At 47.5% G+C, this 141,363-nt stretch overlaps 7 protein-coding genes and 1 long non-coding RNA gene across 12 annotated transcripts in view; 7 read left to right on the top strand and 1 right to left on the bottom strand.

The window, feature by feature from the left end:
* usp54a (ubiquitin specific peptidase 54a) overlaps window positions 1-6,053 on the top strand; it is a 9,783-nt gene extending 3,730 nt beyond the window's left edge. Inside the window, 6 exon segments of the mRNA XM_067235686.1 lie at window positions 1,173-1,395; window positions 2,007-2,971; window positions 3,128-3,249; window positions 3,354-3,494; window positions 4,281-4,575; window positions 5,022-6,053. Of these exon segments, the coding sequence (XP_067091787.1) occupies window positions 1,173-1,395; window positions 2,007-2,971; window positions 3,128-3,249; window positions 3,354-3,494; window positions 4,281-4,575; window positions 5,022-5,662 (2,387 nt within the window). The 3' untranslated portion in view covers window positions 5,663-6,053.
* An 8,465-nt stretch (window positions 6,054-14,518) lies between these two features.
* opn4a (opsin 4a (melanopsin)) lies at window positions 14,519-32,926 on the top strand. The gene is made up of 12 exons (XM_067235687.1): window positions 14,519-14,668; window positions 16,227-16,235; window positions 23,565-23,707; window positions 24,376-24,509; window positions 26,906-27,109; window positions 28,182-28,353; window positions 28,517-28,684; window positions 28,801-28,908; window positions 29,874-30,069; window positions 30,168-30,338; window positions 31,895-31,960; window positions 32,687-32,926. The coding sequence occupies exons 1-12, from the start codon at window positions 14,519-14,521 to the stop codon at window positions 32,924-32,926; spliced, it is 1,761 nt and encodes a 586-aa protein (XP_067091788.1).
* A 10,600-nt stretch (window positions 32,927-43,526) lies between these two features.
* On the top strand, window positions 43,527-68,575 carry LOC136943678 (LIM domain-binding protein 3-like). Of its 2 annotated transcripts, XM_067237095.1 has the most exons (9): window positions 43,527-43,721; window positions 55,373-55,524; window positions 60,536-60,605; window positions 63,439-63,461; window positions 64,343-64,549; window positions 65,463-65,495; window positions 66,902-67,068; window positions 67,352-67,388; window positions 68,171-68,575. In XM_067237095.1, the coding sequence occupies exons 1-9, from the start codon at window positions 43,626-43,628 to the stop codon at window positions 68,265-68,267; spliced, it is 882 nt and encodes a 293-aa protein (XP_067093196.1). In that variant the 5' UTR covers window positions 43,527-43,625; the 3' UTR covers window positions 68,268-68,575. The 2 variants fall into 2 exon arrangements, with proteins under 2 accessions (XP_067093196.1, XP_067093197.1); XM_067237096.1 differs by lacking the exon at window positions 65,463-65,495.
* Window positions 68,576-74,431: 5,856 nt separating this feature from the next.
* Window positions 74,432-82,711, top strand: LOC136943677 (LIM domain-binding protein 3-like). The gene is made up of 7 exons (XM_067237094.1): window positions 74,432-75,440; window positions 77,857-78,215; window positions 78,313-78,637; window positions 78,783-78,963; window positions 79,077-79,197; window positions 79,334-79,449; window positions 79,695-82,711. Exons 2-7 carry the CDS (start codon window positions 77,876-77,878, stop codon window positions 79,782-79,784), a joined length of 1,173 nt encoding a protein of 390 aa, XP_067093195.1. The 5' UTR covers window positions 74,432-75,440; window positions 77,857-77,875; the 3' UTR covers window positions 79,785-82,711.
* Window positions 82,712-83,287: 576 nt separating this feature from the next.
* Window positions 83,288-99,726, top strand: LOC136943654 (uncharacterized). Its single transcript, XR_010876702.1, has 3 exons — window positions 83,288-83,444; window positions 90,969-91,111; window positions 99,388-99,726. It is a non-coding gene; the product is annotated as an uncharacterized lncRNA (long non-coding RNA).
* A 131-nt stretch (window positions 99,727-99,857) lies between these two features.
* On the top strand, window positions 99,858-112,153 carry bmpr1aa (bone morphogenetic protein receptor, type IAa). 2 transcript variants are annotated; one of them, XM_067235627.1, is made up of 11 exons: window positions 99,858-99,970; window positions 106,934-107,093; window positions 107,313-107,415; window positions 107,667-107,766; window positions 107,972-108,068; window positions 108,266-108,404; window positions 108,779-108,971; window positions 109,158-109,455; window positions 110,012-110,187; window positions 110,407-110,537; window positions 110,688-112,153. In XM_067235627.1, the coding sequence occupies exons 1-11, from the start codon at window positions 99,904-99,906 to the stop codon at window positions 110,811-110,813; spliced, it is 1,590 nt and encodes a 529-aa protein (XP_067091728.1). In that variant the 5' UTR covers window positions 99,858-99,903; the 3' UTR covers window positions 110,814-112,153. The 2 variants fall into 2 exon arrangements, with proteins under 2 accessions (XP_067091728.1, XP_067091730.1); XM_067235629.1 differs by lacking the exons at window positions 108,266-108,404; window positions 108,779-108,971.
* Window positions 112,154-113,226: 1,073 nt separating this feature from the next.
* mmrn2a (multimerin 2a) lies at window positions 113,227-127,395 on the bottom strand. 2 transcript variants are annotated; one of them, XM_067235626.1, is made up of 8 exons: window positions 127,040-127,374; window positions 120,157-120,279; window positions 119,907-120,013; window positions 119,370-119,453; window positions 118,178-118,432; window positions 116,142-116,563; window positions 114,386-115,916; window positions 113,227-114,041 (listed from the first exon to the last, which is right to left on the bottom strand). In XM_067235626.1, the coding sequence occupies exons 1-8, from the start codon at window positions 127,363-127,365 to the stop codon at window positions 113,638-113,640; spliced, it is 3,252 nt and encodes a 1,083-aa protein (XP_067091727.1). In that variant the 5' UTR covers window positions 127,366-127,374; the 3' UTR covers window positions 113,227-113,637. The 2 variants fall into 2 exon arrangements, with proteins under 2 accessions (XP_067091727.1, XP_067091726.1); XM_067235625.1 differs by lacking the exon at window positions 118,178-118,432 and having other exon boundaries at window positions 127,040-127,395.
* Window positions 127,396-135,398: 8,003 nt separating this feature from the next.
* Window positions 135,399-141,363, top strand: part of sncga (synuclein, gamma a) — a 10,379-nt gene continuing 4,414 nt past the window's right edge. For both annotated transcript variants that reach the window (XM_067237037.1, XM_067237038.1), the window contains exons 1-3: window positions 135,399-135,686; window positions 140,843-140,884; window positions 141,037-141,164. In XM_067237037.1, coding sequence (XP_067093138.1) covers window positions 135,566-135,686; window positions 140,843-140,884; window positions 141,037-141,164 — 291 coding nt within the window. In that variant the 5' untranslated portion in view covers window positions 135,399-135,565. The remainder of the gene's footprint in view (window positions 135,687-140,842; window positions 140,885-141,036; window positions 141,165-141,363) is intronic.

Consider the following 141,363-nt stretch of genomic DNA (forward strand, 5'->3'; position numbering starts at 1 on the left):
GGTAACCGCAAACACAACCTACAGGAGTTACCGGGGGACACAGATTACAGAGAGTCTGTAAACATTAGCTCGGACTGTTCCGTCCTGTGCACACCCACCTGTCTCTGACGCTGGCACCAGGCCTGGGGTGTTTACCCCGTCACCATGGTTACCGGGCCACCAGGGCAGAGTGGGAGTGGTCAGGGAGGACGCTATGACAACAGGAGCTTGGAAGACTCTCCGAAGACCTTATTTATGACTGTGTGGGCTCTGTTATGTCAACATGGCCAAGTGTGTCTCAGTGGTGTGTGTGTGTGTGTGTGTGTGTAGGTGTCCTTGTTTTTTTCATCTTTATTAGACTGTGTTGATATGACCTTCACGGTTTAATTGTTTGTCAAAGGCGTCTTCCAGTCTGAATGTGAGTCGTGGTCTGACACCCCAGAGTTTTTCTTGGAGGAATGCTCACACACACCATCTCTTTCTCTCTTACACACACACACACACACACTAACACAGTGTTTCCCTTGTCAGGCACCCCAGTAAACCCTGTCTCACAAACCCGCTTCCTTGATCCTGCCTTTTAAGATCTACAGCTAGTCAAATTGAACATGACAAATAACATCGGAACTTTTGAAAGATTCAGCTTGCGCTTCACGCCCAGAATTGGACTCAAACAGCACATCAGAAAATTTATTGAGAATATCTGAGACATAAATTGCACCAAGGCAAGAGCTCAGCTTTAGAACTTTTATTTGAGTTTGTTTGGCTTGACATAATCCATTTTAATGAATTAATTTAATATTTTAACTCTTATGATTTACCATTTTGCTAAAACGAAATATATTGTCACTGTGGATCTTAATTTGTCTAAGGCCTGTGTTCATCTCTGTGTAACACACACACACACACACACAACCTCCATGATACTTACCCAGTGTTGGCTTGTTTGTACCCCTCCCTCTCCCCCTCACCACCGTCCATCACTCCAACAGTCTAATCTATGATTTACATTTTGAGCAAAGTGTGTTTTTATCGCATGCCTCCCCCATAACTCAGCTCTTTATTTTCTGCATTTTCTTTTCCTTTGTTTTCTCTTATCTGCTCTGCCCCCCTCCCCTCCTTTCTTTTTTTGGGGCTTTTCTTTCTCCCCCCCCCCCCCCCCCCTTTCCTTAAATTTCTTTGTGCGACTGTAGCTAAACTCAGGCTTCCCATGCATGAGGGCGATGGGGCTAACACTCATAGCAGGACCGTGGCTGAGGCCCGCCTGCACAAGTGCATGAGGAGAGCCCGGGGCCTGCAGCAGCGCATGCAGCAGGAGAGCGCGGCGCTGCAGCCGGAGCGCAGAGCTGCGGCCGCGCGGCGCGCAGAGGAGGAGCAGGAGCCGCCCTGCCCCCCCTGTCCCCAGGGAGCACCCAGGTATACCACCCCCCCTCTCTCTCCCTACTGCTCCCCCCAGAGCCCCCGGGGGCCTGGATGAGAGCCTCTTCCACGGACGCTCCCCCCTCCCTGCTCACTTATGGAGCTCCGCTCCACGTTCAGTCGAATCCCCGCAGAGCGCGTTGAGCCCACGCTGTAGGGCTCGTCCGAAAAATAGCAGGATGCGGATGAGGTCCTCTTCCCGCTTAGGGCCCAGACGTTCGGCTTCACCTGTTTTTCGGGGCGTGCGAGAGCGCCTCTCCTATTTAAGCGTTAACAGGAACTGTGTTTCGTGGTCCGAGGTGCTGTCAGGGAGCCCCACAGCTTAGTGGTTGCTGCTGCGTAGACCAGAATAGCACAAGTTGGTGTTCGCCGTGAGCTCTCTTTGGGGGGGGGGGGGGGTCGCAAGGTCCGCTCACACAAGGGGGGGATGGAAAAGCCAGAGTGACACCCATCTCTTTCAGGGGACTGATGAAGCACACCCTCGCACGCACAGTCACTCGTACACTCACATACACATGCACATACACGCGCGCACCCATTTCAGATGTAAACAGCATGTGCTAGCGTGTGAGTCAGCGTGTAACTTGGGCTCCTCTCCTCCTCTCCAGTAAACAGCCTGTCTCGGTCCAAGTACTGTTGACGGACACAGAGGAGGAACCGCCAGCCAACCAGGATGCAGCCCAAGGCCCGCCTTCACCTCTCCATGTCAAGCCCCTCCCCCTAAGCGCATACTCGCTCCCTGACGCCCAGAGCCACGACGCCGCCCCCGCGAGCCCTCGTCCTACGGGGTCTCCCACAGGGGACGGCAGGGACTGGCCGGGCGGCTACGGTCCGGAGGGGAGGCAGCACTGGTCCCAGAGCGCCTGCTCCAGAGGGACTCCCCTCCACAACGTCAACCACGCCTCCCTCCCCAGCCTGTCTGTGGACGCCTGGGAACACGGCCCCAACGAGGGCCAGGCGGCCCACCATCTGCCCGACCGCCACAGGGCCCCCTCTCCCTCCCACTGGCACAGCCCCCCGCCGTCCCAGACGCCCCCCGCCCCGCGCCCCCCCTCTGGGTCCTCCTCCCCTCTCGGCCGTGGCCAAGACGAGAGTGGGCTTCCGAACAAGGAGGTGCCCTACTTCCGGCAGTCCTCCCTGGGCTCCGCCCAGCCGCCGCCCCCATCTCAGAACCACACCCTCCCTGCCTCTAGCTCCGCCTCCAGGCCGGGCCTGCCCCCTCCCGCCCCCGTGCGCAACTGGTCGTGCTGGAGCCTGGATAGGCCCAGCGACTCACCTCTCTTCCCCCCCACGGACCCCCCCCTCCACGGCGCCCTGCCTCCCCCCAGCCCGCCGCTACGGACCCCCTCTCCTTCCCCGGTCGACTACAGTCAAGGAGCACCCATACCCGTGGAGCGCTGGGCAGAGAACGTGACCCGGTACTACAACTCCCAGCATGCCACTGGCTGCGTGGGGAGCGGATCGCCCAACGAGGAGCTGTCGGAGCTGGATTCTCTGTACCAGGCCAGCTTGCAGGCTTCCAGCATGCCGCGGGCTTCGCGAGGAGTCAGCCCCCAGCCCGGCAGCAAAACACGTAGGTGTCCCCCCCCCCCTAACCCTAACCCAGTTTGGCCTGCGTTCACCAGGGATCTCTGTCTTGGAAAACAGGGTTCATCTATGTCTATTTGAAAAGTTGTGTGTTGGGACTTTTCGGTAGCTCTTACAGAAGTGTGTGTGTGTGTGTGTGTAGCTGCCAGGAAGATCCTCTCTGGCCTGGCCGCCCCTGGCCGCTCCAAGACCCCCACAGCCGAGATCGAGAGATACGCCTACAGAACGCCAAGCTACGCCAGCGGCCCCACGCCACACCCCAAGGTCAGCCCGTGTGCTAGCGTGGGTCTCACCCCGCGGGTTTTCATCACGAGTGTGTGTGCGCGCGCGCGTGTGTGGCTGTGTTAACCCCGTGCACGTGTCCGCAGCCCGCGTCCGGAGGGCCCAGCGAGCGCTCCGTGGCGGACGACGAGAGCTACAGCGCCGAGAACCTGCGGCGCATCGCCCGCAGTCTCAGCGGCACCGTCATCGGGGGCCGATCCGAGCACCTCGCCCCGTCACGCAGCTTTGTGAGTGTGACACGCACGCACGCTTGTGCTCCACATCAGACCACTACATCCCGTTTAGAAACCACCTCAGGATGAGCGCCGAAAAAACAAACAAACGCCCATTCAGCGCGTGCGGCCACAAACACACCCGCAGCGCTTCCTTAATGTGCACAGGCGCTCGCTAAACAAAGAGTGACGAACCTGACTGTCCCGACTGGGAAAGGCCACAGCTGTCAGCGGGGCTCAGCGCCTGCCTGTATGTGTTTCCTTCCTCAAGCACATCAATACATCAACCCCCCCTCCCACATCCCTTCACCCTCCCTCCCGACCTCATCCACAGTGCCACACCGCCATCTGGTGGTCGCTCGGTGCAACTGTTCGGCCGTGCGGCGCCCCGCGCGTTTCGCTCAGCAGGGAAAACTGCCCGAGGCCAATCTATAAATGTTTTAGCAATGATTTAGTTCCTCCATTAAGCCTTTAACCTCGCGTTCGGCTCGAATTTGCCGGCTGAGGAGCGAAGGGGCATCGCAGGGCACGTTTGCATCGGAAGGGGGGAGATGGTGAGGTACATTCGTCCTGAGTGCATTATTTTGTTCATCTTTATGTTCCCCTTGTCGTGGAGTCTCTGTTGCAGACTTGTCGGAAGTCGGTCATCCCTTGTCCACTTGTGTTTTAACTCATCTCTCTCCCCTCCTCCTCCTCCTCCCTGACTCGCTTGGTTCTCTCACCCTGCGGTGCTCCACACTCTCTCTCTCTCTCTCTCTCTCTCTCTCTCTCTCTCTCTCTCTCTCTCTCTCTCACACCAAGGAGCCCCATGTAACCAGGACACCAAAGCATGCTGATCCCCGAGTCAGCGCCTCCTCCTCCTCCCGGCGCCCCAGCACCTCCTCCCTGCACCTCCCCTCCTCCTCCTCCACCGCTCGCTACCCTCCTCCCCCCACCTCCCCCCAGTCCCACCCCTTTCCCCACAACCACCACCAACACCACTATGTCCCCCCCGCCCTAGCCTCAGCACCACCACCACCACCGCCATCATCACAGCACCCCCTTCAGCAGGCATCGCGGCCCCCCAGCGCAGGGCCGTCCGCTTGGGGACGCTCAGGTAACCATCGCCCGCCCCTCCTCCATCCCCCTCCTCCACCACCACCCACAGTAGTCTGAAGGCTTCTGGTTGCTTTCCTGGTAAGCCACAGGGAGCGTGGGCGGTGGAGAGCCATACACTCACTGTCCCTCTCTCTCTCCCTCTCTCTCTCTCATGGCTCTCATCGTCTCTGCATGTGGGGTTCAGGGCACATCAGCAGTAACTGATTGTATACTGAAAGCGTTATTTTACCTGACACTTAGCCCCATGGGGATTAATGTAGCGGCATAAAGTAAACTAAATAGCGAACAAACCTTGGACGAAGGTAACCTATGTTGCTAAGGTAATGTCATAGCAACATCATGGAGAACAGTCACTCCCAGACTTAACGCCCTGTTTAACATGTTCCATCTCAGCCGTGCCCCCCGCTGTGTCCTAATGGTCCTTCCTCCCCCCCCCCTCCGCAGGAGATCCCCAGAAGGCCCAGCAGTTTCTGGCTATGTTTGACCGGGGTGAAGCTCTCCCCCGTGAAAACAACTACCACAGTGTTGCGCTGAGCTACGGCACTCTGCCCCGGGCACCTCGCAGGGCGAACGGCTCCTCCTCCACCTCCCTCCCCCGGCCCAGGGAGGGCCCCGGCCCCGCTGGCCCCTCCGGCGGCCTCTGGAGCCGGCCCGACCCTGGCTACACCACCCTAGCCCACCCCCGCCGCTCCGCCTCCAAGCCTGGCACCGCCAACGGGTTGTACAGGCAGCCGGGCAGGCCCAACGGCACCATGCCCCCGCCCCACCACCACCTGCCCGCCCCGTCCCACCATCCCCGCCGGCTGCCCGGGGAGACCCCGGCGCAGCCCCTCCGCCTGGACGTGCCCCCCGAGGGCGACTGGAGGACCCCTACCTGCAGGGTGGCTCCGCCCACGTCTGTCCGGGAGGCCCACCCTTTCCGCCAGCCCGCCCAGAGGTCCGAATGCCCGCCCGTCAGAGCGCAGCGCGCCCTCTACGGCGGCGCCCAGCTCTGCTCCCTGTGCCAACAGCTGCCCAGCGAGCCGTCGCGCCACTACTGCCAGGCCTGCGGGGCGTACATGGCACGCTTTCGCCACGCCAGCTGATCCAGCCCGGCCTGGTCAACACGCTGTCTCTCCCCCCCCCCCCGTACACACCTCCCTCCCCAAACACCCCCTCACCTCCACCCCCCCCAGTTCGCTGGGTCTGCACAAAGGCCTGAGGTGAAAACACACACACACACAAGACTCAAAGACTAGCACGTAGTCTCAGTCGTCACAAACCTCTGATTTTAATGAATGTCTTCACGACTGCAACACCTGTCATAGCGTCAGGGCCGATGGGAGCAGTTCCCAGTCCTCCGGTTGCACACGGCTCAGATGAGACTGAAGGGTGGAGGCAGCGTTTTGGATCAGGACTAAAGAGTTTTAAAAGAGATGGAAAAACTCCCAGATGCGAAACAAAAAGGAAAATCGTGAATACTTTGAAATCGTTACAAGACAGAAATGGTTGTTTTGTAATGTTGCAGCCTCACTCTGTACACTGCTTTGGATGGAAGAAGAGAACCGACTCTTTGGGGTCACACTTGGAACTAAGATTTCTTTAGTTACTGTACTACTGTATTTATTTTTTCTAGGGTAAGTAGTCCTTAAATTATCTAACCAATTTAACCTGTTTGACCTGTAAATATAATCTGCAATAGACCTGCTGTACTTTTATCATTTCTATGAACTAGCTAGTTAGCATTATTTGGTAACTAACTGCTGTCTTGTAGTACGGATCTATGTATCTCTCATTTAGAGAGCCCTGTGCTAAAATACTCTAGAACTTTCTCTATGCTTTATGGCAGCCTTGCGACTGGTTAAGCATGGTCTTCAATGGAAATATACATTAAAAGGGAATCGCTTGACTTGGTGTACAATATTAAGAGAAATATATACAAGTGATCTGTCTTTTTTTCTTAGTGCAGTGAATTTACTAAACTGTGTCAAACACGTTTAGTGCACTTCATAAGTGTTCAACATTTTATCTTTTGCAGTTGTAAGTCTATTGACATTTCTCCCATTGTTCTGGGGGATGCTCAATGCTAGCATATTTTTGTACTAGAAGATAAACACAAGTTCAGAGGATGGTCATCCTGTCCACCTGGAAGGTACATCAGAGGTTTACACACGGACAGGAAGTGATGTCAGCGGACATTCCATAGAGTGGGCATTTCTATAAGTTTAGAAACTAGTGCATACGTTTAGAATATTTTACAAAGCACATGCCAAGCTTTCAATGCAACGGGGTTTAACTAATCATTTTGGAAACTTGGTCGTAGAGTACTAGCTCTATTTGATTATTTCTGGTCTATTTACAAAGGAGATAGATAATAGGTTCATTTTTGAGATTCTGTCATTTTTTGGGGTTTGGGATGACAGTGTGCAGCTGTGCCTCAGTTCTGGCCAATATAATGGTTGTAAATAACCATCAAATATTGGATTTCAAATTACAGTGAAGTTTGTTAAAGGAAACAACTTAATGTTTTGCTTAAAATATTTCTGATTTAGTTTTGGGGATATTTGGACGTATTTTTCTACACTGTAGACATAACTTAAGGAATATGAGAATGAAAAAAAGGAAAGAGTTTGTTCTTAAGATACAACAACTGCATAAAAACCATATAGTATTTAACTGATGCACACCTACTGTGCAATTCACCTGGTATGAGTGTTGCTCCTCTATGCTAAAATAGATAGATTATAAAACTGAAATATAAAAGGATTGTCATACAAGTACTTTACCAAAGAGTGCCACTTTAGTAAGACATTAATATGAAAAGTACAGCTTATTGTAGTCTGTATACAAACATGCAACACCACCCCCTAGTGGATTGACAGTAGAACAGAAGAATGCATACAATGTCCATAATCCTTTAAATAGCACGACTGCGACATTTGGACAGTGTAAATGATTGTACAGATTATTGTAGCATTGAAGCTCTCCAATGCTAGGAAATTGGTTTTCACGGTAAAAGAAAGCTGAATTGACTTTTTGTTTTGTTTGTAAATGCTGTGCTAGCAGATGGACCATGTATTTTTGCAATAAAGTTGTTACACAGTGCTCAAAACGAGCAGAATATGAAAATATGTTGTTTTTTTGGTACTGTAGGGCCCGAGTCAAATCCAAAATGATTCTCATTCTTGCAGATATCTAATATTGGCGGGGGGGGGGGGATATTCCATAAACCTATAGTAGTATGAGCAAGTACTTGGGCAAGGCACTTCACCCTACTTGCCTCGGGGGAATGTCCCTGTACTTACTGTAAGTCGCTCTGGATAAGAGCGTCTGCTAAATGACTAAATGGAAGTATGGAAGTGTAAAGACTGAGCTTTGACTGGTCTGACTTGGTACCCTCTCAGCTCCCAGTTTTAGTGACAGACAGTATAAGATCCCAATGAAGGGGCACTGAAGGTCAAGGTGATTCCCCCTGAAAGGTCAAAATTCCCCAACAAGTGCTCCGGAAGACCGGTTTTCAAGATTTCTGCCTCCAACTAACATTTATGTGACATTTCACGAGGTCCTACTCAAGTAGTTACATAAATCATCGGCATGACATTATGGTAAACAGGCGGTGGGGGAGGGATGGGGGGGGGGGCAGAATCTCCGAGAGGGTGTCGCTGGGTATTGCAACCCAAGAGTCTCCATAATACACAAGTCTCACTGAGGGTCAAAAGTAATGCCTGGGGCGCTCCATTGAGCTTCATAATCAAATCACGTCTCTTTGCTTACGACGCATACCACAGAGCATTAGCACGGCATGCTAAATACTTCTCGCCCCTTACGCTGAAATTGAAGCCCATCCTGACAGCCTGTTTGCGTATGGCGTGACCAGCAAAGCAGCCCTCCTGCATAGTATGAATGAAGATTCAATGGTGGACGTGCTGCCTGGAGGTATGTTGTCGCGGCTTTTGTGTCTTCTGGAACGTGAGGGAGAGATCCGTGGGCCTGCGGTGTTCCACGGCTTCCACCTGGAGATGCTGCAATCTAAAGGGCCTAACACATCTCACCTGAGCTCTGTCAGAAGGGATTGACTGGGAGATTCTGGTATGACATTCCTACTTTTCAGCGAAAAAAACCTTTATTTTTATTTGTGGTTATCAAAAGCTGCTTGCTTTAGTGGTCTTCAGCCATCGGTAAAGGATACAAGGTTGGAGCGTGTTAATCAACTCAAATACCTATAATTGCCCAGAATTATATTTGATTGCCAAAGCCAGCCTGCCCATAAGTGAATGAATTGTAAATCTCGCAAAGGGGGTATTGGCAGTCTGTGACACGTGTGTTCTGATTTAGTGTCCAGCCTACGTGAACAATTCTTCAGCAGTTCAGGCTCTTCAGATCCTGTTTCTAACCCTGGGTTTGTTCATGGTCATCCAGTCCTCTTCTGTAGTCTGTCCAGTTTGTGGCAGCGTGAATAGACAGGCAGCGTTGGGGACTTTGTCCAAGTACACAATGATGCAGCCTCAGGATCGTTTTGTGATAACAAGCTATTCTCTGCTCTTATCTCCCCAAGGTCCTTCAGTCTAGCGAAGTTACCCACAGATAATTCTCTGTCTTGTGTAATATCTGTTTAGTTTATTATTCATGTTTATTTACTTCAGAAAAAGATAGCAGTACTGCTCTGGATTTTGTCAGAGCTGGGTTTATGTTATGTTACATAATTTACTTTATGATGACACTTCCTTTGCCAAGCTGTTTTGACACTGCTATTGACAACGCACTGGATTATCGTCACAAGAGAAGCCACAGGAGTTGTCGTCTCGTGCCAGCAGTAGCTGTGTGGGAACGTGAGGTGAACGTGTTCACTGCTCATTTTAAAAAGTCTTACAGCCATACAGTAACCATACAGGTGTCACTTTTTTTGTACCACAGAATAAGGAACTTTGTCATTCTATTCCAAACCAGACATAAAAAGCAGCAAGTGAAATAGTTCTTCTTAATCCTACCAAGATTAAAGATACATTCTCTCACACTGAATGGAATGAATACATAGCATGAAAACACAGACCTTGTATTTTACACCCATTGGTGTCTGTTTCTTTATTTCCAAAATGTCAAATTTCACTTGAAATGGGATACAATTGTTTGAACACTTCACAGTATAAAAATGATTAAACGCAGTTGATATTCTATAAAGTGTCACACATGTTGTTGACGTCTGAAGTGAAGGTGACAGGGTCTGTATAGGTGTGTGTGCTCAGTGTGGTGCTGGGTGCTGTGTGTCTGACAAAGCTGACTGCTCAATGTGACAGTAGAGAAACAGCCCTGCCTCAGGTCTGCCTCTCCTTTCTACAGCTGAGGCACATTGTGACTGTGTGTGTGTGTGTGTGCAGGGGTGCCGTAATGGGGGGGAGATCAGGACAATTCTAAGGGCCCTGATCAGACATGGGGCCCAGCAGATAATTGGGGGCTTGGAGCCCAGACTACAAATTAGCCAGGGGGCCTAGAAACTCTTGCGACACCCTTGTGTGTCTGTGTGTGTGTGTGTGTGTGTTTTTCAGAAGGAAAGAATGCGAGAGAGCGTTTGAGATAAACAAACTCAGTCCTGCTGTAGTTGGGTTCAGATGGGAGTGTTGGAGGTGGATTAGAGTAGGATTAATATTGAATCCATAAATTCGCCTCTTATCCACTGCTCCATTCATCCTATATGCAGCCCTCTCATGGGCAGATGGGGCTGTACTGTATGAAAACAGCTATAGAATTCTACCCCCCCCCCTCCCCCCTCTAATGAAAGATGCTGTAAGATATATAATATCATATCTATTCCCTTTTTTCATTGCAAAGTACAGAGATGACTGCCTGGGTCTTTTGGCTGCATTGGGTATTTTTAGTTTTAGAAGTCAGTGAATAAATTCCAGAATAAAAACTAGTGTATTTGAAATGGCTAATTAAAAGGTTTTCCAGCTCAAGTTCATGTCATTTGAGGCAGCTCATTTGAGGCAGCTCATTTGATGCGCCGCATACATTTCATGTTATTTGCCACGGTTCCTCTTTTAGGAACAAAAAGAATAACTGTGCCTGATTAAGTAAGGGCATACGCCGATCAGCCATAACATCATGACCACTGACAGGTGAGGTGAATAACATTGATTATCTCGTTATCATAGCACCTGTCAGTGGGTTGGACATATTGACAAGGACCAAATTGCGATGGCTAGACAACTGGGTCAGGGCATTTCCAAAACTGCAGCTCTTGTGGGGTGTTCATGGTCTGCAGTGGTCAGTACCTATCGTAAGTGGGCCTTGTAGGAAAAGTGGTGAACTGGCAACGGGGTCACTGATGCACGTGGGGAGCGAAAGGCTGGCCTGTGTGGTCCGATCCAACAGACGAGCTACTGTAGCTCAGATTTCTGCAAATGTTCATGTTGGTTCTGATAGAAAGGTGTCAGAACACAGTGTATTGCAGTTTGTTGCGTGTGGGGCTGCGTAGCCGCAAGCCAGTCAGGGTGCCCATGCTGACCCCTGGCCACTGCTGAAAGCGTCTACGATGAGCATGTGAGCATCAGAACTGGACCACGGAGCAATGGAAGAAGGAGGCCTGGTCTGATTCTTCACGTTTTCTTTTATATCAAGGGTATGGCCAGGGTGTGTGTGCGTCGCTTACCTTGGGAACACATAGAACCAGGATGCACTTTGGGAAGGTGGAGGCAGTGTGAGGCAGTGTGATGCTTTGGACATTGTTCAGCTGGGAGACCTGCCATTCATGTGGACGATACCTTGACACATACCACTTAGCTATGTGTTGTCGCAGACCATGTACTCCCTTTCACGGAATCGGTATTCTCTGATGGCCGTGGCATCTTTCAGCAGGAGAATGCGCCCTGAAACAAAGCAAAAATGGTTCAGGAATGGTTCGAGGAACACAACAACGACTTCAAGGTGTTAATTTGGCCTCAATTCCCCAGATGTCAATCCTATCAAGTATCTGTGGGATGTGCTGTACAACACAGACCAGGAAGACCCTTATCTTCAGTTACGACTGACAACCACTGGTAGTAGAATACATCTGATTGGTTCTAAAAGCTATGATTGTCTGTGTGTTCATCTATGAAAACCAATAAAACATTGTTGTCTCTCCTAAGCTTTTGTCCACATTAAAAAATCCAACTATATTGGTATGTTTACCAACCTAGTTACCTGATTAAGCTTGTAGGAATGGGTCATGTGTCATAATAATGACATTTTTTGACAGGAACTACAGTATAAGGCTTAAGAAAATGTTTTCATTTTAAGTCCTTAAAATGACATTCGAAAGTAAAACTAAATATATACTCATTATGCTACACAGTTGGTAGCATCAATGAACAATCTTTGACATATGCTTTTCTTTTCTTATAAAGAATTGTGGCTTTTGTGATGATCAGATGATCTTGCTCCTGTCCTGCTGTAGTTCCTCAACTGTTCCCATTCTGCCCTCCAGACGTCTTCCCTCAAGTCTTTGTCCAAATAAAGTAATTATTTATGGGAAGAATCATGTAGAAACTAGACTATAGGGCATGAAGCCCCTGCTCTCAAAGGGAGGCCTGTCCAGGGGAGATGTTCTAACAGGTTGGGGGCAGGTGGGTCAGTCCGCCTCCCTGGTGTTGCTTGCATCAGGTGCCAGTCATGCTGAAGTCCTGCTCCGTTGGGGTGGAAGGGCTTTATCTTAAGGAGGGAGGGGGGTGGAATGGGGGGGGGGGGGTGATTGACGGTATCTACAGACACACACACACACACACACATAGTGGCTGGTCACCAGTACAAGAGAGCCAGTCATGACCCACGCCCGAGGGCCCTGGAAGCCTGGCATGTGACTGAATGAGGAGAACTCGTCCAGCTATGAGAATAGGAGGCAGGCAAGAATCGTTCAGGCAGTGCTGCCTCTGTAGCCTTTGATGCGATAGGGCATGCGCCGGAACTGATGCTAACGACCTGCCTGGCGAAGCCGCTCGTCCTACACTGTGCGGCACAGCCGGAACATTCTGTTTGAAACCCCAGGCAGACTGGGGTTTCAGGATGCAGGAGGGATCCACATCAAAGGTGAATGAAAGTCATCAGTGGTGGGCTTTCTCGTCTTGCGTTTATCACTTAATTGAAAGTTGACATTCGGCGGGGAACATTTGCGACAAAGCTCGGGGTGTGCGTGGCCGGGTGTGGCGCTGGACGTGTTGTCAGTTTAGGACGTTCAGCATGTCTGTGTATGTGTGTCTGTGTGAGTGGTCTGATAGGTGACAGGGCTCAGTCTGTGTGTGTGTGTGTGTGTGTGCGCGCCCCCCCCCCCCCACCCTCCACCTACCAGACTGACACAGACTATTATTCCACTGATCAATACATTAATGACTGTACTGTGTGGGTGTGTGTACTGCCAATGCTCACTTCAGTGGGTGTCAAGGGGGTCAGAAAAGAACTAAGTTCTGCATTATTATGCAAATACAAAAACCTGTCGCTGTCATTAACACTAAAATAAACTGCCTCACTATAATTAACACTGACAGAGGGGAGAATCATGTCTTTCTGCTGTTGATTAGTGTCAATATACAATACATAGTGAAAGGAGAGTACAGATTGTGATTAAAGCCCCATAGAGCTGTATAAGAACATTATACTTCCAACTGTCAAAATATGCATTATACATCTCTTTTCACTCTCTCTCTCCCACACACACACACTATGTACTTTATACATGAGGGAATATTATGCGACAGGTTATGTTACAGGTTCAACTAGTCTGCATCCATGTACGTGTTCCTGCAGGGTCACAGATAGGCTTATTTGTCACAACAACAGAAAAAGTTACGTTTAAGGTAAGGTAATTGCTTTTGACGTGTGTGTGTGTGTGTGTGTGAATGTGTGTATACACACATATACATACTACCTAGTGTCCACCTAAGGCAAACACTGTATAAGCGAGCTGGGGCAAGGCTACTCTACCCTGAAGGTGAACACAGTAGCCTACAGAGGAGAGAACAGCACCCTGTCTCCCTCACTCTCCATCTCCCTCTGCTCTCTCAGAGCTTTTTCAACACTGCGGGTTTGGAAATTATTCCAAGTTGTTTACATGAGTCCTGGAACCCTGTTGGGATCCTCCGAGGGGGTATTTGCACGAGCGAAGCATCCAGGTGTGAATACACGGACTCCATACATCCTCACGTGTGCTGCACTTTCATCAGGTCAAATACCCAATACAAGCACCAAGCAAAGCTTTGCAATCCTGAACTGTCTCAACTGTCATGGTAAAATGTCAATCCACCATTGCAGTTCTAGGTGTGCTGAACCGCAATGGTGTGCTTTATTTCTATTCCGATCCCCCTCCCAAAAATATGTCAAATCTATTCTTGCAATTTAAGAATAGGGAAAACAGGTGAATAAGTAATAGTTTACATTCTTAATTTATATCTCTTTCTCCGTTCAAGTACAGACTTTTAATGAAAGACAATCTAAATTGAATAAAAAACGGCTGAATTAATCAACATAAGAACACAATTTGATACTGTGAATATTACTCAATTGACCTAAATAGTACGGGAAAGTGTGCCGACAATTACTGCTTATCTCGGAGAGGAGGGGGCAGAGTGGAGATGGAGCGTGTGCAGTTCTCTCACTTATAAATATGTCCATGTTCAACAATTGTTTAGCGCATCAGTAAGCGTTAGCCTTTCCCTGTACTCTCTTCAATCAGAACTGTGGTTGTCGCTCTGGGTTTCTGCGAACTAAATTGACAACGTTGGAAGATCTCCAACGTTCCTGGAAGGTCTCCAATAAAATTCATATCAAGAATCAATAAGGTTCCATAACAGAGTGCCCATGGGCAACTAGGAAGTTATCGAATCTGAACTGGTTTCATTTCGCTGTTTCTGGAGCATCTTCCGTTTCCCATCTCCCGCTTTGCCCGCCTTCAGATCGCGGGTGGCCGGTGTGTCCGGGAGGGCGCTTGAGGAGCGATGAGCGGGGCACTGCGTTCCGTGAGAAAGGGCATATCGTGTCCGTACCAGGACCCCAACTGTACTCGCATCGTGGAGACACTTTCTTCCTGGAATGAATCGGTGGTTAATGCCTACCGTCTGGTGGACCTTCCACCCGCCACCACCTCAGTGAGTAGTTCCCTTCCAATTTTGTTTTGTGATGCTGTCCTGTCTTTCCATGGTGATTACCACCTCTACGGGTGAGCGTGCAAGGGTATTTGAATCACCCCATTTGATGAATGCTTCTGATGAAGTAGAAGCAATAAAGGATAACCTTGAAGTTTCTATTATTATGTATAGTTTAGTGTAGTAATGCTTATTTGACCCTTTCAGTAGCAGGTATTCCCATTTTTACTGGTGATAAAGCAATATACATGAATGGCAGTTAATACTTAAGCCTGTGTGTCCAAAGGAGTTTGTTCCACAAAATATTTCACCAAAATAACTGCAGACATTTACTAGTCTATTTTCTCAGTACACGCTGTACTTTCAGTAAACGTCCCTTTTGACAGCTGTCCTTTTGAAACTCATGGAGGATTTTTTTCTTAGAAGTCAGTTCTGAATTCCAAATATTTTATAGACCAGCCAAAATACTGCAAGCCTTGCACATATAGTAGCTATGGAGTGCATAAAACATAGATGGTTAGTTTTGAAAACCAGTATTGATTAGTTACATTATGCGGTAGCATAATCATCCCTTAAATCTGAAACACACCTTGGCACCAGCATTTGATTTGGTTCATCCAATGCAATGCTACAGTTATTGCTTTTATTGACTGTTTATTTGCTGTATCACCTAGACACTATTATCTTCTCTGAAACACGATTGGATTTTAAGTTATTTACTTATATTTTTTATGTCATTGGGACTGTTCATCAGAGTTACATACACTACATAGGGATTGTGTTCATCAGTCTAAATACCAAAGCTGAGTTCTTACCTCTGAAAGAATGAGGTGTCAAGCCCCTTCAGTCAGTAAATATCACCTGACAGCTTTGATGAAATATCAAGATGGCTGTACATTCTGATATGACATTTGCCTGTGTTGTCCCTCAGCCTAACTGTGAGATACTGTGCACACGCATTTCAGTCATCAATGATTCCAGCTAAAATCACCCTGAAAGAGATACACTTCTATAACACAAGCTTGTTAGTCTGTTTGTCGTAAATGTAATATTTTCATGGTAATATCAAGGATGCTCATTCATTTCAGCTGGATTCGGGGTTGATTGGCAGCATGCACGCAAACGGCTCACTCGGAGAGAGAGAGAGAGAGAGAGAGAGAGAGAGAGAGAGAGAGAGAGAGAGAGAGAGAGAGAGAGAGAGAGAGAGAGAGAGAGCGAGAGAGAGAGAGGTTCTTCCCAGAATAAACAGCAGTTTGTGCATGCAGCAATTTGCAAACCAGGTTTTTGCATGACCAGACAGTTTAACTGATGTAGCCGAACAGCCAGAGAAAGCGACGTGTCTCTGTGATTTGATGTCCTCGTTATAAAAATAGCCCGTTGACATCTTGTGTTCCTCTACAAAACGTGGTGCCCCGGAGGCACTAGGATGTGTGCAAAAAGCAAATATGGAAATGCATGTTACTGTAATAGACGGCAAACACTTTCCATACGCCCTCTAGGATGGGACATGTCAACCGTCCAGTGACTCCTCAGCTTCTGCAGGCTTGTTGTATTGACACAGCTCACCTCAGTCATACGCTGAGATTAAGGATCAGCTGGAACATCTCATTCATTAAAAGGGACAGGAAAGTGAATTGCAACAACACATTCCCTGTGGTGGTTGATACTTTGGAGAAGAAGAAGAAGAAGGAAAAAAAACAGGTCTTCCAGAGATTAAATGTGCATAAAGCTATCAAACTGCCCTAACTCTGGGATGCCCGTTAGACAATCCTGTTAGTCATCACCTTGGGTCATGATGGCAATGGGGTGGCACAGCTGGCACAGCAGGTGGCACACTGCCTCATGGGAACAGTAGTTCTACTCAGTGATGTAAAGCAGGAAGCCTGCTGAAGTGTGAAGGGTGGCATTGAGGAAAGTACATCTATTAGGAATAAACCCCTCTGCATGTTGTGTACTGCACATACTATTACACAAGTGACTACAGGGGATAATAAAGGTTAATAAATGGGTCAAACAAAGTCAAGTTTTATGTTACAGTAATTAGTTCATGATGTATTCTGACACAAGAGATTTTGGCTGCTTGCCTGACAACAAATTGCTGTGGGTGAAAGCGCACTCTTTACTCTGAACATGAACATAACCATTCACACTTTGATACATCCACATGCAAGTCATTATTTCACATTAATCTCCAATGTAATTAAGTAAAGTACAACCCAGAATCCATCATTGTGCAGTTCAGGCAAAGCTTTTCATTTGAAAAGATTTTAAATGGCTTAAATATTGCTTAATTTATTGACTGCTCTTACAGTAAATCCCCTACTAAAATAATCAGATGGTCCCCAGTTGGAGAGCCAGTGCCACTGGTGAAGCCCAGCCAATGTAGAGCAACAATAACTGACGGAGGGATAGACAATTGACAGGAGAGAGATAGTGAGAGAGAGAGGAGAAAGAGTGAGAGAGAGAGAGAGTGAGAGAGATAGTGAGAGAGAAAGAGAGAGATAGTGAGATAGTGAGAGAGAGAGAGATAGTGAGAGAGAAAGAGAGAGATAGTGAGATAGTGAGAGAGAGAGAGATAGTGAGAGAGAGAGAGAGAGAGAGAGAGAGAGAGAGAGAGAGAGAGAGAGAGAGAGAGAGAGAGAGAGAGAGAGAGAGAGAGAGAGAGAGAGAGAGAGAAGAGAGATAGTGAGAGAGAGAGAGCGAGAGAGCGAGAGAGAGAGAGAGAGAGAGAGCGAGAGAGCGAGAGAGCGAGAGAGAGAGAGAGAGAGAGAGAGAGAGAGAGAGAGAGAGAGAGAGAGAGAGAGAGAGAGAGAGAGAGAGAGAGAGAGAGAGAGAGATAGTGAGAGAGAGAGAGAGAGAGAGAGAGAGATAGTGAGAGAGAGAAAGAGAGATAGAGATAGAGAAAGTGAGAGAGAGAGAGACAGAGAGAGAGACAGAGAGAGAGAGAGAGAGAGAGAGAGAGAGAGAGAGAGAGAGAGAGAGAGAGAGAGAGAGAGAGAGAGAGAGAGAGGTGGATGGTGGGAGGGGAGGCTGTGTTTACATGCTGGTGATGAATGAGTGTCCCCCTGGTCTGCCCCTTCACTGGTCTGCAGCCAGTAGCTCGCATGACAACAGCACCTGAAAGCTCAGGCATCCCAGAGAGAGACAAACAGAGGAGAACAGAAGAGGGAGGGAGGAAGAGTCCGAGTGGTAGAAGGAGAAGAACTGAAAGGTACAGGAAGAAGCGAGACGATGGAAAAGAAGAGATAAGATGCAAACGTCAAATGAAGGCATGTCTAAGGAGTTTAAAGTTTCTACATTAAGTCTAAAGTTTCTACATTAAGCATTTTACGGTTTTGCTTCTGGATCCTAAATTGACAGTCTGGCTGTTAGAGGCTTCTGACAGGGTTAAATCCCTGTATTGTGACCATAGAGACCTATGGGGAGATAGAGCCAGTAAGATGAAGATCTAGCCACATAGGTACACAGTATTGCTGCTCCACCACTAAAATGAATTATACGATTATTAGCACTGCCACGATCAGTCAGAATCCCCATGGATCAATCTGTTTGTGTGTTGGCGTGTCTGTGTGTGTGTGTGTGTGTGTATGTGTGGGTGTGTGTGGAAACGTGCAGGTGAGATGGTTGCAGCTTTATCTTCATCTGTTTGTTCAGCAGCAGGGCTTTGCTGGGCGCAGGTCATCCACTCCTTAATCATAGTCTCAGTGGGTGGGAGAAGAGGAGGATCTATTTGTTCTTGTATCGTTCATCCTCCCTACTTTCAACTGAACTCAGAGTATTATGAGCATACTAGTATGCACTGTACATATGTGTATATGTATGATATAGTTTACCCTCCTACCTCAGCACCGTCTAAACTCATTTGAGTAAAATCCTATCGTGAATGTGCAGGAAATATTTGAGTGGCTTCGTACGATACGCGGCTCATCTTTTTCGCCCGTCTCATTTGCGAGAGATTTACCTTCGACAGTAACATTCCGATTGAATAAGAGACAGCGGTATCTGCCCACAGATTCCCCTCTGTTTATTTCATCCTTTTCAAGGAAACAACCACTGCTGGTAATAGCGTGTGAGGCTTTCCAACGACTGTTTGAGATTACGGCCAGAAGCCTGCTCTGTCGGCACTGAGCCTGGCCCCCAGCCGAGGCACTTGTATCTCTTCTTACTGAGGGCCAAAATCACTATGTCAAGTCAGGGACAGGCTGCAGGGGCTTAAGGCGCACAACAGACTGACAGGCATGGCCACACGTACCTGACTGCAGAGTTTGATGGCAGCAGTTGGATGCCACCTCAGTACCTCGACGTGCCATGGACTTGCCTGTCCCCGAGCTGCCTGCGAAGTCGATAAGAGAGATCCTGTCTCCTTGTTTAGAGATGATCTCCCCGGGAGTCATGGTGGTAAACGACAACACATTGCAAACACCAGAGCAACTGATGGGAATGTGTTGGTTGTCCTTTCAGTTTATTGGAATTGTGTTCCAATGCAACGAATAGAGCTGGTACAAATGTACCATATAAAGTTGTTGGGTGATTACATTAAATCATCTCGGTGAAGACCACAGCTCTAAAAACGTCTACTACTTACACACAACTCATTATTTCCATCGGTCTGTGGTGGTAAGTATGATTCATTTTGTCACACTACAGTATATCCATCAACTTTCCCACGCACACTAAGAGTGGAGCCTATTGTCGCGAGGGAAGCAATCAATGCTTCCGGTTCTCTTAATGAGAGGAGAGATCACCGTGTACTTGCTACCAGACAGAGTTTTTGCACGGAGAGACTAAGGGAGATTCTCTTAGAACCCTGATGTTCCCATAGAAAAACCCACTCATTGAGGGTAATTGGCTAAATTACCCAACCCAATCAGCAGCTAAGCAATTTCCTAAATTCTGTGGAATATCATGAGGGTTGTGCTACCAACGTCAATACATTCTCCTTATAGTCTTTTAGTGCTAAAGTTTTTGAGGATTACCTGCTTAAACAACACATTGAAATCTGGATGTCAAACTGGGGTGTAGTTGAACATGCTGTGGTAAAGGGCCTTTAAGATTTCAGTACAACAGTATCAGTGTTGTTTTTTCAACTAATTAATACCAGTGTCAGAATTTCACCTTTGAAAACCTGCTTCTCATGTACAGTAGCTGTGGAAAGTATGAGGCAGATTGGATTAGATCTGGAGCATTACAGTTCATGGAATTAAAACATAAGGAAAATGGCAAATTGATACCTTTTCAAGTCCTTTTTGCATTCTTGATTTATCACCACTTAATTGTTCAATGAAGGTTGACAGCTTTTAAGATATTGCCTTTTATGTTCAGCTTCTCTTGGTTTCCAAATCTTCTTTGATATCAAGCAGTCCAGATTGACTTAAACTCCTCAGTGGCCCTAATACCTTCTTGTTGAATGAGAACATCATCCACTGACATCATTATTTATACCCCAGTTTACACAAAAAATCATCAAATCAACTACTTCAATGGATTGAGGTATAGTAGGGTAATCTATGAGGACCACGTTAAATAATGAAATGAGAATATTATCTCTATAATATCTCCCTCCAGCAACTCTACTCAGAACATTCATTGGATTCTAATCACCCCTTAATTATTTCCTGGCATATGTGGATAGTGAACATCTTTTTTTTGGGGGGGGGGGGGGGGGGGGGGGTTTAGTTTGTCTAATACAGGCACCTTTGAACTGTTTGATGTGTGAACTGGCAAAGTGTTCGGTTTTAGACTAAGTCCAGTTCAAACAGCCTCTTAACGGCTGTCAGACACTTCCACCTGGGTGAAACGTCGCAGGCGCTGTTTTCATCCCACTTAAGCCGAGGCATTCCTCGCTTTTTTTGTGTGCAGGTCTAAATGGATGTCGTTTTTTCCATGGCCTTTCAACGTATTTGTTTAGTCAGTTTCAATGTCATTTGCAAACTCCTTAGAAGTCATTGTTGGCATTATGATTTTTTGCACCCTTTCTTGTTTTTAACCTTTAGCACTTTGAGATTTTAGCTAAATATATAGTGCATTACAAATACAGGTATTATTATTATTGTTATTATCATTATTGTCCACTTCTATTTTCACTTTGCCTCCTTTTTGTAATTTTGTCTGTGGCTTTTCTCAGTGAAAATCCGTAAATAGGATTTTAATTAGAAGATTACATGTATGTTGATAGTTCAAAGGAGCATTTTTTCCTTATCATATCCAGCTGCCGTATAAAGATTGTGTCATGGCATTTAAATGCCACCATGACCACGGGGTCAACAGAAGCACTATGGACACTGCACAAAAAACTAATCCCCTCTCTTTAATCTCCACATCCCTGCATTCCCCCATCCTCCCTATCTTCATTCATTACATCTAATCATGATATAATCACATTAACACTCAGACCTGTGCTCACAGACAGTTCTAGACTCCCTGACTAAACTACTGGATCCTTCTTGCGTGCTGCAGGACAGAGCGAGACAAGGCTACCAAGCGGAGCTCACACCCTGGGTGAATTGACTAGGACAGATGTATCACAGAATATCATATCTGTGAGATGACAGATATGATATTTTGCTTCGTTTTTATTTATTTCATCACGGCTTTGTTGTCGCAGAGATGATTCCTTTTGATTGTGGTTCTCCTGCGGCGTCGACAAAGCGCTCAAGCAGGATGTGCCGCCCACAGCTACTGTACTCAACCAACCAAATGTTCTCTTCATTAAAACCATCCTGCAGATTATCTGAATAAGACCTCAAGTAGATAACAATGGAGAGGGCTGAAATGCAAAATGAGGTGAAGTCCCTGTTCCTGTTTTGATTTGAGGTAGTCTGGGAACACGACACTGTAACAGCTACTTCCAATTTGAGACATTAAAGAATGCATTTTGTGGGAGTGAAAGTGCACCGCTAAATTGAACATCTCGGATCTCTCGGCTTTTCTTCAGTCCAAAATGGAAAGCGAGATTTTTCTTAGGGGCTTGAATATGTCTCAATAAGACTATTTATGAGTGAGTCAGTGAGACACAGGTATTGTTGCCACTGCCTCGTGGGAGTTGAAAGACCTGCAGAAAGCAGTGTGAGGAGACAAGGAGGGTGCTTTGTGATTGATAGAAGTACAGACAGGAAAGATTGAGAAGCAGATGGTTTGGTTCAGATGGATTGATAGAGAATGGGGTTGTCATACAGTATTGTACTTCTGCCGTGACTGAAGCCTATGGAGTTGAAAATAAATATACTGTTGAAAAGCCAAGGATCTATACATTCAGAAAATGGAGTCCAAGCATTTCGAATCCGGATTTGTTTCTGAACATCGGAAAAAACTGTGTGTGTGTGTGTGTGTGTTTGGTGTACCTGTATGTAACATGTGAGTTGTTCATGTGATTTGTCTCCTGTCCACCTACTCCATTGAATTCATCCACACATAAATCCCTTTCCTTATTACCCATACTCACACATTGACAGCTGCACAGGTCTATGGTCTTCGCATTCTCTTGATAATAGTGCACAGACACAACACAATGATGGACCAGTATATAGAAGGAAAGGTTTTCTCTCTGTTGACAATGTTGGGTATGCATCCTGGCTATCACTGTTTCTGAATTGTGAGAAACCAAATATAGAACACAACAACATTATGATTCACCATTCCGTCCACAATAAACCCAGCTGCAAAGCATCATGTCACAATGCTTTATATGTTGCCGTCTTCTTTTCTTTAAGAGTTCCAATTAAGACGTTTCATCGAACCAGGCAGAGTCCATGCATGTCTCATTGTATGATATCAATGTGCAGTTCCAATGCATTTAGAATACATAGTTATATGTAAACCAAACCCTTAACTGGCAAATGAACTGGTAAAACGAAATGGAAAATGAAGATGACGTATGCTGAGCGGTAGCGTGCCAACTGTGAAAATGTTCATTGACCATTCCCCTTTGGCTATAGTTGTAATTAGCACATGCAAATGTTACTGTAAGCGAGCAGCGAGTCTGGACTTAGAGTCTGGTCTTAACTGCTCAGAAGGCTCCATCAGTCAGTCAGTATGTTGAACGAGTACAGCTGCCCCTCGGCTGCTTGTCCACGTTCAGACCATATTTCCTGTGTAGATTTGAGTGACAATCAAATGGGTTTGGAAAAGCAAGTGGGCATCCTGGCATCTCGTGTTTGTTGGATCCTGCTGGGGGATACAGGGAGCAAGAATGAGGAAATGAAATAAGGATTTGAATGCTTAATTGCATTCATAGAAGTGAGGGGAGAGGGTGCAGAGACATAGAATGGTAACAGTATAATATTATAGTATTATAGTGGGTGGTGTATTCAACAAATTGTGTGGGTCGATGAGGAACAAAACAGTGCTCTAAATTCTTGTGTCTTTCAAATGTTTAATAAGCCTGAATTTAGAGCACTGTTTTGCATTCTTTCATTAAGACATGTTCAAAACAGTCTATGTACTTACCTGTGAACATTTTGCCACCTTGAATTTTCCTCCCACTCCTTTGTATAACTATAGAATAAAATAACACACTGTATGATTAGAGCTCATCTTGCTCTAGCATGCATAACTAAGGTTGAGGTGTACTCCAATTAATGTATGTAATTATTATTATGGATATATATTCATATATTGAATTATTAACATTTGTAAACAAATGATTACATTGTTCGTACAATGAAGAAGGTCAAAATGTATCAGGTATCTGTTTAGACTTCAGTAGCGATTTAAGTGGATATACATTAATTTCAGGTGTTATTCATGTGTTTTCATGTTTTGAATTGCACTTTACTGGATGTGTATGTGAAATACCTTTTAGTGGCCATGGCAGGTAAGCTAGATCATAGCAATCAGATCAACTGCTGCCTGTTAACTATTGTAAACCATGTTCACATGCAGTACTCTTGTTCACCTGTAGGTGGCCAAAGTACAAGAGACACGCCACGCTTTCCCAACAGTGGATGTGCCTGACCATGCTCACTACACTATAGGGGTGGTCATTCTGGCCATTGGCATTACAGGAATGGTTGGAAACTTCCTGGTCATCTATGCTTTCAGCAGGTACGTTACCCTTGGTCCCTGGAACAGTTTGGATTTCCACTCCATCCGTACTGTTGGTTGAATGGCAAGCTGATATCAGACATCGTATCTGTGGGACTAAGCGTACAAAAACTTCATCTGGTACTGATATACTGTAAATACATGGTCTATTTTGCCTGTCTTGCCACTGGGGCAGTACTTTTCAGGGTGAACTGCTTAGTATTTTCACTGTAGATGTCGAACCCCTTCATCTATGACCGCATATTAGAAAGGCTTGATGTGCATCTATATAAGATTAAAGTATATTTTGCTGGCAGATATTTTTTAAGAAAAAAAAAGAAAAAATTTAAACCCACATCGAATACTAGGCTTGAGGTCAATTGGTTCTGTTTGTTGAAGGGCTCTCACTGCTTTGTGTTACCATAATTCTCCTACCACTTCATTTTGAAAACTTATGATTCATTGAACATAAAGACAAACCCTTGCTAATGTAAACACACACATACACTCTGTAATATATATTTCTCCATTTCTATTCAAGGAAAACCAGAAGAATGACGAATTAAACCGTAAACATATTGTGTCTGAATGAAAAGAAACCATGCGACGACAGAACAAAGACCATATGATTGGAATTTCACCTGTTCCCTTGCATGTACGTGTGTGCGTGTGTTTGTGTGTGCGTATAGGAGCAGATCTCTGCGGACTCCAGCAAACATGTTCATAATAAACCTGGCCATCACTGACTTGCTGATGTGTGTCACCCAGGCACCTATATTCTTCACCACAAGCATGCACAAAAGATGGATCTTCGGAGAAAAGGGTAAGCTCTCACTTCTGACTCACTGGGTCAATCAAATACAACACACAATGACTTCAGTACAATAGCAAGGTCATTATCAAAATTCCAAGAACTGCATTTAGTTGATACTTTCTGGATTGCTTCCTTAATTGCTTTCCTTGAAGGATGTTTCCAATTATTTTTGTGGAAAGGAAAGACACACAGTGTGAAAATGGGCGTTGGTGAGGGAAAATTAGAAGATGAAATGTGTTCTTTTTTATTAAAGGTAAAATGCATTCCAGTGAATGAGATGTTGCCCAGAGAGCCAGTACAGTGACCCTGAATACATGTCTTAGAAACAACAAAATGGTGTGTCTTTAGACAGCAAATGTATACCTACTGTACAGTTATGCAGTAGCTCATATCATTGTTAAATAGGTCTTTGGCATTTCAGAAATGTGTTGATTGAGATTTTCTTTTTCATTCTGCATATTTAAAGATACCCAGCATACAAAGCTTCACATCATTTTTCCTCCTCTGTACATTTTATTCCACCGATTTTTTTTGAAATACTGTTCAATTCAGGGTTAATAAAAATCATAATGAACTGAAAAATCACAGATTTATTTCCTAAAATATGAAAGAAGTGAACAGGCTACTGGCTAAGCCATTTCAGCTCTCTCCCTAATTGCATAACACTCAATTACACTGGGATTGGGAAAAAAGCTCACTCTATCTGAAAACAACAAATTACAGTCAACTAATGTTTGGGAAGCAGACCCTCACACATCACATGCATATCATCTGAACAATAGCTTAGAAAGAACAGATGAACTTCAACTTCTATGGAACTCAATCTGCAAACGCAATTTAAAAAAATTGACATATCAAAACTGAACTGCTAAATGTTCCTGTCCGTTTTAAAAGTATTAATCTGCTTTGGAGATAACTGTAAATAATGAACATATTGAATGTTTTTGAGCTAGCTCAATAGTCATTAGTTCCTAAGTAACGAATGACCTTCAAAATGTTGACATTTACAATTATCATTAAGATCAATAGCACACACAAATCTACTGACCCATGTAGATAATTACATCAAATAGACTGAGCAGCATTAGATGTCTTCAAGTGGATTTCCTGTTTAGTAACATTTGGTAGCACTAATGCACACCTCAAGCCTGACAAATATATAGTTGCAAACACTTTTAATCCGTTTTTTATTTGAGTCAATAATAATAAAGATGTCATATTGGCACTGCCTTACCTGAACTATGGCACAGGAGGATTGTATAACCAACAGACTCTGAAACCTCAAAAGAAAGGAAATTAAAATGACCACCATGACCCTAACTACCGATGCACAAACACGGTTATTTCAAATCTACTGAACTGCTAAGTTGGTCCACTTTGCTTCAAACATAATATACATGAGGAAATATGTTGTTTATACATAAATATAATTAAAGTAGTTAAAATGATGAATTACTGGTGGTGGTCATTCAAATGACCTTTCTTTTTAGGCTTTTCACAAACCCTAACTCTCCAAATGAACCATTAGTTTTTTGTTTTTAAGAAACGTAAGGGGTCATCGTGGGCCACTGAGCATGGAACGACCCCGGGAAGAACCGTATTGATGAAGATATGTATGAACATGGAGGTGTGGGGTCATCATGGGTTAAGGACAAACTGTGTCCTCAACCTGGACCACCATGGGGAGTTTTGTGTGTATGTGTGTGTCTGGATGTTCTTCATGCATCCAGGAATACGTGCCTCTGGGGGAATTGTACTGGATATTTAGGTGTGTGTGTGCGTGCGTGCGTGTGTGTTAGGTGTGAATGTGTGAACATGTGAAACTCACACTTACAGGAAGCCACCCTCCTATCTGGTGCTCTTACCATTTTGCAGGCTGTCCTTCTGATGGACCTGGTTACTGGTCACCAGTTTAAAAAACAAGGCTTCTAAACACAGGGACATGAAATAAAGACACCATCAGCAGCTCTCTCGCTTTCCCACTTTATACCACCACCACTTTCTTTTTGCTGTTCACTTTCCATTAAATGTGACGAGAGTGGGACTGTAACAGGATAAAAGCAGGTTCTTACAATCATCTGAGTTTGTGAACCCATCTGCAAATTGTTTATTTGGGAGTGTGTCTGATAATCAGCCTGCCTATTTGTCCATGTACTGTATATCTGCCTGTCTGTCTATACTCTTACGAAGTATACACACTCTCTCCCTCTCACCCTCCCTCTCACCCTCCCTCTTTCTTTCTCTCTCACCCTCCCTCCCTCTCACCCTCACTCTCTCCCTCTCTCCCTCCCTCCCTTCCTCCCTCCCTCTCGCCCTCCCTCCTTCACCCTCACTCTCACCCTCCCTCCCTGTCACCCTCACTCTCTCCCTCTCACCCTCCCTCCCATACCCTCTCTCCCTCCTAGGTTGTGAGCTCTACGCGTTCTGTGGGGCTCTGTTTGGGATCTGTTCCATGATCACTCTAACTGTGATCGCTGTGGACCGCTACTTCGTCATCACGCGCCCGCTGGCCTCCATTGGTGTCATGTCCCGTAAACGAGCCTTCCTCATCCTTGTGGGGGCCTGGCTTTACTCCCTGGGCTGGAGCCTGCCTCCCTTCTTTGGCTGGAGTGAGTCCACACACCCACAGACACAGACAGACTCACTCTCTCTCTCACACACACACACACACATATGCTCAGCAACCACACTGACACCTCTACACAGACTTAAACTCCCACATGCACACACACACACACACGCACACACACACGCACACACACACACACACACTATGAGACACAGTGAACACATTGCTTTGGCCTTGCACTAGGTTTGGGACAAGCTATTCAGAAGCCAGGTTGGCATGACTCAGTCTGATTGTGTGCGTGTGTGTGTGTGCTGTAGACAGAGGAAGATGGTGTGGGAGTGTGAGGGACGGAGTGAAAATCTAAAACATCTTGTCTGGCTGGGTGAGGCCTTCTTAGATGTGCCATCCCGAGCTCTGCAGTGGCTAGGCCGAGGATAAGGCTTTGGCTGCGGGATCAGAGATAGCTGAGCTGGCTCAAAGACGTCTGACTGGGTAGAACGTTGAATGAAAGGTTATGGGAAGATGGGGAATGATTTGCTTCTCACAACCCCTGCAGCTGCCAGGCCTAACTTTAAACACCCAACAGAGTGAGAGAGTGGGAGGTTGGAGGGGAGAGGAGAGTTGATGGGCTGGTTGCCTGCCCTCGAGGAGCCTGCGTCAGGGGACTGCGTGCGTTCGCATCTCTTCAGTAGCGTTTCCCAGCCACTCCAGTCCCATCAAATCACATGAAGGACTCCTTAAACGAATCTGACGGCTTTTGCCCGCCTCTGCGCCGCTGATTACCAAGTCAGCCCTCCCCATCAGAGAAAAAAACACATCAGAAAACATGAAAGATGGAACCCAAAAAATGTATGTCACGCACTTTCATTGTCGGGCATTCATTGTAACAAGTGATTGGTGTGACTGACAGTTCCGTGTCAACGAATGACACTCCAGGGACAGCTTGAAGTTGTCAGCGCCGTGAAAAGAGGCTGTGCTTTGACAGCGTCTTACCTTTGGCTCTGCCCCCCACTTCCATTCCGGGTGGTCCTTGAATTGCCTTTTTCAACACTTCTCCTTTTCTCTACACTCCCCCCCCCACAACCACCACCCCACCCCCCACACCCCCACAGGTGCTTATGTCCCCGAAGGCCTGTTGACCTCCTGCACGTGGGACTACGTGACCTTCACCCCCTCCGTGCGCGCCTACACCATGCTGCTCTTCATCTTCGTCTTCTTCATCCCCCTCATCATCATCATGTACTGCTACGTTTTCATCTTCAAGGCCATACGCCACACCAACAAGTAAGTCAGCGAGAGAGAGAGAGAGAGAGAGAGAGAGAGAGAGAGAGAGAGAGAGAGAGAGAGAGACAGAGCGAGCGAGGCAGGCAGTCCCGTGTACATGGGCTACGTGTGCGCGCGCGTGTTTTCGCATCCCGATGTGTACTGGTTGTGTTCCGCTCCGTAGGGCTGTCTGCAAAGTGGGAGGCTCCAACGGGAGCAGCAGAGACTCCATCAAGAGCTTCCGCCGTCTGAAGAACGAGTGGAAGATGGCGAAGATCGCTCTCATCGTCATCCTCCTCTACGTCATCTCCTGGTCCCCCTACTCCATCGTGGCCCTGACGGCCTTCGCCGGGTGAGCCCCCGGAGACGCCGCGTCGCCTTTGTCTGTCACACGCAGCCATGGCAACCTGGTATTAGTCCTCTGTTTGCCATTTACAGTGTCTCTCCTTGGGTCTGTCTCTCGTGCAGGTATGCAGACATTCTGACGCCCTACATGAACTCAGTTCCTGCTGTGATTGCCAAGGCTTCAGCCATCCACAACCCCATCATCTACGCCATCACCCACCCCAAGTACAGGTAACCCATTTCGGTCTGGCGCCATGGAAACTCTGACCTGTTGGCGTGCCTCTTAAGCCTCTTCCCTTGCCTATTTTGGGCACCATTATAATATGGGAGAGAAAGTAATCTGCATTTTCATTGTGGCACCTCAGCGGTTAGAAGTCAGCATCAGCAGAGAATATGGGTCAGATAAGCATCTGCTTATTCAACATACTGTATCCTAATTGTGAGGTCACCTACCCACCAGGGGTGATTTCATTTGACTAATACGCACCGGCCCAGTTAACCGTCCATCCCATCAGGATAGATCAAATCTGAGAGAAACTCTCCCGTCAAGCTAAGCTAGCTTGTGCTCGGCCTGAATTCTGTTGACCATCAATTAACCTGAATGTAAAATCATCTGGACATTGTTTTATGTTTAATATCTGGGACATCTGAACTGCTGTGAACAGTGCTAAGTGCTTTCGAGGGAGTTCACAGCTGATGGGTTGCTCATTGGCTGTGGTCTGATTCATAGTGGCATGTCCAGAGCCAACGATTTCCTTTAAAACAATACGATTTGGGAGTGTGGTAAGCTCAATCACTGTCATTATTCCTCATGAACCTAGAACCAGGGTTTAACCTGGTATCGTACCTTTGAGGGCGATTCCTGGTACTGCACATTTGAACAGACCCATACTAATCCTTGGTCAGAAATAGCCAAAATAGCACCATAGCAACAACTTGTATAGCGAGATGGTATTTAAATGGCCCAAGCTTTGGTTAAGGTGGAAATGTTCGCATTATGTGGTATCTACCAGACAATAAAGAGACTCGCATGTCACCATATAAGAAAGGACAGACATGTAGTTCCTCCCTTTGTAAACAGTTACTTACCAAGCTATTGGTAAGTAATTAGCTGCACCTATTACCTGAACCTTCCTACTAGCTGAACCCTTTGGACCTACATCTCAGTGTCCTCCCTTCACCATCTCTGTTCCCAGATTAGCCCTGGCCAAGTACATCCCGTGCCTGGGGGCCCTGTTGTGTGTGCGCCCCCGAGAGCTGCGCTCCTACAGCAGTAGCTTCATGTCCACACGGCGCTCCACAGTCACCAGCCAGACCTCGGACATCAGCCACAACTTCAGACGCACCAGCACAGTCAAGTCCCGTCTCTCCTCTGTCTCTGACAGCGAATCGGTAAGACAGTGTGTGTGTGTGTGTGTGTGTACCTCTGTCTGTTTGTGTCGAGACGTACAGTACAGGATACTGAACTATTATGTTTGCACTTTAAGCAGGGCTGGACAGACACCGAGGCGGAACTGACAGGTTCGGGCTCCAGGCCTGCTAGCCGTCAGGTATCCTGTGATATCAGCAAGGACACGGCTGAGCTGCCTGATTTCAAGCCCTCGGGCTCCTCCAGCTTCAAGTCCAAGATCAGGAACCATGACTCAGGCATTTTTGAGAAGGTACAATCACAGCCCCATTGAAAGATGTTGCCATGTCTGAGTGCGCAGTATCGACCCATTCCATATGGAACACGTGTGTCTGTGTTCTTGCTTGTGTGGGGTTTGTGTCTGTGTTTATGTATGTATCGAACAAACATGAGAATGCCGTACATGTGACCATACACACTTGCAAATGATGTGATATCAACATCAATGAGAGTTTATGACAGTTACAAAGAATTCCCGCTGACTCGCTTGAGAGCTTACATTTGTTTTTGCATTCCACCCGCTAATACAGCACCAACAGCAGTTTGCCTTTTTATATCTCAGATTGAGCCCTACAACTCTGGTGAAAACAGCAGCTGTAGTCCATACATGCTGTAATGCTCTAACAAGACTGAGGGGAAACTGAGTAGTATTCCAACTTCCATCAGGAAGGATTCATGGGGCCAAATCTGCCTCAAATCTAATAAACAGGTTTTTGGCCTGGAATGTGCCTCTGGATTTGTGTCAGCCAATCACATCGCTCGAGGGCTGATCTTGTATTTCTCAGAGACAGGATGTTGACATGCATCTTGGATAGATACAAGTATCTGTTGAGTGAGCTCTGTGGGAGGGCATTAGACCAGGCAGATGGTATTAATGTCATGTCCTTAATGTGTAATGGTTACTTGGGATGTGAGAAGGTTTACAGTAGGTTTATTGTACTTACAGAAGTATTTATGAGTTTTCATCCAAAGGAGTAAACATGTGTATGTTATTTTAGAGGTGAGAGAAGCAGTGCATCCTAGAACCTGTAGTGGCGGATAAGTTGAATTGTTGTGCCGTGGGATCAAAACTCGGACGGTTTCTTGACCCTGTTCCAGCACTGCCATCCATTAGCAGTCCAGCTTAGCAGTGGATTAGAACGTGTGTCCCACACTGTGACAGTAGGCCTACGTTCTAAACCCTTTAAACCCCACTTTTTGGATTTCCCTTTCAGTGACCTTAGTGACCTCGGGAATTCTTGGTTGTGATGGGATTCAACTGGGAAACGAGCACGTCTGGGGCAAATGTGTCTGTGCCATTCGAGGCACGTTTGCATTTTAATCATTTGTGCCCTAATTTTAATCCCAGACGTTGTGTATTTTGGGGAATAATCTTTTAGGGACATGAGTGGGAGTGAGGCTGCTCTTTGTGCTGCGAAATATGCTTTCCAGCTTGAATGAGAAAATCCCATTTGCGGATTTAATGGTTGAAAAAAACCGGTGAGTTTTTAGATTGAGATGTTAAGTACCCTGGTTCAGATGATCCGCAGTGACATGAGATAGATGTCCTGCAACTCACAGCACTCGCAGTGATCCCTTTTCATCAGTGTGGTGCAAACCAAATCATGCACCAATAAAGGGATTTCATGTGGTTTGCCTTTGATGAGCACGTTTCATGTGAATGTGTTTCAAATGGATGTCATCCATCAGGCTCATTACACAGACTCAGTCAAGTCAAATCACTAATGGACATGTGCACACTGGAAACACACTTTTTTTGATTATGAAACCACTTGTTACCTTATCTCAACTGCTTCTCTTTCCCTTCAGACCTCATATGACACAGATATGTCCATGGCAGGTGTGGGCCATTATGAGCGAGGACAACCTCCAGCTGTAAGTATTGACAAGAGACCCAACAGTCAATCAATTCATAGTTTGTGTCCCCATTGATCTGCTGGGCCAGCAAAGACTGGGCTCCATGTATGATAATGAACCAACCCCAGATGACCAAGGCTCCATGTTAAATTCGATCAAATCCAGGAAACCGCCATTTCTACAGTTACCGAAACCAATACGGCGCCTGGTCTATCAGTACGCTTCGGACCAATCCTCCTAGTCAAATGATTAAAGGTGCAGGCTCATTTGTTCCTGCGCACAACCTGACAGTACTCGCCATTAGCTCTCCAGGAGGCATGGTAACAACAGAAGAAAGGAGGAAGTGGCCTTATTAAATCACTGTTGTTTAATCTCAATAAATGTCAAGCAGATTAAATGGGTTTATGAATGAGCGACAGAATTAACTGCCCGAAAACATTCTGGTTGTCTAACTTCCTCTCCCTGCGAGGGGAATATTGCCACTTGCTATTTCATTTGGAAGTCGACTCAGATAATGTCAAAGTATGAACGATGCTGGCTGATTAAGGTGACATGAGGAACATAGGAATTACTCTGGGCTAAAGAGACAAAATATTGAGAGATGTTATCTTCTTGATAGACTGAACGATACGACCGTCTTTTAGACAGAAATAATCAATGTTCCCCCATGTCTCCATGGATAATCAACACAGAAAGTCCACTGTACATCTTAAAATGTTGTCTTCTCTCTTCTCATGTTGACAGAACGCTGACTTGGAAGGATCTGTGACAAGAGGAATGATTGGTCGGATTCCCAGCATTGTCATCACATCAGAGTCCAGCCCCTTCCTAGCTGTCCTTCGAGCCAGCTCCCGCTCCTCACGCACCCGAGCGTTCAACGGCATCATCGGGGCTGGGGATGTCACTATGGAGACAATGGGGAGGGTTCAACAAGGTCCGACCATACCTGCCAACATCATCGATTCTGCTGCTCCAACCGTCTGATTCCCTTCACCTGTATTTATTTGTATTATATGTACGAGCGTAAAGTCAAGTCTAGTTGTGTTTTCAACTTTTCTATGGGTCTTGGTCACCTTTATGTTAATGCTGTGTGTTTTATTTGATTTAGTTAGTTACCAAACAAGGATGACAGGAAGTTGCCAAGTTTACTGGCTGAGTAAATGGTGTTTTATTTTATTTGACTTTTATCTTCTGAGGCTTTGAGTCAGGAAGTCCCAAACTCACACAAAGGTAAACTATTTCAAACACTGTTCACAACCTAAATCCTCTCCTGCTGTCTTAGATGTTCAGGAAGCTGAATGAGTTGGGTAGACAGAAATGGTGCTGACTGTGTGTGTGTGTGTGTGTGTGTGTGTGTGTGTGTGTGTGTGTGTGTGTGTGTGTGTGTGTGTGTGTGTGTGTGTGTGTGTGAGCGTGTGTGAGCGTGTGTGAGCGTGTGAGCGTGTGTGAGCGTGTGTATGCGTGTGTATGCGTGTTTATGTGTGTGTCTGTGTGTGTGTGTTTCTGTGGCAGCATGGGTTTGACTCAAGAGAGCCACAGAGGGATATTGTACTGATCTATCTGGGCCAGGAGTCACAGAGGACAGGCAGTGGGGGTGGGAAATGTCAGGTTCTCCAGGATATTGATTCAAATCCCCCTCTCTGACTGTAGGTGTCAACAGAGAGAGGGAAGTAAAAGGAGGGAGTAGAGGGGGGCAGAGGGAGGGGGAGAGGGGGGCAGAGGGAGGGGGAGAGGGGGGCAGAGGGTGGGAGAGAGGGGGGCAGAGGGAGGGGGAGAGGGGGCAGAGGGAGGGAGAGAGGGGGGCAGAGGGAGGGAGAGAGGGGGGCAGAGGGAGGGAGAGAGAGGGGGGCAGAGGGAGGGAGAAAGGGGGGCAGAGGGAGGGAGAAAGGGGGGCAGAGGGAGGGAGAGAGGGGGGCAGAGGGAGGGAGAGAGGGGGGCAGAGGGAGGGAGAGAGAGAGAGGGGCAGAGGGAGGGAGAAAGGGGGGCAGAGGGAGGGAGAAAGGGGGGCAGAGGGAGGGAGAGAAAGAGAGGGGCAGAGGGAGGGAGAAAGGGGGGCAGAGGGAGGGAGAAAGGGGGGCAGAGGGAGGGAGAGAAAGAGAGGGGCAGAGGGAGGGAAAAAGGGGGGCAGAGGGAGGGAGAGATGGGGGCAGAGGGAGGGAGTGAGGGGGGCAGAGGAAGGGAGAGAGGGGGGTTGTTGTTTTGTTTGCAGTTGATGCTTTTAAAATACATCTTGTCTTGTACAGCACAGTAAACCTACTAGAAATTATCTTTGTCTGAAGCTGCCTGAAATTCATATTGATTCTCCATGTCATTATGCCTCCTTCTCTGCTTTCTCCTGGCCTTGAAGGGTTTCCATATTCAATTACAAATGACAATATGTGAAAACAGTGTTTTTGCCCAAAGTATGTATGGAAATTCATAATGCTATTCATTTAAAGCGAATGCAATTTCCTTCAAGGTATTTCTAAAATGGAACCGTAGGAAAGCTCATTAAAAAAGCAATTAAAAACCTTGACTCCTCATGTCATCAAACTAACTTGATGACATGTAAGAGAGTGTTATTTTGAACAAGGAGTACCAAACATTTGGAACGCAGCGCCAACAGACCAAACACGGTACTACACACCCTTCTCCTACCCCCGACAAGAGAAAGGGGTTTCCCTCTTTTCTTATCTTCCAGGAGAAGCTTCTGGCCCAGCATGAGGTCATAAGGTAGACCAAAATGGTCTACAGTATGGAGAAAGGAGTCCGAGGAAAACTAACTTTTCCTGGATTTATAAATATTCCCCAAGGACTACAGGACTCATGGACACTATTTCAATGACAGTAGTTGATGTGTTATAACGTGTGCTTTTCTCATTATTTAGAATGTTGTTTTAATTGATATTTGGTCATAACTTCCCTTCAGTTAGAGTTACATTAGTCAATATTTCGATCCAAATAATTGTATCATACATATTTTGAAGTATAAACGATGCATGAACATTTGAAACACTGAAACCAGTTACCGGCCATTTCACACCTATACGTGAATCTCAGGACAACGCCCAGCTGGAGTAACTGACCAATGAACGAATTCACCGTCACAAAGGTACCCCCTTTCTTCATGGATTATAAAAAACCCAGACGATTAACAATTACCCCCGCTTTTTCGTAGGAATAAACCTGAAGTGAACGCATCACTCATACCTATTCTTCTAAATTAGCAATTCACTGGACCACCAGGAACTTTGACGAAAGATCCCTTTGTTCTATATTACCAACCGTTTGACGCGACAACCGAACTTTGACCCCTCTTCTTCACACGAAAAAAGTAACTGCGACTAGCTAGATTTCTTACTTGTGTCATTGGCATGTTGTGGTTTAATTTGTCTGTGTTTGTTTAGTTTACAAATGATTTAATCTAACTCTCGTTAGGATATAGTTTCTGCTAGACTGTGGTCCATTGTTCTAACGAGGCCTATCTCTCTCTCTCTCTCTCTTCCCCTTACCCATGCGCTCTTCACACAGCCATTGTGTATCCCGCTTTCATAGTATACTGTACTATTCAAGCGAGACTAACCCATAACGTCTCTGGTATTTGTTCTTTATATAATTACATTTTCTTAAATAAATCATTGTGTATAATACTCGCATTATCCCTAATGTTATCTGATCTGCTCTACTTTCATAGAATTCATTACTTAAGATTAGACTGATTTTAACGAAGGCTATTATTAAACAAGGTTCTATAAGGTCCCTTTAAACAAATTCTGAGGTGGTGCCCCCTTAACTGGATTATAAATTAAGTATTTCTAATCTTAAATGAGCAAACCCTGCTACACATTAAATATTTATTTTTTTAAACATAGTTTCTGTATATTTGTGTTTAGTTGTGTGTACTGTTGTGATAAAAAAAATTCTGCTTGGGGTTGTTACTAAGTGAATTGTATGTCATGATATGTCTAGTGTTAGAATGTCAAATGCGAAGTACTCAAAAAGGTGGTTGAAAGGGACATCATTATTGTATGTATGCCTAATTCGGGGGTTATGTGCATTTATATTGTGCATCCCACATTCATCATTATTAATACATATTGTGACAAGTATAATTTGAGTAAAATTAAGTCTTGTTCCACTGCAAAGAAAAAAAACATAAATATGAACCTGAACACAGTCGGTTCCGACAGTCCTAAACAATATGACCAAAAGCAAGAGAACAAGACAAACCTGAAAATAAACTTACCCTTCCTAGGCACTGTAATTCACCTGCCTATTTGAACACTATCTTGCAACAAACATTTCTCAACAGGGTTCACAGTGCTGAATACCACAGATACAACAGAAGCTGTTTTATCATGCAATCCTGCTTGCATCTAACATGCTACCCATGGTCAGTCTTGTTAATGTATGTAGGACATGGCCACATGTACCTTCATGCTGTCAAACAGCATGGACTCGGATGGCTGAGCGGTTAGGGAATCGGGCTACCAATCAGATGGTTGCCGGTTCGATTTCGTGCAAAATGACATTGTGTCCCTGGGCAAGGCACTTCACCCTAGTTGCCTATGGGAGAATGTCCCTGTACTTACTGTAAGTCGCTCTGGATAAGAGCGTCTGCTAAATGATAATGTAGTCATGATGATTCTCCCAGCCTGCTCTTGATGGAGCACTACTGTGACATGAAGGTCTGGAAATGGCTTTAATGGCAGTGACCCTTTACTTAATCCCAATGATGCAGCCTCAGAAATGATCCCACAACTCTAATGATGAATCTGCAGTAGAGTATTCAAGTCCGAAAAGTGAGATGGGTGATGTGGTCAGCATTGAGTCATCAAATGTTAAGATTTGTTTTGATCTGTTGCGTTGTAGAAAGGTGTTTCATGCATATATGCAGGCGTTTCAAATACATGTTCATGTATATGGGAGTCAGATGGCTGAGCGGTGAGGGAGTCGGGCTAGTAATCTGAATGTTGCCAGTTCGATTCCCGGCCGTGTCAATTGACGTTGTGTCCTTGGGCAAGGCACTTCACCCTACTTGCTTCGGGGGGAATGTCCCTGTACTTACTGTAAGTCGCTCTGGATAAGAGCGTCTGCTAAATGTAAATGAATATTTATTATTATTGAGAGTATTGTTTGTACTTTGAGAGGCATCTATCACACATGGCTATTTTTCTGTTATAAAATAATGATTTATTGTAGATGAGAAATTGCTATATGTCCAAGCAGTGTTGTTGTCATTTATATTTTTAAATAAATATTCAGTACTTACTGTGTTATGATTTTGTCTCATATAAATGTTGTCTTAAAGGTTTGGGCAAAATTCAACATGAAAGTATCCTGGGGGGTTTTCTGTGTTCTTGACCTGGAGGTCTCTTGGGTCATGCTGTTCTGCACTCGGCTTCTGTGTGCTACTGACAGGCCACAGTAGAGCTAATGAACTGCTTACAAAATCACAAACAATGTGCAGTCATATGAGAAAAAGAACAAAGTTCTTCAATGCAACTTACTGTCATGTACTCTTTTTTCTCTCTCATTCCTAACGTCCACTCATAACCAATATAAAAAACGAACTTAAAAAATGTGACATTAAATGTCATTAAAAAAACATTAAATCATGAGCAACGCGTAAAATAATGTAATCTGCATATATTTCCAGTTACATAATACATGGAACCTAACACTGGAACAACAGTTCTACATGGGGACAATCAGATGGCAACGGAGCTAGATAGCTGCGTCAAAAAAAAGAAAAAGCACACCAAGTCACATGACACATTGGACTGCTGCACCAGAAAAGACATGGATATTTTCTTTCAAAGTATGCAGGCATCTGATCACAGACAGAGGGTTGAGGTTCGGTGGAATGTAAACCATCCCATCATCACCAGCTTTCGGTGCCCAGGCTGTGACCTGCAGGGCCAGGTAGTGGGGACAGCCAGACACAGGGTGGGTGGGCTTTATGTAACCACACATTCACTACAGTACATGACCTCCATTTGACATTGAGATCCAGTGGGTGTTCTCCTCCCCTCACACGGATTTCTGGATAGTTGAAACCACAGTCTTTGTGTGAGAACAAACACTTAGACACTGTTGCAGAGCATGAGAGATTTTGGGCTTTGGAGATTTCTTCAATATCAGGGTATATTGAAAAACCCAGCAGATGCAATTATTTCTGAATTGTTTCTGACCATTGTTTGCAAAACAATGTAGAAATGTGTATCTGTGCTATAAGAAAATGCTTACATTAAGTAGCTCATAGGAAGCAAAGCCATTTTCACATCTCATTCTAGGTGAGTTGAGACTAACATTTGAGTGGGAACAACCTGGGTACAAACTGTAAATAAAACTTCAGTCGAATTATAATATGTTGCTTCTCAATGATTGAAAAGTTTGGCTATTGTCTTTGCTAACATCAACTAAACCAGTAACCTAGATTGTCAAAGAGCTTAAATTATCCACAAAGAGCAACATCATCTACAACATTCCCTCCATAGATGACTGATGAATGAACCTCCAGGAATATCCAGGAATGCACATTTACACCTTTAAGTGGGACCATTGCAAAAAGTGTCCAGTTCATCATGTGTCACGTGTATGTGTTTGAGAGTCTATGACTTCTAAGTGGAAGTTTCCATTGCTATTGGTGTTCCAAAGCCATGAATGATACCCCTCAACTCTAAACATGTGCGTGTGTGTGTGTTAACCACAAGCAGTTTATGTGGATGATGGTCCTCACAATAATCTCAGTGGCAATAATGAAGACGGAACTACAATCTCACCAATAAATTATTCTGCACATCTCTCCCGCAGATATACGTAGACAATCACTGTCAGGGCCTAAAACGTGATGTACAGTATACATTGCTGCAACCTAACGTTCTGTGCCTCTGTTCTCGAAACCCAGATAAAGATTTCACACCTTGTGTAAATCATTCATGACACAGAAACATGTGAGAGGTTTCACTTGTCAATTACCTGTCCTTCTGGGTGTTTCTGTTTTCTGAATAGATACGTGAAACATAAAAAAGACAAGTAAACCTCTCTTAAAATTGAGGCAGTTATTCTCCTACAGATCGATTGTATAAATCCATGTGGTTGTGTGCTTTGTGGCGTTGGAGGCAAGCTCACCTCAGCTCATTTCTTTTTTCAAATAAAATATTTACTCTCCAAGGTGTTCGGAAAAGTTTTGCAGTCTGCATTCCATGATTATAGTTGGATTATCGGTGCAGCACAGAGACAACCTTCGGTTTGCCTTTCACAGCCAATAAATAGAGTCAATAAACCCAATAGAGTCATCGAGATGGATAAATATTGGGTATGGATGGATCTTTCTGTCCTGCAAATTGCTGTCATCCCTGGTGTCAGTTATCTGCTTTAACAGACTCTAACTCGTCCATACACTTCCAGTGTGGGTCTTTTTCAGCACTTTTGGCTCATTAGCAGCACATGTAAAGTACCTAATATGGAAAAAGACCCACAACAGAAAAACATTTAAAAACGTTGAAAATGTTGAACATCCTTTCGTACAGTTCCAAAAAGGATGTCCACATTTGGCCCATCTGCGAAACCTATACATTAATGACATTACACCACAGCTCCATCCACACCCACCCCCTTTTTTCTGTCTCTCTCAGGAATTCAGTGGGATGGAGCTATTTATAGCAGGTTAGAATTAGGGAAAGAATCCCTGGATATATTTCCTGTCTCTTTCCCTCTGGTTGGATTCCTCCCGCAGTGTGTTTTTGACTGCTCTGAGCCAGGGAGACTGCAGGGGAATAAGGTGATGATGTTGATGAGTATCTTGAGCGCAGGGGCTTAGCCAGGACATTATTTATGGGGGGGGGGGGGGGGCAGCTCTGAAAAGTCTTTTATTTGGGGTGGCACTTGATTGTCAAAAACGACTATTTTAAAACTCACACACTGCATCACTCAGAGCAGCAGTTTTCTAACGGTATCCAGTGGTTAGCTGCTAGTCTCCATTGAAGCACTGTCAGAATGCAGGCACGTTGGTTTGTGTCTTGCGCTGTTGATGGGGACGTGGCCCAACATGTTTCGAAAATGGGGCTTTTAGTGTAAGTGACAAATTACAATATAAGACGACTTAATAAAAAAAATCAAATGCATTTATTTCAGCTTTACTCCGTTTCTGTTCAGGAGTTTTTTTTTTCTTTTTTTTTTCGTGCCTTGAGGTTGGGGGGGGGGGCTGGCAGGGTGGCCATTCTCTGACCAATGGTGGCCGTGGCCTCCCCTGGCCACCATGTGGCCACGCCCCTGCTTGAGCGCTCCCCATACTTCACTGCTCCAAGCGTGATTGACAGACCAGAGTCTGAGTCTTATAGCCTTGAGGCTGAGGCTCACGGTATATTGTATCTCATTAGCTCATCTGGAGTAAAGAATGCACAGAAATAAATGGGCTACTGATTGTTCCTTGTGACAAATCACTCTTAGCAACTGGCTATCAATCCCGCTGACAATCATCTATCCCGCAATTATGAGTAAGTGCCAAGACTATGTTATGCACTGAACAGCTGCATCCACGCCATAAATCCTTGAAAATCAAAAATTTTGAAGTTTCAGACGACCCAGTTGGGTGACAATAAGTGGACAGTGGCAGGTGTGGAAAGGTGGGACATGTACCTATGACACACAATAGCTCTTACGAAACGTATTATGTGGCGAACTATTCATTAAACTTTCCATTCTCCTTTCTCTTTTGATGGTGAGCGAGGTCGTAAACATAAAAAGGATGACTGTCGCTTTAATAATTCCTCTTTAATGAAAATCCTCTGTTAACCCCCCCCCCCCTCCCTTCCGTGAGCTGACGTAGCCCTGGGGTCCCGGGGATCGGATAAGGTTGTCCCGAGTGTCATACTGTAGCGAAACTCAAGAGGGGACGGCAAGAGGAGGACCAACAACTGCAGGTAGTAAAGCCGTCGCCTTTTGAGCGCTTAACTTGACAGGAACTGAAGGGCCTTTAAACCACTTGTTGCTTAACAATATATCCTTGTTTGTCGCTATTGGACAAAACAACGCATTGCATGGGATCATGTTTGTCTGAATAATCACTCAGTTGCTTGCTGTAAGCGGATGCCAGCTCCGGTTTTCGACTGCAAGCATTAACACTTGAACACGCAATTACGTCCGTTTTAGTTGTCACCTGAAATTCCATTATTCCCCACTCTGGATCACCTGTTGCTGAAACCAGAACTGAAGCTGTCATCAACTTTTAGAAGCGGAATTGTGAGAAGTGTGAATGTGTAGACTATTAATTGAAGCTGATAGCCTACTATCCTGACCTACATTGCATTTATATGAATCGTGCTACTGATTTGTGTGTATTTTAATAGTTTGACTTGGGAGGCTACTTGAGCATGTATTATTTAGGTTTTCAGCATATGAATATACAGGAAATTTGCATAATTGCATACAGTGGCCTATATAGACACTCATTGTCATTTCAGATGGACGTTACACTTGCTATTACTATGATGTCCTTTTCAGGCAGGAAATCATCAGGAAATCGTTCCTGTAGCTGTCCAGACAGCTACAGGAACGAGAGAGAGAAAAGAATAACTTGAACAGAATCTCGAGGTTTGATGATTGTTGATTGGAATGTAATAGCGCAGCCTGTGTGCAGCTGCTGGGTTCCAGGAAGGGCGGTGACAGTGTTTCATGTAGCAGAGGTGTGAATAGACTCACACTGGGCCAACACTGGGCCACCACAGGGGACAGGAAGACACCAGGCAGATAGATCAAGTGCCAATGCTTCCCACATCCACATCTCTCAGTTGACACCAGACCAGGACCAATAAACTCCATGCCTGCCATTGGCTGATAAAGCATTATCCAGATGACCTAACAGGCTGTCTCGCCACCACACGTCTGAGTCGTGGAGTGGGCCTGTGACAGGATAGACCAGGATCAGTGGAACATTCGCTGTGTTCCCAACAGGTGCATGATTGGCATACCCATGCTCCTACTGTAGATGTGTTGAGTGCTGCCATGTACCATGGCAGATATCGTAGATGGAGTGGTCTCATGCCTTCGCCCAAGTATCGTCAGATTGTTTCCTAGCTAGCTCATTGGCTACTTCTTCTTGTCGTGCCCTAGTGGAACAGCACATCCAGGTGTTCTTATTTGATCGTTGATCATTCTTGACCTGGGGCCATTGCTGCGTCATATCAAAAGGGTAATTAGTTGTGTGTGTTATGGCTGGATACAATAACAGGGCAGTCCAAAGTGTGCATACAGAGTGAGACTCAATGTCGGACCCCTCTTTGTGATCACACACTGTGTCATGGTCAGTAGTCTATTCACAGGGATTAGAGACACACCCTACCCCCCCCCCCTCCACAGAATACACCACACTGGGTTTAACTCCGCCACTGAGGGCAACCAGGAAATATCTTATGCATGAATGTGATGGCTACACATGCTCTCTCTCTCTCTCTCTCTCTCTCTCTCTCTCTCTCTCTCTCTCTCTCTCTCTCTCTCTCTCTCTCTCTCTCTCTCTCTCTCACACACACACACACACACAATGATATTTCCATAAAGTAATATACAGTAATATACTTGTAGTAATACAATGTATCTTGGATTTCTTTTTGTTGTTGTTTTCTCCCTGCTAGCCAATTGGTTTTTTTCTCCATATTAACCCTCTCATCTAATACTTCCCATTGATAAGGAGGACTAAACTTAGTTCAGAAACATTTTGGTAGGCAGGCCTCTTCCAAATTAGGCTAGGCCAGGGAGCAGGTCCTTAATGACTAGCCTATCTCATGTCCTGTGTGACTGAATACAGTAGTTCAGGTCGTGACAGGACTGGAGTTGCCCACTGTATCAGTACCAGAGAGCTGGTATCTGTCTATGTCTGGAGCGTTACCAGGCCTGAAGTCTTCTTAGAACTGCATTACCCAGTACCACATAGTTCTCCATATTCAAGGTCAATGGGAAAGTTGATTAGATTAGGGACCCATACAAAATCCAATACAGTCTTATACTGTGTATCTTAACATTTACCATTCACTCATTTAGCAGACACTTAGGTGACATACAAATGCAGTGCATATCAAAATTACAGCAGCATATCAAGGATCAGAACTAGGTTTTATCCTTAACTACACGTTTCCTGAAGCCACCCCCAAACATGAGGTGTGTTGGGGAGAACCGGTGTGAGGAAGACCCCTGATAGAGGGTTTTGAGGGGGAGGGGGTGTCTAGAAAAATCTGTTGGCCATGGAAGGGGCTATATTAGCCCTGTGTATCATGGAAGGTCTGGCATTCTGGGTGTCTCCTTACATGCCATATACGGGAACCCCCCCCCCACTCCACCCCCCACAATGCCACAAGTGCTATCACAGTGTGCAGAGTAGGTGGCTATTCTTAGGCTGTCACTTCAGCTCATCAGAGCAGGCAAGACCTCTCTTTTCTCTCTCACTCATTCCACTGTTTTTCTGTCATTATTTTCATTATTCTCTCTTTCAGATAAAGTGGTGTGTGTGCTTCCTCCTCTCACCGGGCCTTTGCGAGGCACTTTGGGGAACTATTGTAAACCTTTCATTATTTCAGTCAAGTTACATCGAGTTTTTATTTTCTTTCAGAGGATATTCGGCTCCTGCCCCACCCCCCCAACCCCCATTTTTTGTCACCACCTTGGAAAAAGATCTGACAATAATCCAAACAACAAAGACTTTAGAAGAATGAGTACCTACAACGTGTCACTGAGCGGGCCTGCGCCTTGGGGCTTTAGGTTGCAGGGAGGAAAGGACTTCAACATGCCACTGACCATCTCTAGGGTAAGTGATCGATCCATACAAATGTTCAAATAATCTAAGGTTGTGCTAAGAATGGACTCTCAGACAAGCTATATCATGTCTTTGCTTAACGTGTTGGTGATATTTTTGTCCAATGGGATGAGCCTATGTGTGTCATTGTGCCAATAAATGATGTGTCTTAGCAGTGATATGATCAGTAAGTGGTCCTATATTATATATTCTATTCCGGTATTCTCTATAATCTGCTATACTTGTGTGTGTTTTCTACAGTGTGGAACATTGAGACTTTAGGGGCGTGTCCTATGGCAGGACTTGATATGTGGGGTTGGTTGGATGTCTGCTGATGTTCAGTGGTGTCCAATGATCTGGGAGGCCATTTCTAGGGTTGGTTGTGGTATGGTCTCTTTTGAGTGTACATACTTGTTCTCTTGGAAGATACAGTCTCACACTCCAGCTGGTCATTCAAAATGATTTTAGGATATAGGTTTATTCTATACACTGGAATAATCCAAGGGCCGCAATCTACTGGTTTTTCAACACAGGTGTACATGTGTCTTGTGAGCCCCAAATACTATTCTTTTAGTTTGAAAGACAAAGGGTTCCAGGTAAATGGCAGGATGCTTTGGAAAAGCAATTCTATTGTTACACAAAGCAGAATGGTGACAAGAGAATGTCCTTGTGTATTTTGAGATAGGGATCGTCTTCTGCTGTCAACTGTCAATTTGACAATGTTACAGGTATTTTAAGACATGGAAGGTAAACATAACCAAGGATAGATGATCCAGAATGTATCCAGAATTTTCTTTATTGGCCTGAAAGCCTTCTGTGGCGTGTGCACAGAAAATGATCAAATTGGTTTTAGGTGTTAACTTTGTCATGGAAAGACATTCTACACTATCGCTACACTACCACACTAAACATTCGACACGTTCGCTTTCATGATCGACAAATGCTGCGGCATACACACATACAGGCATTAATCATCCGTTCAGACGCTTGTGTGTCTTTACATTCGTAACATGCGTGTGTTTGGATGGAGGAAGCATGTACACATCTTTATGTGTGCAAATGTCAATGTACAATACCCTACATCTGCGATTGAGCGGTGTGCTGTGTTTGCGGCCATCGATTCTACCATGATAGTGTCTATTGGAGACTATGTACCATGAAGTCTATGGACCATGTTTCTGAACATCCACTGTGTGGCCGCCTGACATTAGAGGAACCAGAATTGAAAAAAAGAAAAAAGACAGGTGTGTAAAAAGATAGCATGAATGTCAAACAGTGGCAGTTGGAGTCAGTCCATTGTGATATGATACAATGGCATTCTGTCCCCCGTCCACACATTACTTGTGGCCAGAGAACAATTTTGACTCCTGTGTTCCTCGAGAAACCATTTCCAGTCATTACATGATGACACAAGCTTCCTGCTTCTTGACTGTTTCAAACAATTATAATTTTCAGCATGAGTAATACAGCATGAAAGCTCTAGTAAACATGACAGTGAAGGGATATTTCCACAGTATAGCCATGGTCGAGGAACGAAGGCAGTGGCACAAGAAAGTAACCTGACTCACCAGATGGTGTGTTACACATATCCATCTGGCAAGTCATCCTCATCAACTTTTTGGACAGACAGTTTCCAAAAAACACTTGGCAGGTGATTGAATGAACCGTCTGTCTATCATCGTCAATCACGGGCTATCTTCATCCACGCCTGTTGCTGCCAGTAGTTCCTCATGAGATGCTGATTGGTCCGAACCACTGTGCTTTGGGCACCAACGGATAACTTGGAGGCAAGATGGATTCTCATGAACTCGCAAATCCAACTGTCTCGTGAGTTTAACAAGAAAGGGAACATGCAGTGAAACCTATCTGACGGAGATGGATGGTTTGGATGAATGATCGTTGCGAGCACAGTGTCCATTAAGTTTCATGAGATGTTCTCAGACTTAAGGCTCCATTTCCAGGAAAACCTCAACCAGGTTCCCATTAAGCTCTGGCTAGGAAACAGGGGGCTGAGGCTAGGAGACTGGGGGCTGAGGCTAGGAGACAGGGGGCTGAGGCTAGGAGACAGGGGGCTGAGGCTAGGAGACAGGGGGCTGAGGCTAGGAGACAGGGGGCTGAGGCTAGGAGACAGGGGGCTGAGGCTAGGAGACAGGGGGCTGAGGCTAGGAGACTGGGGGCTGAGGCTAGGGGCATGTAGCCTTAGCAGCACCAGGCCCAGTCACTCAGCCATCCAACAGGTGGGGAGGAGCTTCTCCTCTCTCTCTCTCTCTCTCTCTCTCTCTCTCTCTCTCTCTCTCTCTCTCTCTCTCTCTCTCTCTCTCTCTGGGGGGGGGGGATCTGCAGCATAGGCAGTATCTGTCCTGTCTAATAATAGGCCACTATTGCTGCACTAGGCAATGCTGATTGTTTGGGTGGTCTGTGGTCTGTGGTATCTTTTTTGGCAACATGCCAGGTGTGATAGTCAGTATGAGAACTGGGGGGTAGTGTGTGTGTGTGTGTGTGTGTGTGTGTGTGTGTGTGTGTGGGGGGGGTTGGTATGAGAGGAAAGGGGAACAAGGTAGGGGAGGCATGGGGTTAAGGTTGTGAAGGTGCAGATCACCAAGCTGCCTGTGTCACTCACAATCCCGCATCTTGCAACCCTCGGCCGGGTCCACACACCCACCAGTCTAACCACACTGGCTCCAATGACACTGACATGTCCCTTACTGTACTGTATGTCAGCAATAGCCCCGGTCGTTAGCCACATGAGATCCCAGAGATCTTACACAGGGTGGCACAAACAGAACTGAATCCTCAGGACTGTTTTACCAGAAAGACATTTTGCCGTTGCCCTTATTCGGTGGAACACTTACCAACGACCACCGACTGAAATGCTTTTAAAGGGGTGCTTTGTGTAGGATGTGTGACATCTGTTGATAATTTGCCATCATTATGATGTTGTCAGTAGAGTTGAGTGTGTTTCCATAGTGAAGGCAGAACTAACATTCCATGCTGAGACCTCAGGAGACAGTCTGGCTGTAGAAGATTCTTCCCATTTGTCTGCATGCTGTAGTGTATTAAACTGGGATCAGGGTTAAGATAGCAAAGGTATGGCTTTAGACCTACCTCAACAAGTTCTTTCTCGATCTCCCTCTCTCTCTTTTGGTACTTTTATTTCTTTTTTTTACATAAATGTATTGCCACACCATATGCGTGGATAACTGCTTTGCCAGCATAATATTTAACTTTTTTGGTGCTCAGTGAATGTTGCTGCTTGGATGAGATGAAAGCAACTGAATGGAACCACTCATCCTGGACTTAAAGCAATCACTGTGAAATGCATTTATACCCTGACAATGTCTTTACATGAACAAAGTACAATATAGACGTTCTCTCTTGTACAGTATACTCAAGATTTAGCCCATAGCACTATTGAGACATTTCCACCGTCTGCTTTGTCTAGATTGTTAATCAAGTTGTGGATGATTTGGGTTTAAGTTGAGGTGAATGCATTTTTACGAGGCTAAAGAAATAAAAACAGAAGCAGATGGCATATTGAAGGCATGAAACCCTGCTGTAATGGCAAGTAACAGATGGTTAGTTATAAATACCTTACTTTAAGGTTGGGATAAAAGGAAAATTGGCCAGGAGAAGGGATGGACTTTAAATAACCTAGTTTTTGTGTGAAAGTAGTTTTGCACCGTGTGGACAATTGTAATTTTTTTTTAACTTTCTGTGAATGATTCATTCACGTGCAAATATTTGCCTCAAAGACACAGCTCATTCATGGGCAGAAGCCTTTAATTTGCAGTTCGATTCGGAATGTTAAGACAGCAGCTATCTCTGTCACTAAATTCAACTTGATACCTCTGACTGTGGGGTAGTGAGCCCCCATTTTATTACTTCATAAAGTCCTTGTATTTATGAGAAAGCACAATGACATTTCCTTTAAGACCGGACTGGTATTACAGTCTAATGTGGCCCTGTCTGACGTCTGACTTAAATGTCATGGATCGACTACACAATGCTAGCTACACCCAGATGCTTCTATACAGTTTTGAATAGCTGGTTGTTTACTGCCATACGTTATGCGGTCAGAGATATGAACTCCAATGTTTTGGGTCACCTGTAAGGGCATGTGCAACACACCAAGGGTTTTTGATGTCATATTATTTGAGTAAAGTGATCTAATCTCATAGGAATTTAGTCAAGCTTCTCTGTACCCCATTAAGCCCAGAAGATAGGGTTATACGAGCAGCTTTCATTTGATCTGTAGTAATCTTTTTAGGACATTCTTTGATGCAGTTTCGGGGCCTCCCTGCTGGTCTGCTCTCCTTGGGTAGAGACCAGAGAATCTTCTGGAGTTCAGGTGTCTGCTTACGGGCCGTTCTTAGTCCTTCATATCCATTGCAGCTAGGTTTTCCATCTTGGATAGATCGGGTAACATTTGGGGATGATGTGATCATCTCTCGTGGGCGGTAGTTAAGTGGACCGCCCTCACACATTTAGTCTAGCAGACTGATATTGACAGATGAACACTAATCCTCAAAGGTGCATGTGGATGATGCAGTAAGTCATGATGGTATCTCAGTTTGAGTGTCAGAGCAGTCTGTCACCCATTTCTCAGGGATATACATTTACATTTAGTCATTTAGTCATATAGAACAACAGAGCTTCTCAATGAAGTTACGCTAGGTGTAATCTGTTTTGACAGAGGATGAACTGAAGTACCGGCATCCTTCCATCACAAAAATGTTGATCCTTCAAGTCAACACGACAGATTTTTGTTTTATAATCCTAAGTGTCTTCTTTGTCAATTTCTTCTCTGTGGTGCTTTTGGGACAGACAGACATCACCCCCCCTTTATATATCGGTCATTAGATTAAGCAGAATCAGATCAACTGTCAACCTGTTCTCATCAGCATATTGACAATGTGTGTGTGCTGCATTCTGAAATATTCAGTCTTTTTACCTGCCAGAGTACATACAGAAATGCTTGGTTGTTTAATTTATTTGACATATTGCTCAGATTTCCTTACCGCCTATTGACCGAAGCTCCCACCACTGTAAATCTAATCTCTTGTCACTAATAGTGCACAATCTCAATGCTGAGCTCTATACATTGATACTGCACCAGAGGAAGCCTTTGGTGGCTACTTGCCATGCTGCAACCCCTACCCTACCCCTAACCTTCCCCCATCCCCCACCCCCTCCTTCTTTACATTACAGTAGCAGACCAGAGCCTGATACACCCCCCCCACCGGCCTCCATTGTACCTTGATAATGTTGTCTTTAATGTAAGCCCTGGCATAACAGGCCCTTGCATTCCAGACACCACTACCCCACTCCCTCAGCACTCTCGTCACCCCACACCACCTACCATCCTTGCCCCCTTTCCTCCCCTGGCCTTTGGTATGACAGCCAGCAGGCCGGGGCTGATGACAGGCAGGGCTGTTTTTAGCAAGCCACTGAAGGTCAGCGCTGCTGGGGCAGATTGTGAGGGCTATAGATACCCACTAGTGCCCACACTTACCCACATACCTCCTTTTCCCCCTCTCCCAGCCGTGTCTAAAGGGGCTGGAGATTTAGAGTCGAAGTATGTCCAGTTATACAGCCATATTTTACCAGTTTCTGGTTTTAGGGGTGGGCTATCCTTCTGATGATGTTAGTTGTCTGCTGGGCTGTGTGTCCTTGATGTTTCGATGTTTTATTGACGCTACTGAGAAGTCATCTGGTCCAGTCAGCTATGAAAGATGGCCAGGATGTTTCCCAGAATGCACCGCTGGACTTCTAGGTGGTGGGTTCTGTGGAAATTCAGAGGTCAAATAACCTTTATTGGCTGCCAGATCATTTTCACACTTTCAAACTCACACAGCAGAAACTAGCTCACATATACTGTATGTTTGTGTTTTTGGTTTCCCAGAATGTTGCCCTACAGTATGACAGAAATCAATTCAATTCCTCAACACATTCTATTCCTATAGCATTGTGCAGCCAATAGTCCTTGCCCTCTACAGCAAAGTTCACATCCATAATTGTAGGCAGTGCATGAAGAGAAAAACCTCTCATCTTCTGATCTGATTAAAGGATTACGTAATGGGCATGGTAGTTTAGGCCATCCAGTCAGTCTGTTATAAAGCAGTAAACAGAGTATGGGGCCTCCTTGCGCTATTTATAACCTGCTGGCTGGCAATCACTTTAGTTAGCTACTGTATTTCTATCTATCTCTTTTTTTCCCTCTTTCTAACGCTGTTCCTTTCACTCTTCTGTTGCCCATCTTCAATTGACATCTCTCCTCTCTTCTCTTTATCTCTCTTATCTAGTCTTACTCTTTCCCCTCTCTTCCTTTCTCTTGCGTTCTCTCCATTCGGTTTGCCCCACTTTTCGACATGATCTTAGCTCTGGCGTACAAAACAGGGCTCTTTGTGTTGTTGTGAGTGCTCTGGAGATTTGAGTTGGCATATCAGCCAACCCTTTACCCACATACATCCTTTGGCCAGAGTTGGGGGGTGGAGAGTTAACACAGATTTTGTTAGCCAGTTGGTAATCCACCCCTTGCTCCTCTCAAGCCTTTTGTTTTGCCTGGTGCCTCAATGTTTCCTCTCCTCTTTGGCTTTGGAAGTCTCTGGATTCAGTCAATGAGAAGCAAGAGTTTGAATGAATGTGGAGTTCAAATGCAGTTCAAACTTGGTTTCTGAAGAACCAAACTACACTTGTCAAAAGTTTGATTGAAACAATTCCAAGGGAACGTTTTGTGCATTCACCTGCTAAGGTAGCAGCACAGATTCCTGGCTCTAGAAATAGCACGAGTATTCATTGCATCCTTATCTAATTTCCTGCTCACCAGTTTGACAGTGTGTCTCTGATGGTGCACATGACATCCTGATAGCAGAAGTCAATTTGACCACGGCCTCTCCAACAACCACCACTCACAGAAGACCACTTAATAACTGCCTGGCCAACGCAATATCCTGTTTCCTATCCTGACAGTAGAGTAGGACCAGCATACCATGAAGTGTATTCCTCAGAAAAGAAAATTGCCTCCCCTTGTGTGTTTTTCAAACAAGCCTTATTGTTTGAAATGGGGAAAGAGAGGGGGAGAGTTGAGACCTCTTCCAGGCTGAACATAGCTGGGGGAAATGATGTGAATGAGTTGTTTGGAAGAGAGTGACTGAGGAACTGTAGATTTGAGAAGAAAGAGGCCTAGCTGATGGCTGAGGAGTGGAACATAGCTGGCTCTGACTGACTACCAGGTTCAGGTGAACCACAGTCTGGCACTGTTTGTGTGTCTGTGTGTTTGTGCGAGAGTGAGAGAGAAACCAACATTCAGTAGATACAGAGGGAGAAATAAATACATACATTGAGATAAAGGGGGGGGGGGGGGGGGGTTAGCTAAGGTGAAAGGTTGCCCGGAGCCCCCTCTGTGAGGCCGCAGTAGTGCGTGCTTCTGAGTCATCGCCATGCAGCTGGCCCCGGCCCCACCTCCGGCATCCACCCAAGCGGCAACGCCATCGTCACGGCAACCTTTGGTGCATGCCGTATGTCAAAAGACTCCTAGCAGTCTTGTCTGCCAATTAGAGTTGACATTTTGTGGCGGAAGGGCCCGCTATAAAATACCAGCCACTGCGATTCCTGGGAGCCCTGGGGGGGGGGGGGGGGGGGGGGGGGGTAAATCAGACTGTAAATCTGTCTTTAATGGAAGACATGGCCAGCACACTCACCACACCTACAGAACAAGCAACACTTCTTGTATACATGTAATTTTATATAACCTTTACCTTCTGCAACACCATTCGTCTTATTTCTACTGGTATTCCTGCTCTCACGCACGTAATAATTCCACCTCAGTGAACCAGATAGATATATTTGACTTCAGTGTGATGAAGTGAAAACATTTCCTCCCTCAACTATGATCAAATTCTTTCATCTTGTCAGGTGTGCCATGGCACTGTCCAAAAACACCTCGACAGATCACCGGCACTTCCACTTGAACTTCCCTAAGGGGCTGTGTCCAACCTTATCTAACCCCGGGTCCCATGGGACAGAGAGACAGCCACTCAGAGTTCACCGGTGTGATCACCTGAGCAGAGGGATTATTCCCGGCATCAGGAATGAACCCCGGGCCCAGCTCCAGCTCTCCCCTTACCAGACCCCGCCTCTAGGGAGCGACATTATCCCTGTGACTGGAGCGCCAAGGACCAGAAGTAGTAGTCCCAGGGTGTTGTGGTGTAGCCACAGCTGCTGCAGTTTAGTAAATCCCATAGATTAGTGGGTCCTTTCCAGACAGTCACTAAAGACACTTATGATATACACTCCAATGTTGTTTATGGTACATATATTCAGATATCACCATTCAAGTGATACTTTAGTACCATGTCAGATTTAGCTATAATTACGGTGGAAAACAACTCCTCAAAGGGCAAGCTTTGCCCCTGGCAGTGCTCCTTATCGCTGATCAGCTTGAGAACAAGGCTCTTTTATGGTTTGTTATGGTGACCTCTGTAGCGCTGCTAATTGGTATCAACAAGTCAATATCAATAGGACTGTGTCACTTTTAATGACTGTCATCGTCATCTATGTCATTATTCTCTCTTTGTGAGTGTGAGGATAGCAAAGGGTCGGGGCACTCGGATTAGCAAGCCACTATTGAACATGGTAGCCACATCTGACCGGAAAGACATTTCACAGTTGAGCTTATCATAATAATGTGCACACAGTCTTAGTGGATCTCTGTTCAACTTGACCACTGTTACGATGTTAGACTGCTGCAGTGACTTTATTAGCCCTGCCTTAATCCGAGAGAAATGTCTCTGTTTCTTTCCCCCTTCCTGATGGTCAGTGTCTCACTGAGAGCTTGGGGCTTGCTGCTAGAGATGGCATGGGTTATACACATCGGAAAATTGTTAGGGAAGTCAGTGAAGGGTGGCGGACATCAGATAGCAGTGCAGGTGAAAGGATTGTGTCATAAGGAACCTTGCTAGCATGCTATTCTACCCAAAGTATAACTGGCCCTCTTTAAACTTTCTTCTGACCGAGGAAGATCAGATTAGAGAGGTAGATATGGAGGAAGAGACACAGAGAGAGAGTTGAGAGAGATATAAGCAAGGGAAAATATGTTGAATAGACAGGGAGGCAGCTTTTCACTGATGGTATCGCAGAAGGAAACTTCAAATCCAGTCTTTTCATTACAGAACAATTCTCAGGGTGACATTGAAGACATTTCTCCTAGATTAAAAGTACTTGTTATTTTGCTGCCATTGTGCAAGTGTGGACTTTGAAGATATAGCAAAGAAAGTTAAAAACAAAGAAATCAGAAAGGAATTAAAACATTTTAGAATGGCTTTATTGAGGGATTATTGAAAAAAGCAAAAGACGATTGAAATGTAATTGCTCTTGCCAGTATTCCGTTGTTCATTTCATTGACATTTCATCCCCTTGAGCCATCAAATCTCTTTTCCAACACCGGCTCCAATTCCTTAGTGGTGTATGTTTGAATTTAATTAGCCCTTCACACTTTTTTCAGTGCTTACTGGCTAACACACGCTCAATGATAACGGAGCTCTCCAGAGACCTGAAAGGATCCATTTGTTTGGTCTCTGTGAAAGAGATAGAGGCAGAGAGAGACAAAGAAGGAAAGAAAGAAAGTAACAAGAGCGGGAGAATAAGAACGAGAGAGGAAAAGAAAGGGAGAGAGAGAGAGGGAGAGAGCGAATAGATAGAGATAGAGAAAGATGGCGTAAGAGGAGGAGAGTGATGGTGATGAAAGGAGGGAGAGAGAGCGAGAGGAATAACAGGGAACAGACCTGAATGAGATTGTCTCCCAGTCCTTCCAAAATATCTGCATGTTTTTTTCCCTTTTTTGGGGGGGGATTTGAGATGTGAAAAGTTCTATCACTGGCCTCATTAACAACTTTGTTAAGACCTTTGGGAGTGTCTTAGTCTTGTCAAGATCTCAGATTTTTTCAGTTCAGTCTGATACTGGATTTAACAGATTAGTTGAGACATGTCAACACAACACTTTAATGTGCTGTTTGATGCCTCAATTTAACTTGAAGGAAACTTCAAAGTACTGAAGTCATGTCTTTTTACACAACCTTCCAGCAGTTTGGCAAGTGTCCCAAATTGATCCAGCTCAACAAAACTATTTAGTCTTGGCGCTTTTCCTGTGTTGCTATACTGAAAGATTATTGCCCGGTCATCTTGACAATTCAGAGTTGCTGTTAACTTTTTCATTCCTAAATCTGTATTTGCAAACAGAGCTAACTCAGAGTTAGCAAGTCAGGGTGCTTAGCACTCTGTTGCTAGGGAAAGGTTTGCTGTTAGGTGACATTACTATTGTACAGCTTTAGTCTTGGCAGATCATTTTGTTAAATCAATACATTTCTAAATAACAAACGGATGACTTATCATCAACAGTGTCTTTCCAGCTTCTATTACTGTGAAAGCCCCCACCTAATCTCTCATGGCAGTACACCCGAAACCACCTGACAGGACCTTTGAACAGTAATAATGTATAAGACATCTCCTGACTTTTATAAGGCTATGCGTCTACTGTGGGAGACTCAGATGGGTCACTCCTTATGAAGTTCTCTTCTCTCTTGTTATATCCCCCTCGGTCTCTCTCACGCTCTTTCTCTCTTTCATTATTTCGGAGTCCCCTGTGTGAAAGAAATAATAAAGAGAGCAGGGGAGAAAAGTTGGGGGTGGAATAGAAGGAAAAAGAGAGGACAGGAGAAAAGGGAGAGGAGAAGCAGGAGAGGAGAAAAGAGGAGAGTAGAAAAGGGAGAGGTGAAGAGAAGGAGAACAAGGAGAGAGGACGGGAGAAGAGAAAAGGGAGAGGTGAGCGGGGAGGAGATGGGCTGCGCCAGAGATATTTTTGGGTCCTGCTGGATTGATGAATGAGAGCAGCTGGTGTGTAACCTTAGGCTGAGCTTACGTAGGGTTAAACAGGAAGGGTTTGGAGAGGGAGGGATGGAGGGTCAGCAAGTTCTATCTAATGAGAGAGCTGGAGGGCCAACCATTCCTCCATCTTTTCATCATCAGAACAATCAGATTTCGGGTGGACTAATGAGTTTGCACCTAAAATTAGACCAAAATTAGCTTAGCGATGTTAGTGTCAGGAATCCCCTTGGGTAGTTTTGGACCTCTGTTGATGTCAACCCTTTCATCTCAAAACAATAGCATTACGGTAAATGAGTCATAAGTTGATCAATTTGCTAACAAAACAAGTGCAAATACTCCCATGTGTTTGTTTACTTTAGTCACCACCCGTGGCATATTGTAGCCTTTAGCTATGATACAGAGCCTGGTTTTCCTTGTTTAATGTAGCCGTCTAGGTTTAAGGATGGATTCTTGCTCACTAGCAAAGAGCCGTGGTGTTGAGTATATAAATCATGGTACCTTGTTGTATGCACCAGGAGTGTGAATGGATGGATTGACACCTCCAGGAAGACTTACTAAGCTGTGCCTTTTTGCGTGAGGGCAGCACATTCCTCACTTGTCATTTCTAATATCCTCTTTTCCATCTAATTGATTGCTTCAGAGCTAAGCAACTAGGAGATTTGCCTTGCTGTTAATCTGATCAAATAATTGAGAATGTCTCGAAACAATATTGACCTTTGTGTGTGTGTGTGTTTGTGTATGCGTGTGCGTGTGCGTGTGTGGGGGGGGGTCTCTTAATGCAGATCACTCCGGGGAGCAAGGCAGCGCAGGGAAACCTGAACCAGGGTGACATCATCGTGGCCATCGATGGGGTGAGCACTGAGGGGATGACTCACCTGGAGGCCCAGAACAAGATCAAGTGTGCCAGTTTTAACCTGGCCCTCACAATGCAGAGGTATGATGTCACACACACACAACCACCCACACACACACACACACTTAATCCATGATGCCAGCTCATGGATAAAGTGTCTCCCTCCTTTATAAACTACACACCAGCTAGAACACTGCGATCATCAAATGCAGGCCTATTAGAGGTCACCAGAAGCAGTCATAAGAAGATTGGTGATTCGGCCTTTGTCAATTATGCCCCAAAACTATGGAACAAATTACCCATAAATATTAGGGAAGCAAACACTCTAGACATTTTTAAAAGACAGCTTAAAACCTACCTTTTTACCGAAGCATTTAAGTAATTTTATCTCAAAAGGGTTTTCCTACTTTTAAAGTTGTTTTCTCTCTTGAACAGAGATCTTATTGGGATTTTTATTTTTATTTGAATTGTTTATCACTTGTATTATTGTTTTTATTGATTTTATGTAAAGCACCTTGAGCTACAATTCTTGTATGAAATGTGCTATATAAATAAAGTCTTACTTACTTACTTACTTACTTACTTACTTACTTACTTACTTACTTACTTACTGTTGAACCCATCTCCTAAGGTCGAGTCCTAGTACCAGCCTAATTGAAGAGTGACAGAGTAGTCTGCCTCCTGTCCCTGTCTTACAGGACTCTTGTTATAGCATTAGAGGAGTTGAAGAGTTGCCCTAGTGAATTGTCTTTGTCAAAACAATGTAGTCGACATTTAAAATCCCATTACAAATACTCCTGTTCCTCCTAGGGGCAACCACCCCAAACACACACACACACACACATACTCACACACATACACACAGATATACACACACACATACTCACACACACACACACACATACTCACACACATACACACAGATATACACACACACATACTCACACACACAGACACAGGAATGCGAAAGCAGGGTGACAGATTTACTTGTCCTTCACGTTGTCCCTTGTCATCTTTTTATTACATTTAATCTGCTTTTGCTCTGAGGCGTGACTCGAGAAGAGTCACCCCCCACTATTGATCTGTGGCAGTCTGATACCACACACACACACACACGATGGCACATGGACACAAACTCGCACTGCATATTAGCACATCCAAGGTTGCAGACAAGATAAAGTCCTAATGAAAAAAATAACCTCAATATAGCTGGGGCACCCGATGAGATGTATAACGACATGGATAACTCCACTGCCATATCATGAATGACTGTCAGTCTCTATGATTGATAGTCTTGGCTATCGACCAATCAGCCAATTAAATGGACATGATAATGGAGACAAAAGAACATGGGAGGGAACCCAGGGGAGGGCCTGTTCTCCTTTAACCCGACAATCAGGGCCATTTTAATAACTTAATTACGTGACCTAGACACAGACCGAAACAGCATAGCGTCTGTTTTGCTGCAGTCTTATCAGAGCCTAGGTTTACGAGCATAAATCCTTTTTCATCTTCTTAGTGGAGTCTGACGCTTGAACGCAGCTCAGGGGCTGTTCTGACTTTTAGTTGGACATTTTCCTTTGGCCTACTTTTCCGATCTTACCTCGGTATTGATTTTACCGTGAGGGACCCTAGACTGGGATGGCGCTATTCTATGTTGTTGTTTTTATCCGGCCTCTTCATCCCTGAATACGACCTGATAGTGTTCCATTTGCTGAGGGGGATGGTTAGCTGTGGTGAAGTGCAAGCTGGGAAAAGGTCACGGTGTTTTTTCATTGCCCAGTTTCATCTCCAAGTCAATTAGCAGCGGTGACAGGGGACTTCAACATGACAGATGGCTTTTACTCCTGCTCAGGACACTACAGTTCTGTCGTATCCCACAGTTGAGTGGCTACCACCAGTTTGTTTCCTGAAATATGGTCCATTCTAGCATAAGTCCCATTTCCTTTCGCCATGGGATGGGCTTTTGGCAACCAATTACGTCTCTTGTCTGATATAGCCTCCGCAAACTCGGTCAGTAAGCATGTTACACCATTTCTAAAAGCCCACTCTAAAGTATCTCCTTTTTAGGCACAGTTCACTGCCAGTTCACCTCTCTGTTTGCATCCTATGGTTCTACATGAGCCTGGCTAACAACCTAACTCAAAGTCTTCCTGTCTTCAGGGTCTTAATAGATTTGTTTGATGTTGTTGGCACTAGAAGTTGATTACAAAGGGCATGTGCTTTCAAGTGGTTAGGGTCGACTGGCAATATGTTCCCCTTGGAAAGCATCCGTAAACACAGCATTTAAACAACCAGTTATTACATTTAGGAACTATACAAAGACACAAATGTGAGGTTATTCGTGACAAGATCATTTGTGACATTTGGCATCTTAAATGGCATAACATTTCTTTTTGACCAAAATAAGAATGAAAAGTGTGAGAGGGGGGGGATATCATCGTTGATTACATTCCTATTTGGAAGAACACGCAATCTCAATATTGTTGGCGAAATAAACAGGCTGTAGTACTGACAAGCTACACTGTAAACACTTTTGACAAGAAGGACGGACAGAAGAAAAGAGCTTCTGTCTCTTTCATGATTGCACGCCTAATGCATGCCGTCGAAAATGTTTTCAAAAGCACTTAACACGTTTTGATAAAAAGAGCATTTCAACTCCAGTGGTTGGGTGATGTCTCTGTCTAGTCTATCTCCTGCCTCTGTGCTGTGACAATGTGCAAATTGTCAATTTTCCTTCCCCCCCCCCCCCCTATCTACACTGATTCATACAGAAAGGTTCTCTTTGCGCCCCAACACCCCCCCCCCCCTTCTGGTGCGGTAGTTCCACCATCCGTTTTCCATCAGGTTAATGATTGCAGGAACACAGGCAGAGGAGGCTGGGGATCGATGAGGCACTCGTTCCCCCCCGCTGTGTGACTGATACAAGAGGAGACCCCCCCCCTCCCTCCGTCGCCCGCTGAGTGTTTACCGAGATTTCCCTAGTCTTCTCCTAAAGGAGAGCTCTCTGTCTTTCTTCACTCTACACCCCCTCCCCCACCACCACCACCACCACCTCTTTTTCCAAATAATTTTCTTCATGGTCTTCCGTTTGTTTTTACCCCAGAGAAAAAAATCACAAGGTTCCTTGAAAACAATTAGCAAGGCACACAAATTCCCCGTCGGCATAACCTGGGCAAAGTGCATTGAGCTTGGAATTTACCTAGCTGGCCTCATCTTGTGTAATGTGAGAAAATCTGAGAGAGCTTGAAGAACACAGGCATGCGAGGGTCAGCAGGCCTACCGTGTGTCTGGATCCTGGGCCAGACCCCTTTTTTCCCATAATCCTTCAGCGATGCCTTTCTTAAAATGGCTCTAATCTCTCAGGCCCCATAAATCTAGCCTGAGATCAGAGAGGTTTACCTGTCGTTCACTCATCTGTAGGGAAGAATGGAAAACCTCTAAAAAGAGAAACTTCCCCCCTTTCACCCTGTGCGCGTACTTTTAGTGATTATGAAACGCTAGGGTCAGCAGTGCAGTGCTATCCCACAATGCCCATCCCTGTGGACCAGTTTAGCCACATGTTGAGGTGTTGGAGTAGTAGAGAGTAGTAGAGGCTCGAAAACAACCTCAGGGCTGGACCTGTTGGACATTTCTTTTACCAGAACCTTACAAGAAGGCTTTGTGAGAATCTAACCGAAATCCATGTATCTATTTTGAAATTGAATGCAGTTATTTCTTTTTCAAATCATACTGTATTCTGAGATGTCTGTTTTTTCATCACATATTCTCGAGGTATTCTTAAGACACAGGTTAGAATGAAGTTTATGCTTTCAGAAAGTAGTTTCACTTGATAGCATCAACAAAATACGCAGTCTGGTTTGAATGCCGGAGCCATTTAGTAGGACTTTTGTGTGGCTGGCAGACAGAATGCACAAGGCCAACCTAATCCCCCAAAAATACCAATTGATTTTGTGTGGTTGCCAGCTTGAGCGACAACCATGGAACCAGTGGATTGTGTATGTGCCCATTTCAGTGTATGTTTAGAAATACTTATCGGGCGCTATTGATGTTTTCCTGATGGCTTTTCTAGCACACACTTATCTACAGCCTTCTTGGTTCACCCTGGTATCAGCTGGAGTCAAGGCACCAGACAACTAAACAGGATGGTGCTCAACACAACCTGTTCACCCAGTAAGCACACTCAGTAGACTTCAAGTACATTGATTCAGACTGGATTTCCTTTCCTGGAACCGTCTTAATTACAGTTCTACTTCATTTCTTGGTTAAGGGGACTGTACAGCCACTCCATGTCTCATTAGGAAGACGATACATGTCCCTCTAGCTCTGTGTCTGCAGTGCAGACATTGACCTGCCTTGTCCCTTTTGTCTGCTGACCCTCTAGTCTGACCCACTTGGCAGTAATACTCAATGGGCAATATCAATGTACTACATCTATGAATCAGTCAGTCCTTCACATCACTTTGGATCTGGGTCAGGGGCTGAGCACTTCGCCCAGACAGCCAGTGCATTAAACCCCGGCAACTGTCGAAGTTTGGACACGCACGTACTGTAAATGTTACTCTCTGAACCGGATGTCAATGCATTGTCCGTGCCACTAATCCTCAATAATCACTTTGTAGGGCAGGTGATTCAAATGTATATAGCGGATTAACTTTTTGGCCCTGCTGACCTGGGAGTGTTACAGTACTCCTATCTGTGTTGCTCACTCTGCTTGTCTCTTGAGCAACACACAACCTGTTTTTCTTTTCTTCGAACTCTCTCTGTCTCTCTCTCTCTCTCTCTCTCTCTCTCTCTCTCTCTCTCAGCCCCTCCCTCCCTCTCTTTCTAACTGGGCTTCTCTTTTATTTAGTTGAAAGCAGAAGAGAGACAGACCATGAAATTAAAGTTGTTTCAGTTAATTTCTGGTATTTGCTTGTAATGATTGAATGTGGTGTTGACTCTTGATACAGAATTGAAGCTGTGCATAGCATAGTTTATAAGCTATGCACCTTGTTGTATACAACCTTGTTCAAACGTGACAAAATTAAATGTAATGGTCAAAATCAACTATTAACAGTTATTTTTAATTGATCTTCCCATATTGTTGCAGGTCAAAACGCCCAGTCCCTCAAGGCAACCCCAGAATCGACTCTCCCTTAACTGTTATCCCTCATCAGAAGGTAGGCACGGGCATATTGTCTGCACACACACACACACACACACACACACGACTAAGTAACCCTGGGAAATGGAAATAGAAGTCCTGAAATGTGCCAATGGAACACATTTCTCCTCCCAAGTTCTGGAATTTAAGTTCTATCACAAACACTATGACACACACTCAGATGCGCGCACACGCACACAAACACACACACCCATACACACATACTATACATTCATATAGATACTCTGGGAATGAATTGATCACAATCCTAAGTGTCAACATTGCTCAGTGAGGTACACAGATAGACACACACTCCAAAACTGAACATGCAGTCAAAGCCACACACACACACCCTCTTCACACACTCAATATCCCTCAAACACACACCCACACTCTGCTCCTTTTTAAGCTCTCTCTACGAGCACAGCCTTGGTCAGGGTCTAGACCCGAGGCGCGAGGAGGCAGAGTTCCATAAGGCCCCGTGCAAAGCTGCAGCATTACTGGGAGGAGGTGCTTTGAGGTGCTCGTAGCACCTCCAGCTCTGGGGACTGTGTGAAAGGCCTGGCGGACGTGCTGGAGCCTGATCCTGCTCAGGATTTCACACTCTGTGGGGAGCCCAAACACAAGTCACCATCAGGGACAATTCCAAGTGTCCTACCGCCCTCTGATGGCGGTATGGGGTAGTGCACCAGTACTGTTCACCTGTCACCTGTGTGCAGTTTGACCAATGTTTCTCACACCCCCGGATTCAAAAGAACGGGTTGTCATAAAGTTAGCAGAAGCCTGATAACGACCCTTCCATTTGAATCGGGTGTGTTAGAAGAGAGAAACCTTAAAGAAATTCAGGCCAGGACCAAGGTTGATAAACACTGAGTTAACCTAAAAAGATGGAGACAAATACTTTGATACCCATTACAGTCTCCTCTGCACCCTCCCTGACCACAAATCTACCACCCTCTCTTCCTCTTCTCTTACCTGCTTCACTCATCTCTCCCTCCCCCCCCCCCCCCCCCCCCCCCCTCCCAAAGGGTCAAACAGCTCAAATAAATGGCAGCCTCTCGGCCCTCAATACCTCCTCCGGCTCACTAGAGGCCCTCGGCGAGTCCCACGGGGCTTCTCCCACCGCCAGGCACACGCCCAGCGATGGGGCCAGGAAGCAGTATAACACGCCCATCGGGCTGTACTCGGAGGAGACCCTGAGGGAGATGGCCATGCTCCGGCAGGGCTCGGCAGCAGGCACCCCGGTGGGGTACGTAGGCTAACCAGCTAGCAGGCTGTGGTGCCTGGTATGGTGCCTGATACATGAGTTAGCGGTAGCGAGAAGGGGTGGTCGGACGAGACTTAGCCCCGTGTTGAGACTGGAGTGGGGTTTAAGGTGGATGGAAGTTGCCCCCTAAAGTAGTATGGATTTATGATGTGACGTATTCATTTGGCTGATGCTTTTATCCAAATTGACATACAGGGGGGGGGGGGGGGGGGATTTCAACCTACGATCTGCATTCAATCTCTTAATCTGTACCCATTTCTATCATCAGCCTCTGAGCACATCATTCCCATCATAGCTCTTTGGAAAATTGAAGACTGTGTCAGTGTACAAGGGCAATTTCCTTCTACTCCAAATCCCAACCTAGCCCCAGCTACTCTGCAAACTCTGGGACGGAGAGAGCCTCAGAACGTTCAGGATTTAAGCTGCTGACAAAACCAGTATCACCAACACCTCCATGCCAGAAGTGGAGGTGCTTTAGCCCCCCAGCCCCACCCCCATGAGGGGAATGTGCAAGGTAGCAGCCCCCAGGCCTGTAAAGGCCCCTGGCTCTGGCTGTGGCCCCCCCCTTCAGGTAATACGACAAGCCAGGGAAAGATTAGGTGTCTCCCTCAGCTGAAACACCCTAGCTGAGACAACCCTTGACACAAGCCTTGACACACCTATCTGACAAGATGAACCCCAACCACTGCTCGCTTCGTGGGCCAAGATGGAGATGAAATTCGAGTGACCTGGGGATGGATCCATTCGTGTCTGCTTACCAGAGAACTCAGCAGCTCCTGTTGTTTACGTCTTTAAAGCCAGAGTCCAAAAGCATCCCTCTGTGTGTAGACTGCATAATGTCACTCTAGAACCACAAGTAGCCAAATGTGTAAGCAGTGTCAGTATGCATTTCCAAGCGATATTCCATGTACTGCAGTGTCAGCCTTGGCAAGCTAACCCAGAAAGCCAGTGCGCTGACCTCACATCTTGTGGGTCTGGGGTTCTCACAATGGCACGGCGCGATAAGGTTACTGTTTCACTAAGAGGTGGGTGAAGCACCTGTTCCTGTTGTTGCTTTAAAAGGCGATGGAATGCTTGGGTTCGAGTTTTAGCCTTCCCTGACCTGGTCTCAACTCAAAACATACCGGCGCCCCCATATATCTGGATCTCTCTATCTGTCTCCTTCTTTTCATCTCTCCATTTCTGCCTTTGAACCTCATATCCCCTTAGGTTAATAGTCAGCCACATTTGTTTTTACACATTTGTTCTTTGAATGTTACCCCTGCTCACCAGAGCTTCCTCTTATTGAAAATATCGAATTATTCTTATTTTCAAATAAGAAAGGCTTAGACCAGCAGAAATTAAAAAGCCTTATTTCCTGGGTAAGTTGATGAAATATTCCATCTTCTTTATTTGGTGCAGTTGGTGCCAGTTTCCTTTGAACCCGGGATAATCTTCACCTTCCTTTAATTCCCTCTTCTGAAATGCTGTTCTTCACTCTTTCGCCTCAGTGATCCGTGACCTTATGAGGGCCGGTTATCGTGTAGAAGTCTTGTTAATCACAATCTTTTCATTTCTCCTTCTTTCCCTTCCGCTGCCTCAGGTTATTACCAACACTCCTGCCAAGTTAGTATCCTCCCACCTTGGATGTGGTTTAGTCGTGTGTGTGTGTGTGCGCACGCACGGTGGTGTGTGTGTGTGTGTCAAAAATAAAATATTATGGTGAACATGCATGATATTGTATCAGACTCTCGGGTGTGTGAAACAGTTGTGACAATCTCAAGTGTCCTGGAGGATGTGTTTGTGTGTTATTTTGGCCTGGAATGAGTATATGCATGCTCTGGTTCTGGAATTCCATTTCGAATACATATGCATTGTCCTAGCTTGCTCTGAGATTGAAGGAGATGCCAGTTAGCATAGATTTTTGCCTTGAATTTTATAGTTTGAACAGTAATGTTATAGCACGGTGCATATAACCATTATGTGATGTATTTTACCTTGCATGCTTCTGAAGCTTCAATTAACTTCAACTTAAATTATGAATCTGGTTGTTTCAGATTATAATTGCATAAATATTTTTCCAAATCAATTGCTTGGATAAATATATATTTTTATATGTATTTGCTGTATATGTGTGGGATTCTAGAACCCTAGCGGAGGTATCCTCTGCATGCCTGAGAAGCCTGGTCTGTATACCATGAAACCTCAGAGTATAGAGACAGTGTCTGCAGTTATGTGAGCTGTGCTGTGGTTGCTGGTTACAGATGGAGAAAGCATGTTGCCATGCAATGTCGGTGCTTTGAAATCCCCCCTTTTGTCCCCCAAATACACATCCATCACCACACGCCCCCCCTAACGTGATCTCTCCTCCCCCCTCCTTCACTTCCCATCGCTCCGTTCCCATCCTTCCCTCTCTTTTCTGTCCTCCTCCTCCTTTCCTTCTCATCTTCACCTTGACCATCACCCCCTACCCCCCCCCCCCCCCCCTCACATCCACCCCCCCACAGCAACGAGTACATGCCCAACTTCAACCCCGGCGTGTTAAAGGACTCCGCCTTGTCCACCCACAAGCCAATCGAAGTAAAGGGCCCAGGAGGCAAGGCCACCATCATCCACGCCCAGTACAACACGCCAATTAGCATGTACTCCCAGGATGCCATTATGGACGCCATTGCCGGACAGTCCCAGGGCAAGGGACAAGAGGGCATGCCGGGGTAAGACCGCCTCCCCACTCACCCTCTCGCTGCACTCCCTCTCCTCCTCCGCCTCTCTTTATTCCTCCTTCTCTTTTTCTGCCCCCCAAGGCTAGTCTGCATGTTTAGGCTAGCTGCCTCTCTTTGTCTGTGCTATGCTGACCCAGACTGGCCCCCTGTTAGCCGCGCTGTGCTCCAAACCTCCTCTGGCCGTCTCATCAGGAGGTCTTATTGCACCAGAGACACGCCCATCCTTCATAGGAGGTTGTCCGGATAGGAATCCCCTGTGAGTTTCTGTTGTTGGCTCCTCCAGATTGGTTGTTGATGGAGGCAACTTGTCTGAAATGTGGGGTTTGTTTTTCTCTCAGGGGATTGTTTGTTGAAGGCTTGTTAAAGGTTGGAAAAGGTTAACACCATGTGGAAATGTTGGGGTTAGCTTCGAGAGCACAGTGTGTGCTGGAATTCTAAAAGCAAGAAACAGGTCCAATACTTCAGGCTTCCGTATTTGTCCAGATTGACTGTTAATGCTATTCACGATCATCCAGACAAAGAAGTCACCAGTCCCTCCCTCATCTTTTCACTGCCTTTCTGTACTGTCACGCCCTGTTCCATCTGCATTTTTTCAAACATACACACAAATTTGCTTCATGAATAATACCAAATGTACAAACATCACGTTTATATTGGTACAACCCCTATACTGAAACGATACATTGAAACAGATTCTTTGCATTTGAAAGAACTCCTTCAGTTCAATGCCTGATTTCGACCCAAGTCTAATTCATAATGTCTTCCTCCACATCAAACCACACCGCCCCCCCTGCCACGCCATGCTGCTTGCCCCCCACTCCCACCCCTGTCCATCCATCCATCAAACCATCCATCCAATCATCCATCCTTGGCCCCACTTCCCTGCACTACCATTGGTTCACAGAGAGGAGGGACTAGCTGGTGGTTCCCCCTTTGCGTAAGTAGTGTTTGTCCTGCAGCCTGTCCTGGAGGCTGGTTCTGTATGCCGAGTCCGTTTCCTCGTCCGTTTCCTCGTCCGTTTCTTCGTCCGTTTCATCCACCCCGATCTGCCTGTCCTCCACCCCGGCCTCTTAACCCCTCTCCCTTCTAACTCTCCTGTTCTCACACTGAATGAAGACTGTCGGTTTGGTTTCTGGGGAATGTTTGTGTCTGCGTACAAGGTAACAATACCGAAGGGGATATGTATGTTTGAACGTGTGAACAGAAATGGCCTCTGCACCCTACATGCAATGATGGCTGACTGAACACGTACACAGAGGAACTAGAAAGTGATATAGCCATAGATCGTTGATGATATGATGATTGATTGCCTTTTCCGCACATCTGTGTTAACAACCAATTTTTCCTTTTGACGGAAAATTGTACTTGTATTGTGTTGTGTTGAATAGCATGGAAATCCCCAGTGATATAGAGATACTTTTTTTGCAGTGTTATTTTTCCTTGAAATCAACAATAACTGAAGTGAAGTCAAATATTGCTCATCTGACGTGACATGGAATCATAGATTTAGTTCTCATTGCAAATTTGCTTTGGCCTTGACGTGTCATGAATCCTCTACCTCAACCTTCACACACCAAACATTCAGCGCCTGGCGACTGAGCACATCAGTCAATGCTCTGTCAGTGCAGCAGTTCAACCGTCCATTCGTCATCATGATGAGGTCTCCTTTACTGCCCACGCACAGGAAATAGGCTAATGGGTAGGCTGCTAATTGGATGGAACTGACTGTAGATGGATATATAGTGAAATCCCATTGGTCTAGATGTATTTCCTGGAGGAGGGACACACAGTCACATACTCCCAATGATGGCCAGCTGAGCGCGCTCCCTGGCTGCTCCACCTTGTGGCCATGCATGTTCCCCCGACCAGCCCTAATCTGGGGCCAGGCGACACGGCAACCAACAAAACTGAACGTTCTGAGCTCTTTCCTTCTCCTGTACATGGGTATGTTTGTTTTGTACTGTATGCATATCTGAAATATAAGAATAATATTCCGATGAGAAAACGCAAAAGGCTATAGTGTCTCTGGAGACGTACTGCTTGACACGCAAGCTTCTGAACTAAGAAGAACTAAACCGCAAAAGTTTTCGTACTTGATAGCACAGGCTGGTTCTCAGCACTCACAGGTTTAAACCCTGCCTTTCTGCGCACCTTGTGCAAGAGCAATGTCTGCGAGTACACCCAAACAATCCTTTAAAGGTATCTGTAACAACGGTTCCCCGATTCCCCCGCCAATGCACAAGACACCTCCTCCCCATCCCCCCCCCCCCGTACAGCCACACCTGCAGGCCTCCCTGCCACTTCTCAGTGTTAAACGGACAGGCCCTCTCTCTGTGGTTGCAGTACGCTCCCAGTTAAAGACCGTCTTGTAGACAGTGCCTCCCCAGTGTATCAGGCTGTCATCCAGCCTCGGGACAAGAACGAGGAGATGGCTGACTGGGCTCGCGGTGCCACCCAGCTGCAGTCCAAGTCCTTCCGCATGCTGGCCCACATCACGGGAACGGAGTACAGTGAGTAGACCTGTTTGTTTTGACCGTGTTGCTTTTTCATCTCGTTCAATTATACACACAGTGTCGGTCCTCTAAAGCACCCACCCACACACACACTCTCACACACACACAGACACGCACATCCCATGGAACTTCAGTAGTTCATGCTTGTGGGTATTTGTATAGTTAGATGTTGAATCAGAATCAGAAGGGGTTTTAATCGGCATGAAGGTTTGACCAAGTTCGATCAGTGTGATCGTGCTAATGCCCTCCCTCTGTGTTTTTCTCTCTTCCTCTCCTGCAGTGCAAGACCCAGACCTGGAAGCTCTGATGAGGTCAAGGTAGGCAGCTAGCAGCAGCAACCAGCAGGTGGCCTAGAAGGGAGGCTATGTTTGAGGCCACTTATTCATCACCATTGGCACAGGCCTGACCACAGTAGAGCAGCGTTTCCTGCTGATAGTTAGCTGAAGCCCAACACACAAGGGACACCTCAAGGTCCCATCAGCCTTCAGGCCCCAGTTCGCCGCCCAACCCCTGCTCTCTGTGTGGAACTTGGAAGGTTTGAGAAGGAGTCGCCATGAGCCATATTACATGACGAAGCCTATCAACGTCGAGTTTAGGTAGTGTAGGGGGTTAAATATCGTCCAAACAACCAAAGCTAATTCCCCTATGGTTTAAAGGAAGATGGGAAACTGAACAGTGTATTAACATGAACCAAATAATGCCAATACCACTATAATTACAGTTATTTGACTATATGGGTTAAATCAGAGCAAGAATGGTCAAAGCAAGGTTAAATAAAATAAACATTTCATAACATTGCAAATCCTATCAACATAGAGTTTAGGTAGTCTTCATAAGGTAGTCTTCTTAAGGTAGTCTTCATATGTCAGACACCTATGTCCATGGTTGACCTTTTGGCCCCCTCCCTCCCTTAAGGGGGCGGTGTGCTTAGTTGCTACACATACGGCAGAACCCCCATCCACACTCCCTCACAGCACTCAAGTCGGTGGAGTGGAAGACACTGTCCCCTAAACCCCATCACTCATCCTGCTCTTTTCTCCCTTTCTCTGCCCCTCTTTTTCCCCTTTCTCCCTCTTTTCGTCTTTCCCTCATGCCACAGAGAAAGGTTTGAGTCAGAAGTCAAGGGCCCACGATTTGCCAAATTGAAAAACTGGCACAATGGCTTGTCTGCGCAAATCCTCAATCTCCCGGAATAAGGGTGGGGGAAAAGGACGGAAATTGGTGGCAACCAGAAAAGATAGAGCAGGTGTAAGAGATGGACTGCAGAAGAGAGGTTAGAAGATGTCCGAATGTGAAACCTAATTGGAGAAAAGTGTTCAAACCCTTTCACATTTGAATGAAGATCATTAGAGCTCTTGTTTAGGCTATGGCAGTTGAGTTCTCAGTTGAAAAAAGCCACTGCAGCATCCGTGCTGTTTAGAGTTTTATCGTAAAGTCACCATATGAGTTTGACATTGTGATGTGTATGAATAAATACAGTGCCACTTGGAATGGAACTAACTAATAGTGGAGTTGGCTTTTTTGTTGCTTTCTCATTTTAGATATGTTATTTACTTAGAAAGAAAGGCTGGCTCACTCTTTAGCAGGAGATAAATGACAACCTAGTTGCAGTCAATTATTTTGAACCCTCAGCAAAATAAATTACAAGCCATTCGAAGCCTTCAGATGTCCATTGAATATAATTCACGTTTAACATAAATAAATATACTAAGCCTCATGAATCACTTAGAGAGCAAGTATGTTGAGAGAGCAAAGCCTCTAGTATTGATAGACGACACAGCATTATGGAATTAGAGAATAAAGACAAACACAGAGAGATGGTATTAATATAATAACGAAGACCTGCATAGATATTTATACTTATTTTGAATCCTTCATGGATTGTACGTGGTATTTAGTCTTTTATCTAAGACTATCATGGTCTAACAGACTCCAGCTTATCCATAGTACATTGGCACTCTGCCATAAGTGAGGTGAATCCATCTGCTTTCACAGACAGAAAGAAACAGATTATGTAGGGATTCTTTAGGAATGGTGAAGTGGAGACCCAAATAATGTGGGGTTGGACACGTTAGCACAAACTGGCCTAGATAAATGCGGACATACTGTCGCACAACACTACAAATAATCAAATGGTACTTCGATTGCATTGTCATGTAAGACACAGATGTACATGTCCTCCCCATTATAGCTTCGCTTATGTCCACACATGTCATTTGGTCTTGAAGACAAAATATCTCGGCATTACGTTGGGTTGAACTGAAGTAATGCCTAAAATGAACACAGGCCATTATAACGGTATTGAGTTAGCTTCCCATCTAGGCTTCAGACAGGGAGAGTGTTACATGGAGTTCAGGTGTGGCTGAGAGGACCTTTATAACTAGGCAGAAGAACGTTCACCAGATGATCCGCTGTTGGACGTCTGTCATCCCACCAGAGGGACATAGGACGTAAGCGAACATGAAGTGAAGTCTGTGAGTAGTGAGAGCCACGGAGTGAGGCCAAGGCTGAAAAGGCCAGATGAAAGGTAACTCTGCTTGTCTGGTTGTCACAGAAGGGGAAAGGTGTGTTAGCTCTGCTGGCGCCTGGCTTGGTGGCATTTCTGTAACAGCTGGAAACCTCTGCTAACTGCCCTCTTAACTGGGCATGCCCTTTTGCAACCCCCCCCCCCCCCCTCCCAAGCCCCCACCTTCACCCACATTCATATACCTCCCCCACTCTCAAACACACATATTTCCACATGCATGCAGTGCATGCTGGGTAGAGAGTGTGTTCAGAGTGCTTGTGACTAAGGTTGGCTGACCCCCTCTCGCTCGTCACCGTGGCTCTTCATTCCCCTCCTGCTCCTTTCCCACACTCAGGCTTTAGGCTCTCTGACCGAACACACACGACTCCTTTCTTCTCCCGCCGGGCATTATTCTTGGCCTTCTGTTCCTCCTCCTCCCCGCCTTCCGTCGTGACCGAACCCCTCAGATGATAAGATAAAGATAAAGCATCAGGATTGGTGTCATTTTGAAAAACCGTGGCTGCAGCACGTCCCTCCCATAGACCTGCGTCTCATTTCACGATCCTTGTCAGGCAGTTGGAGTTCCAGAGGTTTTGGTGCTCATAATTCCCTACGTGCTTGTCGAACATGGGTTGTTCCAGATTGATGGAGACCTGAGGGTACCTTCCATAGAACCTTCAGCAGAAGTTTCATTATCATAGTGTACTTTTCATAGCATTTATAATTAGTACCTTCATTATATTATTAAATGGTAGGGTATTTTTATCCTTAAAGAAGCACTTCTCAGTTTTTTGTCTTTTTATACCTAGCCTTACATTTGTGTTTGTACACACATGGTAAATGCGAGTGCTACTTTAATATTCTGACAAAAAGAGTCCTACTGTTAGGTGAAGGGCACAGAGATGAGGGTTGTGCGGTGTGTTTGTTTCTATGTTTGTCCTCATGTTATGTGTCTGAACCATCGTGTTCCCCAGCGTGTCTTGCCTATTAAATCAATCAGTCAGTGTGTCATGTTACTATATCTTACATCTTCTTTAGATATCAGTCATCCTGTATTAACAGCTTGGCTTCGCCTGGATAACTCATGCGTCCTCATACTTATACTTGTGTCCTCGCTAGTTCACCCTTCGTTTAATTAATGGATGCTTGTCGGACATTTTTAGACCTTGGTATATGTACTAGTCTCCTTCGCATGTGCTAGTTATCCCCTCCTTTGCTAAAGGGTACTATCTAAACCTGCCCTAACCCTTGCTCCCCCTCCTCCCTCCCCTACCCTGCCCATTGTTTGCCTGCATGCCTGCCCTGGAGTGTCTGTCCCAGGGAATGAAAAGCAGAGAGTACCGGTAGATGAGGCCTCAGGCCGTAGAGCTGCTTCACTAACCTGGCTGTGTCTTAGTTGGAACGGGGCACCACACTTTCCCAATGTTGACAACTGTACCAAGTAGACGTGACCTTTAGCTGCAGGTTTGTCGCTTCAAATGTTCCCTTGCTGTGTATAATTTGGAAATTGTTCCTTTGCCACTGTGGCTCAAAACATATGGCATATTGACAGATGTTTGCAGTTACAGGACGTAGGCATGAACGTATGTGGCTATCTAACATCTCTTAATCATCTGAGGTCACCTTCCGTCTTTCCATCTTCTCATAGTCCCTCCCCTCCTGTATGTGGTCTTGGCCCCCAAAGCCCAATACCTTGTTCTAGCCCTTAACTTCTCTAGAGTTATTCATCTTTTCATAAAGATGTGTCCGATTTGGCCATACTTTGGCCATACATACAAAAGGTTGGCGATAGGGCCGTTCTGTTTTGTAGATTTGTGTCCTTTGTTGAGTCTTAGTTACGTTTAGTATGTCTGTTTGTAAACCCCTGTCTGTTTTGGGGTCCTTGTAAGTGTCTGTGTATCTGTGTGTGTGTGTGTGTGTGTGTGCATTTTGTGAAGGACGTTAGTAGGTTAAGTAGTAAGTAAATAGGGTATAGCTTTTTAGAGGAAGCGTCGTTATCTGTAGAAAGTCCTTTTTTCTTTTTCTTTAGAAGTGCCTTGACAGAAAATTTGAGATTAGGTTTCAAGTGGAGGAAAGGAGGTACTCCCTCATATAGTAGCACTCCCTCAATGCCACTTTCATAGTTTCCTTTCACTCCGAGCACCAATCACCTGGCTATGTGTAGATCCTCCCACCTCATCCATTGACGCCACCAATCCTCATGCGGCACATTTAATTAAAAGATGCACCAAAACATCCTTATCAAGCATGACCACAATCTAGGAGTAGTTCCAAACCTCACAAGTTCACCACAGAAAGTGATGAAGGGATGATGACCACCTGAACCAAATTTCCTGACCTCGCTCTCCTTGTTCCACACCGCCATGATATGGGACATTCTATTTCTGCCTTTTGCATAAAGCCTATTTATTGAAAGTGCTCCCATATACTGGATAGTTGTTTGGGGAAAGACTCGATCTTAAGAGAATAACCAATCCTACTTATTATTTCGGATAATTCTACAATTAAAAAAAATTGTATATCTCTTTAGTCATCAGTGTGTGTGGTATGTGAGTGAGGTTCAGAAGCAGAGGTCCAGGTGTGGAGGGAATAAGAGTCAGCCATCGGTCCACTACCTCCTGGCTTGTTGCTGCTAGATGCTTGCTGCCCTCTCTCTGACCCCGCCCACTCTGTCTGGGAGGCTCCCACTGGGCGTTGCATTCATTCCGTTCTCCAAGACCAACCACTCACCTTAGCCTGGAGGGGGGAAGCCTTAGCCTCCACCCTTCAATAAATCACTGAATGGTTTTGCCCCTTGACCAAGCCAATTGGGTTGTTCCAAAATACTACGTTGTTGGGGAGCAGACCCTTGCTGTCTTTGATATTTTTCTTACACATGAGTTGTGTGCACCCATAAACTGCCATGCTCACCGTGTGTTCATGCTCAGTCACCTTTTCTTCACTGCTGTTGTGTTTCATGATTAATCTTTTACTCTACAGGACAATCCAGATGCTCCAAATGCACTCTGAGTTTCTGACTATATATAACACAGTTACAAATTTGAGTGCTATAGACTGTAAGTAGAGTAATGATACTGTACAATATATCAGATCTATAGCCTGGTTGGGCTCAGTCATTAGTGACCTCTTCCACTTGCTCTTTCTGTGGCCCTTGACATGACTGATGAAGCTGTTCTGTCCTGACACAGTTAGTTAATCATCCCCTATTATGGACCAAATCAATACATGTTGCAGCAGAGGCAGTTTCCCATTAAGAGAGAAATACTACCAGGCCTGGCCCCTCCCACCCCTAGTCTGTATGTTCTCCAATGACTCATTCAGATAGAGATGGTCAAAGGTGAATGTATTATTATCTCGTAGGAAATCGATTTTCTTTTCTTTTTTTACAAGGGGCACTCTAGTTTTGACCCAGTTTTTACTCCACGTGTGCTTCAAATGGCAACATTGAAACATCAATGAAACAGGGAGTCAGGTGGCTGAGCGGTGAGGGAGTCGGACTAGTAATCCGAAGGTTGCCAGTTCGATTCCCGGTCATGCCAACTGACGTTGTGTCCTTGGGCAAGGCACTTCACCCTACTTGCCTCGGGGGAATGTCCCTGTACTTACTGTAAGTCGCTCTGGATAAGAGCGTCTGCTAAATGACTAAATGTAAATGTAAATGTAAATATGATTCAATGAAGAATCAGTCATTTTATGTTTACTGATGGCCACCCTTGTATTGACTTGAGCAATATCATCACTTTTTGCATGAGAAGTCCAGTAACAATCATATGGGTCTTCTTGTGCTTATATTAACTCTCTAATATTTGATATATACTCTTGACCACAGTTTGGCTGTGCGTATATATATATATATATATAATTGTCGCTCGACTGTTCAGTTCTCTCATTGCAACCTAACTTCTTATTCAGTAGCCCAGTTGAGCATGCTCCAGTCTCCACCAGCCCCGCACCTCTCGCTCTGCCTGCTACTGCTGCTTTGCCCAATCAGTCTGCCCCTGAGACGCAAAGCCTAGCCAATCAGTCGCCTCCGCCTGCTGTTTCCCCGTCTCCAGAACCAACCCCTGTAGCTCCTGTCCCAGAGAGGTAACCATGTGCTGTGTGGGTTTGTAGTGTTTGCCTGGTTTGATCTGACTGTCCCCAGCACCAACTGTTGCCATTTGCTTTGTTCTGTTTGATGTCTCTCTATCACTGTGTTGTGTGCTACGAAGGTGTCAAAGCCTCTATGTCTGTAAATGTACTTTGAAACTGTTTGTTCTTATCTTTTCACCTGTTCCTTGTCTTTTGTATGTTTCATCATAAATGTGTAAAAGTTCAAATGTATTTTCTTCAAAATTCAATGTTAGCTCTCGATAAAATTGGGTCATTTGTTTTTGTGACAGGGCTTAGTTACTCGGTATTTAAGGTAGGCCGATATTAAGTAAGTATTAAAGAAGGGTAGGATAGGACATACACATGTATAAATGTTCCTGTAACATAATATTACACCAGGCTTCCAGTCTTCATACAAGGTTGGTGGAATCAAACCCAAGGCTTAAACAACTGAGCCTTGTCTTCCTGTTTCAGAGCATTACTGTGCACATATTCTCATCATTTAAAATGGTTCCAAACTATTTTATTATCCAACAACCAAATGGCTTATCAAGAATAATTTTCCTACAGTGTTACGCTAACGATCATACAATCCAAAGTATCCACGGTAAGTCATTCTCATGCCTGGAGGCCAAATGTCCAAGGAAAAGAAAGAGAGAAAGAGAAAAAGACAAAGAAAGCCTGCAGAGTCTCTGAGGTGTGTCAGAACAGAGAGCTCCCACATGGCAGTGGAAACTCCACTGCCATGTGGGATAAAGGGCTATTCCCCCAGAATTTCATCATCCTTTAACCCCGTAACGACCTTATCATAACTCTCCCTCTTAATCTCACCGTTTATTTGTTCACTTATTTCGTCGGGAGTGTTAACCCAGAGTTGGAGTGGGCCGTCCGAGGTCTCTGCATCTGTGGTCCTTCAGCAATGCCATTTCGAACCTTACACCTGCCCATCAGCACATTCTCAACACACAAAGCATAAAGCGCAAACCCAGCCGTGCTCTCCGATGACCTCTAGGGCCGTGTGCTCCTCCCCTGCCCACGTCTTGCCCGGCCACGTTAACACAACTCTGTCCTCTGCAGCCGGCAGCCACCCTTGCAGACACAGCCAGTGGCCCCCGAGGCCCCTGCAGCCCCCCCTGGGGGGCCCCGCCACCTGACGCTCGCGGCCTCCCATATCTCATCTGCTCTGACGACACAGTCTAGGTACAGTTGTCATTCAATCCCTCCGCCCTTTCCTTTCGCTCTTGCCACTCATGCGATGTAAGCCTTGAGATTGGAGGTCGTCCTGCGAGATGCCTGGTGGAGCATGGGTTTAGAAGGGTAAACGAATGACTTGGGTTTTCTAAGGAGTGATTGAATTGGTAATTAGTTTGATATAAGGTAGACCTGGTTTGGCATGTTTGGCCCCCAGGTGATAGGGTAGTATATGTATTGTGAGTGTGTTTCATGTCAGAGAGATGGAAGATGTTAGATATTTCACAATGATGTTCGGTGTATGGTGATTTCTTGTCTGATTTTGTAGCGGACTGTACTGTAAATTCAGTACAGTAGTTGTTAGGTTACAAATATGACTGTGTATGTAAGGAAGGTTGTTCCTAGCTCTAAGCCACCACTCAGACCTCTCTTGTTGACTCTCATTAAGAAACCACATTTATAAGCAAGGGCCACCGCCCAAATCTGCGCTGGAAGCTCTGACTATCACCCCAGTGTTCCGCACCCGAACTTTGCCCAAACGAAAGCCTTCCCTGCCCTCAGGAAAACCCAAACATCTCAGGTACACGCACACACACACACGCACACACACACACACACACACTGGACAGAGTGATAGGTCGTGCCAGTGGTGTGCAGAGTTGCTGGAGTACACGGGATAGGGGAGAATTATGGGCTTTGGAGTGTATAGACTTATTTCCATCTAGATTAAACCAACCAAAAAGATGTTTGACCATTCAACCATTCCTTTTACATGGCCATTGCCATTTTGGGGACTGCAGAGGCCGGCCAAGACATTTCCCCAACATTGTGTTACCCGTCATTAGCATTAGCATACAAATTTGCAACAACAACGTAAGCTACTGTGAGAGTTTGGCAGCCAAGGTTGCTGCCTTCATTATTTGTTTGAGTAATTTGCACCGCCATTGTAATGTCTATTCACAGTATTAATGGTTAAACAAGTTTTGGCATTAAAGAAGGTAGCTAATTTTATTAAAGTTTGTAAGTAAGTCTTCACATTTGCATGCTACTAGTTAGCATCTTACATTACGTTTGTTAGGTTTGGTAGTAACGGACACTTCACCCTGCAATGGCCAGATATGTACCGCAGTAATGGTAAATCGCCTGGTTATTGAGTTAGTATGTTCACCATGTTTAGATATGGTGCTGCTGTAGCTCCTCAATCCCATGCTTCCCCATGCTCACTCTGCACATCACAGCTCAACTGCATGCCCACATACTGGCTTGACTTTTTATTTAGCTGGTTGTTTCATCTGGCAGATGTAGTCAAATATATATAATTGTTTTGAATCATTATAGTCTTTGTGACCATGCTAAAGAAGCTGTTGATAGAATGTGTATTTGTTGGAGTACAACACATGTTGAAGGTTTTGCTGAATTGTAGGCCTACTTCCTATTGTTTTCTAGTGAAAACATTATCATTACCATATTAACAATTTTCATAGTCTCAAAGTTAATATACTTGCACGTAAATGTTAAATTCTGGGCTTTGGGATACTCAGCTGTTTGCGCAATTGTTGGTGTCGCCTAAACCTTCTAAAAAGGTCAATGTTTATATACTTACCACAGGCTTAGTTGAATAAACAAATAAAATCTGCCCTTCAGTTTAATATTGTCGCTCCTCAATTTCTGCAATAATCCAATGACGCCAATGAGTTAACCACAGTAGTTAAAGCAGGAGGCACTATCTCAGTTCACAATTGGCAGTGGGGGTGATTTGAAGTGGATTTATTTGCATGGTTTTTCGTAAGCTGCCATTTGGCTCACCTTTTCAGGCTCCTAATTGCGTGCGGTTGTTTGTTCTTCAGTGACCTGGTGTGGTATAACTGCTGTAGTCAAGCGTGTTGAACCTGCGGTGGAACAAGATGCAGTGATTGTCGTGTGGAGTGTTGTGTTATAGTATGGGTAGGAAAGCTACGGCTGGTCAAAAGGTGTACTTGCGTGTGTGTAGTTTCACTGACGGTATCTTGAAATACATTATTTTGATATAGAAAACATTTAATTAATAAAGCCCCACTGCCACACACTGCCACCCGGTGTGAGCGAGTTCACTCATATCCAAGAGAGACTGCAGAGTTTAGGTTGTAAAGGATGTGTAAACTCATGAGTCCAAAAAAGGATTTTGGAGGGGGCAGTCCATGACATAGAGGTGTAGGTATCCGTGGCCATCAGAAAAAGAGTCCACAAAGCCTTTTCTGACACCTTACCCCTGAACACTTTCTTTCTATTACGTTATAACTACAGCTTGAAGCAGTCTGCAAATGGCTACTGCTCCGAGTAAAAAAATCCTCAGTCTCCAGGTACTGCTGTTGGGAAGCGCATCCGGATAACACCTTATCTGTACAGCGTCTGGATAGTGTGTTGTCTTTCCCCCTGACATGTCTTTGTAACCACCCCACCTCTGGAATAACTCACTATTCCCTGTTGGCTCTGTTATTAGCCGTGTGTAATTCGAATGTTGTTAATTCTGCTTTTGAAAAATGCCTGTTTTTTTTAACCTACTGTGTTTTTAACCACTGTTCCCATCGTAACGTCCTTACGTATTCTGGTTGATTTTGAGTCTCTCTCTCTGACTGCCATGATCGAGGCTCTCTATTCTAACCCTGTCTTTCTGGTAGCAGGCTGTCTTTCTCTCTCTCTCTCTTTGGGTCTCTCTGCTACATTAAACTCCCACTAACATTACCGTTAAACGTGTGGTAAAGGGGAGGAGCTCCAGGTAAGACTCACGTGAGTGGCCGCTCAGAATCAGGAAGGCAATGAGCAAGTCGATATCCTACTGTAGGTTTGACAGGTAGTAAGGTACAGCCCTTATGGGGTTTCATATATTATTCAGTGTCGGATTTTAAATAGATGCATGTCTATCGAGGTCTTGCGTGGTTACAAGACTGATTCGATCAGTCATGCCTGCATCTGGATAGTGGGAATGTCACTCAGCTATTATGTTTGTCCCTCTGCAGCCAGTATGGTCAGGCTCCTATGCACCAGGGCCCTCCCATGTACCAGGGGCCTCCCATGCAGCAACAGGGCCCTCCTATGTACCAGGGCCCTCCAATGCATCAGGCTCAACCAATGTACCAGGGCCCTCCAATGCATCAGGCTCAACCAATGTACCAGGGCCCTCCAATGCATCAGGCTCAACCAATGTACCAGGGCCCTCCAATGCATCAGGCTCCGCCTATGCAGCCAGCTCCGCCCCCACACCAGCCACCGCCCATGCAGCCGGCCCCGCCCATGCAGCAGAGCTCCATCCAGATCCCGATGGGACTGCCCCCTCCCAAGGTGGTCAGCACTGCCTGTGTCTACCCTACACAACCAGGTAGCCACCAGCAGGACGGACAGGCTGTCCAAGCATGATTCTGGATGATTTGTTTCGTTATGGGATGAGGAGACTAAATGTTTCTTTTTCGTCCAAGCTCCAGCTCCTCCCCCGGCTGCGCCTGCAGACCCCTCAAACAGGCCACCTTGGGTCACCGACGACACCTTCGCCCTGAAGTTTGACCCCAGCAAGACCACCACCACCAGCATGAAAGTCCAACCGCTCCCTCAGGGCGCCCCTCCTGCGCCAGCGTACATCCCCCACCCCTCCTCCGCTCCTCCCCCAGCCCCCAGCCCGGCGTACAACCCTGCCCCCGCCCCCGCTCCCTTACCCTCAGTGGCCCGCGGCGTGGCTCAGAGGGCAGAGAGGTTCGCTGCCAGCGGCCGTACAGCCCTCTGTGGAGCTTGCAACAACATCATTAGGTAACAGGGAAATGTCTTCATTCGCACACAACCAGAACCCAAACGACGGTTTACTTTTACGCAATGGACGATTCGCGGCGGTTGAGTCGTCTGTCAGCTTTACATGTGTAGCTAGCTTTAAGCTAAAGGCTGTGTGGTGTTACAGGGGTCCCTTCCTGGTGGCTCTGGGCCGCTCCTGGCATCCAGAGGAGTTCAACTGTGCCTACTGTCACACATCGCTGGCCGACGTTAGCTTTGTGGAGGAACAGAACAATGTTTACTGTGAGAACTGCTACGGCGAGTTTTTCGCCCCCACGTGTGCCCGCTGCAACACCAAGATCATGGGGGTCAGTCAACAGACACACACACTCATTCTCTTTCTTTAATGTGAATACTCTTTCTCACACACACACAGACAGACAGACAGAATGACCATTTGTTCTGGTACTTTCTTGTGCAGGAGGTGATGCATGCACTGAGACAGACATGGCACACAACCTGCTTTGTGTGTGCCGCCTGTGGTAAGGCTTTCGGAAACAGCCTCTTCCATATGGAAGATGGAGAGCCGTACTGTGAGAAAGGTACCTTCGACTGTAGATCCGATCCACGTCATGCCGCCAAACATTTGTATCGGGGAAAACGGGGATCATGAAGTTTGACCATTTTAGATGCACGTCATAACTGGCGTTGTAACTAAATGTCTATTCTCTTTCCCAGATTACATTTCACTGTTCAGCACCAAGTGCCACGGATGTGACTTCCCTGTTGAGGCTGGGGACAAGTTCATTGAGGCACTAGGTCACACCTGGCACGACACATGCTTTGTCTGTGCGGTAAGAATGATTATCAGCTACTCACCAATCACCAATGCCCCTTCGCTGCATGCTGCACACTGTTATTCAAACAATCTATATGGACCTAAAGGTTTAACCCAATAAATAGCTCATGATGAGCAACATACACCATGTACTGGAAAGTTCAAAAGAGACGTGCAAAAATTTGTCAACTGTAATTATTTTTTTTAACATGCATTGCTCCACTGGCTGGTCAGATTGACGTATGCGTTTCTGTGTGCTAGGTGTGCAATGTGAACCTGGAGGGTCAGCCCTTCTACTCCAAGAAGGACAAGCCCCTGTGTAAGAAACACGCCCATGCCATCAACGTCTAGATGCTTGGTTGGCAGCCTTACGGGGTGGAGAGCCAGCTGAATGTACCCCAGCAGCCTTGGTCCTAAAGTGAGGGCATCGATGCTATTGATGACAAATACATTTTGCAGATCAGTAAATGAAATAACGCTACTTGTTTTTGTTCACCAGTACTGAAACTAAAGACAACACTGCCTAATGTTCCTTCTCTGAAAGGAAATTATGTGATGAAAAGTGATTGCACAGTACACTTTTTAATTATGTCACCCTCAACAACAACAAAAAGAAATCATAGTTATATCAGAGAAAGGTTTAGCTAATTCCTTTGTTACCAGACTCCTGGTTGGCTTTAGTCCTGGGACTGAAAGTCTAAACACATGACACTGGTTTTAGTAGCAGGACTCTATAGTACACACAATACAGATGCCTTATTTCACAAAGACTGTCCTGTTCTGAATGTAAAACAAAAACTGAAAATTAAACAAGAAATGTAACACAAATATAGAGTCCAGTAAATATATCCAGACAGTTTTACATATTTACATTGGGTTTGAAGTAATATCACAATTATGCCTCACAGTGATCAATAGACCAAATGTGAGCTAATATAACTAATTTTACTAAGTAGTTACTAATCAGTTTGACTTCGCACAGGAAGTGTAGTACTAACTCAATTAAGTATTTAGTATTTATTAAACAGTGTTATTTATTTGCATAGGAAAACAGTAAACAGTGTTATTCAGTGGGCAGTGTGATGAAACTATACGTTCCATATTGAATTAATCAATTATGGCGTAATATTGAGACCTTAAGTTCGATCACAAGATTGTTTTTGTCTGCCCCCCGGATTCAAGAAAACTCCAGTGGGCAAAAAAAAATACATTTCGCTTTTGCCTTTGATTTTGTCGTGCCTTTTGTCCTGATAAATTTCCTCTATTTCATAAAAAAAGATTGCTATGCATATTCAGTTTGGTGTACATGTCCAAGTCAACATAACTCTTTTAGTTTCAAATGTTACTGGCTCACACACCTTAAGGACACTGGATGTGTGTGCTGGTGTACAATTTTTACTCTGATATTTGTTTTATACTGTGTATTTGGTGTGTGTGTGTTTGTATGTGTGCATGCATGAGTTGGTATATGATTGTCTGTGCATGTCTATTGGGTCAAATAATATATGTTTTGTATAGTGCCACTAGAATCACTGAGCGTAACTATTATTTGACTTACCGTAACTCTAAGAACCATCAAACACTGAGTGCGTTTTACGTGTTTTTTATTACTATCCACTGGAAGGAAAATTGAGGATATCTTACTGGAGGGAAAGGAGATGGAAATGCAGACTTGAATTGTTGGTAGGGATTTTAAATTGTCTCCATATTGAAACTAGTTGTATAGTTTCCAACCACTAGGGTGCAATATAGTGTTGATACCACTGACGTGGCATGCCTCACACTAGTGACTGTTCACTTGCCCATTTAATTGTTTTAAACTGCTGTCCCAAACTTAGCACCAAGTATCAAACTTGTGTTTCCCTGGCAACTTAAGTGTGTCTTTTCCTCTGCATGTTATTACCCTTTCATTGTTACTGAAATGTTCCCCATCCATGGGTCCCGTGCATGAATTTTATGTTTTTATCACAAGAGCATAGTTGTCAGTAGTTGGCTGAATTTACCTAAAAATTACAAATATGTTTTTGAATGCCTTCGTGAAACCTCATTGAGGATTATTTCTTAAGTACTGCTTCAAAAACGACAAGTCCTGTTAACACTGTTTTTATTAACTACTACAATCTTTTTTTGTCCTGGTATCTGCAGTACTACATCAGTAGCCCAAACTGTGCTTAATCACTAGTCTAATTTGATCAACTTACTATGGTTCTGATGGTGTTTTGGACACATACAGTATAGTACTAGTCTATCATTTCACCATCCATTCCCAACTGACCACATCCTCTCCTGCTGTCACAGTCATTCCATTTAGTGAACATGTCTCTCTGGTGCATCAAGTATTTCTGAAGAGAGACATACCATCAGAACTCCCAATTTCCACTTCCCATTAAGTAAATAACAACTGGGTATTTATTTCACAAGTAATTTTAGGCTACTGAGTAGTGGTTCAGATGACACGTTTATGACACATTTGTTCAGTTTGCACTGCTGTATATTAAACACTTGCATCAGATGTGTAAAGGGGCTGCATCTTTCTCCATGTTCTGTATTTTGAGAAATGACTTCTATAGAGTATGTTACTGCTTTTCTTAGCATGGGATACACTATTTAATCTGATAATTTATTTACTTACTTAAACTTTACACATTATTTTTCAACAAAAAAAAAACAGAATTATGGCCTTGCTTTTGAGTAGCTAGATTGTCAGTAAAAACAGACACTCATTTGCTTTTATTAATAGAACATAATTATAACTTTTGCTTTATTTGTACTTTCAACTTTATTGTCAGGGTAAACAAGGTCTTCCCACAAAGCTTTTTTTTTTTTTTATAACACAATTTACTCAACTTGCCATACAACTTTCAAAATGACTTTTGATTTTTAGTTGTTAGAAGGGAGACTGGATACAGTGAAAGGTGGTACAAATGTCCTTCCTGAAGAGATTGTATCTATAAGATTGGCGTAGTCCAATGTCAAAGGAATTTGTATGTGTTAAATTGTTTTGTGTATATATCTGGAAAAGGCAGAAGCTTCATTTCCACTGTGGAGAATCCTTGAATTTACCGAATGTTATGGATGGCCTTAACTTGCATGTTGAATCCAATACCAAACCCCTAATGCATATCAACCAGAAATAAAATAATTGTATTGTTGTTTTACTGTACCACATATAGGGTCTTCCCGTATTGACAGCCAATGTTGGAAAGCTGCTGTTATTGTTTCTGCTAGGAAGGTTTGAATCATGAAAATTTGTTAATAAATGTTATTTCACAACACTATTATGGCTTCCTTACTTTGTTTACTGTCTTTCATGCATAGTTAAAAAAGTAAGATCTTCATTGATATGTTAAATAGACTTATTTAATCTGTTGTGAACCATATATAACTATTAATTGCCTATTAGTCAGTGTACAACCGAAATGATACAACTGTGTTGAAAATGTCTACATGATGTTGATATGTAGGTTTCAAGTGCCTTGGAAAATTATTCACCTTTTTCAAACCATCCATATTTTTCTGCTTCAAAACCTGATTTTATGATCATTTAAATAGATATACGAAATAGGCCTTTTAAGGAGAAAAAGGCAATATAGACGCCTTTTCCTTGATAACTTATTGTGCGCAATTGTTTTGAAAGGGAAGCACCTTGGTGTGGCATTGTCGACGGCAGGTGGCATCAAAGAGTTGGAAGGGGTAGCCTGTTGGATTTCGTGTTGGGTAGCACTAGCCTTTGGTACCCGCCGCAACTCGCTCCCCCTCAAGTGGTTGCGTACTCGCTGCCGTGATTGGAAGGTTTTTTGGTATGGAATGATCTCGTCTCGCTCAGGGCTGGTATGTGTGCTCCAAATGGCAAAGACAGCCACAGCCTGAACTGCGAGCGAACAGAACAAGACCGATCGTCACGGGTATTTTGGGAAATATATGGACATTCGTGCAACTTTTTGCCGATATAAAGAAATATTTGGAAAGCGTGGACAGGTACAAAGTCAACACTCTACTGCAGTAGAAAAGGTGAGCTATAATTACCTAGTATTACTAATAGTAAAGAAGATCGCAACCTGTGATTTTGGCCTCGAGTGTTGTGGCGTAAAAAGTTTTGTTTTGCGTCTGAAAATAAATACTGGGGTCAGCAACTAATTTCGTTCGGTTGTTGGGTTTACTAGAATCAAAACATTGTATATTTGGCTGGTTATTTGGATTTCATTAAGGATTCTGTTGGAGAGGTGGCGCTGAGGGTTTTTCTTGTAAGCGAAAACTTGCTACAGTAGCTTGCTAGCTAGCTAACTGCATTGCCTGTGTGTGTATGTTGAAGCTGGACTAGCTACGTGCTAGTACGACTACTACTAGCGTTGTCTAGCTAGAAGTTAGCGTTCCACATTTGGGCACAGAATATGCTGGATATTAACAGTTGGCAATTTTAGACATTTTACAACAATTTAATAATAACTGAAATAATTACTGACTGTGCTTCTACACATATTAAGCTAATTTAATACAACCAGTTGAATGACAGAACTGTGGTCCAAGTTCATAGTTTTTCTTGCATGTTCAATTTTTTGAAAGCTTAGCAAGCTAGCTTCAGTAAACAGTACCTCGTAAAGATGCAAAACTACGTTTAAGAGATTAAACGTAGGCCTACCCTACATTTGTTAGACTGCAGTAGCACTAGCTGTGCCAAACTTGTAATGCTAGATTAGAGTTGTTTTCCTTCCAGATGCCTTAAACGATTATTTGGTTTGTCAGTATTTAACCACAATAGATGTTATACTGCCTGATCGTTCAGAAAGTCTATTGTACTAGTAACTCAAGACATGTTAAGGGTTGTCATTAACACAACACAGCCTATGGCTTTGGCTTTATCATCTGATAAATCTGGTGATCATTAGTAACCATTACCAGGCACTCTTGAGTCATGCACTACATTTTAGGGGTAGTCCTTTTCTTGTACTCTGAATGATGAGACTTCATGTAACCAGAGGCTTGATATAGGACGTTAATATGAGCGTGTCCACACACGAGATTGTGTACTAGTCTACAACTGTTTGACTCTTGATGCCGTGACCTTCTGTCACTTACTCTACACAAGTACAATCTTATCAGATGTCTGACTGTGAAGGGTGACCAAAGCATTAGGCTGTGTAACGATGAATCAACTGCCACCTTGACTTTCAGTCTCAGTTGCAGTAAGTAACAGTAGGTTCTCCCAAGGAAAATTCCCTCAGTCTGTTGTTGTATCTCTTAAGACTAACTAGCTATTTTAGTCCCATGTTTTAGGCACTTCTTTGGAAAAAATGTGGAAGTTTAAAGCTGGTTTTAATTTTGAGGGAGAGTGCAGAGAGTGCACTGTCTCTGTGCTCCCCACCTTTCCACGCTAAAGGCAGCTCTAAAGTGTAAAGGGCTCCAGAACGCAGGGAGGTCAAAAACCAGCAAGGTCAAAAACCAGATGGAGCTCCCGACTATATGAAAATGTCTGCTTTTAAAAGGGCCTGGAGGAGACCAGGCCGAAGGGGTATGGGAGAGTGGTGCATTTATACAGAGGTGCGGAGGGGGGGGGAGGGGATTCAAATTGAACCTTATACATATGCCAGACAGCTGTACATTCCACAGCTCACTCTGGGCTCTCTCCATTACTGAAATAACACAGGCCAATATTACTGGGGGAGGAGTGAGGATGAGGGGAGAGGTAAGCAGGAAGGGAACGACTAACAAACCCAGGCTTAGGAGGCTTCACTGCCAGGTAATCTCAGAACAGTCTGGTGTATCTTGATTACCCTGCTAACTGTGTTTGGAGCAGAGAGTCGAGAGAAGGAGAGAGAGTGTGTGCATTTCTGGGGGGGGGGGGGGGCTTGTGTGATTAATTAGCCAGAGCCCTGTAACTGCCTGGTGTCTGAAGGGAAGCGTAATGGAGGTTAGACAGAAATTGGAATCGGGTTCAGCAAATGGGAGATAATTCAGTTGTGATTTATGTCCACATGAGGTGAAGATCAGAATCAGAGTTATGCTGCCTGTCAGGACGTAGACGGCCTGACTTGTCCCCTCCCCCTCGTCGCCCCAATAGAGACACCAGTTTAATGGAATGGTTATCACCCAATGATTTGTCGTGTTGAACTGCTACAGATGAATAGTTTGAGCTATTATGGAGTCTGATGTTTGGTATTAAATGCGAATTTGGCCTTTAGTCTCAGGCTAAATATATTGGTTTTGGGCTAGGTTTAGCCGTGGAAAAGGTTTTTTGTTACTCAAGCTTACAACACGAACACGAAGAAAACTCTAATGAGAGGTCCCCTCTAAGTGCAGGGAAACAGAGGAGCAAAACATTCCCCCGCTCATTTATTTTCTCAAGCACTTTAAATCTACAATGCTTGTTTTTCTAACCTCCTGTTTCTTTAAAGTGTCTCTTTCTGTGCCCTGCTTCTGTTGTCTCAGAGCCTCTCTCTCTCTCACTGTGAGCGTTTCCAATCTCAGAGGCCGGGGGGTGTGGGGGGGGGATATCGGATTGCTCGGGGAGTCTCCAAGGTTCTCTTGCGAGGTGGCAGAGGGAAGGTGCTGGAGATGGAGGGAACGAGAGAGAGGAGGAGGAGTGAGGAAGGGGGGGGGGGGGGCGCATGCACAGATCAGGTTTCACGTTCCTCTGTCTGCCGTGCCTCCCTCAGTCAACCCCTCCTCCTTCTCTCTCTCTCTGTCTCTCTCTCTCTCACTGCTACCTCACCCCCCCCTCCACCACCACCACTCACCCTCAGCTTGGAGACAGAGTGGCTGAGCTGGGGAGGAAAACATGCAATCGGCCACTGCTTCTCTCGTTCTCCATAAGTCCACCTCCGACTCTGAGAGCCCCCCTCCGGATAAATAAAGCCAGTAAATCTCAGCCGTCACCCTCAGAATGTAGTACACAGAATGCAAACTGTTTCTCCAGAGCACCAGCCGATTTGCGTTAGAGATTCCCCATCTCTCCATAGCTGCCTGGAGCCATCTCAGACTGCCACTGCATACTGCAGGCGACACACTACTGTCCCTGGCTCATCCATTTGTCATAGATGAATGGACTTGCTTGATGACTTGCTTGCTTAAGAAACATTTATGAATTGGTAGCTGTATTAGAATATAGGTAGCTAAATTTAGGTAGCTGTTGCAGGTCTATGCCCTGTTTCGTGTACACTATAACAGTCAATATCTATAGGATAGATTTTCAATATGTAGGCTAGCTACGTTGCTGGCTAAACCTATTGCAAGTGTAAAGGTTAGGCTACTGTCAATTGATTTTAACTCAATCCATCAGCGTGTGTTTTCGTTACAGATATGCAGTGGATCCTATAGTGAACCGTCCAGGACATAGGAACCTTTTAGTATTGTTTAGTTCTGTTGCTTTCAGGTGGAACTGGCTTCGGTGTGCCGTGCACCATGTTGGCCAGGCCTAGGCTGCAGTCCTTTTAATGGTATCGATCCTCCTTTAAATACAGCGGGCGTTCCAGTGAATAATTTAGAGAGGGCTCCGCGTCACGGCCATGCAGGCCGGCAGGGAGGAACAGACATTGTGTGGAAGACTTAACTGAAAGATCTCTATCTCTTAATTGATAAAGTGGAGAAGGTCAGTGAGTTTGTTGACGTTATTTGGGGAAATCCCCCTCTCCTCCTCCCCTTCTTCGTTTTTATGAAACCGTGGAAATGTGATTTATTTGTGTCCCTGTGTTTTTCTAAAAGCGAACGTGGTCATGTGATGGCCAAGCAGGCCCAGTGGAAGAAGGCTTCCCTTTCAGCTCCTGTAATGGGGATGGAAGACAGTTGAAGAGATGGGCTCTGTATTGTATAGTTCCAGGGAAGTAGATGAGATAGAAAGCAAGCTAGATATCTTCCTAGGTCTGTAAAATGTTGCCTTCAAGGGATCGACTTAGCTAGATATGAGAATGTATCTACGGGAAACTTGGGAATCAAGTCCTGAAGGGTTCATTCTTCTCCAACTTGGCATTTCCTTTTTTTTAACTTAATCCCTTTCTATGTTCGTTGCTGGGATTCCCTGATGGTGAATGTGACCCTGACCCCTGTCTTGACCCATGTCAAATAACCCCTAATAGAGTTGTCGGTTTCTCACCTGGATTAGCCCATACTGGGACCATGTTAAACACAAAAGTAGCCTGACAGTTTGGGTTTGTTTACCACCCGACGAATATTGTGAGCCCTTCGTCTCTGCCATTGAGGCTATCCATTTTCAGTTGCTTCGGTTTCATGGAGTACAGCAATGAAATCCCTGCTACTTTGATGTTAGTCGTCGCACACCTTTGTCAGCTAAAAGGTTGTGTTACCAAAAATTCACTTCACCATCTGCTAGAGTGCAGTAAACAAGGCAAGCGTTCGGTCCAGTCGGAGCACAGTCCACAGATCTCCTCTGGAGGAGATGAATTTAATGTGTTGAAGTTTACATTTAGTCATTTAGCAGACGCTCTTATCCAGAGCGACTTACAGTAAGTACAGAGACATTCCCCCGAGGCAAGTAGGGTGAAGTGCCTTGCCCAAGGACACAACGTCATTTGGCACGGCCTGGGAATCGAACTCGCAACCTTCAGATTACTAGCCCGATTCCCTAACCGCTCAGCCACCTGACTCCAGTTAATGTGTAGAAGCAGACGCAACAGTTTGCTTGGCTAATTGTTAGTTATTAGCCTAGCATAGTGCATGTTTAAGGCTTAAGCTGATTACGTAGGTTTACATTTTGTACGATACCATGCGATATTAATCGATGGCCAATACAAGGGCATCTTTGCCCTTTTGGACCTGTGTCCTCTACAATGGGTGGACGTCTGTTTTCAGTGAGTGATTGTTTTGACTGATTGACAGGTCACATTCTGAGCCAACTGGCAGTACCTGGGGGATGTATACAGCACAAGGACACACATGCCAGTTCGTTCCATGTTGCAGCCATCAATAGAATTTTATGAGCCAATAGCCTGTATGCTTGTTCTTAACTTTATGAGGGGGGGAAAAAAGGTTTCATGCTAACCCTAGGCTGTGTTCATTAAGAGTGAGGGTTTGAAAACCAAAACAAAGTTGCGAAAGGGTACAGCCAGTTTAGTTCGCGTGATTTCAGCAGAATAAATTTGAGCTATGTGTCAATACCTTTCCTTCGTTGATTTGAAATCAACCACTGGCACGCAACAAACACTTGGTCTGTGATTTAAGTAGAAAAGTAATTTAGGTCAACAGAAGAACCGCTAAAAGCCGATACAAATATTTTAATAGCGATTTAATTGCAAAATACCCATCCTTATGAGAGAGAAGGGAGACTGGCGTGCGCCCCATAGGAAGGTTGCACAAGGCCCTGTCACACATTCCCACACAGAGAGGGCCCTGTGTGAAGGGAGCCCACCCCTCCCTCCCCTTTATGGTCTTTAATTTCAATTAGCTATGGCTGATCGTTCACTTTGATGGCATTAGTTGCCCCTCCAAGCCTCGACACATTTCCCTCTGCTCTCGTGCCACTCTGTTGGTTTTGCGTAAGCCCGCGGAATTAACTTTGCCGATGGAATCTCCAAATGCTTCACTTCCACTTCCTTTCCTAGCACACAAGCTCACGCATCGACGCAGACTTTTTTTTTTCCAAAACATATTTTGTGTTGTCGAGCTTTTTTTCCCGTCTGCACTCGGCTGGCGTCCTCTCATGGATAGCGTAGCCTGACACGTAGCTGTGCGCGTGTTCCTTTTCAGCCAGGAAGACAGGTTCCACAACTCTCCTGTCAGACAGCACAGTTGCACACCTCTGAGACAATGAAAGGTATTTTGCATGCAACGCCATTTTCCACGCCTCTCTGAAACCCCCGTGTTCCGCCGCCCTGCATGCCACCTGGTTCCCAGGTCACGTGCGATCCTCCCCGTCCTCTAATGTGTCCCCGCACGACCGACGAGGCCCCAGACGGAGTAGCGCTACAAGACGCCCGCCGTGTTCTTTGTTTCCCTTCTCCTCCCGTGCGCCCCGTGACTCCTACATTGTTGCTTTAACTCGAAATAACTCGGCGGAGCCGTGGTGCAGAGCTGTGACAGAGCTCCCGACCTCACAACATATTCCTGCTCCACTCTCAGGGCTTTATAAATAGCCCCGAGCGGTTAGTTGGCAATTATCGGCTGCACCCTCCAGTGACCCAGGCCTGGTGTGGAGAGATGTTCCGTCCAGGAGCAGAGGCCTTGTTGTAAACAGAGGAGCACCGTGCACATCTCCCAGTGCTGCCTTTCACTTGCCATACATTTGTTCTCTGTGTGTGTGTGTGTCTCATTCCGCTAAGCTTTTGGTATCGCCAACCACTTACCAGCACTTTATTCAACGGTATTTCCTTCGTTATTTTCCAACTTGCTTTTTCTTCTTCTCTCTTTCAATATTTGGCTAGGAGAAGTGACTGGGTGGAATGCTCGCTGCTGTTGTGTTTTATATGGTTGTTTTGAACATGGACTCGGGGGCCCTTGCATATGCCGTCTCACTGCCTGCCCCCGAAAGAGCATTTCACCGCTCTGCTCCACCAGGTTTCCATTTGATGCAGTGCTGTTTATTCCCCCCTCGCCCCGCCCCCACGAGAAAGTCCTAGTCACTGGCCGTCCTGTGCGAATATAAACTCACTTTGACGTCCCCTCGCTGCTAAATAAAGGCTCTTTTGAGCCCTTGGAGGAGCGCTGCCCTCTCGTGTGGAAGAATGCTCCCTGTGTTGGTGTGGAGAGCAGGGCCTGGCTCCCAGGCTGCTGGGCCACATCCACACCATGCCGCTCCACTTATCTCCACAGCCACAGCATGGGGCTACGCCAGACCTCCTCCTCCCCCACCCCCCAGCACAGCCCCCTGCCAAGGCCCAACAGGAGTGCGCTTCATGGGGACACCCCGTCTCCCAGCTCCCCCCAGCTCCTCGGGCTGGAGTCTAAAACGAGTCTAGTCTAAGAACAGATGACCCGTGTTTTCGTCCAAATATAACCTGCGGGGGAGGTTAATTGTCTGAGAATAGTCTACAGTTTGACCGGTGACAAAACGCCATTCGTCCCGGTACATGTCTGAGCCAAAGCTTTCTGGAAGGGACGGTGGGCCATCTCCACGGGAACACGGGGAGTCTTGGATGTGTGCAATCCCCCTTTCCCTGGGTGGAGGTGGTTTGGGTCGGGCTGGGTTTCCCAGGCTCCGGTCCACCGGTGACAGTCTGTCTGCTGTGGCGTGGCTCCTCGCCTCACCCCTCCGTCATCCGATACCTCCCTCAGCTCTGCACTGCATGTTGCCCAGCAACACCCCCCCCCCCCCCCCCCCCCCAGCACAGCCTCCTTACATTATAGCCCCATCGTGTGTGTGTGTGTGTGTGTCGGATCGCAGGGCAGTGAGGAGAAAGAATAACTGACGATATTGCTTACATGTGCCACACATGCTTCTTCCCTGACGCCCGATGCAATACGGACATTCACCACCGGGGCATGTTGCTCCTGTCCTGGGGGACGTTCCCACCTTCACAGTCCCTTCACAAACAGCGATGGGATAACCGTTGCTATGCTAACCCGCGTCCCCTCCGCTCTCCTGGCCAGGTCTCCATGGTGCCGTGCGTGTCCGCTGTGACCAGTGTCTGTGAGATCCGACCACCCATGGATGTGTATGTTCTCCAGCGCCAGCAACGCTTCGCTCACACCTCCACCTCAGCATGTTCCTGCACTATGGATCCTCCTGTGAGGTAAGACTGGAACCCAGCACGCGCACGCACGCACGCAGAGATAGGATGGGACCCCTGTCTTGGATTAGACCTTAGCGATGGTCCACGCTCTGTTCTATGCAGTTGGTAATGTGAGCAAGATGTGTTGGGGTTGCCCGCTTGGATGGTGAATTGCATCTCTGTTTGGATTTAGTCTCTGTGATATTTCTCCCCCTGCGAAACGGAACACAAACAAATGTTAGTTTTTGAACGTGACGCACCAGTGATTGCTCTAACCGCCTCCCTCTCCCCCCCCCCCCCAACAACACTGAGAAGATTAACCCTTGACCTCTGACTGTAGCCAGAGCTGGCCAATCAGGAAGGTTTCCTGGCTTCTAATTGCGATCCCAGATTGAGTCATTGGAGCTGTCTGCCGCTTTGATTAATAACGGGAGGACTTTGGAGCAGGAAAAGGCCTGATTGCTCATGTACACTCCTGGAGGTTTACACATCTGGGAGTGTGCGTGTGCTGAGGGTGGAGTCGATGTCTGAACGCCGAGGGTCAGAGCGGTACCTGTGTTTTGTTTATTTTGTCCGGTTTCATTTATTTTGAATTGAAATGTAACTGTTGTGCGTGTTCTATTATTCTTAAAAATGAAAAAAAAAGAACGTTTGACAGCCAGACCTTTTTTTTGCGTCCGTTGCGCACCTTGAGTGTAACAGGCTGCTGTGTGTTCGGTTGCTCCAGCCCTCTGTTGTTGTTAGAGGAAAGAAAAAAGGAGAAGCCGCCTGAGCTTCCACACTCGCCTTCAGACCTTCAGACAGAGTCAGGGAGTCTGCTGGAGCAAATTGCTGCCACATGTCCACAGAGAATGCGGAGCCCTGGATATCTCACATCCTCTCTCGCGTTCACCCCCACGGCCCCAGCCTTCCCGGCTCTCGTGTGGGACTCACCCTAGGGTGTCACTCTGGGGACTCTGTTGTTGTCAGTAGTCAACGGCAAGGAAGGCCGTGGCTCCTTTTTAACCTGGCTGTGGACGGAGCCTGAGGTAGAGCGGTCTGACTGATGTGAAGTGTCGGGGGGGGGGGGGAGAGGGGCCCAGAGTGGGGTGGGGGGGGGGGGTGGAGGGGAGGGGGGTGTTGACAGAACAGCAGCCAGGCTTGTTGTTGGAGAAGGCTTCACTCCCACTGGACCATAAATTCCACATGCGACTCCGTGTGACGCCCGGCTTGTTGATGGAAGAAGCTAGTTGTCACCCCCTCCCCCCTGACAGACCCACGGCTATCTCCCCCCCCCCCCCTCTCCATACTTTTCCAAGACCCTCATTCCTAAGCTCTACAAATGATCTGCAAGTCATCTGCTGAGGTTTGCTTAATGTCTATTTCTTGCCTTTAGGCCGACATGCATTGCGATTGTTAATGTTCTGTTGTTGTTGTCGTAAGCACAGCCTTAGATATTGTAGGTGACTGTTACTGTCAGCGAACGCGCGTTGTTCAGTAACCAATTTTTTTTTGCTTTGGTATTGAGTACCGTGAAATTCCACTGGTACCGACAACTGACATTTTGGTACCGTCCGTGACAACACTACCCCACTCTCACTCTTTTTCACTCCCTCTTTCACTCGGCCCGGGGTTTTTGTGCTTTGGCCTTGTTCCATTGTGTCTGCTTTGCGTCAGCACAATTCCAGTGCAGCAGAGTTGGAGGTGTAAGTCAAAAGGAGAGGGCAGTCAGTGCAACGCAACACATTGTAGATGGCTCACTCTGGCAGCTGGTATTTACTGTAGGCTAGGTGAGGGGCTAGGGGTTATCTATGTCTGTTAAAGCCCAGGTATTCAAGTCCTCTAGGCTGTTATTACTCTGCAAATACCAGAATCGTTTCAGAAACGTGCATCTAGCAAACACCCCGTAAAGCGCTTGAAAGGAAGCCTTAATTGACTTGAATGAAATACTTGAACCTCAGCACCAGCCATAACTGAGAGTCATGATGCTGTATCCGTAGTGTTGTCCCTGGGGGAACAATAGTGACACTAATGACACCTCAGTGGGTCCCCTTGTCCAGCCCTCTGTGGACAGAGAGGCTCCTCTGGAAGTCAGACAGCGGAGGACTTCTCTCACAAGGACAGGCTGGAGCTCACTGCTCATCATGCAGCATTTATCAGCCCTCCTCCACCCTTAACTCCTCCTCCACCCCTATCTCCTCCTCCACCCCTATCTCCTCCTCCACCCCTATCTCCTCCTCCACCCTTAACTCCTCCACCCCTATCTCCTCCTCCACCCTTAACTCCTCCTCCACCCCTATCTCCTCCTCCTCCACCCCTAACTCCTCCTCCACCACTAACTACTCCTCCTCCTCCACCCCTAACTCCTCCTACAACCCTAACTCCTCCTCCTCCACCCCTAACTACTCCTCCTCCACCCCTAACTCCTCCTCCTCCACCACTAACTACTCCTCCTCCTCCACCCTAAATACACCTCCACCTCTATTTCTCCTCCACCCCTCCTTCTCCTCTGCACCCCCTTCTCCTCTTCCCCCCTCTTTCTTCTTTCACCCCTTCTTCTCCACCACCTCTGTTCTCCTCCTCCTCCTTGTCCTCCACCCACCCTGGGACCCCTGGAATGTGTGAACAGGTAATGGAAAATCTCCTCTCCTCGGGTGCGCTCCAGGAAATGTGAGGAGTGATAGTGGGCACCTTGCCGGAGCCAGGGCCTGAAAAACAATATTGTTTTGTTGCTTTGCTATTGGCTGACCTTTTTTTTTTTTATGACCTCCTCTCCACCCCCACCCCCCGCCCCCTCCCCCCCTCTCGTACAGTACCGGAATTTCAGTATGGCTCAAATCAGGGTTGTGGGTTTTGTGCACTGGGCTGTCCACATGTCCCTGGATCATGTGCGTGTGCGCGCGCATGTGACTACACGTACGTGCGCTCGCAAGCGTGCCTTATTAGAGACTGCATTAGCTGTGGTCGGAGTAATTGGCTGTCTGTGGAGGGTAAGATTCCGAACCTGGGCGGCCAGCTCGCAGGGAGAGAAACACCGGCAGTGTTCACAGTGGGCTGGCTCTGTAAAGAGAGCTCTGTGCTCAAGCACACCATCACCTCCACTAGTCCTTGGAAAGACCATTTCTGCCCGCAAAACTCGTGTTGACTCATAGCAAGGTGTGTGTAAAGGTCTGTTCAGGCTGGCCAGTGCTGTCAATGTGTGTGGCTGCAGCCTCCTTTTCATGGATTTCTTTCATAGATACATTTCTTTCTCACTGCAAGGTTGGTTGTATGCTTTTCAGCAGGCATTTTTCAACTAGGCCTGGCCACTAAAACGAAAGCGAAAGGTACTATACGTATAAGAGCACTGTTCAGCAGGATGTTCGATAGTTACCAGCCAGGGAAGCACATAGCGTAGAGTATCCTCAAAGCGGTTGCATGAGCAAGCGTGCCCATTCCCAGGCTCACTAACAGCCTATCATATCCCTCGATAATGGAGCGTGCCACGCGTGACGCGCAGACAGACAGTCCTTGAACAGGTGGATGGTTCAGTGGCACCCTGTACATGACACAACCACACAGTGTGGGCTGAGCAAATGAGTGTGGATGATTGTTGAGGAAATTGTTGATTTAAAGAAAGGACATTTCAGCTCGCCGGTATGGCAGTTGGTCTGCCCGTTATCAGAACACCGTTGTGTGTAAACTGTGTAGGTAAACCTTCTCAACCAAGAGCAGGAATACTACAAACGCACTTTACCACCTGACTTGCTTCCAACCTTTGGAGTACGCAACCTGTCAGTCACAGCCCACAGCTACATCTCCTGATACAATTATTATCCAGGTGCCTTGAAAAAAAAAAAAAAAAAAAAGTGCTTAAATTAAAGGGAAGGTGGTTAAAATTCGAACTCAAGTGGTGAGGTGCAACCCTTCGGCCATGATTAATAATAGGTCATTATAAATGATCACCGTCGACGTAGACTGAAATGAAACGTTTCATCGTGATCAAATGCTCACCCCTGGTGACGGCAAATATTGTGACTTTTGTTTTGTTCGTGGACCATACAGTACTGATGCTGTTAACTTGCATTTGAATCAGGTGTGACAGCCTGCATCTCCTAGTAGTTTAGGTCACTGTGGTTAGAGAACTCATGTAATGAAGTCTGACCTTGTACGTAGGCTAGGCCTACAACAATACAGTTCTCCTCCCAAGAAGCGAGATTCGATAAAGGTGTTAATGATCTGTATGCTTTATGACACAGAGGCTTGGTAAGGTGTCACATTGAGGCATACGAGATAAGCCCAACCTCCATAAAGTTGGCCACATTCGTTCACTTGTCTTTGTTCAAACAAGCTTTGTTGTCCTCCTCTGTCGCTGGCCAACCATGAAAACAAATTGACTGTTGGCGGGCGCTAACTTTAGCCTGCGCGTCTGCGCCACGTTCCCAGGTATCCCAGGGGTATTCGAAGGGAGAGAAAGAAAAAAAAAGTTACAGACAGTAATGGCATGATGTACCCTTACTCACACACTAGCTAAGTTCCCAACTCCGCAGCCAGACCGAGAGATTCCGCCGAGATTGTGACTCCAGCGGAGAAAGGGAACTCGAGATGACGATAAAGAGGAGGATGAGAAGCGAAGGAGACAGGAGGAGGAGGAGGAGAGCGAGCGAGCGCGGGGCTGGAGGAGAGACGGGGCTCAGTGCGGCCCGGGTATTCTTATGCTAATCCACTCCCGGGATGAGGCGCTAAAGCAGCCAAGCAAACAATGGCAGTGGAGCCAGGAAGTCTGCCCTGCAGTCTAGCAGGCCTTGAAAGGCATTTCGGGCAGGGCGCCGACACGGAGAAGAGGCTGCCTGCAGCACGGAGAGGGCTGCCTGCAAGGAGGGGCCCCAGGAGGGGCCAGGGATCTGGGCCAAGGCTGGGGAAGAGAGAGGGAACTGGAGGAAAAGAAAGAGAGAGAGAGACAAATGGCATACCACACTGCTCTCACTATAGAGGCAGCAGCAGGAGTTAGGGCTGTAGTGGGTCTCTCTCTCTCCAAGGCTGTCGGAAAGAGAAAATGTGTCTTCTGCCGCTCTTTTCTTTGCTTTACGAACCATTTCTCTCTGCCCTTTCCATTGCTCCGGGCTCGCATTCACCCAGGGCTTCGGTGGGCTACATCTAGGCGTACCCTCCACTGATAAAGTAAAGCCCGCTGGCATTTGTCCATTTGTTTTTCTTTCCCGAGCTTGGTCGTTTTAAATGGTGCATGCAGTCAATCAGCTCGCTTTGTTTTTATTTAGGCTGTAGCCGTTCCAGACCGGGAAGTGCAGCTGCATTAATGGTTGATTATTGATGTCTGGTCCTCCCTCCAGCCATCGGGAGAAGGAAGTGGAGAAGCATTAGGGCTGGATTATTGATGTCTGTGACCCCCAGCGCAGAGTAGACCATGCAGCTCCAGGGTTGTTTTACAGAGCTGTGTGTGTGTGTGTGTGTGTGTGTGTGTGTGGATTACATCCAGGGAGAAGAGAAGGGGGGGGGGAACATATTGCTATTTTGAAGATTTGTGTAATATCACGGTTGTATTCTGAGGCTTTTCTAAAGGGTTGCGAGCAAGATCATGTTAGTCCTGGATCACAGGACAATAAAGCTTCAAGAAGCGTTCCATTTCCTCAGATTAATGCTGAATTCCTCGGGGGAACGGGAATGTGGACTTTTACCCCGCAGTGGCCGAAACTGTAACGACGACCAGCAATACCATACGATACCTTTTATCTTTGACCTAATGGAGGGAGCACTGCTCACCTCAGTTCTCAGACAGGATTTGAAGATCTTGCAAGATTCTCCTTCTGGCTTTGACCCCCTCTTGGCTTTCCAACCCTTTGAATTTCCCTGCAGCCTTTTGAGCGGTGCGACCCAGAATTCCTTCCCCTGGAGCCACGTCCATGCCTCATTGCTTCACTATAAGGGGTATTATTCTATACAGGTGGCACCACCAGCATCTCACATGACAATGCCGTCTTTCATTCTCCATCCCAGGGAAGAGAGTAACTAGGAGGCCCTTCTCCCAGAATCCTCTCTGAGGATGTGATGCGATGCCCCGGCCCCTTTCCTCGTACCTCTACGGTGGATCGTTTACAATTGAACCTTCGGATCATTTTACTTAAATGCCAATGAGCAGAATACAGAGATTCCTGCCTTTCCTATTTGCGAAATGGGTTCGATAATGGTCCATATGTCTTCTCTAGGCTAGTCCTTCTTCACCACCGCTTCTACCGAGCGCAGTCTCAAGTATTCCAAGTCCAGAAAGGATTTGTTGTTTTGCTACTGGCTGCATCTTTGACAAGTCCCAACATGACCTTCTCCCAGTCCTGGCTGAGCCCAGAGCAGAAGAGGTGGTGCTGGGGACATCTGGAGCGAAAGTTCCCTCACACAAACCTAGCCTGTGGAGAACCACTTAGTTTGCCCGGTCCCACGTTCCCTTCCATATCCTCCCCACCTCCTTTTGTGTGTGTGTGTGTGTGTGTTTTTCTCTGGAAAACCATGACTAGGCTTGACCCCCAATTGCTTACTTTGCCAGCCTGTGTCTGTTGTTCTTTTGGCCCCCACTTATCGCAAGCAGTAGCCAGGGGAACCGTCGTATCTCCCCCTGAACTCGCCGATCGCGATAGCTGTGTCTCCGTGTCAATCACCCAGCCGTGTGTTTGTGTGTGTGGGGAAGTGGATGTGTCGGAGGGGGAAGGGGGGGGGGCTGCTTCTTCCTGGCTCTGGGGCTCACAGCAGTCTCTTTCCCCCGGCGTGTCGCGTCTTGCCTGGCTACCTGGCCGCGGCGACGCTCTCTGGTGTGTTATCTCCACCGTGCTATGTTGTTGTTGTCCCGTCTTGGTAGCGGAGTGGAACATTTTCATCGCCAGGTTGGCGTTGAGTAAACGCAGATATACGGCGTCGGTGTCGACGCGCAGCAAGTTGAGCCAATCGAAGGCCGCAAAACTCGCACGTAGAAGTTAACCCCCCACCCCCCCCCCCTCTTCTGACTGCCTCTCAACCAGAAGTTTACTCGACCATATCTTTTAGTTCTTCTTTCTGGTCTCCATTGCTCGCTCGCTCTCTCTCTCTCTCTCCCTCAAGCACACACACACGTACACACGTACGCACACCCACAGAGTCCCGCTGCTTGGCCTCCTCTAAAGGTGCCTGGCTGGCTGTCTTGTCCCCCCAGCCTTGAGGAGGCCTGCTTTGTTCCCTCATTACCCAGTCAGGGATGTGTGAAAAGTGGGGCACAGGTCGGGGCTCCTTGTCCCCCTCGGGCAAATCAAAAGTGACAGACACCGGCCCGCACCGCCACTAATTTGTCCCCCCCCTCGGTACGGGCGCTTCCCCCGGCCCACTAATTGCTTGCGAGTCGCGCAGGCCTACAAGGGAACAGACACATCGCGTTATTAACGCTGGACGAGGCCAACGCTGGTAATTGCGGAACATCCTTCAACAAATAATTTGGGCGTGTTTAGTCATTCAAGAGTAGCGCCAGCCTGACAGGGGTTGTGGGGTCAAGCCGGCGAAAAAACAAGAGGGCAAAGATGGATGGCACACACACCAAATAATAAAAAGGGGGGGGGGGGGGTGGATGAACATGGACATGGATGGATAAAAGGTTCTTTCTCCCTTCTCAAGGTTGTTTGTCACCTCTGGTGTTCGCTAGGGCGCCAGGGTGAGAGGAGGGAAGAAGCCGCTGGGCCTCTCTCTCTGACGTGCCCCTCCAACGTCGGTCACCTAACCCCACATCAGTAACACTTTGCAACAGTGGAGGAAGCTTGTCGAAGCTGCGATTTGACTCGATCCCTTTTTTTCCCCCGTATTTCTTTATTTGCTTCTCGTTCCTCCGCGGTGTTTGTGGCAAATGGATCTGTAATCTGCGAGAGACGCCGTATCGCTCTGTTCTTGCACAATATTCCGTCTTCAGATTGAATAAGATGCGCTGTCTGGCCCTTATTGGATTTGAGTGACATTTGGTTGGGCTTTTACTGTCCTGAAAGGAGCATACTGGAGGGGATACAATGGAAGTGTGTTCAGTCTGGTTCAGTGTGTCTGAGTCTGCGTGCTCCTGAGTCCTGATCTCCATACCAGAGAGTGTGCTCCCAGTCACTCAGCAGATGTGATTAAATAATGCTGAGGTATCCAGAAGACCATTAGGGTTTAGATATCAACCCACTCCTTAACTCATGCACCATTGAGAGCGCCGGTGGAGGGTTATGTTGCTTAATTGCAGACAAATAATTTCTGCCGTTTTGGATAACTAGCAGTCTGCAGTGTGAACGCAGCGTAAGTCCTAGCTGATACAAATGTCGTTTTCTGTCTTTTTCTAGGGTTGTGGACCCAGGGACCCTGTGAGAAGGAAGATTTGAGATTCTCACCCCGAGCCAACGTTGCCCTCCACCTGTCTCCCTGCCCCTGAGTACTCTCACCTCCACCCCCACAGCCCCGTCGGAGCCCCACCTCACCTCCACCCCCATAGCCCTCTCAGAGAGTCCCTCACCTCCACAGCGCTGTCAGAGCCCCCACCTCACCTCCAGCTGAACAAGCAGAGGAGTGGAACCAGGATCAGGAGCTCCCCCCTGCTGAGGCCTGCAGGCCTCCCTCCACACCCCCAGCCCCAGCAGCCTCCACACCCCCAGCCCTAGCAGCCTCCCCAGCCCCTCCACACCCCCAGCCCCAGCAGCCCCTCCACACCCCCAGCCCCAGCAGCCTCCCCAGCCCCAGCAGCCCCTCCACACCCCCAGCCCCAGCAGCCTCCCCAGCAGCCGCCCCAGCCCAGTGCGGCCCCCCAGCAGCCGCCCCAGCCCAGTGCGGCCCCCGCACGCAGCACCCCAGCCTGCAGTGGGATGTCAGGCCTCGCTCTCTACGTGGCTGCAGTGGCAGTCAGCATACTGCTCACCCTCGGTGCTCAAGGTAAGACTCACTGGACGAACCTTTGTTCCTTTTGCTACACCGCCATCGCCGCTAGTTGTAGTTAGCTTCCACTGACTCGCCAGGCTACATCCACACACCCGGCCGAAACCAGAGGCTGTAGTTACAGGGGGAACTGCAGAATGACTGTTTTCGAGGACTCCATTGAACCATAATCATTTTCAAGGTGATTTTAAATGGATATCCTCATGTCTATTCTTTGATTTAATTGGCTATTATCTTACGTCTCGACCATAGTAAAGCTGCAGAGGATTGGCGGTGTTATGGGTTGTAAGAGCTAATTGAACCCAATTCCCATTCACAAAGACAGTTTTATAATAGATGTCACACTAGGACAACAGAGGTTGATTAGCTTCACAAGTCAATAGCGCGGGTTCAAGTATTCATGACTTTTGAGTTGTTTAGCCAGATTAGCATGAAGAGCTCTATTTCTGCCTTTTGTTTACGCAAGCAACCCCCCCACCCCCATGTGACCTAGCCCACATACAGAGAGATCCCTATCTTAAGCCATTGTAATTGCTGTGATCAGGGTGAATTAGCTGAGAATGTGGGAAGGGAGGGGGGGGGGGGGGGGGGGGGGGGGGGGGGTTGAGCTGCCTAGATAAAAGAATATGAATACAAAACACTCTCTGGAGGTAACAGGCAACATCCATTGTGTTGTGGGGCGTTATGCTAATTTGCCTTGCTAATCCAAGTACTGTTAATCCAAGCTCAGCCTCCCCCGTCACTTTCTCTGTAGCCAGCGCACTACGCAGCCCACCTAATCTTGTCCACTACATGAAATGGATGCGGCAGTGTCCTCTCAATGAGATTAGACCATGTTGAATGTCATGTGATTCTGCCGTGATAAAGCAGTTAGCCGGGCGCAGCCCCCGTAGCACAGCGCTCTCTCTCTCTCTCTCGGTCTCTCTCTTTTTTTATCTCTCTCTTTCACCGTCTACCTCTCTCTCTCATTTCCATCTCTCTTTCTCTCTGTGTGCCCCTCCCCCAACCCCCTCCCGTTGCTTAACGATTCAGGCATCACGGCATCGGACCAGGCCCTCTGAGTTATTTACCTGCCGTGCATGTTTATGTTTACATGGCCATGTCCGACGTCGGGAGAACACAAAGGATATCTTTACACGCTGCATGGGGCCTTGTGAAAGAGCCTCCCTCCACGGCCTCATGTTTCTACTGGATTCTTTCTGTCTGTGTGGGTCTCTCTCTCTTTCTCCTCCCCCTCTCTCCTGTCTGGGCCCAGAGAGTGACTCACCCCGACGTCCATAAAGCCAGGCTAGGGGCCATAAAGAAGCATCTCTCAGCCTCGTAAAAGGTCACCTTTAACCAGCCAATGAGATGTGAAGGCAAATAGCGGGAGCTGATTACTCTGCGAGCGCAAGCCTTTGAGGAAACATGCACACACACAGACGCACACAAACACACCCCTACCGACGCACACCGGAACAGATAAGTCGGGGCGAAACCCGGCCGCAAGTGTTAAACGATGGTGATTGGTTCAGGCCGAAGCTCTGATGCAGGGGGCCGCGGAGTCCTGTCCCTTTATCAGGGTGTCCACATTCCCTGTTGTGGTTTGATTCCGCTGTGTTGACTTTGGTGGCTCCCTGCTCTCCGGCCCCGGAGCCTTCCCCTCTCAGCCTCTGCTGGAAGCCGAACCCAGCCAGGGGCCGCCTTCCTCATCCTCTCCCTGTGAGGCTCAGTCATCGACGGGCATGACCCGCCGGGGCAAGCCCATCTCCTCCTCTCGCTCACTACAGGAAGCTGTTGGCTTGATTGCCGGCGCTCCGTGTCCCTTTTAGCACATTAACCGTTTCCTCCATAGCACCATCCCCGTCGTTACAGGGCTGCGGCATACTCCAAACACTCATTGTTCTCCGGAAAGAATCGTACTCCCATGAGGCAGCTCTTTTTTTTTTTTTTTTTGCCTTCCCTTCCCTTTTTGTTTTGTAGCCCAACCTGCTATGTAAAGTGAGTGTCAAAGCTGGCACAAACCAGCCCTTCATAGCCGTGTGACAGGGGGCACTGAAGTAGCTGCTCATTGGGCACGAGGAGGCTGTAGGAGGGGGGGGGGTCCCCCCCCCCGCTGTGCTGGCTCCTGAATGGCCCCTTTCAATTTCACTCTTTTCTTCCTTACCCAAGAAGGTGTCACCAGAACCAATTAGAATTCAACCAGAGTCTCACCCAGGGGGAAGAGAAAGTGTTTTATAGGTCTAGCGCTTTTTTGTGTGTGTGATTTTTTTTTATTGTCTTCTGTTGTTTTCCACGTGGGAGACGTTTTAATGGGCGCACGGCTGCAGTTACTTGTTAAATACCTTTTCAAGGTGCTCTGCTGTTGCCCGGGTAGCATCGCTGCTGAGTAAACCTGCCTCAAAGTTGGCCAGCAGTCCCAACTGCTGATTGAAGACTCATGTCTTATTTGGTTTCTATTGAAAGAAAACATGATGCAATCATGACACAACACGTCATGAATAATATGTTGCGAGTCATATAAAAAGCTGTTCGGTTGTTTAGGTTTTTTGTCGGTGTCGTTATGTGCTTTGGCAACACTACACAGGCTTTTGCACAGAAGGGGTGGCAGGGGTTAGATAACAGAACTGCTTTGCATCATCGCATACCGGAGAAGTATATCATCCCCGTCTCTCTTCCTCTGTCACTGGAAGTGATGGAGCTGAAACGAGAGACGAGTGGGTGATTCACCCTGTTGTTGTTTTTGTCCTTGTCGCGGGCCAGCCGCCTGCCCACGTCGTCTGACGCGCCCCGCGCGACTTTCTATCCCCGTCAGCTAATACCTCCCCGCTTCTCCTTTTCCTGCCGACTCACCCCGGACGGGAGAGCTGTAATTTCACACAGCTCGTCCCTCCTCCTCCCCCGGGCCCGCCTCGCTCCCAAGGTCAGGGAGAAAGGTGACATGGATCGTCCCAGGGGTGTACTGTGCGGCTGGGAACCAATCTCTACCTGCTCCCCTAAGCCCTAGCCCAGGACTTTAGCGAAAGGCAGCTTTCATTTCCTGTGTTTGTTCTTCAGGTACCCGAGTGCTCCGCCGCCGGCCCCCGTAGGTGGCCCGGGCTCCTGGAACACGGTGCTCTCCTCCCCCTGACGGCCGGGCGCTTTTCGACCAAAACATGCGCCGCTTGCCCTTTAAGAGCCCCGGCTGCATTCCACAGCCCTGCAGACGGGGGACGGCGGGGCCTCGTTAGCGAGGAGCGTGCTGGCCCTTTAAGAGGCTCCAGCATGTGGCTGACTGGAGATGGAGAGGCTCATTACTGGGGGTGCTCTGCCAGACCTCAGACTCCGCCGTGACTGGCGGCAGAATTAAGCACACATGTGGAGGCAAGAGGCTGAGAGCAGGCGGCCATTTCCAGCCCCACTGACAAGGGCCACCACCCCCCCCCCCCTTTCCTCCACCTCCTTCTCCCTCCCCTATCAATCAAGGCCCCCACCAATCGCAGATCTCCTAGTTGGCGGACAGGGCTGGGAGGAGGTGGTGGCAGAGGGTTCGGAGCGTCTTCGCTAACAGAGCCAGCCAAAGAGCAACAGAGACCTTGAGGCTTCAGGAGGGGAACTTTTAAATCTTCCGTCAGCGTGGTTTTAGTGTAGGTACCCCCAGTTACTGAGGAGAAACCCACCCCTCAGAACTCCCGCAGGTCTCTAGGCGATAAGTCATCCAAATGTTTTTTTTTTTTTCTTTTTTCGGGACGTGCTTACTCATGACTATCAAAGAGGCTTTCATCGCCTCATCAAAGTGTGGAGTAACCTCCCGGATCAGCCCCTCCCCCCAATTCCACATCAGTCAAACATGACTGACGCCTCTCCGGGCTTGTATTTTAGACCTATCACTGCTCCCAGTGGGAGAGACAAGGAGCGGAGAGGGAGAGGAGCACAGGGAGGAGGAGGAGAACAGGGAGGAGGAGAAGAAGGAGGAGGAGGAGAACAGGGAGGAGGAGGAGGAGGAGGAGGAGGGAAAAAGGAAAAATGGAGAAGGGGAACGAGCGGGAGAGATCTACCATCGGCGCTCTGGTTTCTATTTGGGGCCCGGCCCGTTTGATCCGGTTCCAGTCTGCTGTGCGTTTCTAAGTTTCCACCACCGCCTCCCAACACGGTTCTGTGCCAATCTGACATCGCTGAGAAGCCGGCTCTGACCGGGCCCAGAGCCATGCCTCCACTTAAGTACAGTTTATTAGCGGAACAATTTCAGATATTATTTTGATCAAATCTCTCGTGTGCTATATCGTTGACTAGGGGTCTAGACTATCTGCCTCCCACTCCCGGCTTCAGTTCTTTTTGTGTTGGGGGGGGGGTGCGCTGCGTGCATGTGTGTTATCGATCGAAAAAGGAGAGGGTGTAGGGAAATAGTTGATGTGTGTGTGTGTGTGTGTGTACCACACAGGGCAAAACAGAGCCCGAGTGTCTGTTCTCACCCCCAGGAGGGGTGTCTGCTCGGAGCAGCGTGTCGGGAGAGCTGGACTCCTGTAATCTCCTTGTTCTCCCCCCCCTCCGCTGATACCAGGCCCACATCAAAGCGGCGGCTTCACAGCTTTCTGAGGCCCGCCCTGCTATCTCCACCCAGAGAGACGCTCCACTTCCATTAGCTCTCTTTTTTTTCTCTCTCTTCTTTTTTTCCGGGTGTTTCCGCCCCGTCGCCGCGCAGATAGCCTCGGCCCCCTTGTTTGTACAACAAATGGATGTTTGTTCTTCACCCTGATGCCCTCCGCTCCAGACTCCTGCCCTTCTGGGTTCCCAAAGAAGCTGTTGTGGTGTAGAGTTTGGCCCTCTGTTGTTGACACTTCAAAATACAAAAAAAAAAGAGTTGTTTTTCTCCCTCGGAGCCTGGGTATCTTTATTGCCTGCCTCCCATTTTGTTGAGGCGGTGGCCTTTTGGACATTTGCATTTTCCATTGACTACAGGCATCTGTAGGACGACCGTCTGTCGCGCGTCTCTGCTTTTAGCCCACGTCCCTCCGCCAGGGAAGTCGCCACAGACTTTTCAGTACAAATTAACCGTTAAAAGTGAATTCCGGCCCTAGTAGAAAGCTCTTATCCATATCGCTCTGCCCATAATGCTCATTTACCAATAGAATTAGGCTCACGTCGGGTACACAGTCTGAATACTGAACCACCGGGGAGATCGCTAGTGAAGCTATAAAAAAAAGGGAGAGAGAGAGAGGAAAACACAAAGTTACTGAGACGACTCCCGTGGTAATGGGGAGCTTGGAGAGGAATGCAGAGACTTGGAGGAGCTGGTGGAGCGCAGACAGAGCTTCTATCTCTGCCCGGATCTGGGCTCGGCCGCGGCCCAGGTTGTTGTTTCTTCTTCAAAGTGCAGGTTTTTCGCAGGTGAGCGCAGCCCTTTTCCTCCGGCCGACATGTCTGAACCGGAGAGCGCTGCGAGTCACGTCACGCTCCAGAGGAAGTGCCCGCAGCCGACCGCGCCGCACACACACACAGACAGACCTCACTTTGTGCTTTGTGCTACTTAGGAGCCCCGCAGCCTCAGGTCTAACCCTCTCCTGGGAGGCAGACGGGGGCAGGCAGGCAGGCAAGGAGAGGGGGGGGGGGGATGGAATGAAGGAAAGAAAGAAAGGGAAAAAAAAAAGGGAGGGGGAGGGTGTAACTAGGAGCGAGCCATACATCTTAGGGACGGTAGATAGAAAGTATCTATAGAAAGAGGGAGAAGCAGAAGGGAGTCGCAGGGACAAAAGCAGGGAGGGAAGAAGAAACCGAAGAGAAACAGAGAAAGGTGACCAAGGTGACATTCAGAGTAATAAGATAAGTGGGCCGGGGCCGTAATAAAGGATGACATGAGAACGAGGGGAGGGGGGGGCGGGGGGGGGGGGGGTTAGCAACACGAGAAGAGCAAGAACCAACAGTGATAAGGAATACAAAATGTCTCCTTCGGCAAGCACATGCTCTGTATTTAACGTGGCACAGGAGACCCGACACTGGGTTTTTATAACCTGACCTCTGCCTGACCTTGGCTTCCTGGTAGCTGGATTAACAACAGCCCGATCCGCCACCTCCTGGAATGGGCCTTGGGCCGCTAACAACGTGTCTGCACATTGGCTGTTTCCCGTTTCTTTAAGGTGTTGTTAGTGTCGAGATCCTGGCGTCGAGCTTGCATCGACTCCCAACAACGTTAAAAACCGACTCGGGCCATCAACATTTGCAGCAGTCAAACCACACAATTATTACAGCGAAAGAATGCGGCCTAATGGCTTGTAATAGCCTTGAATTTGCCTCCCGTCCAACCGAAAGCCTCTCCCCGCTCAAAACATTTGTTTTCAATTTCGTATCCTGACGAGGTTTAGATGGAGACCAGTGACAGTGGACAGAGAGAGAGAGAGGAGAGCCGAGCGTTGCAGTAGTGATCTGGTGATGGTGATGGCACATGCCTGCGATGGCCCTGACCGGACACCAGAGTATAAATAGCCCTCAGACCTTAAATGGGTCCCCCCGCATCACACGAGTGCACACAAACACAACCTGACTGCACTCAGAGGGAGCCTAATAACCCCAGAGACTGACAGGGGATGAGCTCGCTCTGATACGGATGTGCACAATGCCATGGAACGGAGGAGGGGAAACTGGAAGCAGGCTGGCTGCCTCATACAATACCTTTCAAGGTACTTGTGCGTTGCTGGGTACAAGGAGTGTGGATTAAGCATCTTGGGTGATGGGGCTCAGGTTTATGGCCCAATCTGTGTTTGTATTTGCGATTGTCCGTCCCGAAAACGCATAAATGGCGCGCGGAGAACCGTTTTCTCTTGGCAAACACCGTCCCGCAAATGGAGAGAAAAAAAAAGATGACTGCTGCCGTTTTTAACTGTCATTATAAACAAAGCCGTTTCTCCCCTCTCCTCCTCTCCCTCTTCCTCCTCCTCTTCTTCCCCCAATTATTCCCCTTCACCCCATCCTTCTCTCCCCATCCCCTCCCCTTTCCCCTCCCTGTAGCAGGTCAGAACCCCGACCACATGCTCCACGGCACAGGGGCCAAACACGAGGGCCGGCGGCCCGGGGACGACTCGACGGTGGCCCCGGAGGACGCGGCGCGCTTCCTCAGCTGCCACTGCTCGGGCCACTGTCCCGAGGACGCCAAGAACAACACGTGCGAGTGAGTGACCTCAGAGCCCCACGTTCAGCACCCCGCCGCTTCCCCTAGTGGCCCGAAACCACTGGGGGAAGTTCAGGGGAACTTTGAATCGGACGTTTTGAGAGGTCCTTTGGCACTGCTTCCATTCCCGGAGCGCGTGATGTCACCTTGTGCCCTGTGTGTGTGTGTGTGGGGGCGAGTCGGGCCGGCGTTATTGACTGACCGCGTGTGTTTTTGCAGGACGAACGGCCAGTGTTTCGCCATCATAGAGGAGGATGAGTACGGCGAAGTCATCCTGACCTCAGGCTGCATGAAGTACGAGGGCTCGCACTTCCAATGCAAGGTAAGCCCCCAGGAACGGGCTGGGGTTACAGAGCGGGAGCAGGTCGTGAAAAGAACCAATCATTTAAAATCCTGTCCCAATTCCGGTAATAACCCGATCCTGATGATTACGGGGCCCGTGGATGTCAGTCATGCGGTGGGAGCCATGGCGTCAGCGTTTGAGAAGCTAACCTTAGTCCCTCTGGAAACATTCGAGGCAGAGGCTTAGCGCGTTCATGACTCACGTTGCCGGTTGCGACTCTCCCTCCTCAGGATTCACCCAGGGCCCAGACCAGGAGGACCATCGAATGCTGCCAAAAGGACTTCTGCAACCGCGACCTTCAGCCCACGCTGCCTCCCCCTATAGAAACCAGTAAGGCTCACCGCCAGCTACACGCTTAAACGGCTAGCTAGGTGTTTCACCCAAGTCAAGGTGGAGGAGAAGTCGTCTTAGTCTGAGTGGAAAGCGTGTGTTTTTTTATTGTTGTTTTTTTTTGGCCCGAATGTTTTTCCTGAGAACAAAATGAAAGGGCTTGTTCTGGGGGTATTCATGTCTGTCGTTCTTGTTGTTGTCTTAGGTTCTTACTTTGGCAGTGCCCACTGGCTGGCCTTCTTCATCTCCATGACGGTGTGTTGCTGCACCCTCGTCTGCATCACTGTGGTCTGTTACTACAGGTAAGAGTGCTGAGCAAGGAGATCTGGCCTAATCTATCTGATCGAGTACCCCTTTCATATCTGCTTTTCGGAATAAGCCCGAGCGCCGCCGCTAGTTAGGAGCGGAGCCAGACTCGCCGGGCTGATTCGCGGTCTGGTTTCACTTGTCCGCTCACGTGACCGTGACCTTTGGGATTGACCCCCGCGTGCGTTCCCAGGTACAAGAGGCAGACGGAGAGGCAGCGTTACAGCCGCGACCTGGAGCAGGACGAGGCCATCATCCCGGTGGGGGAGTCCCTCAAATACCTCATCCACCAGTCCCAGAGCTCCGGCAGCGGCTCCGGGCTCCCCCTGCTGGTAGGAAGCCGCCGCTACACTGGGAGGGGCCTCGCTGCATGTGACCGGGGGGGGGGGGGGGACTGATAATAGACTGGGGTTTATTTTGGTGCTGTCCCCGAATACAAAATACCAAGTCAAAATAGTAACACAGTGTGTGTAGGTTTGGGTCTGAACATAATGGCAGATGGAGTCCCACTTTGTGTGCGGTCAATGCCGAGTCATTTTTTCATAAACACTTACAACAATAATGTACTTGGTACAGAGCGTCAGTGGCCGAAGCGGGAAATGCGCGGTATGAAAACATGCAAATCTCCAGTCGTTTTGCGAGCCGTGTTCAAGCGTCCGTGGCTCCTCCTCTCTCTCTCCCTCCCCCCCCCCCCCCCCCCCCCCAGGTCCAGCGCACCATCGCCAAGCAGATCCAGATGGTGCGTCAGATCGGCAAGGGCCGCTACGGCGAGGTGTGGCTGGCCCGCTGGCGTGGGGAGAAGGTGGCCGTGAAAGTGTTCTTCACCAGGGAGGAGGCCAGCTGGTTCAGAGAGACGGAGATCTACCAGACGGTGCTCATGAGACACGAGAACATCCTGGGTACTGGGCTCTCCTCGACAGTTGACTTGTTTGGTTACCGACTGTGAATCGAAAAATAACTACTGGAAGCGTTTCTCCCGAAGTTAAACGTGCAAAATGCAAATTGACTGCGACGCGTTACCTCAGTGCTCGCGGCCTACCTCCTCAACACGTCTCCTAACCTCCCCCCCTCCCCCCCCCCCCCAGGCTTCATCGCCGCCGACATCAAGGGCACGGGCGCCTTCACCCAGCTCTTCCTCATCACCGACTACCACGAGAACGGCTCGTTGTACGACTACCTCAAGTTCACCACGCTGGACGCGCAGGGCCTGCTGCGGCTGGCCTACTCGGCGGCGTGCGGCCTCTGCCACCTGCACACGGAGATCTACGGCACGCAGGGCAAGCCGGCCATTGCCCACCGCGACCTGAAGAGCAAGAACATCCTGATGAAGAAGAACGGCACGTGCTGCATCGCCGACCTGGGCCTGGCCGTCAAGTTCAACAGGTAAGGAACCCCCCCCCCCCCCACCACCTCTGTCATCACCACACAAACATCCATTGGGTTTAGCTTGTGTAGCCTGTGACTTCACAACCTTATGCCTGTCTCCCCTCCTCCTCCTTCCCCCCTTCCCTCCTCCTCCCCATCCTCCTCCCTCCTCCTCTCCATCCTCCCTCCTCCCCATCCTCCCCATCCTCCCTCCTCCCCATCCTCCCTCCTTCCCATCCTCCCTCCTCCTCCCCATCCTCCCTCCTCCTCCCCATCCTCCCCCATCCTCCCTCCTCCTCCCCATCCTCCCTCCCTCCTCCCCATCCTCCCTCCTCCTCCCTCCTCCTCCCCATCCTCCCTCCTCCTCCCTCCTCCTCCCCATCCTCCCTCCTCCTCCCTCCTCCTCCCCATCCTCCTCCCTCCTCCCTCCTCCCCATCCTCCCTCCCCATCCTCCCTCCCCATCCTCCCTCCTCCCCATCCTCCCTCCTCCCCATCCTCCATCCTCCCTCCTCCTCCCCATCCTCCCTCCTCCTCCCTCCTCCTCCCCATCCTCCCTCCTCCTCCCTCTGTCAGCGACACCAACGAGGTGGATGTGCCCCTGAGCAGCAGGGTGGGCACTCGCAGGTACATGGCCCCGGAGGTGCTGGACGAGAGCCTCAACAAGAACCACTTCCAGGCCTACATCATGGCCGACATCTACAGCTACGGCCTCATCATCTGGGAGATGGCCCGGCGCTGCATCACAGGAGGTAGGCTGCACACACGCACACACACACAGAGAGGCACGTCTCATCAACTGTCCAACAGCTAGTCAGTCATATATACTGTGTGTATATATATATATATATACTAAAGCCCAGGACTTTCATTGAAAAGTTGCTTCAAAGATGGTAGCTTGCGTTAACCTGCACCACAGTGAGGGGCTATTCATCGGGTCTCAACCCCTCCTTCCTCTGACTGTTTACCAGGCATCGTGGAGGACTACCAGCTGCCCTACTACGAGATGGTGCCCTCGGACCCGTCCTACGAAGACATGCTGGAGGTGGTGTGCGTCAAAGGGCTCCGGCCCACCGTCTCCAACCGGTGGAACAGCGACGAGGTGAGCGCTCGCTTCCAGTGACGCTCCTCGTCGATACAGGATGTGCCGTATAGTTTGTTGAGCGTCAGGCTCTGTGTGAGAGGCGTGTCCAGTGTTTCCCCCAGTGGTAATGCGGGTATGTAAAGCAGGCGCGTTGTGTTTGTCCTCCAGTGTCTCCGAGCCATGCTGAAGCTGATGTCAGAGTGCTGGGCCCACAACCCCGCCTCGCGCCTCACCATTTTACGAGTCAAGAAAACCCTCGCCAAAATGGTGGAATCGCAGGACATCAAAATTTGACCTCCCCCCCCCATAACCACCACCACCCAGACCCCCCCCCCCCCCCCCCCCCACCCCCCCACACGCCCCACCCCTTTCCACCCCTCCACTGTACCTAACACAGCATGACTGAGCGGTTTGGAAGCAAAGTGTGAGACAGAACTACAAGTCCCATGATGCTGAACACGACCCCTCTGCTCTGGAGGGCAAGAGAAGCGGGGTGTGGACCCATGAGAACCAGGACCCTGTCGCCGGGGCCTCGAGCCCCCTCTCCCTAGCCCACACACATCTCCACACAACCACAGCGGGCAGAGGGAAACGGCCGTTGAGGATGGGCTGTTCTCCTACCCAGACTCCACCAGGTCGACGCTTCCCTCTCATTGGCCGGGAAAGGAAGAACCGGGTCTTAGGACGCAGGGTGCCGGGGGTTTTGCTGATGCTTTCTGTGAAAGCCAATCGTGTTTCGCGGCTCTCTGGCACACGCCTTTGAAATGGTTGACGGACAGAAAGGATTAGCCACTCAGAGGCGCCAGAGGCACGCTCTCCGCACGCCGCCGCCCCCCAGCAGGCCTCGCCGCCACCACCCGCCAGTCACGTTTTCATTTTGCTGTCAACCGTTGAAATGCCAATTTTGTTTTGTATTTTTTATCTTCAGGACACTTCTTCTCCTGCCATATCGAAATATATCTTGCTACTCCTAAAGTAGAGAAATTATGGAATAAGGTACTATAATAATATGTGAATTTAATATGTAAATACAATTGTATCGATAGATGCCGTGCCTAACCCTTAAAGAAAAAAAAAGAATATGCTGCAATGTTCTTCACGTCCAGTGGACTTCAAAAACACTACATGCTTTAGGAGCTACGAGCAACACGAGACTACCAAGGACTTTAAGACGAGGGCGTACCTGACTTGCCTTAAAAGAAAAAGAAGAAAAAGCTGCTTCCTAAATGCAAACCTCGGCTCCACATCTTCACGAAACGCTCGGTCGCGCTTGAACACAAAGTAGGATGTCTTGGGAAGAGTTTCGAGTCTTCGTGCTGTATGGAAAAAGCGCATGGTAAGAAGGGGGGTAGGCAGTGTGTGTGTGTGTGTGTGTGTGTGTGTGTCCATCGTCAGTGTAACTCTTGTCTGTCGAATATGTTCCTCTGTAAATATGCCCTGAGGAGGAGCGTTGGCAGTCAGGATACTGGAGCTCAACAGCGGAGCGGTTCGGTGAATTCCGTGTGCCCTAACCCACACGTTGAGTGCGGAGTCGGTACACATTTTGAATATTCACCGTGTCAGTAGAGCATTTGCCCCGACCAATTCTCACACACCACAAAGCCCTATGTGGAGGAATATTTTTATTTGTTTTTCCAAGCTGTCACTGTGCTGAGCCAATCCACTCTGCCATAGACAGACACTGTTGCTTCGTGCAGTCTTATTTATTGCCATGCTTCTAGGTAAACGATCTGTAGGTTGCCAGTCTTTGAAACGATGCCAATGTCAAGAGATTTTATCATAATGCTCACAATCCACATCCGTTCCGAATAGAACCAATGTGTTAACTTGAAGTCCATAATACATGGCTGACACAAGACAGTAGTAAATTACATCGTGGCTTTAAACGAAAATGTTGAACTTTTAACAGTGAACAAGAGGACAAGTTTCTCAATAATCTTTCATCAGAAAAAAAAATAATTAAAACGACAGCCGGTAGAGAATCAAGTTAGGGACAATCCTGAAAGACGGCGCACGGCTATCCTCCATAACTAGGAAACATCCACATTCAAATCTAAGCAAGTGTGCACATTCAGAGTGATGCCACGATCAAGCCAGTAAACGCTAAGTATGAAGAACGAGCGAGCTAGTCGTTCCCTGCGGAGCCCCTGGTGTCGGCGAAGAGGAAGTGAATCAGGAGGCCCGGCCAGGGGAACTCCTCAAACGTTCCTCCCCGTCTCTCCCGTGTCTGTCTGCCTGCCTACCCCCTCGTACGCATGGGGCCACCGCTGGCCTCGGCTTCCCTCCTGTCCAGAAGAGAACCCATCAAACATCTCGTGTGTCGCACAGCCTGAGCAGAGCAGCGCTCGTGGGGGTTCGGCACGAGCGGCGGGCCCATCCTGTCGGCCCGTGTGCATGTCTGCGTAACGAGGGCGCGGCACGTGCGCCCACCCAGGAGTGTGACCAGGTCACAAACGGTATGTCCTCTGTGAATTTAAGCTAACCGTACATATGGTCGATATTTAAGTACGACACCCGAGCAGTAACTAGTGTTTTTCTCCTCTCTTTGTAATATGCAAGAAAATAAACATAGAATAATCTCTAAAATGTCAATCTTAAATGTGTTTTGTACAGCATCTGGTTAAAAAAAAAAAAGGTGCCTTATGAGTTTACCAAGGAAAGAATACTCTGTATACATCCTGTCCAATGTATCAATTTTTAAGTAAATAACCTTATTTTAGTACACAACTTCTTGGCTGGTTTCATGTTATTTCGGGTTATGTACAGTGTGGTGGACAAACTGTTATGTTCACGACCACCTGCTGAACAATGTCCATACTGACATATACTGCACCAGGACACTACATGTCTTTGGGGTGTCACACATCACTTTGTCAGATTTTTTATTCCATGTGTTTGAGAATCATTGTGCAGAAAATATGGCATATCATAAACAGTATTTCAACAACTTGCGTTACTAAGTTAAAGTAATATTTGACAGACATTTTCATCACAACCCATGAACCCCTTATATACACCTATTCTTCCAATACAAAGGAACTTAAAATGAGTGCCATAGCAGCTAAAAGTTTGTTTACTTTCAGTTCAGTGTCTTTTCCCTAGTGGCTCTTTGGCGCCCTCAGGTGGTTTGGTGAAGCAGTAGCCCGGCAAAGGAGCTCTTTTTGGGATATTCTGTCGCCAGTGTCCCCCGCAGAAGTTCCAGATACATCTCCTCGTTCTTCTCCAGCTGTAGGAGGGCCACACGGGTCACAGGACTCAGCCCTGGGGCCTCCTCGTCATACCGAATAGCAAAGTCACCAAGTTGTCTTCTCAGCACTACCAGTGTTGGACCAGGTCTGAAGTCCAGCGTCAGCACAAATAGGTAGACCCCCTTGGCTGGTGCCTTGAAGACCCCGGAGGTGGTCGAGTATGCCTGGTCATGGTTTAGTAGTGCCGACTCAAACAGCATCAGGTTCTTTTCGCTGACCCTGCTGAAGGAGTCAGCCAGGAACAGGAGAACATTGTTTGGGATCTTGGGATGTACTGGGAGGAGAAAATAGTCAAGTTTTAGTTTATAATACATGGTCTATTTTACATCAAGAGGATGTCATTCACTAAATGAAGCTCAAATGAAGACCTAAACACTAGTTTGACCTTTATGTCTGAACTGAAACATCTGTTTGGTTTCTTTTTCACTAGGGGGCAGTGTTGTAAAATGAAGCTAACATGGGAGCAGAGTAGGGACTCGACAACAGTCATATTTGATGTCTTTTTCTCACACAAGATCTGAAAAACCTTCCAAAATATCAAAAGAAATTACGGTCTGAAGTGCATACAAGTATTATTATTTTTTCACCAGTGATTGAAAAACGAGGTTTGCATCCTACCTGAAGTATCTCTCCTACTCCGCATGTTGACTCTCCCTCCTTCCTTCTTCTCCTTTCTCGTTTTCTTCCCTTCCTTCCTCTTCAGCATGGCCCACAGTTTGTCCAGGTCCACTGTGCTCTCCGAGCCCTCCAGCCCCTCCGAGTTACTGAAGACGTTCTTGAAGACCCTCAGGTGGTCTTCCAGACCCCTCCTCAGCCAGACCACCTCTGCCTGTAGTGTGGCCTCCTCACCACTGGTGGGCGCCTCTCGGCCGCGGCTACAGTTCGAAGGGCAGGGTCTCTCCTCTAGTTGTCTCACCTTCATCCCCAGTTCTTCCACAGATTTCTCCAGGCTCCACAGGCTCCTGTCTGAATAGTCCTCTGCGTCCAATGTCGTCTGGCGAATCCTCATCTGCTCCACGCTCCTGTCCTGGCCGCGAGAGGCCCAGTCGGCTAGCACAGAGGGCTGGTCAGCAGCTGGGGTGTCCGAGTGAGACGTCCCCAACAGGGAGGCGAGGCTGAGGTTCTGGGCCTTTATTTGCTCCTTCATGTGGTGGATCATGTCTTTGAGGGCCGGGATGGAGTGGGCCTCCCTGTCTCTCAAAGGCCAGTCCAAGAACTCCAGCACCTCCTCCCCCAGGAGCATCTCCAGCACGTCCGTGTGACGCAGAGCGTCCTTCAGCAGCGCTGTGAAGGAGCTGGCCAAGTGTCTCATCTCTTCCTGCAGCCTCACGTCGGCCTCCCTCAGGCTGGTCACGTCCCTCTTGCCGTCGTCTGACGAGGTCGCCAGATGGGACACGTTGTGGTGGAGTGTCCTGGTCCGCTCCTGCTCGAAGGCCAAAGACTCTCTGACCTGCTGGAGCCCTTGGTGGAGCTCCTCCACAGAGGGTCCCCAGACGCCGTCCGTTACCCAGTTATCTGCCCCAGTCTCCGAGTTCCCATCCAGAACAAGGCGGTTATCGTTAGCCAACTCGGTCACGTTAGCCAAACCTTGCTTCAGGTTAGCGATAGCGAGCGCGTACGCCTTACAGTTGCAGTCTCCGGCGTTGCTAACGTTCTTGTAGAAGGAGGAATAGAGATAGTCGAGGTCGATCTCCATCTCCTGCAGTTGCTCCGTGTGCTTGGTCAGGTTGCCGGCCAGCTCGCTGACTTGGTTCACCACCGTCACTTTGGCCGCTTCCACCTCCAGAACCGTTTCCATGAACTGGACCTGGCTGTTGCGGCCCGTCTGGACAATGTCCTTCTCCAAGTCCCAGAAGGTTTTCTTCAGGTCCCGGATGTTCTCCTGAGCCGTCTCCAGGTCCTCCACCAAGGAGTCGACCTTCACCGTGTTGTTGATGACCTTGTTGTCCAGGCGGGCAATGGCTTCCCAAAGCGAAGAGTCGTCCAGGGACAGGGGGGTGTGGTGAGGGGGCTGGAGGGGCGCCGGTGTTTGGGCGGAGGTTCTTTGGCCGTCCCTCACGCTGCTCAGGTCCCTGTGGAGCTCATCGTTCAGACGCTCTTGTTCCAACCTCATGTCTGACAGAGTGACATTCATGGTTTGGAGGCTGACCTGGTAAGGAGGGAAAAGATGGCCTACTTAAGAATCACATGGCACGTTTGATTTTCACGTAGGGTTTAAGTTGACGTTTTTGAATAAACGTCTTCCCACCTTGAACCCAACTTTTACTTAAATAAAGGAAGTAATATCGCATTCTTATGTATATGAATAATGTTTATTTGAAGCCTGAATGGAACACGCGAAAGGTTTGTTCCGCCACAACCAAGGTTCACTAACCTGCAACATCTTGTGGTTTCTCTTCAGCTTCATGTCCATGTCTGTCTTGAAGGAGGTGAGGTTATGGTGCAGCATGACGTGCTGGGAGTGCAGCCTGTCCTGCATCTCAGCCTGGTGATTCGCCAGCTGCCTCCTAACCTCTTCTATGTGCTGAAAGGTCTCCTCCAGTTTGGCTTCCGGGGCCTCCCCAGCCCCGGCACCCCCCAGTGCCTCCTCCTGAACATCCCACTGGGTGCTCCTGAGCATGGCCATTTCCTGGGAGAGACCCCTTACTTCCTGTGTGAGGTGCTCCAAGGTCCGGTTGAAGCCTTCCAGGGCAGGCCTGAGTTGGTCCATGATCCGTTCCATCACGTGGGACACGAGGTGAGGGGAGAGGGTGGCTGGGTAGGGATCCAAGCGATCCACTTCCTCCTGGTGTGGACCTGAGGCAACCAAACAGAGGAGTGGGTGAGTCTTCTTGGTCTACTTGGACCATTAGATATGTGGTCAGAGCAAGGCTCTGTTCATTGTTTGCCCAGACCTCCACACTCTGTGTGTTGTTGTCGGTTGTAGCACGAAGAATTGTTCTCCACATAAAGCCGTTTATATCAATTCTGATATCGACTCGCAAGAATGCTCAAGGGAGATTGGTCTCCCACAGAATGGCTTTGTTTCAACAACATTCGTTTAGTTTCAACAACGAAACTGTGTTTTCAAAGTCAAAAGTTAAGTTGCCAAAAATAGGAAAAACAACATGAAACCCAGCTATTTTGAGCTGTATATTTGGACATCTAATTTCCTTTATGTATTGTTTTTCATGACTGAACTTCTTTGTTTACGTAAGAGCCCAGTGGTGTTGGAGGGGGGTTGAGTTCCATGGTAGGGTAGTCCACCCTTGAGACATCCCTAATGGACATGGTTTCTTCGAAAATGGTCAGATATGTGCCTGCGGCACTCCCATATCTTTCCTATTAAGTGTGTTTGTGTTTGTGTTGGTGACTCTGGGTCACACGCACAAAGCACATGTATGGTCTTCAGCATGTGATTTGACATGTCTGTGCGTGATTGTGTGTGCAAGTGTTTCCAAATGTGGAAGTATGTTCCAGGGTCTATTCTGTTTTTTATATGCTGTCACCCTTAAATCTGGACAGAGTCCAGGGCCTCCATTCCATGTAGTTTCTGCTTGTGCTCCAGAGTGTTTTATAGAATCAGAGAGCCTTTCATGGTTCAAGGCTTGTTTTCTTAATAACCTTTGAAAGACCCACAATTCATGTAAGGAGACAAAAACTCCACTTCCCACGTGCTGTGGCCCTAAGAGGTCAAGGGTCAAAAACTGTGAGTTACACAGAGTGTATCAGGTCACTGCTGCCATGAGAGTTTTACACAGCTGGAAATATTGAAGGTGTTTTGGAGTCCAGAGAAACACTGTTGTTTTTTCCCAAACAAGGACAGTACTACTTATGTCATTGGAAGTAAAGCTTTACCCCAGGATCGCTGAGTGTGTTCCTATAACAATAGAACTGACATTATATTAGTCTTGCCGTCACCACTATCCCACCGTGAATTACATCATGGGTCAACACAATGTATGGAGGGAGATTTCTTCCAGAAGAAAGAGAGGATTTCCTGCTGAGGAAGCAGTCATGTGTTGGGAGGGGAGTGACTGAACACAGGAGGTGTCGCTGAGGGGGAATGGAGGAGTGGAAATGTCCTCATCTGTATTTTCCCTTCTGACTTGCTCAACTGTCCAGCCTCGCATAGGATGTGAATGAGACAGGGCAGCTGACTAACATACAAAAACACATTGCATTTCAGACAGGATTTTGCCGAAGGCTGATTAGTCTGTTTCTATATTGGTGGGGTTTCATGTTGACGGTGATGTAGTTACCATGTCAATGAATGCTTATGCTTTCATGAAAGTGTCTTAATAGAATGGGATGCGGCAGTTACACAATATGAATGGTCACTCCTGTCATACAATGCAACGGTGATTGTTTACTTGTCTTACGCAGTAACCAAATCAGTATCGATGAAATACTTAATGGATTCCAACTTACCCCTAAAGGGGTCTTCGTGATGGGGGTTGTGAGGGACAGGTGTGGGGTGTGGATGGGGATGGCCAGAATGGGGGTTGCCATGGCGAGGATCATGGCCGTGGCCAGGATGATGGGAAGACCCTGCGGACGCTGGGTCTGTGTCGTTGTTGTGGCTCTGGAGCGGCTGGCCGTCATACAGCTGACTGCTAGACGCCTGGAAGTCGTTCTGTACCCGCTCCACCTCTCCAGCCAGGTGGGGGATTATGGACTGGGCAGCTAGACAGGCAGGCAGACAGACAGGAAGGCAGGCAGACAGACGATCAGACACAGGCCGACAGACAGACAGATGGATGCAGGAACCGACAAAGCTGAGACGAACCTACGGAGAGAAGTGAACGTCTGAAATGCTCAATAGACAAGTGTTCCTACACTTCTGAACGGTGACTCACAGCTCAGTCCTCCTCCGCTCCCCTCTCGGACCCCCCCCCCCCCCCAGTGGGTGTGCACGTGTGTTTTGCATCAGTTCCTGATGTGTGTCGGTCGAAAACAATAGGTTTTTGACTCCAGTGATGTTGAAGGCATTATTGATGTGGGACCTTTGCAGTTGAGGAAACCCCCTCAATGAGAGGCGTGGAGGGACCGGGAGCAGAGCGGCTGATAGCGAGGGGGAATTCTGCCTCTCTCTTTCAGCCTTTATGTTATTGACCCATAAGTCGCCCTGAAAGGTAAGGGGTTATTTTTAGGTCCCTCGTGTTCGTCCGGTTTGAGTCATTTTCCCCATCGTAAGTGTTTACGTGTATGAGTCACTGTGTGTTTGAACGATCGTGGCCCGGGTTAGAGGACCGAGGTGGGGTTTGTTGGGTTAGGCGAGGCGAGGGGAGTTTAGGGCGGGGTCGAACACACACACACGCACACCCTGGTCCAGCCTTGGAAGACAAAGCCCTGAGAACTGTTCACACACCCTTTCCTCCCTCTCAGGGGAGGTGGCGACCTTCTGACAGCCTGCTGCGAGGCACAAACTCCCTGCTTGCCCCCTTGGCGTTTCCTTGGTTTGTTGAAGGTTGCAGCTAATTGGCTAACAGCGTTTAGAGAATGGGGAGGGTATAGCCCAGTGATTAGAGAACTTCAGGGCAGATAAAAAGGTCACCGGTTCAAAAACCTACCATACTGTAGAGGGGGGGGGGGACGAGAAAAACGAGTATCCGTCAAGTACCTGTGTCGTAATATCCTGTGTTGCCTGGAAAAGACACTGCGGTCAGTGTTGGGTCAGCAGGATCTGGGACATGGCCTGCAGCGACTGGGAGAGGGACAGAGGGAAGGTGAGAGAGAGAGAGAGAGGACGGCAGAGATTGAGATTGAATTTCCACATTGATGTGCAGTCGAAGCCGAAATAGGTTAGGAAGATGGAAGCGAGGGAGAATGGGAGAGGAACACAGGGTGAGGAGGTCACTGTCAGCCTTCGTAGACTTGTCTTCTCTGATAGGTCTCTCTCCTATTCCAGATTTAGGGGTCATTAAAACGCACAGCAGGAAATCTGCTGTAAATTAGTTGCTGAGAGAGACTAAAGATATCTGTTTGTACGTGATAAAAAAGAGACTTGACAGAAAAAAGAACCTTGTCAGCAAGTAATTCCACTTAGCATCAAGAGTGGGCTTTTTTGCACAAGGAGGCCAGGATCCAATTAATGATCCAAGCCAGACATTGACAGTTGTGTGTTGAGGTGCTGAGGTGATTGGTGACGTCACGCTACCTGTTTCTTCACACTTTTGGCCTGCATGTCCAGGACAGCAGCGCCACAGCAGAGCTGTGATGACCGTCTGCTTCTCTCTGTACACTGGCCTGGTGGAGAGCTTGTACCTACACACACACAAACACACACAATATACAAACATTGAAGTCTGCTTATTTGAGGCGCAGGATTCGTGACACAACAGGAATCTCAACAGAAGATTGTGTGGTGTCGGTGACGTCAGAAGGGATTTCCGGGTGTCGCTGCTTACATGACCAGCTGACAGTCGGGCGTGCCAGTGGGACAGCGGCTCTGAGACTTGATGGTGTATTGCTCTTTACCACATGCCACCGGCACGGTGACAACCCGGCGGCTCACGAACGCGCACCAGTTCCTGGAAGAGAGAAAATCACACACACACACACACGCATACTGTCAGGCCTTTGGCATGGGGGTGATCTCCATGTATCGCTGCAGGAAGCCGGGTAGACCGATGAGACCGTCAGGTGTCCAGAGGGCTACGGTCCCTCCCCCTGTGCGCTCTGCTGTCTCGCTATCTGCTTGTTTGCTTTTCTCTGCTCTTCCTTCCTGTTTCTCCAGGTCATCGGGACAAACATTTCATCGTCTCCACAGAACCAACAACCTCCTCTTCTTTCCCATATCATAGACAGCTGCAACAAAAGTAATTACCGGAAACATGTAACATTCATTTTATTTTATTTATTTAATGCTGATTAATAGTCAACATGAAACCAAAAATAGAGTTCATTAGCGCAGACTTTACATCCTTATTTGGGAGTCACGGGACACATCATTCTGTGTTTCTCTTTTATGGCTCCTCTCTCTCCTGACCTGTATCTAACCCCCTGTAGATGATAACGGGCTTTACTATTTCTACTGCCTGAGTCACGGCAAGGGCCAGGGTAGAGTCAATTCCCAAGGGTACAGTGCTGAAAAAAGTTCTCTGAATCATAATACAATGTTAGTGCTCTGTGTTCAATGACTGAGACCATGAGAACACAATGCTGTCTGACGGTACTGGTTCTAAATATTGACTCAAATTCTTTTTGACATTGCCAGGACTAAATTGTTAGACTGATCAATGTAAAATGGGTTTTATTGTTATGACTCTTTTTCTCAATGCTAAAGCCTTTTTCTGGAACTTCAAAAGATTCAACAGGCATGTTTATCCGTGTACTCTGACCCTGTCTGTTGTGGCCAGGCCTGCGTTAACCTGCTCCAGACTAGAGCTGTCTAAACACTCCGGTAGGGGAGACAGACGAGGGCCATGGGGTCAGGCAGGAACAGAGGTAGGGACCGGCTCACTGACGCTGACCCAGGTGAGACAGGTGTGGACTGGGGATAGATTTCACCTCTCCTGGGTGGCCTTGTCTATACCTACCAGCCAGCGTGTGTGTGTGGTGTGTGTGTGGTGTGTGTGTGTGTGTGTGACAGAGAAAGAGAGAGAGAGAGTGTGTGTGACAGAGAAAGAGAGAGAGAGTGTGTGTGTGACAGAGAAAGAGAGAGAGAGTGTGTGAGAGTGTGACAGAGAAAGAGAGAGTGTGTGAGAGTGTGACAGAGAAAGAGAGAGAGTGTGTGATAGAGAGTGTGACAGAGAAAGAGAGAGTGTGTGATAGAGAGTGTGACAGAGAAAGAGAGAGAGTGTGTGATAGAGAGTGTGACAGAGAAAGAGAGAGAGTGTGTGATAGAGAGTGTGACAGAGAAAGAGAGAGAGAGTGTGTGATAGAGAGTGTGACAGAGAAAGAGAGAGAGTGTGTGATAGAGAGTGTGATAGAGAGTGTGACAGAGAAAGAGAGAGAGTGTGTGATAGAGAGTGTGACAGAGAAAGAGAGAGAGAGTGTGATAGAGAGTGTGACAGTGTGAGAGAGAGAGAGGGGGAGAGGTGGTTCATGTGTCTTTCTTCCGCATGGTCGGGGGGGACCTGCTTGCTGGTTTGCCTGTGTCTCCTGCAATCAGACGATGTTCAGACGTGAGGACGTCTTCAAGGTTCAGAGTTTGGGGGGTGGTGGAGGGGGGGGGAGGGGGGACTCGGGTTGCAGTGCTTAGGAAATGTGAGAGTGGTGTTTGTTCTGGCTCACCTTGCCGGGCCAGCGAGTCACATGGAGGGCTATGAGGGGCAGGGCTAAGTAGGGTTGTCTGTTATGTTTTGCCACTCCCTTCCTGGAACACGTGCTGGTCAAGGGTTAATTACATCTGTGTGTGGGTGTTTATTTGTGTTCGTACAGGATGACAAGTTGGATACATCTGACCCGTCTCACCGATTGAAGGTTCAAAAGATTTCCAGGCAGTGTGTGCATACAGTGTTACCCCATCCTTCCACCCCCAGCACCCCCCCCCCCCCCCCCCTCCGTACCGTCTGCCTTCCTTCCTCCAACCTGCCGCCCCCCAACCTAACTCCCTCCCTCAACTTCTTACACACAGCACGGGCCGTCCATGGGACTCCCAGGACCCCTCATTGGCTCGCTTTCAACCCCAGTGTGTCATTGACTTACTAATCGCTGCACCCCTGTCCCGGGCCAGACCAAACAAAGGCTCTGAAGCCGCAGGGGTGCAGCTGGCGATGAGGGGAGAGGATTAGGCCACAGTCTGGCTCGTTTCCACAGCGACGGGGGAGGTAGTAGCATGGGCGTGGCCCTGGCTTTGGAGTGTGGCCATAGTCTTTTATGTAGTATAGGTTGATGTGTTGGGATGTGAGTTTCTAATACAGAGACAAAGGGGTTTGTCAGAGCCAGGTCCAGTTGTAATGGGGAGAGTAAAGGTGGTCACCCCTTCTTTTTGCTTTAAACACAGACGCGTTTTCTTATGGCTTCCAGCCTTCACTTTGAAGGACTTTGAAGATGTTTGCTCTAGCTGACTTAGGGTCTGAGATAAAAGTGGTGTCACGGTCCGACAATAGGCTTGTATTTCATCAACCGAAAGAACAGGGACCCCTGAACCACACACCCACACACACGCGTACACACACACACACAGCATCCAGCACCTCCGGAGTGTTCCTCCACATACATTCTAAACAGAGCTACTGCAAACAAACTGACCTCACAACTTATCATGCTCGATGAGCGCCCTGAGAAAGAAATTCCAAGACTAAGAGTTTGTCCCTTGTCATAGCAAAGGAGGTTGGCCAGGCCTCACATCCGTTCTATTCAAGGGGCTGCATGTAAACTGAGAATGGGATGTTTGGTGAAATAACTGGTGGGTCACTAGTTCTTTTGCCTTGTGCCCTGTACAGTTTATTTTGGCTGCTAGTGTGTCATAAATAACCATGGAAGGGACTTTTCCACGTATTGATATTGCAAAACAGAACGAGAACATGCAACTTCTGGGAACACGGAGGTCTGCGCCATGGCGTTTTGATGAACTAAAGCACACTATAGTTCATCAACGGAGAATAGTCCCATATAAAAGGCTGGCCAATTGCATCAGCGTCAATACGATGCTGTGTCATCGGAATTTTGGCATTTTGGGAGTTATGTCTATTCTACTGCTATCCACACACATGTTGATACCACGGCCTCACTGTTTTACCAGAAGTAACAATGTCTTCCATGTTGTGTTAAAGCTGTCCTCTCCGTGCTCTGAACAGACAGCCTTGCTGTCGGCTCCACCCTGCTGCCACGTGCACATCCACTTCCTGCTCGGTTGTGACATCATGGAGGACCATCTCTGGAGGAGTACAATGGCTTAGGGGCACCCCCTCCCCACACACACACACACACACACTGTCTACAGAGTCGGCTACCTCTTCTCCGGCTCCAAGCAGGAAGGAAACGTCTGACGTGCTCACACAGCACCTCATCCTGGGACCCTCAGCCACGGAGCATACCCACGGGTATCCACAACACACACACACCACACACACACACCACACACACACTAAGTTTTTATATGGACACACACACTCTCCTCTAGGAAGGATGCTGTTGTGTGTGACCTTACTCCTTAACCCCCCCCCCCCTCTTTCCCCACACACACACTCCCATCCTCAGTCTCTTTCCCACTGCCCTGTTGTCTGCATATCCGTTGGGCGGGGGGGGGGGGGAGGGGGCAACCCCACATTCACTTCTCCGCGACACCCGTACGTGACGGCCATGATAACATTCCATGTCTCTGGAACATAGGATAGTGCTGGGTGGTTCCGTCACCCAGCCTGGCCTCTCTCATACTGTAATCAGAGGGCCACGCTGTCGATTAGGCCAAGCAAGTGGGAGTGTTAGCCAACAGCCAAGGAGCACCAGGTCAACTGCAGTCTTTGTACTGCTTTGACCGAGGTCATTTGAGAGAGCTGAATCATTTGTGCTTAGAAAGCCCCCCACGCTAGACCAGATGCTCCTTCTTCTCCACTCCTTTTTGGACTTCTTTCCCAAGATGGGACGATTATGGGATGGAAGAGATTTGTTTTTGTTGGGTATCACATACATCTCTCGCTTGTTGATTGTACGGTACAATGTCCTGACTGTGCTTCGCTTTTTTGGGGGGGGGTCTTTGGAGGGATCAAGAAAAGCGACATTGTTTCGGAGCCCTCGATGCGTTTCGGGAACGCCGAGGACCCTGACTGCTGTGCGAGCTGCTGTTGATGCACAAAAGGAAAAATAACCAGATGAGTACGGGGATCCCGACTGCCACAGAGCCAACACGGAGTCGTGAAACCCGAGTGTATACAAAAGCTCTTTGTGCCCGTGCCAGGGCCGGCGCGAGGGCAGCAAAGCACCCTGGGAATCAAAGGAAGCGGCCGATTTCCTGAGGGCATGTTTGATGCCGGCGCGTCAGCGAGAGCCAGTCGTGAGCGGGGAGCTGAAGCTGCGTCTGGCTGAAACATGTGGATGTTTCGGCTGCTGTGGTTGTGAGTTTGCACAACGCAGTCCAGCAATGCATGTCTTTGCTATTACAAAGACCCACTGTGTTTGAAAATAGTACAGTCCCACACTTGACTGAATTTGACTTTGCTTTACCTGCAAGATTACACCGATGGAGCGGTCCCAAAAAACACAGTCAAACAGCGGTACCTCGAATACTTTTATCTAGGCATTTGACCATGAATAGTGGGTGGTGGTGGTGGTGGGGGGTCGGAATGCACCGTCTTCCCGATATCCCAGGAGGGGCTGAGGAGGGAGGCGGATGGGACGTGTTTCCGCTGTGGAAGCTGGAGCAGGGAGATGTAATCAGTGAAGCCCCCCAGCAGAGCCCCCCGCCAGGGGAACTGGACTGGCTGAGAGCTCCACGGACAAGCAGAGAGCACAATCATTTGTGTCTGGGGCTATGTCTATTGAGAGCGTTTCACCTTACCAGATGAATTGTATTTGAATTCTGTAGGTCCAAGGTCAATGGCGATGTGTCTGTCTCTCTATGAGAAACATCATGTGTGGGATTGAGGTTCGTTTCACAGAGTTTCAAAAGTTTGCCCATCCTTCACCACCTTGTTTTGCAGGCTGATTCGGGTTCACTAAACTCCTGGTCTAAACCCGCTCCACTCTCGTTCTGCCTGCCTGCCTGCTCCAGTCCTGTTGAGGGGATTTCTAGTCTGCAGGTCCACTGCTCTCCACCCCTCGACGTGGCCCTTTCACAGCCCTCCATGCGTACCGAAGCTTCAGGTCTGTCCAGACCCCCCCCCCCCCACCACCACCTCCTCCCTCCCTCCCCACCCCTCTCCTCCTCCACATTCCACCTCCACCCCCCGGGCCGTCCCTCGCACATTGTTCTGCACCAGAACCGGGCCAGCTAGCACGTAGAATAGAGGGCACACAAAACCCAGCAGTGGAACACACAAAGAGCCTGTGGGGGGTTCACATCCTAGTCTGTCAATCCACCAAGGCTGGGCTAAAACGTTAGCGTTGAGGAAGAATGCCGGAAAGTTCCTATGGACGCAAACACGCCAATAACACGCTACTCCAAATGACCCCAACACTAAAATCAAACGGCATACTTGACCTTTTACAACCTCCAAGGTTCTTCACACACGCACTAGGGTTTAGCCTACTTCACACAGGTTTGAGTTTACCATTGACCTTTGACCACTGAACACCAATCAGACCCACCGCATCAGAAACATCTCAGGGCCACAACCGTTCACTTATTCCAAACTCAAACCTGCTCCCCATTACTGTTAATAGTGGTGGACACGGAATAAAGCAGTTCCTTTAGAACCTGAAAAAGTGTAAGTGGGTCCAGCTCTCAAAGAGGGCTAATCGCTGGTTGTTTGGGTTGGATCCCCTGGGAGTCTATTATCAAGGAATCGGGAGGGACGGGGTGTAATTTGAAGTGTAATGTATGTATCTGGGTTAGAAAAACGACAGCGTCCACTGACTACTTGCTTTAAAGGGAAAGATCAAACTCGAGCAACCGTTCAGAATCGCTAAGTACAGGAAGACCCTCGCTAGCCCTTGTATGCTTTCAAAGCCATTAAGATAAATGACTCCTGATTAGGGCTCTGGTAAGGAAAACCATGTGCCTGTTGTGTAGAGGTGGTGGAGGTAGTCTACGTAGCCACAGCCGAGTGGAAGCACCGTGAGTTTGTATACATATTTGTCACAGTGAAGAGGGTGCGAGTAAATGTTTGCTCAAACACTTTGTCTCTGTTTGGTTTCCCACCGTTGGCCTAGGATGTTTTCACACTGATTGCAGAGGAAGATGGAGGAGATAATATGTTTGCACATTGGAGAGGTCAGAGAGAGTTGAGTGGTGGTGAAGGGAAAACGTGTGTCGGGGTGTGTGGAGAGCAGCATCGTGTGAAGCCCCCCACGCCCTCATAAAGTTGGGTTTCTGGGGCCCAGTATAATGTGAGAGGCTCCACACTCCACCTGGGTGGTGCAGTTAAACACATGCTGGCAGACAAAACAGTTACGCTACCCACGTCTTTTGAAGAGCATGCATTAAATGTGTGCGTGCGGGTGTGTGTGTGTGTTTGAGAGAAAGAGAGAGAGAAAGGGTGAGAAGGAGAGGAAAGGGAGAGAGTTTTGAAAAAGAACATGTGTATTCACGTTGTCTACACGTATGTGCCTGTGTGTTTTCGCAAATCCACAGGTGCTGTTTTCACCTATGACTGGATCGATGACTCTCACAGTCAAGTCTAAAGAGCAAGCTTGCCTGTTCAGACAGCTGAGAGAGATGAGCAACAACAACCAAAAAACACTCACCCCGTGCGGGCTGGATAGTTCCCTCCCTCTCCTGGCTTGGGTGCCACCTCTTCCTCTATGCCCAGGGGGGGGTGTCCATCCTCATGCCCATCCTGGGGCTGCACACGGGAAGGCCCGTTCGCATCAGGTCTATGCCCGTACCCGGGGATGTTCTGTAGCTGAGGGGGGTTATCGAGGCTCCCGGGCTGGAGCCTCCCGACCCCAGGCTGCCAGCTTCCTCTGTCCAGGTCCTCTTCGTCCTCCACCTCGGGGTCTCGGGCTCTCACCGCACAGTGGGCCGTCACCAGCAGCCCCAACACCAGCACAAACTCCCCCACGGCTGTCATGACTGCCTGCTCGCTCTGCCGGTCCTCGCGCTCGCTAGCTGCCAAATGGATCTGAGGCCTCCGAGGGACTGCTGTTTGTTTTTAAAGAGTTGCGTTTTGGAACACCCCGCCTCCCCCCCCCCCCCCGGGTTTTTTTTAAGAAGAGAAGAAGAAAAAAAACAAGGCCCCGTAGACCCCTCCCCTTGTTTCCTTCTTTTTCTCTTTCTCTCCAACTCTCTCTCTCACACACACATGCACATGCACACCCCTCGTCGCCCCTCCTCCTGGAGCTTTCAAAGCCCGGTAACAATCCTCGGAAATGAGACTCCCCCGCCCACCCCCCAGCTACCCCCCACCCCCCCAAACCCATCCCATCCCCCAGCTAGTCCCCCCGCCCCAACCTCCCAGCCTCCATCCTTCTACCCCCCTCCAAGGCAGTTCCCTGTGGAAAGGTCTCAGGCAAACTTGGAACAATAAGGTTGCAGCTTTCTCCCAGGCTAGAGAGATGTTGCATCGATCCATATGTGCAAACGCACTTGAGAAAAAACACACACAGGAACACGAAAACCAACACACACCTCCACACAGACACACACCAGGCAGAGGTGTGAGGATGCAGGCCGTTTCTCTTGGCAGGTGACTGGAATTCTTGTGTTTGTATCACCTCGGTTCTGGCGCTTTTCCACGGGCATGGCAGAGCAGGAAAGGGATGTCAGGGCAAAGCCAGATAGTGCAGGAACTGGCCACGTTGTAGAGGAATGTGTAGGAAGCAGAATAAGGGAAGGACTTATCTGAAATGAAGAGACTTCAAATGGCTCCTTCTGTTATCTCTCTGTTGTACTCTTTATCTTATTTGTTCTTTCTCTCTCTCTCTCTCTCTCTCTCTCTCTCTCTCTCTCTCTCTCTCTCTCTCTCTCTCTCTCTCTCTCTCTCTCTCTCTCTCTCTCTCTCTCTCTCTCTCTCTCTCTGTCTTTGTCTCTCTCGCTCTCTCTCGCTCTCTCTGTCTCTCGCTCTCTCTCTCTGTGTGTACATATATACAGTGTATACAGTATTTCAAAATATATAGCGAAAAGACTTTAGAAAGAGAGAGAAGAGAGAAGACAGAGAGAGAGAAGAGAGAAGACAGAGAGAGAAAGTCACATGACACTTAACTAATTACTGTGAGATATGTTGCTGGGAACCCCCAAGCAGTCTGGCACAAGGGAGGAAAGTGGAACACAAAGACATTACATGTTGTTTAGCTTACTGATGAGTCAGTGTTTGACTTGAAACTGTATCGTCTCCCGTTTACCACCCATACGCTGCCATGGAGACCAATGTTCTCAACAACTGATTGGTTGTCAGGGGTCATGGAATTGCGTTAACACATTTTTGCCACTCAATATAGTGTTACACTATCTGATAGTGTGGGGCTTGGAATGTGGGCTTCTGTTAAGAGATTTTCCAGTGCCAGAACGTGTGAGTTTGCTTGATTTGCACAGCTTCTCAGGGTTATATAGCATGCATAGCCTTGTAACCTATGTATCAACAGGTCATGTTGATACCTCAAATGTCTCCCTTGAGAATGAGGTTAGCCAGTGCTGGGAAAGCCATTAAAACCTAACAAACATTGCACACAGTCCAGCACAGGTCTATGAAGACACAGTACAGCTTTGCTGCCTTGTTTTTACTTGTTGGCAGTAAAGAGAGAGAAAAAAAGATAAAGAAAAACATGTTTCTGATTAGAACAGTTTAATCCCATTGAGCTTGCTTGTCCTTGTGTGAGTTAGATGGGCCTCCAAGGCTGGTCTCTCCTCCTGCTCTCCCCCCTGCAGGGGGTCTCACTGACCCGTTCACTTGGTGGGTTGGCAGCAGCAGGGGACTCTGGGTAAGTTATGATGTTAGAGAGATATATATGGAGACTTAGGAGGCCTATTCCCTGGACGGCCAGCAGGTGGCGGTAGTTTTACACCCAGACACCAGACTCACAGGGGAGGGCGGAAGGCTTGTTTTCCCAGACTCTCTGGGGCAGGGTATGATGACAACTATTTGAGCTCTGGGAGCCGCGGATCGGTATCCCACCAGCAGGGAGAGTAGTACAGCTAAACCTGAGGGGGGGTGTGTGTGTGTGTGTGTGTGTGTGTGTGTGTGTGTCTTGGGGTATTGATGTAATGATATCATAATATAGCAAAATTCATTGGACATGATTGTTTAATTGAAAGGAAAAACATGTAATGGTGTTTGTCATCCGTAAACAGGAATTGCCATCTTGACAACCCACCAATCCCAAAGGAGCTACCGCATGAAAATAATAAACGGTCTCTACTGTCACACTGCTTGAATACCCAAGTGCAACACATATAAATAAGGTGGTCCCAAACTGGGCCAGTGATGAATTACCTACCCGTGTTTCTAACCAGCTGATTTACCTGCCCAGTTGGCATAAAATGCTGATGACTTGGATTTTAAATCACAGAAATTGATGTCGGTAATGAGAAGAAGTAGAGAGTCTAAAACTGTCCCTGGTTGATGTTTAAAGTTGACAGGGGAACATGGCCCTTTCCTCCATCATGATAAATGTCCTGGAGGTCAGAGGTCAAGGAGAGCTGGGGGTCAGAGGTGAGAGGATATAAGGGCTACTGAGTGAGACCAAGCTCTGCTTCAGGATGACATCTGACCCTCACACTAAGTTTGGGAACCTTGTTTTTGTTTTTCCTATCGAGATGCAGTGAAATGTGAGTTTCCTTCACAAATGTGATGACAGGGGCCAAGATGGAAGCTTTATTACTTTCGGGCCCCTATTGCGTCTTAGGGGTACCCTTAGGAAAACTCGGAGGGATGTTGTGAATAGGATGCCTTAAGTACCTCAAGGTGTTGAATGGTCCCTGGAGCCTTTCAAACAAAGCTGGCGACAAGCTGAATGTCACGGGCCTCCATCCAACTTCTTTGCAACAAGCCTCCTTTTGTACTCGCTCGCCCCCCACCCACACCGACAGGGATGTTTGTCTGTCCCAGATCAATTTTGTCACGAATCCCCCCCCCCCCCCCCCCTCTGACTTTGTTGACAGTTTGGATGAATAAGCCAGGCAATATAATTGTAATCAAGAATTGGTTCCTTAAGTCTTGCATTTGTAGTATTACAGCCAGGATCAAGTCCTGAAGGTAAATCCTTATTATGGTAACTCCATTGTTATGTGCTCTGAAAATAGGGCTTGCCTCCGATAATTTGGAGTAATGCCTGGGAAATCAGTTTTACCCAGTAGCAGTACTTTTAAAATCAATAACTATACTAAAATATAAGGAGATTGCATCAGCAGTGACAGTGGTTTTGTGTGGCTGCTGCAGGGTGCCAGCAGACTGTTCTGGTGTCACGACTGGCTGCTCTGAGGTAATATCTCCAACATCTCATGTCGTCGATTTTCTTTTATTGCCTCGTTACTCCATCCGCTCGCCCGCTCGTCATCTCACTGCAACAGCACAGGTGCATCATGGGAGGAACTGCAGAGATTCTCTGTCCACAGGGTGGGGCATCAGGAGCAAGGGGTTTGTGGTCAATATGGACCAATAAGTAGGTGGCAGTCATTTCAGCCATGTATTTATTTGAACCATTGGGTCAACTGTGGGACCATTTTATTGAGAGGTGTTTTCAATGTTTCAGCATTTTTTGGGGGGGCCAGGAAGGGGTTCGTCTCACGAGCTGATCCATGGACGGCTTGGCCAAAATGTTATTTGACATTACCCTGAGCAGATTACACAAAGATAGCAGCTCCACAAACCACATACGTTTCTCTCTCACACGCACTATCACTTAGATTCACATCATGGAGGTAGTAAGCGATATACTTTGTCCTCTATCCATGCCTGAGGAGTTGGGATCAAGAGACTGTTGCTGGTTCTCCATTTAACAGTTATGTAACACGACGCGACAGAGAGGGAGTTATGTTCAGGCTTCTGAGCAGTTGTTAACATTTTATATTGGTGCTGACCATATAGCTTGAGCTGTTTTGTATGATCAGCAAAATAATTTAACCGTTTCAGAACTGTTTTGGTATTTAATAATAACCGTAGCTTGTGTCCTTAAATAGGTGTGTTGTGGAAAGAGAGTGATAGCTTGGTGGTTGCGTAAGCCTGTAAAGTTAACTCTGAACAAGGACAGCACACATCCTATCACCCCTATGAGTCATTTAGCACGTGTCTGATAATGGGTCCTTAATGAAGGGCCATGTCAGGTGGGTTCTGTTAAAGTCGTCTTCCTTGCGCCCGTTTGTAATGTTTCGTTTTCATAGCAGAGATAAACAGTGGTCTCAAATCGCTAACACCACCCCACCCAAGGACACACAAACAACTTTCCCCGCAAAGAATATGACCAGAAAACACCCCTTGCTTCCAGTTCCCATCTTGGAAACAACTGACTGCGTCAACATGTGTCCATTGTGAGAGTGTTGTTATGTATCTTGAAACCGTGAACAACAAATAACGGGGTTGAGCTCTCTCCTTTCCTCACCTGCAGGTTTGACACAGTACAAGATGGTTTTTATTCAACAGAATACTGTATCTCCAGCTAAGCCTATACCCCCTATTACAAATTGTACCAAGGCAAAAATCAACCTTCTCTGTGTACAAAGTGTATAGTTCCCACTGGAATTTGATTGTGTTGAGCAGCATTGTCATCTGGGTTTCATCTGTCTTAAAGAGTCCATTGTCTGTGCTTGGCTGGCTCCTGGGACAATGTCAGTAGTCAGATGGCCAGTTGGGTCACACACACACATTGTTGTTGACATCACAGACAAAGAATTAGTGTAGGGGCTGAAGTAACAGTTGAGATAACACTGATAACTGTTATGTTTAGTTTTACGGGGTGATGAAACAGTAGCCAGAGGAGCCTCAATTACTTTCTAGAGTCGACGTCATATCAGTTGAGATTTGGATCCCTCTGTGGTTCAGTTACGGTAGTAAACTCGAATATATATTTACAGTAAGATGTCGTCCAAGGAATTGCCTTTGTAGCCAAACTATCAAACATTCGAACTGACTTGCTTGGCCATTTCAACTTACAGTATTCGCAGAGACAAAGAGATGTTGTTTTCACATGCACGGACATTGAGATAAACAGGGATTACCAAAACAGACTTGGCAGGGTTAGGGTTAGGGTTAGGGCATGAGTCCTGTCTCATGACCAGGGCCTGTTCCTGGAGACCCTGTGCTCTCCTCTTAGTCAGTCGGCGCTGTTATTGAACTGCTCCGCTGAATAGAACCCCCACAACAGGCTTAAACCACAGGGGCGTGGAGAACGGGAGGAGGCTTTCTCATACCAGCAGACTCTCTGTCTGTTTCTAGGTCAGCTGATACCGTTTCTCGTGCCAAGACTAGGCCCTGCTGAGAGCTGGTGTTGCTGTCGTACCCTGACAGCTCTATCTCCTCTAACGTTCACTCTGAGGTGGATCCTTGTGGACTTATCTGTCTCCTTCCCCTCCTGGTTGGATCTGCCTGTCAGTCCTGCCGTAGGGTGTAGTAGAAGCCTTGATTCCATGACATTATTGGTAAAGGAGAAATTAGATCGTATAGCCGTGTCTTGGGGTATCCTCACACACTGACAAGCCAATACCACAGCTCTTGGGTGCTGTGGAATTATTGCCACAGCGCTGTATTTTAACGGATACACAAGGAACATGAAATTCTATTTTGAGTACACCTGCTACCAGGCTCCAGGTGTATCGCTCAGAGTAACAATGATTTGAACAAGCTTTTTTAACAGTGGACCTTTACTTGTCATCTCAAACTGTTAAATGGCCAAAAGTCACTGTTCTTCAGACTCAGTCAAATGTTTCCCTGTATTTGCCCCCATGGTCCTCAGAACAATATTTCTGAAATATAGAAATTATACTTTTGACTTTTATAACAATGTTTCGAACAGCCATCACATGGGTCACGTGCCTTGGCTTTGTATGAAAGGAATCGAAAAGTGTGTGCTCTCTGACTGTGTGTGTGTGTGTGTGGAGAGGGAGGTAGCTTGCACATGCCTGTGTGTGTGTGTGTGTGTGTGCGCCGCAGGGCTGGGCAATGAGTAGAGATATTTCACAACGAGACATCAGAGCCTCCTGATCGGTATTGACCACTGCTGCTGATCGGGTAGGGCTGCTGATAGGGTATCTGCTACCATGGCGACCCATAGGAGCCTGTGTCAGCATACATTCTCTCGTTGTTTCGACAAATGAGCTTTGTCTAAAAATAGCCCTGCGCTGGCCATTAGCCAATCAGAGATGAGAGGGAGGCTGCAGGAAGGGAGGCGGTGAAGGAGTTTGTGGGGTATATTGGTGTTGTGGGCCGTCTGGAAGTGGGGATTTGCTGAGTCACACTATTCTGTGGCCATCCAGGACAGGAGGGGAGATGGCTGGAGACTTGAGTCTGGGCGGGGCGGGGCTGGGCTGGCCACCTCTGGCCAGCAGTCTGGATCATGTGGGGTGATTCATCAGATGTGTTCACAGCTCTGGGTTTGGGACTCCCACAGAGCCAAAGAAACAGCTTATTTGCAAGGCGAAGGGCGATTGGCGCGACGTGATCTTATTTTTGGTCCCGATTCGCATCGGATCCCATGACAATCACCCATCAACTGAGAGACTGTCGTAAACAACTGGGGCGGGGGAAGGAGGGGGGGGGCACTTGGTGTCAATCCATTTCGACTAAGATTCCAAATTCCAGCCTTTCAACATTGTATCGTATTGCATTATCAGTGATCAAATTGCTGCAACAAGCTTGGTTGCACACATGGAGGCTGTTAACTGTTCTCAGGACTTGATGAGGTCATTTGGTTCCTGCCTGTGTCTGTAGGAGCTGTTCACTCCCCCCTGAGAACACAGGGTATCTGCAGCCCAGAGGAACCGCACGCCTGGGACTGAACACATATTTACATTTAGCCCTCTTTTCATCTCTCCCTTTTTATAATTCTCTCTCTCTCTTCATGTTTCTTTCTCTTCTTATTTCTTTGTATTTCTCTCTCTCTTTCTTTGTCCCTTTTTCCATCTCTCGCTCTAAGCTTCAGTAGTCACACAGCACCATTTACGACAGGGCATATCTTCATCACCGCTCCTGTGTTATATTACAGCGCAGAGAGAGAAGCTACAGTCCATTACCATCTGGATTGAGCAAAAACCTCTATCGTACAGTTCACCCTCGCCAGCCATACCGTGCAACATTATTTCGGAACGCAGAGTAAAACCCAAGCCGTTTGACACACGGCGCTGTGCATCCTGCATCTTGATGAGGTTGCCGCCGTTTCAGTTCAAAGAGGGCCGTCTCTCGCATTCACTTTGATGATCTGACTTTGCGGAGCGCTGCTTTGTGTTTGGGCTCTGCCAATCATATGGAACTCACTTTACCAGGGTCTAATTATAGCCCTGGGCTTCATGATCCATTTTGCCCGACCCATCTCTGCCAATGAGATCAACTACATCCTGCTAGATCACAGACGCCAACTCAAATCTTATTCATCTCCCGTCGGTTTCCGTATAATGAGGGATTGAGTCGGGATCTCGATTTGCGTTTGGGCGATCTGTGTGCAGGCAACCAATAGGGAGAAGTACAGCATCTGGATGTATGGTCCTGCGGCGTAGAAATACGATTTAGAAAGTGTCATTTCAGAGGTGACGGGCAGATGCTCTGAGTCGTAAATAATTCATCGAGATCAGAGTGTCTTTTGTGTAACGGTGTAGAAAAGCAGACGAATTGTTGCACTCAGACTGGAAGAGACCCGAGCAGCTTGTGGAATCCATCCCTGCATTCTTCTCGCTCGCCCACTTGCTCTCTTCCATCTCTCTTCCCCTCTCTCTCCTTCTCTCTGTCCATTTGGTTTCGCTCCACTGCTCGTCTTGTTAAGGGTGTCCCAATCTGCCTGAGCACACATCACCCGCCCAGGCCCCCCCCTCTTTCTCTCTCTCTCTCTCTCTCTCTCTCTCTCTCTCTCTCTCTCTCTCTCTCTCTCTCTCTCTCTCTCTCTCTCTCTCTCTCTCTCTCTCTCACCCCGTCGCTCATTGAAAAGCGGTGCACACTCGCCACACGCATACACACGCGCACCGCCCAGAGACAGACACACAAGCGCCCTCGCTCGATCACGATCGCACACGGACCCACTCAGACAGGCAGAGTCGCGTGAGCAGCAAGCAGCAGCAGACCGTTCCACCAGAGACACAGCCAGAGCCAAACCCAAGAGCACACAGCCCCCCGTACAGCACAGCACAGCAGCAACATGGATGTACTGAAGAAAGGATTCTCCATGGCCAAGGAGGGAGTGGTGGCCGCCGCCGAGAAGACCAAGGCTGGGGTGGAGGAGGCGGCTGCCAAGACCAAGGAGGGGGTCATGTATGTAGGTGAGTACCAGAGGGAGAGGCAGAGGGGGAGAGAGAGGGGGAGAGGAGAGGGGGGAGAGGGGATGAATGGAGAGGTGGGACAAGGGTTAAGTAGGAGCAGGACTGGGGAGTTTTATGAAAGGGATAATCTGGATTACATTTTGATCCTGTGATGGCAGTGTGTGTGTGTGTGTGTGTCTTTGGTTGTGTGTGGATGTTGTGTGTGTGTGGGGGGGAGGGGGGTGTAGGTGGAAAGATGGATGGATGGTTAGGTGTTAGGTTTTAGTGAGGTGAGGACAGAAGGCCTAGTGCACAGGCAATAAAATATTGGTGATGGGAGGATTGGTGACAGAATGAGATTGTGGTTGGGAATATGGGAGGGCAAAGGGATGGAGAGGAAGCGAAGGTGGAGAGAGAGCAGAGACGAGCTGGAGAGAAGCAAGGGAAAAAAAGATAGGAGAGAAATCATGTTGAGGTCTTTTTCGAGAAAATATACAGTGCATTGCCTCGAGAAAGATGCGTTCTCTTTCAAAGGAGAAAAAAAACTGAATTGTTCCCAGATAGCCTGAAATATGTTAAGACTCATCTTCAATATATCGTTTATATAATTATAACTATGTGCGCACAGTACCATGCATTCGATTTCAAGCCTTAGAGAACGGGGGGTGGATTTCCACAATGCGTACTGTGAGAAGAGGATATAGGCCAGTAATTCCATTCCTAGAGCTATGAAGTGTGATTACACTTCTCCTCAATACAGTACGATGTGTGTGTGTGTGTGTCTGTGTGTGTGTGTGTGCCTTCACTTGTCAGGGTCTATGGTACAGTACACCATTGTACAGTAGGACAGGGGGTGGTGCTGGTGGGGGAGGGGAGGAGGGGAGGGGGGATATCAGGATGAAGATAGGGAGTGGGGGGGGGGGGGGGGGGATCTGGGGGTGGTGCAGCTAAACTAGTCTCAGCAGTGACACCCACCTGCCTGTCAGCTTGCTGCACCAGACAGATGTATCACGGGGAAGCCAAACACGCACACACTCACAGGATTCAGCACCAGTTCCTGTCGGATCAAACAGCATTAGCGAGACCTGCTCTGTCTGTGACCCGGGCTGCATGTCACTGTCCTGGACACTTCACTGTCCTGTGGGCCCCAACTCAGCATGTAGATAGTCCTGGGAGGACTTGAAGAGGAGGCAAAGAGGGGAGGCAGGATCAGGAAGGAGAGAGGGAGGAGAGGGAAAGACCAAACACGTGTAAAAAGAGAAAGAGAAAGCGATCTGATTGGAGAGAGAGCGAGAGGGGGAACGGCGAGAGAGAGAGAGAGCGAGAGGGAACGGCGAGAGAGAGAGAGAGAGGGGGGGGGGGAACGGCGAGAGAGAGGGAGAGGGAGGGAGAGAGAGGGAGAGAGAGGGGAGAGAGAGGGAGAGAGAGGGAGAGGGGAGGGAGAGGAGAGGAGGGGAGAGGGAGAGAGGAGAGAGAGGGAGACAAGGTGTCCGGGGCGGTCCACTCTCTTCAAAATCCAATAATTATCCTCCGGCCAGCCATGCTCGTTCATTGGCTGTCAGCAGGCGGACGCAGAGCTGAGATCGAGTTCCAGAGTCATCCATCTCTATGAATCATCCAAACCACTGGGTGGGCGATCCGTCACTTAGTCTGGACTGAATCCCGTTACCTCAGCCATGCCTGCTGAACAAATCTCCAGTCTAACAGCAGATTAGACAGTGTTAGAGACAGATATGGGAGCAGCACGTTCCCAGTCACCTTCACATCAGTGTCCCACAACCAGAGGGGAAAGAGAACTGCCTCACAGACAGCCAGACTGCCTTCCAAAGGCAGAGAAGGTCTTTGAAAGTGGGTTGTTAATATAGCCACGTCCGCTATCCTGAGGCCACTCCTGCACAGAGCCATTGTCATTGTCCCGTCTCAGGGGACAAGAGCCAGTTGAATCTTAGGTTTGGACGTGGACGAGCCATTTCCTCCCACTTGAGCCCCTGTCAGTCCACAGTCCAGCGGTAGGAGTGCAGCAGGAGCGACGGTCAGATGGATCTCTCTCTCTCTCTCTCTCTGTCCTCCCAGCTCACTGTGGCCTCCAGGGGCTCCTGTTGCTGTGGTAACCCTCGCTGACTTCACTGTGTGGTTTAAACAGACAAGGCAGACTTTGGGATTTCGAAAGAGGACGGACAAACAAACGCACACACACAGAGGAAGACAGAGATACAGACACACACTCACACACAGGGACAGAGATGGACAGTGCGCGCACACACACCCACACACACACACTCAGACACGCTCAGACAGTATTGACACATTGCCCTTGGGCCCTACAGGACAGCAGGCTAGGAAGCTGACAGCATTGAGTACCCCCAGACAGGGCTTTCAGAGCACTGAGGCATGTGGAGCAGGACCAGGGAGGGAGGGAGGGAGGGAGGGAGGGAGGGAGGGAGGGAGGGAGGGAGGGAGGGAGGGAGGGAGGGAGGGAGGGAGGGAGGGAGGGAGGGAGGGAGGGAGGGAGGGAGGGAGGGAGGGAGGGAGGGAGGGAGGGAGGGAGGGAGGGAGGGAGGGAGGGAGGGAGGGAGGGAGGGAGGGAGGGAGGGAGGGAGGGAGGGAGGGAGGGAGGGAGGGACCAGAATAATCCTTTAAATCACAAATTCAACATGTCACTATTTCACATGAGATTAGTCAACAGGAAATAAGTCATGAGACCATAATCAATGGATTTCATTGGAGAAATACGCTTGATGTGCATATGGGATGTTTTGGTGGTCTTTGGTTGAGGAATGAAACATGGGACCAACACGTGTTTATATTTTTGTTCAGAAAGAGAGAGAAAGAGAGAGAATGGATTATATTATAGAATCATCTCAAATCCTTCCATTCCCTGATCTGCTGCTTCTCTGTTTATTAACGGGCCCTTCACCACTAATCTCTAAATGTGTGTGTGCGTGTGTGTGTAGTGTATTCAGTAGTGTAGGCTTGTACAGTAGTAATGATGCACTAGCTGATGAATGGAGCCCTAGTTTGGTGGTGGTACGTGTTCTATTGAAGATGGTGGTGCGATGTTGCACAGGAGTCTTGTACACAAGGACGGTCTCCATTATATCCATGAAAACCCCATGTGTGTGCCCGTGTGTGTGCCCGTGTGTGATGCTCAACGGCTCAAGGGTGGGAAGCAGACCACAGTCGGCACAGAACATGCCCCATGCTGAGCTGAGAATGAGGAGATGGAGGGGGAGGGAATGAAAGAGAAAAAGGAGGTAAAATATTTCGCCCGTAGCACAGCCTGTCTCCCACGATCCCAGAGCAGAGAGTCACAAAGTGTCCCTTCACATCACAGCTGAGACGTGCACACACTCCACCATTGTCACTATCCACAGACCCACACAGGCATGTTGGAGCCCAGCTGGAAGCTGGAAATGGACACAAGCTGGTTGTGTTGGACACACACACACACGCGCATCAGACACGACTGGGCACATTACGTTTGCTCCTACAGGATTTTTCTGTGAGCTCGGCTTCACCGCCACAATGTTCTTTTCTATTTCATCTCAGTGTCACTCGGTCCCTGCATATCCAATGTTGTGCACAAGAAATAGTAGCCTATTCCAATCGATCAATCCCCTTTAAATGTAATTTCAGCTTTCTCAGTCCCTCTCGCAATCCTCCCCCCTCTCCCCCCCCCCCCCCCACCTTTCTGTTTCCGATTTACGATCCTATGAGACTAGGTTGGAAGGGCGCAATCACAGATGACTGCTAACGAACATGTATGGTAATGCGAAGGAACCAAACAGGTCGACCCTTAGACATGGTTAACACACTTTGCCCACGATATGTTGATCTCTACTGTACAAAATCATGCTTGTCCCTTTCGGCTGAATGTCATAATCCAGGACAACACAGTTGTCATTGTTATGAGACAAGGAGTGCAATTATCTTATCTCAAAATCGGGCCAACATGATGCATTGTGGGTGTGAGGTCATTTACACCAGTGTCCTCCATCTTGGTTGTGGAGGAGGTAACTGAGCATGATCACAATGTCCTTCTGCGGTTGTGACGCCACTGAAGGTGACCTCATGTTGCAACATCGAACCCATTGACCCATTCTGAATTGATTACAGCAATGATAAAATGGTCTTGCTCCTGTGTGTGCTGTGTGTGCGTGCATGCAAACACTGTCTCTCTCTTTTCCTCCCTCCCTCTCTCTCTCCCTCTCCCTCTCCCCCTATCTCTCTCTCTCTCTTGTATTGTCTCACATCTTAAGGAGCACCACAACAACGCGTTGCCCTGTTTGCCCCCTTTGCCCCTTTGAGCTGGAAGCCATGTGTTTGAAAGTCTCCCCACACACACACACACTCGGCACCATTCCTCAAAGTCAAGAGTATCATGGTTATTGTTCTCTCTCAACAATGGGCTAATTTAGCCCTGCTGGGCCATGGAAATTACCATGAGCTGGTCTCGTCTTAGGAGGACACACACACACACGTGCACACAAAGACACACACAAAGACAAAAACACACAGAAGCAAGACCATTGCATCACCTCATGTTAAGAGAGCACACAGACGCACAGACGCAGGCACACATACATGTACTCCCACTTTCAGGCGTGCGTGGGAGCAAACAGAAAACGCCAAGAGATGCAAGGGAGGTCGAAAGAGAAGTCGACAGCGTGTGTAGAAGAGAGAGCTGGAAGAACGATAAGAGATTGAGATCTGCTCCACGCCAACTCTATTCAGTAGCCCGAGTGGGCCGGGCCGGCCAGCACACCGCAAGCTCCAGAAGTCAGTGGCTGGAGGATTGGCTGACCTTCCCTCCTGAAGCAGTCTTTGTGAGGAGGACATGGGCTGAGGTCCAGAAGGGCTTGGACAGACGACAGCTCTCTAGCACGCCCGGGAGAGAACACAGGCCCTCTTAGACCACTAGAGCACATCGTCACTGCTCAGAGAGTAGACATTAAGAGTCGCCCCTCGATAGAGCGAGTGTGTTTGTCCATTCATCCTGAAGTACCTGGGGGATGTTGATTGGTTGTCGTTTCAGTTCCAGTATTTCTGCTTTCTGTGTCGGTTTGCCTTTTGGTTGGAGGTTAGGTGTTGTTGTTTGATGTGTACAAAGTGCCCAAGGACAGTCAACAAGGTTGGCACGATCACACTTATGAATCGATTGTTTTTCTGTTTTATAGGAAACAAGACAAAGGAGGGAGTGGTATCAGGAGTGAACACAGGTAAGCAGAGCGCCACCTATAGGTCAAAGACAGGCAGTGAACTACTTTTATACCTCACTTAGGACCTACAGTATCTGAGAAAGGCAAAAGTGGATTGAGGAAGGTTTCCATTCAAACCTGCAAGATGACAACTTCCTGTTCCCCTCTCCCAGTGGCCCAAAGAACGACTGATCAGGCCAACATCGTGGCCGACACAACAGTTGCCGGGGCCAACGAGGTGGCTCAACAGACAGTGGATGGCGTTGAGAACGCGGCGGTGTCAACCGGATTGGTCAACCCGGTGAGTCATGTGACTCCCCGGCTGTCTCAAACTGTTTTTTGGCATCAAGTGATGTCGACACTTTTTTTCTACCTCCTTAGGAAACTTCAGATCATAACTGCTTAGTCTGGAAGAGGCCAGATCGGATCATAGTCACAGTCGCTCAGTGTTTGTCAAGTCTGTTTCGTCATGGGCATTTTTGTCGTGTATTTCTGTGTTT

This window comes from Osmerus mordax, chromosome 5 (assembly GCF_038355195.1).
Source record: "Osmerus mordax isolate fOsmMor3 chromosome 5, fOsmMor3.pri, whole genome shotgun sequence".
Lineage (NCBI taxonomy): Eukaryota > Metazoa > Chordata > Actinopteri > Osmeriformes > Osmeridae > Osmerus > Osmerus mordax.

Excerpts from the sequence above, each read along its gene's own strand:
- bmpr1aa (XM_067235627.1), top strand. The coding sequence starts at position 99,904 with ATGTCAGGCCTCGCTCTCTACGTGGCTGCAGTGGCAGTCAGCATACTG. Across the intron at positions 107,416-107,666 it reads GCTCGCACTTCCAATGCAAG|GATTCACCCAGGGCCCAGAC; the intron begins GTAAGCCCCCAG and ends CTCCCTCCTCAG. Across the intron at positions 110,188-110,406 it reads CCGGCGCTGCATCACAGGAG|GCATCGTGGAGGACTACCAG; the intron begins GTAGGCTGCACA and ends ACTGTTTACCAG.
- mmrn2a (XM_067235626.1), bottom strand. The coding sequence starts at position 127,365 with ATGACAGCCGTGGGGGAGTTTGTGCTGGTGTTGGGGCTGCTGGTGACG. Across the intron at positions 120,014-120,156 it reads CCCGACTGTCAGCTGGTCAT|GTACAAGCTCTCCACCAGGC; the intron begins GTAAGCAGCGAC and ends GTGTGTGTGTAG. Across the intron at positions 119,454-119,906 it reads CCAAAAGTGTGAAGAAACAG|TCGCTGCAGGCCATGTCCCA; the intron begins GTAGCGTGACGT and ends TCCCTCTCCCAG.
- opn4a (XM_067235687.1), top strand. The coding sequence starts at position 14,519 with ATGAGCGGGGCACTGCGTTCCGTGAGAAAGGGCATATCGTGTCCGTAC. Across the intron at positions 23,708-24,375 it reads GTCATCTATGCTTTCAGCAG|GAGCAGATCTCTGCGGACTC; the intron begins GTACGTTACCCT and ends GTGTGCGTATAG. Across the intron at positions 28,354-28,516 it reads GCCATACGCCACACCAACAA|GGCTGTCTGCAAAGTGGGAG; the intron begins GTAAGTCAGCGA and ends TCCGCTCCGTAG.
- LOC136943677 (XM_067237094.1), top strand. The coding sequence starts at position 77,876 with ATGCACCAGGGCCCTCCCATGTACCAGGGGCCTCCCATGCAGCAACAG. Across the intron at positions 78,216-78,312 it reads TGTCTACCCTACACAACCAG|CTCCAGCTCCTCCCCCGGCT; the intron begins GTAGCCACCAGC and ends TTTTCGTCCAAG. Across the intron at positions 79,450-79,694 it reads ACACATGCTTTGTCTGTGCG|GTGTGCAATGTGAACCTGGA; the intron begins GTAAGAATGATT and ends TCTGTGTGCTAG.
- LOC136943678 (XM_067237095.1), top strand. The coding sequence starts at position 43,626 with ATGAGTACCTACAACGTGTCACTGAGCGGGCCTGCGCCTTGGGGCTTT. Across the intron at positions 63,462-64,342 it reads ATTACCAACACTCCTGCCAA|CAACGAGTACATGCCCAACT; the intron begins GTTAGTATCCTC and ends ACCCCCCCACAG. Across the intron at positions 67,389-68,170 it reads GAAGCTCTGATGAGGTCAAG|AGAAAGGTTTGAGTCAGAAG; the intron begins GTAGGCAGCTAG and ends CTCATGCCACAG.